Source organism: Carcharhinus amblyrhynchos, chromosome 26 (genome assembly GCF_965287045.1).
Source record: "Carcharhinus amblyrhynchos chromosome 26, sCarAmb.v2.hapA, whole genome shotgun sequence".
Lineage (NCBI taxonomy): Eukaryota > Metazoa > Chordata > Chondrichthyes > Carcharhiniformes > Carcharhinidae > Carcharhinus > Carcharhinus amblyrhynchos.
In genome coordinates, this window is record NC_137349.1 from 42943936 (window position 1) to 43058961 (window position 115026).

General features: G+C 44.3%; 2 protein-coding genes across 5 annotated transcripts; one reads left to right on the plus strand and one right to left on the minus strand.

Annotated features, from left to right (window-relative positions):
- Positions 1 to 9229: 9229 nt before the first annotated feature.
- LOC145358497 (ras-related protein Rab-8A) lies at positions 9230 to 38248 on the minus strand. The gene is made up of 8 exons (XM_080212612.1): positions 37999 to 38248; positions 34626 to 34686; positions 31732 to 31792; positions 30990 to 31067; positions 28846 to 28935; positions 20632 to 20697; positions 17805 to 17855; positions 9230 to 13646 (listed from the first exon to the last, which is right to left on the minus strand). The coding sequence occupies exons 1-8, from the start codon at positions 38120 to 38122 to the stop codon at positions 13554 to 13556; spliced, it is 624 nt and encodes a 207-aa protein (XP_080068738.1). The 5' UTR covers positions 38123 to 38248; the 3' UTR covers positions 9230 to 13553.
- Positions 38249 to 38537: 289 nt separating this feature from the next.
- Positions 38538 to 101714, plus strand: LOC145358494 (uncharacterized). Of its 4 annotated transcripts, none has more exons than XM_080212604.1 (15): positions 38538 to 39121; positions 41365 to 41795; positions 51158 to 51510; positions 55237 to 55366; positions 55663 to 55787; positions 61720 to 61923; positions 64688 to 65073; positions 66071 to 66473; positions 74394 to 74967; positions 75965 to 76085; positions 80353 to 80451; positions 87564 to 87659; positions 87910 to 88007; positions 91701 to 91838; positions 98420 to 101714. In XM_080212604.1, exons 2-14 carry the CDS (start codon positions 41392 to 41394, stop codon positions 91816 to 91818), a joined length of 3111 nt encoding a protein of 1036 aa, XP_080068730.1. In that variant the 5' UTR covers positions 38538 to 39121; positions 41365 to 41391; the 3' UTR covers positions 91819 to 91838; positions 98420 to 101714. The 4 variants fall into 4 exon arrangements, with proteins under 4 accessions (XP_080068730.1, XP_080068732.1, XP_080068733.1 ...); XM_080212606.1 differs by having other exon boundaries at positions 38540 to 39121; positions 41615 to 41795; XM_080212607.1 differs by having other exon boundaries at positions 38540 to 38802; positions 41615 to 41795.
- Positions 101715 to 115026: the final 13312 nt, after the last annotated feature.

A 115026-nucleotide genomic window follows, 5' to 3' on the forward strand; every position in this document is an offset into this window, starting at 1 on the left:
AATAATTCCACCCTCGCCCTATTCCCGTAACCCCATGAATTTACCCTGCTAATCCCCGACACTAAGGGGCAATTTAGTATGACCAATCCACCTAATTCTCAAATCTTTAGACTATGGGAGGAATCTGGAGCACTGGAGGAAACCTACACAAACATGGGGAGAACATGGAAACTCCACACAGTTGTCTCTGGCACTCTGAGGCAGTAGCGATAACCACTGTGCCACCATGCTGCCAATTGGGCATAGTCAGCATGGATTTATAACAAGGAAATCACGTTTTACTAACCTGCTGGAGATTTTTGATGATCTCATTTACAGAATAGTTAATGGGGTGCCAGTGGACGTGATGTATTATTTTTAGAAGGCTTTCAGTGAGGTCACATACAAAAGGTTAGTAAACAAAATTAGAACACACAGGGTTGAGGGTAATAAACTGGCAATGGTTGAGAATTGCTTAAGGGGACAGAAAAACGAGTTGGGATAAATGGGTCATTCTCGTGGCAGGCTGTGATTAGTGGGGTCCCGCAAGGATAAGTGCTCGGGACCCAGCTATTCATAATCCTTGTCAATGATTTGGATCTGAGGACCAAATGCAATAATCCCAAGTTTGCTGATAACACAGAAGTAAAGTTTATTTATTACTCACAAGTAAGGGTTACATTAACACTGCAATGAAGTTACTGTGAAAATCCCCTAGTTGCCACACTCCAGTGCCTGTTCAGGTCAATGCATCTGACCAGCACATCTTTCAGACTCTGGGAAGAAACCAGGGCACCCAGAGGAAACCCACACAGACAGGGAGAGAACATGCAAACTCCACTCAGACAGTGACCCAAGCCGGAATTGAAACCAGGTCCCGGACGCTGTGAGGCAGCAGCCCTAATCATTGTGCCAAAGTAGAAACTAGGTGGAAATGTGGGTTGTGAGGAGGATGCAAAGAAACTTGAGGGGATTCAGACAGAGAGGGCAAGAGCATAGCTGGTGGATCATAATGCATAAAAATATGAAGTTATCCGTGTTGGTAGCAAGGAAAGGAATTTTTAAATGGTAAGAGGTTGGAAAGAGTTGCTGTCCATAGTGACTTGCGTGTCCTTCTTCACATGTCACTGAAAGTTAACATGCAGCTGCAGTATGCAAATAGGAATGCAAATAATATGTTGGCCTTTTGTTGCAGGAGGATTTGAGTATAGGAGTATACAAGATGGTTTATTGCAACTGTACAGGGCCTTGATGAGACCATACCTATGTACAGTTTTGATCTCCTTATCTAAGGAAAGATATACTTGACATAGAGGGAGATCCAACAAAGGTTCACCAGACTGATTCCTGGGAAGGTTGGATTGTTCTATGTGGAGAAGTTGAGGAGACTGGGCCAGTATCCTCTAGAGGTTAGAAGAACAAAGAACAACACAGCCCGGGAAACAGGCCCTTCGGCCCAATAAGCCCGCGCCGCCATTTCAACATTGTGAGTCCCCTCTCCACCCACGACCCTTGTCTATACTTATGGCACTCCACATTGGAAACAAGATTGAGAAGAGACTAATTTAGGGACAATTTGTTACACCAATCAGCTTAAGAGCACATCTTTGGAGTGTGGGAGGAAACCGGAGCACCCGGAGAAAACCCACACAAGCACGGGGAGAATGCGCAAACTCCCACAGACACTGGCCCAAATCCAAGTATCTGTACAGCAATCAGTGATAGTCACTGAGCTGTCATGTTGCCCATCAGCTGGTCCAGATTAAGCGTACACTAACGACGTGAAGCACTAGGCTACTCTCGAAACATCCAAGAGCAGCCCTAGTACGACCCACTGCGTGTATGCCCCTTGTTGGACAACAAGGCGGACCAAAGCACCTGTGGATTAAAAGAGAAAAACATCAATAACATGCACATCCTTATACAAACATTCAAGGGAATCCCCAGAAGCTCAAAAGTAAAACAAGTGAGCCAGAAAATATGTTGGAAGGTCCATAGGAATCAACTGATTCCCAGGGACGTCCCAAGGCTCCTGAACCTTATTTAAAACAGTCTCCTATATCCTCCCATCTCCATCCCGCTCGTGTGCCTAAGTAACTCTTAAACAACTCCAGCATGCCTGCCTCTACCACCTTGCTTGGCAGAGCATTCCATACCCCCACAACCCTGTGTGAAAAACCTCCCACGAACATCCGAATTATACCTCGCCCCCCTTACCCCGTGGCCCCTCGTAATGTGTTTCCAATCTAGAAAAAAGCTTACCACTGTTTACTCTATCTATACCCTTCATAATCTTATATACATCTACAGAAGAACACAAGAACATAAGAAATAGGAGCAGGAGTAGGCCATCTAGCCCCTCGAGCCTGCCCCGCCATTCAATAAGATCATGGCTGATCTGTCGTGGCTCAGTTCCACATTCCCGCCCTCTCCCCATAACCCTTAATCCCCTTGCCTATCAAAAACCTATCAACCCGCGTCTTAAAAATATTGAGCGAGGCAGCCTCCACCACTTCAACGGGCAGAGAATTCCAGAGATTCACCACCCTTTAAGTTCTTCCTCAATTCCGTTCTAAACCGCCCCCCCCCCCACCTTTATCCTGAGGCTGTGCCCTCTAGTCCTACTGTCCTTTCTGAGCGGGAAGAGCCTCTCCACCTCTATCCTATCCATCCCATTCAACATCTTACACGTCTCAATGAGATCTCCCCTCATTCTTCTAAACTTTAACGAGTACAAGCCTAGTTTATTCAGCCTCTCCTCATAGTTCAACCCCCTCAACTCCGGAATCAGCCTAGTAAACCTCCTCTGCACTCCCTCCAAGGCCAAAATATCCTTGCGCAAATGCGGCAACCAAAACTGCACACAGTACTCTAGCTGCGGTCTCACCAGTGCCCTGTACAGCTGCAGCAAGACCCCCCTACTTTTATATTCAATCCCCCTCGCTATGAAGGCCAGCATCCCATTAGCCTTCCTGATCCAGATAAATTCTTAATGGTTTAATTGGATTCTCTCTTACCACAATAGAATTTACCCAGTCTACAGACTTTGACAATCACTTTCTTTTCTTCCATCTCTGGGATCTTTCATAAGATACAAGAGCAGGATTAAGGCACTCAGCCCATCAAGTCCACTCCTCTATTCGATCGTGGCTGATATGCTCCTCATCCCCATTTTCTTGCCTTCTCCCCATAACCAATTAAAAATCTAACTCCTCCTTAAATTTACTCACTGTCCCAGCATCCACTGCACTTTGGGGTAGCAAATTCCACAGATCCACAACCCTTTGGTAGAAGTAGTTGCTCTACTCTGTTTTAGAACATAAGAACATAAGAAATAGGAGCAGGCGTAGGCCATCTAGCCCTTCGAGCCTGCCCCGCCATTCAATAAGATCATGGCTGATCTGAAGTGGCTCAGTGCCACTTTCCCCCTTTCTCTCCATAACCCTTAATTCCCTTGCCTACCAAAAACCTATCTACCCGTGACTTAAATATATTTGGCGAGGCAGCCTCCACCACTTCAACGGGCAGAGAATTCCAGAGATTCACCATCCTTTGAGTGAAGAAGTTCCTCCTCAACTCTGTTCTAAACTGCTCCCCCCTTGAGGCTGTGCCCTCTAGTCCTGCTGTCCTTTCTGAGCGGGAAGAACCTCTCCACCTCTACCCTATCCATCCCCTTCATTATCTTATACATCTCTATAAGATCCCCCCCTCATCCTTCTAAACTCCAATGAGTACAGACCCAGTCTATTCAGCCTCTCTTCATAGTCCAACCCCCTCATCTCCGCTATCAGCCTCGTGAACCTCCTCTGCACTCCCTCCAGGGCCAAAATATCCTTGCACAAGTGTGGCGACCAAAACTGCACACAGTACTCCAGCTGCGGCCTCACCAGTGCCTTGTACAGTTGCAGCAAGAATGCTTTTATATTCTATCCCCCTCGCTATAAAGGCCAACATCCCATTCGCCTTCTTGATCTTTAAATTTCTCTCTTATCCTAAGACTCTCACCCTAGAATGCCCCACCACTAGAAGTATCTGCACCATGTCTACTTTATCCGTACCTTTTATCATCTTGTATACCTCAATTTGATCTCCCCTCATTCTTCTAAATTCCAGACAGTATAGGGCTAAACTGTTCAATCTCTCTTCATAAGACAAACCCCACATTTCTGGAATGGTGCTTTCCTTTTAACTCTGTTGGTACTTTATTTGGGGACTGCATCACTGGTTTCATCACCTGATCAAAAGTAATGTAATTCAGTCTTTCGTGGGCTGTAGGTGTCACTGGTTGGCCAGCATTTATTGCCCAACCCAAATTCAACACTTGGGCACTTCCTTCAGCTTTATTGAGATAAACTGCACTTCTTTCCAACTGCTCAACCCCAGGATAGCAAGACCATCTCTTTCAGTGACATAGAAAACAGGTTAGTGCATTTTCCTTTGTGTCCCTCTGATTCAGGCTGCTCCTAGCTGTTCCTCTGGATACCCTTAGCGTGACTCAGTTTCAGAGCAGCTGCAGATGTGAATTCAGATGTGCCAGGGTCAATGATGTCAGTGATTGGCTGCCGAGCACCTAGAGGGGCTGGGGAGGGATGAACAGCCAATAGTCCTAGTTGACTTCAGCACCAGTGACAGAAAGAGAGGGATTTGGCCCTACAGCCAGAATATAGGGAGCTAGGTAGAAAAATCAGCCAGTAGGACCTCAGAACCTCCACTTTACTCCCAAATTAATGTGTAAGTATATGTCGAAAAAGATGAAAATCAATGAATGCACGGCTGGATAGTTGATGCTGGAGGGCTTTAGATTCTTGCAATCCTGGGACTGGTTTTGGGGGAGATGGGACCTATACAGACTGGACAGGTTGCACCTGAGCATAGCTGGACTAAGTTGCTTAAGGAACATTTTGCTTGTGCCATTAGAGAGAATTTAAAGTAAATTGGACAGGAGCATGGTAACCAGAAGATAGTATCAGAGGGTAATACCAAGGTGCACAAAATACTGGGAAAGGTGGAGAGCACTAAAGTAGGGAATAGTAAGTTAATAAAAACAGAAAATGCTGGAAAAACTCAGGTGTCAGAAACTACAGTCAGGAACCAGGCTAAATATAGAAGAGTAAAACGTCTGACAACACCAGGTTTAAGTCCGACCGATTTATTTGATAGCAAACTCACTAGCTTTCGGGTTTGTCCCTTCGTCAGGTGAATGGAGAGTTCTGGCCTCAGACAGAGCATATAAAGCACAGACAGTTTACAGATTACTGATTAGAATGCAAATCTTTACACCTAACCTGCTGTTCAAGTCCTAAAGTGGCCGACAACGTGAGTGGAAGGAGCACTGATCACAGTTTAAAGAGATGTGTATTGTCTCCAGACAGTACAATAAGTGATGTTTTGCAAACCCAGGCAAGTCACGGGGGTTACAGATAGTGCGACATGAACCCAAGATCCCGGTTGAGGCCGTCCTCATGTGTGCGGAACTTGGCTATCAGTCTCTGCTCAGCGACTCTGCGCACATGAGGACGGCCTCAACCGGGATCTTGGGTTCATGTCGCACTATCTGTAACCCCCGTGACTCGCCTGGGTTTGCAAAACATCACTTATTGTACTGTCTGGAGACAATACACATCTCTTTAACCTGTGATCAGTGCTCCTTCCACTCACATTGTCAGCCACTTTAGGACTTGAACAGCAGGTTAGGTGTAAAGATTTGCATTCTAATCAGTAATCTGTAAACTGTCTGTGCTTTATATGCTCTGTCTGAGGCCAGAACTCTCCATTCACCTGACGAAGGGACAAACCCGAAAGCTAGTGAGTTTGCTATCAAATAAATCGGTTGGACTTAAACCTGGTGTCGTCAGACTTTTTACTGTGTTTACCCCAATCCAATGCCGGCATATCCACATCATCAAATATAGAAGACTCAGAGGTAAGGCAAAGAAGCAAAGAGGGAGAATGAAAAGACAGCTAATATTACGTACCGTGGGCGGCACGGTAGCCCAGTGGTTAGTGCTGCTGCTTCACAGCTCCAGGGTCCTGTGTTCGATGCTCGAGTTACTGTGTGGAGTTTGCACATTCTCCTCATATCTGCCCAGGTTTCCTCCGGGTACTTCTATTTCCTCCCACTGTTCAAAGATGGGCAGGTTAGGTTGGTTGCCCCTTAGTGTCCTGAGATGTGTAGGTTGGAGGATTGGAGGGTGAAGTATGTAGAGATGTTGGGGTGGGGCCAGGGTGGGATTGTGGTCAGTGCAGACTCAATGGGCTGAAGGGCCTCTTTCTGCACTGTAGGATTCAATGATCCAATAAAACAGAATCCCAGCATCTTCTACATGCACATAAATAGTGAACGGGTGATTAAAGGGGAAGTAGGGTTGAAAGGAAATTTACACAGGGGCAGAGGCATAGCCCAGATATTAAATACGTGTCTTTATCATGGAAGATTCGACCAAGGCAATGATAAAAAGGAAGTAATTCAGACCACTACGATAACAAAGATTGTCAGATCATAACCCCAGCTACCATTAAAACAGTCAAGAAGGCAAGCTATCTGTATTTAAAAGCACTGGGATCAGATAAAATATTGCAACAAATGAGTGTGGAAATTGTGGAAGCACACACCATAATTTTTCAGATTTCTTTAGGCTCAGGGGTGGAGCAAGGATAAGAGAACTGCAAATTTTTCATCCTTGTTCCAAAAAAGTGAAACAAACACAGCAACTACAGGCCAATCAGTTCAACTTTGGTGGTGAGGAAATTTGTAGAAATAATTTGGAACGTTGAGTCACATGGGCAAAATGCAGGTTAAGGAAAGCCAACATGGATTTCTTAAGGAAAATTCAAGTTTAACTAACTTGGAGTTTTTTGCAACTGACATTACATAAACAGATTGCCTGGCTATAATCTCAGTTTCTTACAGTGTGCTGTGTATCTTATGTGACATTAATGACTACACGTCAAACAAAGAAGTTTCATTGACTGTAACTTGCTTAGGGACATCCTGGGGTCAAAGCAGGTTTTATAGAAATCCAAGTCCTCCCCCCCGCCATAAAAACCAAGTAGGCCCCAGATCATGAAGGAAAAACACATGATTTATTAAGTGAGACAGTTAAGGGGTCTCAAGCGGGCAGGACCTTCAGTTTCTGCAATTGTTTAACAGGTTTGAGGTTCTTTCAGCTTGCTTGGGTGAAAGGGAGGGGGGGAATCTGCAGGGAGCACTATGATACAGGGAACCATTCAAGTGGGGGAAGCATACAGAATGTAGTGACAGTAGGGTACAATATATGAGGGAGATGGATACTGTTTTCTGTAAAGAGCAAGAGTCCTGAGGACTGTGTTGCCTGCCTGGTGCCAGGGTTTGGGACATCTGCTCAGTGCTAGAGAAGAACATGGAGTGGGAGGGGAAAGGATTCAGTCATCTTGGTCCACATTGGTACCAATGAGATAGGCAATACAACAAAAATGATACATGAGAAGCTAGGCAGTGAATTAAAAAGAATTTCAAAAGGTAATAACCTGGAGATAATTACCTGAGTGCAAAGAAGATTAGAGAAATGAATGTGCAGCTCAAAGACAGCTAATGGGAAGTGGGTTCCAGTTCATGGGGTATTGGCACCAATACTGGGGAAAGTGGGATCTGTACTATTGCGATGCTCTACACCTGAACAGTGCTGGAACCAGTGTTCTAGTGAGGCACACAACTAGGGGAAATAGAGAGAATTTTAAATATGGAGGGTGATCAGAATATGGGAAATGATAAACAGAGCGTGACAACAGCAATGGGGTTTACAAATCCAAGAGTAAATCATCAGATAAAACCAGAAATTTCAAAAATAATAAAATGACAAAAAAAGGCTGTGTCTGAATGCATGTCACATTTGAAAGAAGCAGGTGAAATGATAGCTCAGATAGAAATAAATATGTGTGAACTAATAGTTAAGAAATATGACTTCAGGTGGTCATGGATTAGGACCTGAATGTTAAAGGGTACTGGATATTTAGGAAGAACAGGAAGTGAGGAATGCTGAAAGGAGGCTCTGTTAATTAATAATGGTATTACCATAATGGAGAGGGATGACCAGGTATTTATTTTGAATTAGATCAGGTGAATTGGCAATGTTCAAATTTAACTGCTATGATTCTGAAGTTGATAAACAATGACTTTGCTGTGTGAGAATGCTGCTCTGAAACATACTCTGCTAAAATACTTACAAAGTTACTCGAGAGTAATCACATCCAATCAATCAGGATTCGGTCGAACCAATATGTTGACATATAGTTGTCATCATACATCAAAAAAAAGGAGTACTGGTCCACATCGGACAGGCCCCGGCATACAAGCATTTTTTCTCAGCGCTTAGGTCTTCTAGACTTCTGGAACCCCTCAGGAGTGTTGGACTGGAGTCTTCTTCAGAGTCTTTATCCACCACAGACTGCAATGAACCCTCCAAAGTTTCTATAACTTTTTCAGGAGTGGATGCTGGATAAATTATTGACAATGCTTAGTCCTACAAAGATTTACTTAATTTTAAAGTACTCCATTAGACAGAAACTTTTGGTTAAGCACCCTTCCATTAACCCCATAGGTCTTCTCACACATGTTCTGATCATATCAATTATTCTCATCTAAAAGCTGTCTTTCCCAGATTTATTTCATCCTCCCATAACATTCCAACTCTGGAATCACCCTAACGTCCCGAAAGATTTCATTCGCTCTGCTATCAGTTAGGCAGAGATATTCAGAACAGTCAATCACTGCTGCTGCTCTAATCCCGATCAGCTTGGTGAACTGTGCTTTTGTTCACTGCAATCAGCTCTGATATTCTCACATACTGTTGGATATACATACTCCAGCAAGCACAATGTGATCTAACAAGCCAACCTTAGTTAAGAGTAAGAATTTCTCTAGTCTCATTTCCATGACATTGAAACTTCAAACTAATTTTACCTGTACATTCTAATCTAATTCCTAATTTCTAACAATTCTTAATTTCTAAGATCTTGTCTTGTTAGCTGGCAAAGAGTTAATGAAACTGTACAGATCCCACTGGGAGATTAAGTGTAATTAACCAATTCAGATTATACCAGTAGTGTGAAGAGTTCAACCTGCCAGATTCAGGCATCACGAGTCCTCAGAGGCTGGGTGGTAAATGCCAGAGATTCTTCATGACAAGTTCTGGATCTCTATTCAGCGTTTGTTCCAACAAGTTGAAAATCACATACCAAAAAATGCAGACACATTTGCAAAGAGCAGAGAATCTATTTTTTAAAGACTCACATTTTAATCTCATTAAAACGCCACTTGTATCTATAAGTTCAGTAACTTCAGGAAGTGCAGAAGAACTTTAAAGTGGCTAATTCTTTTTTAAAGTAAAGCTATTTACACGGTCACCTGAAACAATGCAGCCTCCGATCCCTTCAAACCAAATGAATCCTGGAGACTATTGTAACGCAAGGAATGTTTGAAGAATGTACAGGGACAATGATTCTGAAACAGACAGCAAACAACAATATTTTCCACCTAAACCATCTGCATTCTTCCTAAATACTGTTTAAATAGCAATGGTTCAAACTGATAGTGGGGTGGGGGAGCACTGCAGGCCACAGACTGTTTCTAACTGTAACTACATTCTAAAGCTGGGTGCAAAATGCAGTGACATCACCAACAACATGCCAGAACCCACATCAGCTTTTCCGTAATGTCAATACAGAAGCTAGAATAGGATGCAGAATACTGGAAAGAGATCCCCACATCTGCCACTAGTGAAGCTGCAGTTCAAGTGACCACATAGTCTCTGTTAAACAGGACCATGCTTTCAGATATTTGCCAATTATAACCACAGCAACACAAGCTGCCCATCTCCCTGGGCGTGGGGGGTCACCTGTTGTAATTTGATTATACAGAAAAACTGGCATTAACAGTAGCATCTGGCATTGGTTAGAACATAAATCAGTCCAACTGCGTCCCCTCTCATCCCATTCCCCCAGAATATCCATTTAACACTGGTAATAAAATGTATCTGGCTATCATTGGCAGATTCATTTTAGCCTGTACATTACAAAGAGCACTTCAGTTCAGCCTTGTGGCTTTCAAAAGGGGAAAGCAAAATGTGGTCCCACCCCTACCACTGGACCAGGATGCCAGCCAATGCCACCTAACCTCTGACTGCCAGCAACATTTTCTGCTGAATAATGATCAGGGCCTGGCGCCACTGTGGAAAATCAATCTGTTCAGGTATTCCTATCTGGAGAATCACTCCTGCAAAATCTTCCTTTAGGTATCACACAGTTTGGAAATGTTACAGCGTGAAGCTGGACAGTATCTGCGCCTTTGCTGGCACAGGTTACAAACCTACACACAAATTCCAAACGGTTGCCCATAAAACAAGCTCTGCTTCTCAGCAGCTTTTCACTGTTTAACCCCAGCTGAGTCTGAGGCAGACTGACCTTGCATAGTGCATGCTATCCCAGGTCCTGTTAATGGGAAGGGACATCCTGGCAATATAAGCTAGTTGTATTTTCATTGGGCTGGGCGAGTGGTTAATTCTGTAACTATTTCAACACCACAGTCATCCTGGACAATCAAAGCAAGAAAAGCTGTGAGCAACTGGTAAGTTAGCACAAAACTAAAACTTTTCTTAATTTAAAACAAATTAAAATAAATTTTGTGAATTGAAGACAGTGCTAAATGGTGAGATGGATGCTGTCTGGAGGCTGCTTTCATAGGCGAGGCAGAATGGCATTTTATGTCGTGGAGCTCAGGAACATCTTCTGAGGTCAGCACCAGTGCATTTCTGAAGACTTGTGATCACATTCAATTTGAAAATAGAACTTCACATTTGCGAAGCAAATCAGTCATCCTCTTCTTCCAACTGACATCCAATACCCATGAATCACCTGCCATCACACAGTCAGGAAGTTATTAAAGCAATCTCCAAAAAGATGTTAAAAGTGGAAAGAGGCGTGTCGCAAGTTGTTGGACAGCACAGCTTCAGCGAGGGATTTCTCATTCTCTTTCTCCATTCCACAATGGTATACACAGCATGCTACTTAGCCAGTCAGATCAGAAGGATCTTGGGCATGGGACAGCTACACTCAGACAGCACAGTGACAGTGCTGCTACATTTGACTCCAGTATTGTAGGTTAAGGAAAAGTGAAAAGTGCATCTGTTAACATCAGTGCTGAGGGTTGGCTTAAATAGGGAGGCCCAGGTAGTCAAAAACACTCGATGGGAAGGACTGGCCGGAGACTGGACAGCAGGAGATTCTAGTGAAGTAATCAAACTGGGTATTTAAACATGATTTGCACATTGGTCAACATATTTCAATATTCTGTTAGAATTAAAGGAGTGCGTTCCCACCCCTTCACCAACTGGATTACACAAAGTGCTTACTAAAAATTCACAAGGAACAACATTCAGGTCTGCCTGAGCTCAGCAACTGTTGAACTAGCCTGCTATAGATACTGATAAAGTGCAGTTAACACACAGGTGTTCACACACAGCGATGTCAATGGCTGGCTACATTTGTCTCATCCTCCTTCACTGTTGTCTGCGCACCACCCACACAAGAACACCTTCCAGAGTAATGATGATGTTGAATTTTAACCTCTAAGATTAGAGAAGTCCAAGTACTTTGTTCAAAAGGCTCTGAAAATCCATCAGTTGCCTCCTTTCCTAGCTTTCCTGATTGGGAAGCAGCTGCCTCCTCGATCTGTTTTGGGGCAGGGCGGGGCGGAGCAGGGGGGGTTGAAAGAGAATCTGTTTCCTTTCATTGCTTCTTTACAAATACAATACTCCAAGAGTTAAAGACAAATTGAAAACCTCGTTCTTTTCGTCCATCATCAGCATCACAGCTTCACTCTGGTCTGAAGGGAACTTCAAATTGAATCATTCCACTTTTCAGGGCTAATAACAATGGCTTTATCAGCAAAATTCTGGTACAATTTAATGCCCAGTGCTTAAGTTTATACAGTGATAGTCACAATAGGGACTGGCTCAGGAACTGATAGTGCAAGAGGCAAACTTGCTGGCACACACCAATCCTCAAATCATTTGACTGTTTCACAATTAAACACAAGAGAGATGACAGCTGTCAATCATTACCCATCAACTAAAAGTGCATTCCACCTCTCCGAGGGAATTTTACCATTTCGGTACTCAAGTCTGAAAATTGTGCATAAACTGAATTAATAGGACCTGCTCATTGTGCTTTAAGCCCCTAATCCACTAAATTGCCAACTCCAGCAGCCAGCAAATTAAACATTACTCTGCTTGGTGAACAATGATGGAATCCTTTAGACAGCACTGGCTCCCATCACTGTAAGCACCAACGTTCAAATACTAGTCACTATATTGTTTTGTAGGACTCCCAATGGTTAAGTGTTGTGAGAAAACAATGGTTATGAATAAGGCTACGTCAATAATTTCATGCACATCAGCAAGTGAAAGCTTCCAATTAGGAGGGTCTCACCGCATCTTGCCCCTCTCCTGTATTTCCACATTCCTCACCCTCCCCACCTTATATGACAAAATAGGAGCTCCAGTTATTAGTGAAGTCCTCTCAGACAGCATCAGTAACCCAGGCAGATACCATCAGTAATTATCTGGAATCCTCAGTTTTGTATTCTGATTTTTGACCATTTCTATCTAATCTAGTAAAGAGAAATCTGGTTTGGGCTTGTAGCATTACCACAGGAACTGTTACAACAAAGCGATAAGCTGGAGTCTACCCAAGATCTATTGACAAAGTCTAGTCTGCTGCTCACACAGTGACATAGAGGAAATGCCACCAGTAATGCTCCATTAAACCTGACTGAGATACTAACTACATCCATGACTATAATATATTTGCTTTAACATAGATTTCCTGGATTGTATGCTAATTGTATTAAATTTCAAAAAAGCAACAGTACCATGAATGGAAAGTGGAAGTGAGCCACAGTCTTTCATATATACTACCTCACCACCAGAGAGGGATGAGAGGATCTGCATAGGCACACCTAGGTTCGACAATTGACTTTTGGGCTGCTCACAACCATCACGATCACCAAGATCCACACATGATAAACAGATTCAACCACAGGCAGAACACAGAGTCCAATCAGCAGGATGCTGCCCTACCAGGCCAGGGAATGTACACAGAGCATCGCATGTGAAGCCATGACAGAAGGAACTGCAGCACACTGCACAGTGAGATCAAAGGGTCACAAAAAACAGGGGGATACTTCAATGCCAGGAGCATCACCAAAACAGAAGAAATGTGCAGAAAAACAAAAGAAAAAAGGAAACACAGGAAATGGGAACACTAGGATTCCAAACAATTACACCCAAAACAGGTTGGAAATTACTAAAATGGAGGGATTCCAATCAGAAGATTCTGACTTGCACATTTCCACTCCTGAGGTAATCATCATCAGACAGGTCCTAAAAGCTAAAAACCTCAGCTGCTTGAACTCTCCAGGCCTTCAGCAGCACGACAGGGCTTGTCCAGAGGAAGTGTCCATCTGTAGGAAAAGCTCCAGGACGTGCACACTCCACTTCAAGTCACTGAGAGCTTAGGCTTTTCTTTTAAGGCAGCATTCATCACAGGAGAAGACAACGAAAGAAGTTGCTCTTTTTCTGCTGGTCAGAGGTGATTCGCACGCCTTGGTTACTGCCTTGTGGACTATTGCCTTCCTGCACACAGGAAAAGGAGAGGTTAGCAAATTATAGTCACACTGTATTCCATTAAACCTCAACCCAACAAGTTCACACTATTACAATCATTTCAACAACCTTCATTTGTGCATGTCATATCCTAACCAGCACCCAGTCCTGCTCTTCCTGTCTCCAAATCACTGACCCACATAGTCCTCTCATCTGTCAAAGCCCTGATTTTAAAATTTTCACCTGTGTTCAAATCTGCCAGGGCTTCTCCCCTTGCTATCTAACTCCTACAATCCTGAGATCTCTGCACTCTCCAATTTTGCTCTTTTGTCCATCCCCCACCATTAGTTTTCAGACCATAAGAACATAAGAAATAGGAGCAGGAGTAGGCCATCCAGCCCTTCGAGCCTGCCCCGCCATTGAATAAGATCATGGCTGATCTGAAGTGGATCAGTTCCACTTTCCCGCTTTCTCCCCATAACCCTTAATTCCCTTGTCTGTCAAAAACCTATCTACCCGTGTCTTAAATATATTTAGCGAGGTAGCCTCCACCACTTCAACGGGCAGAGAACGGACCAGAAAAGTTCAAGGGGAGATGTACTATTATCAATAAGATTTTCACATGAGCAGTTGAGAGAGCATACTCTGAGAGAGACACAGTAGTGAGCACATCAGAAATTTGGAACAAATGGGAATTTAAGTAGCCTAGTTAAAAGTAGCTCACTTAGCTGACTGATAGTTAACTGTCAATCACCTAAAGCCTGAATAGCATCTCAACAGATGTTGATTACAGTAAAAGCTAAAAATGATTCACCTCAGCTCTAGTTAAGAAAGACTGTTTCAAGCGCATGATCAGTAAGATTCACGTCTGAACAGTTGAGGGAGCACATCCTGAGTGTGACACAGAGTGAGTACATTTGGGGCCAAGTGGGAATGCAGTGCAGAGGGGAGGAGGTCCTTTTTTTGCTCTCTAACTTTTTCATCTTCAAAAAGTGGGCTTGCCCTGCTGCAGAAGGTTTTGAGGGAAAGAGTTGATTGGTAGGCAGTGGGTATGTTGTTTGACCCACTTTAAAGCTACATCAAGAAAAGGTAAGAGTTCTGGCTTTTCTTAAAAAGAACAATCTACTTGGGCAAATTTAAGGGTAAGGGTCCTTTTAACCAAAAATTTAACTGGGGAGCTCAGGCCCATGTTCTGCATGTCCTGCAGTATGTGGGAATTCTTAGATGTACAGCCTGGTTGACCAGGATATGCCACCAGCTTGAGAGCCTGCTGGACGCACAGCAGAGCACCCACGAGGCAGAAGTTTGTGAATGGCACCTTTTTAGCTGTGGTCACCCCAATGCTTAAGGAAATGCAGTCAGAGAGGGAACAGGTGACCATAGTCAGAAGAAGGGGGAGGTGGGGCTGGTTGGGGGAGGCAGGGGGCAGGTAAGTAGTCAGGAACATCTCACTCAAGAACTGTTTTATTGTTTTGGAAATGGTGAGACGGCTCCTCTGGGGAGTGCAGCCAGAACCACATTCACAGCACTGTGGGTGGCTCAGCTTCACAAGGGGGGCAGGAGTAAGACTGGAACAGCAATAGTTAGGAGGCTAAATCGTGAGGTGTGCAGACCAAATCTTTCTGCAGCCACACAATGTTGTATTGCCTCCCTGGCACCAGGGTCAAGGGTATCACAATGGCTGCAGGGGATTCTGAAAGGGGGAGGGCGAACAGACAGAGGCCACAGTTCACATAGATGCCAACAATATAGATTAAAAGAGGGAGGCAGTCCTGCAATAAGAATTTAGGGAGTTGACTGTAAAGCAGGACCTCAAAGCTTGTAATCTCTGGGTTACTCCCATTGCCACGTGTCAGTGTAGGAATACAGGGATAGAACAGATGAATGCATGACTGAAAAGATGGTGCAGGAGGGACTGCTTTAGATTCCTGGATCACAGGACCATTACTGGGGAAGATAGGACCTGTACACTTTGGATGGGTTGCACCTGAATTGAAAAGGGACCAACATTCTTGTGGGGAGATTTGCTACTGCTGTTGGGGATGGGGGTTTAAACTCATTTGGCAGGGGTTGGGGTACAAAGTGGAGGTACAGTGGAGAGTGAACAAAGCCAACTATAGAAGAAAGATCGCGTCAGTCTGGAAAGCAGAGCAAAGAAAGCATGTGAAGGTGCAATGAAATATGGCAAGACTGATGGCAGTTATCTTGATGTAAGAAGTCTTACGGCTAAGGCAGATGAATTGAGTGCGCTGATTAACACATGGGATTATGATATTATTGCTATCACAGAGACATGGTTGAGGGAGGGGCAGGACTGACAGCTCAATATCTCAAGGTATAGGAATCTTCAGGCGAGTTGGTGGGGGTGAGAAGAGTAAAAGGAGGTGCTGTCACAATATCAATCAAGCAGTCAATTACTGCAATGAAGAGAGATGACATTTTAGCAGGCCATATGGCAGAACTTAAAAACAAAGGGCATAACGCTGTTGTTGGGAGTGTACTCCCAAACAGTCAGGTAGAGACAAAAGAATCTATCGCCACTTAGAGAGTCAAGGTTTCTGCAAGGATAGTCAGCACGGCTTTGTCAGGGACAGATTTCATTCAATTTTTCAAGGAGGTGACGAGGTGTGTAGATGAGAGCAGTGAAGTTAACGTAGTCTACATGGACTTCAAGGAAGGCTCCTGACAAGGTCCCGCATGGTAGATTGATCAAAAAAGTAAGAGCCCCTGGGATCCAGAGCAATTTACTAAATTGGATCCAAAATTGGCTTAGTTGCAGGAGGCAGAGGGTAATTTTTGTGAGGGTTGATTTTGTGATTGGAAGCCTCTGTTCAATGATGTTCCACAGGGACTGGTGCTGGGTCCCTTGCTGTTTGTAGTGCATATTAATGATCTAGGTGTGAATGTGGGAGTATGATTAGTAAATTTGTAGATGACATGGAAATTGGTGGGGTGGTCAAAATAATGAGGAATAAAGTCTTAGATTACAGGAGGATACAAATGGGCTGGTCAGATGAGCAGAACAGTGGCAAATGGAACTTAATCCTGGAAAAAGTGATGCATTTTGGAGGGAAGGGGGAACAAAGGGAGGGAATACACAAGGAATGGCAGGATGCTAGGAAGTACAGAGGGATCTAGCGGTGCATGTCCATAGATAGGACAGGTAGATAAGGTGGTTAAGCTGTATGGGATACTTGTCTTTGTTAATGAAGCCTAGAATATAACAGCAGGGAAGTATTGATGGAGCTGTATAAAACACTTGTTAGGCCACAGCACTGTGTGCAGTTCTGGTCATGACACTGTTGGTAGGATGTGATTTTACTAGAGGGGGTGCAGAGGAGTTTCACCAGGATGTTGCCTGGGCTGGACTGTGGTTAATCCACTTAACCTACAAATCTTTCGACACGATGGGGCAACTTAGTATGGTCAATCCACCTAACTGGAGTTGTTTTCCTTCGAGTAGAGAAGACTGAGCAGTGTACAAAATCAAACATTTCTTTTTCGTAAAGGGGTCAATAATCAGGGGCAGGGATTTAAGGTTACGGGCAGCTGATTAGGGGAGGATTTGAGGAAAAGCTTTTTCACGCAGACGGTGGTGAGAATCTGGAACTCACTGCCTGAAAGGATGGTGGAGATGGGAGCCCTCAACATTTAAGAAACATGCAGATGAGCACTTAAAATGCGACAGCGTACAAGACTACAGGCCAGATATTGGGAAATGGGATTAGAATAGATAGGTGTTCGACAGCTGGCACAGACACGGTGGGCTGAAGGGCCTCTGTGTTGTCAAAACTCGATGATTCTGTAAATATCTTCCAGTGTCTGGGCCCAAAGTTCTGGAGACACCTCCTTAAACCTCTCGACTCTTAAGATATTTTTCTTCTCAAACGCTGTGCTGTGGATCAAGCCCTTATTAAGATGTTCTTATAGCTCCTTCTTTAACTTGTCAACAATTTTTGTCTAGTTTGTTTCTACAAAGTGCCAAGTTGTTAGAAGCACAGTATAAATGGAGGCAGACTGATCACTGTAACTGATAGGATTTCTTGGACTCCCAGCCAGCAGGGTTCACTGTTCTACCCACACAACCACAAGCCGCTGCCTGGCATTAATTATCCACTGCTCATATCATTCTCAATCGCTCTCCAACAAGTGAAACACTGACAGACACAGGAAGTAAGACAAACTCACCAGTTTCTTGTCCATTTTTGTTTTAATGTCTCTGGCGAGTGTGAAAAATGCCTGAAACAATAAACATTGGAATTGTTAACATTCTACCCAGAAAAAAAAGCAAGTCAAGGAGACAATTACACGACAGTTAATAGTCTTCTGGTAGGCAAATCCTTCCAACTTGTATTGCATGTTCCAACAAATTACCCCTCTACGGTTACCTGCACATCTGCCCACCCACTCCACACGTACAAACTCACTGCCACTCCCATTGCTGTCTGATAATCTCACTCCACTTCTGCTACATTCTTTTTCTTTACTGCCACCACTCATGATCTCCTTTTCCCAGGCCAGTAGCGTCTCATGATTTCTCCCTTCTTGCCTCTGTCCCGAACACCAAATGCTTCTCACCACACCGCTGGCTCCCTCCTACTCTGACGTGTCCACCCCATAACCCGCACATGCTCTTCCCCGCACAGCCGCCCCTCCCCCTGGACCGGGCCACTCTCACTGAGGACCATGCACGCGCACCCCTCTCTGCCCCGATAACCCACAATCGCATGCATAATGGCCCCACCCCCACAGTCACACACCCACATACTTCCAACAGTCCCACCTCCCCCCCCATCCACATTCCCTCCATTCCAGTAAATATACTGGTCACTTCTGTGATATGGGATCGGAGGACAGGAAGTAAGACGTAGGCTACAGTCCAGATCAGAGGAGAACCTCAGGGATCACCAGTTCCACCTCAACAAGCTCCTCTGAGCTTTCTCCCTCAACTGTCACCTCTAACTTCAGGCTGAAAATTTGTGCCTGCACCGTTCTACAACCGCTGGCAGCTCCTTCCCCAGCCACTTCAGTCATTTTTCTGGAAATCTCATCCCCCTCTCCTTGACCTTTTGCTGTGTAATGTGAAAATTTGTCCAATCAGCTAAATGGGTTCTTGCAAAGTTTCACCAGAGGGTGCAAAGTACAATCACTCATTATTCTGAAGCAGCGCTCAGTCACATCCAAACCAGAAAGCTTTCATTCAAATCAAAATTGGAAATTAATTATTAAAAGTCAACCCTTGGGACTTACAGAATGTCCTTTGTCCAATACAACAAAAATCTGTCTTTGGCAGGGGCATGGAGGAGACAGGAAGAGGAGGTCTCAGCAAATCTATCCAATCACAGAATCATGGAAAGAGTACAGGATGTGGCCTTTGACCTATCATATGTTTAACAAATCCATGCTAGCTCACCTTGCCGAACCTATGACTTTCCAAACAAATGTTTATTTTGTCTCTGATAATGGTTTCCAAGAACTTAAGTTAACTGCTCTGCAGTTTCCTGGTTTATCCCATTCCCCCTTCTTGACATACTGTATAACATTAGTAACCCTCTATCCTCTGCCACTGCACTGTATCCAATAACAAATAAAGGATTGTGACTATCTTTGCTTCTTTCATCAAACTTTTCCATCTGGACCAGATTATTTACCAATTTTCATAATCAGTGTCTCTCCAGGCCAGGATCTGGTTCTGAGAAAGAGTTACTACCAAGTCTTCTCTATTACTGTGACAGAACGTCAGCTTTTTTCTCTCCTTACAGATGCTGCCAGACCTGCTGAGATTTTCCAGCATTTGCTTTTTTGGCTTCTCTATTAATACCCTGTTTATAACTTCCCTTGTGAATGGAATCGGCTGCCGTCAGTGGTGGTGGAGGCGAACTCGCTGGGGTCTTTTAAAAGACTTCTGGATGAGTATATGGGGTTTAATGAGATTGAGGGTTATAGATAGGTCTGTAGGTTGGTAGGTGATGTGGTCGGCGCAACTTGTGGGCCGAAGGGCCTGTTTGTGCTGTAGTGTTCTATGTTCTATGTTCTATGTTCCCTCTCCTTACAGTGACATCATCCGCTTGCTTTTTAAAGACAAATATGGAGTGTCAATGAATGTTTTAACCATGCCTAAATATGAAACTTTCCCTTTGGTTCCTTAAAAGGCTGAAGGTTTTCCCTAACTGCCTGCCTACATGTCTTTATGCTGTCTACAGTAACACATTCCACTCGTCCTATTTTATCTCCCAGAACCAGTTACAACACTCTCCTTTGCTTCTGGACTGGAGATGGATAGATTGAAAGTTCTCCTGTACATATCAAAAATTCCTCTAACTTCCTATCCATATCATCATGTTTTTCCCTATCTATCTCTTCAGATCACAATTTCACTTTTGATACACATCATGAAATTTTCCAAAATATCTGCTCATCTACCCGTTTGGTGATCTATAGAAAAAACTCTCCAATGTAGCAATATAACTCAAGCCAAATATGAAAACACTGGAATTATCAAGTAAATCCTATATAGAGCTGCACCATTCTTAATATCGTCTCCTTCTCCTTCAGGGAACCAGGAATATCAATAATTATCCTTGGTTATTTTTCAGCCACGTCTTTATCAATGCAACAATGGCATAATCCCATACAATAATTTATGCTTACACCTCACACACCTTATTGCAACACTGACACAAGGTACATGGTTTAGGCAGATTGCTGAAAGTCAGTTGATGATGTTAAACATTTTGCACAGTGAACTACAACAGATTCCATCAGAAAATTGATCAGATTGGTCAGTAACTCTGTGGCAAGTTGCCTTACTGTGGAGGCTATCATGCAAGGTCCCATGCCGTTCTTGCTATGAGTCAGCAGTTCAGATTCAGAGGCAATAAAGAAAGAATGAGGAGGAGACTGGGGTCTAAAGGTCAGAGTGGCAGGCAGCACAAACCAGGTGTTGGGCAATCACTGTTTTTATCAATAGCAAACACCAAGTGCATTGAGTGATCAAGTGACTATTGATACTTACATTCTCCACGTTTATATTTGCTTTTGCGCTGGTCTCCATGAATTTGATTCCGTAGTCACTGGCTAACTGAAAGAGAAAACCAAAGGTCCAACAAAATGGGGAATAAAACAGAACAGAGAATGAGGGGATGGACAAAGCAGTGGTTTTTGACAATGATTTTTGTTGTCACGGTAATTACTGGTGACCCAGTCATTTGGGTTACGTTGTACTCTGTAGCTGGTTCAGAAATTTTTCCAGGAACTTTGCCTCCACTGTTCCATCCAGGCTCAACTCAGTAGTGTGCGTATGAGGAAGAACTTCCTGCTCTAAAGTTTATCCTTTCCTAGTTTGAACCTGTTCCTCCACTCCACCCACCCCCAAATCAGTTCTGCAATTGCTAATTACTTCTAAACAGTATTTGATTGACCTTTTCCAAACAATTTTCATTTTCTGTGTCCTCCCTGATGGCAGTCCTTGGCTCACTGTTTCCTCATGCTGCATCCTGGCAGATTTTGGCAGTGGTGATTTGCCATTGCCATCCACTCTCAGGGACAGGGATTGAATCTCTGCTGCTGGCATTATTCTGAGCCACATGTTAGCCATCTAGCCAAAGGAGCTAACCACGACCCCTCCAAATCATCTACATTACTTCGCAGACGCTTCCTTGGGATACTGAAAGTGCAAGATCAGCCATGATCATATTGAATGCTGGTACAGGGCGAAATGGCCTACTCCTGCACCTATTTTCTATCCTTTTTACCATCTGAAAACCCCTGTATCTCCCTTCATGGAATCACGCAATGCAGAAAATGCCCTTTGGCCCATCGCGTCTGCACTGACACGTGAGAAACACCAGACCTCATTTATGAGCACTTGGCCGGTAGTCTTGGATCTTATGAAGTGGCAAATGCTCATCCAGGTACTTTTTAAAGTATGTGAGGCAACCCGCCTCTACCACCCTCCCAGGCAATGCATTCCAGACCCTCTGGGTAAAAACATTTTCCTCAAATCCCCCCTCAAACCTCCTGCCCCTCATCTTGAACCTATATCCCCTCGTGAGTGCACATCAGTACTAATGACGTAGGTAGGAAGAGTAAAGGGGTGCTAAAAAAAGAGTATAGAGAGCATGGATGGAAGTTAAAAAGCAGGGCCCCAAGGGTAGTAATCTCAGGATCGCTACCTGTACTACATGCCAGTGAGGGTAAGAGTAGGATGCTTGGATGGATCTACACTTGGCTGAGGAACTAGTGTAGGGGGCAGGGTTTCCGATTTTTGGATCATTGGGACCTCTTCTGGGGAAGGTACAAGAGAGATGGGTTACATCTAAACTACAAGGGGACCAATCTACTTGCAGGGAGATTTGCTAGTGTTATTGGGGAGTGTTTAAACTAGATTTGCAGGGGGATGGGAACCAGAGTGCCAGTGCAGATAGTGGAGTGGAGGTAAAAAGACAAGTTAGTTCAAGCAACATCACAAATGGAGGGGGGGGGGGCGGTGGGGTGGTGGTGGTGGCATTGTTGGTCAGGGAAAATGTTACAGCGGTACTCAGGCAGGATAGGTTAGGGAGCTTGTCTACAGAGGCCATATGGGCAGAGCTGAGAAACAGGAAAGGTACGACCACATTAATGGGGTTGTATTATAGACCACCCAATAGTCAGCGAGAATTGGAGGTTCAAATCAGCAGAGGAATAGCTGACAACTGCAAGAAACACAAAGTTGTGATGGTAGGGGATTTTAATTTTCCACAAATAGATTGGGACTCGCATGCTGTTAAAGGTTTAGACGGGGTAGAGTTTGTAAAATGTGTTTAGGAGTATTTTCTACATCAGTATATAGAGATGCCAACTAGAGAGGATGCGATATAGAACATAGAACATTACAGCGCAGTACAGGCCCTTCGGCCCTCGATGTCGCACCGACCAGTGGAACCAATCTAATGACCCTCTAACCTAAACTATTCAATGTTATCCATATGCCTATCCACTGACCATTCCTGCACACATTGGACAAAAACTGATCCCTCTAACGTGCTTGAACTATAACTTTACAAATATCGATTGGAAAAGCTAAAGTCCCCCCATAACAACTACCCTGTTACTTTCGCTCCTATCCAGGATCATCTTTGCAATCCTTTCCTCTACATCTCCGGAACTTTTTGGAGGCCTATAAAAACATTTGGATATTGGATCTCCTATTGGGAAACGAGTTAGGGCAGGTGATGGACGTGAGTGTGAGAGAACACTTTAGATCCAGTGATCATAATGCCATTAGTTTCATCCTGATCATGGACAAGGATAGATCTGGTCCTTGGGTTGAAGTTCTGAACTGTAGAAAGGCCAAATTTGATGAAATGAGAAGGGATCTGGGCAGTCTGGATTGGGACAGGCTGTTCTCTGGTAAGGATGTAAATGGAAAGTGGGAGGCTTTCAAAGGAGAAATTTTGAGAGTGCAGAGTTTGTATGTTCCTGTCAGGATTAAAGGAAAAGTAAATAGGGATAAGGAACCTTGGTTCTCGAGGGAGACTGTAACACTGATTAAGAGGAAGAGAAAGTTGTATCTAACGTACAGGGAGCAAGGAACAGATCAGAAGCTCAAGGAGTATAAAAAGTGCAAGAAGCTACTTAAGAGGAAAATCAGGAGGGCTAAAAGAAGACATGAGGTTGCTTTGGCAGACAGAGTGAAGGAAAATCCAAAGAGCTTCTATAGGTATGTTAGGAGCAAAAGGATAGTGAGGGGTAAAATTGGTCCTCTTGAAGACCAGAGTGGTAGACTGTGTATGGAACCAAAAGAGATGGGGGAGATACTAAATGGGTTTTTTGCATCCATATTTACTGAGGAGATGGACATGGAGTCTACGGAAATACGGCAAACAGGTAGGGAGGTCATGAAATCTTTACAGATCACAGGGGAGGAGGTGCTGGCTATCTTGAGGCAAATCAGAGTGGATAAATCCCCAGGACCGGACATGGTATTCCCATGGACGAGGGAGGCTAGTGTTGAACTTGCAGGGACCCTGGCAGACAAGTTTAAAATGTCAATATTCACAGGGGAGGTGCCGGATGATTGGAGAGTGGCTCATGTTATTCCGTTGTTTAAAAAAGATTCCAAAAGAAATCCAGGAAATTATAGGCCAGTAAGTTTGACATTGGTGGTGGGCAAATTATTTGAAGGTGCGATAAGGGATAGGATCTAAAAATATTTGGATAGACAGGGACTTATTAGGGAGAGTCAACATGGCTTTGTGCATGGTAGGTCATGTTTGACCAATCTATTAAGAGTTTTTCAAGGAGGTTGCCAGGAAAGTGGATGAAGGGAAAGAGGTGGATGTTGTCTACCTGGATTTCAGCAAGGCCTCTGATAAGGTCCCTCACGAGAGGTTAGTTAGGAAGGTTCAGTCGCTAGGTATACATGGGGAGGTAGTAAATTGGATTAGACGCTGGCTGAATGGAAGAAGCCAGAGAGTGGTTGTGGAGGATTGGTTCTCTGAGTGGAGGCCTGTGACTAGTGGTGTGCCGCAGGGATCAGTGCTGGGTCCGTTGTTGTTTGTCATCTATATCAATGATCTGGATGATAATGTGGTAAACTGGATCAGCAAATTTGCTGATGATACAAAGATTGGAGGTGTAGTGGATAGTGAGGAAGGTTTTCAAAGCTTGCAGAGGGACTTGGACCAACTAGGGAAATGGGCTGAAAAATGACATATGGAATTTAAAGCAGACAAGTCTGAGGTATTGCACTTTGGAAGGACAAACCAAAGTAGAACGTACAGGCTAAATGGCAGGACTCTGAAGAGTGCAGTTGAACAGAGGGATCTGGGAATACAGGTACAGAATTCCCTAAAAGTGGCGTCACAGGTGGAAAGGGTCGTAAAGAGTGCTTCTGGTACAGTGGCCTTTATAAATCGGAGTATTGAGTATAAGAGTCGGAATGTTATGGTAAGGTTATATAAGGCATTGGTGAGACCAAATTTAGAGTATTCTGTACAGTTTTGGTCACCTAGTTACAGGAAGGATGTGAATAAGGTTGAAAGAGTGCGGAGAAGGTTCAAAAAGAAGTTGCCGGGACTTGAGAAGCTGAGTTACAGAGAGAGATTGAATAGGTTAGGACTTTATTCCCTGGAGCGTAGAAGAATGAAGGGAGATTTGATAGAGGTGTACAAGATTTTGATGGGTATAGATAGAGTGAATGCAAGCAGGCTTTTTCCACTGAGGCTAGGGGAGAAAAAAAACCAGAGGGCGTGGGTTAAGGGTGAAAGGAGAAAAGTTTAAAGGGAATACTGGGGGGGGGGGGGCGGAATTCTTCACGCAGAGTGATGGGAGTGTGGAATGAGCTGCGGGATAAAGTGGTAAAGTTTTAACATTTAAGAAAAACTTGGACGGGTTCACAAATGAGAGGGGTGTGGAGGGATATGGTCCAAGTGCAGGTCAAAGCGATTAGAACATAGAACATTACAGCGCAGAACAGGCCCTTCGGCCCACGATGTTGCGCCGACCAGTTAAAAAACAATGACCCACTAACCTAAACCAATCCCTTTTCGTCCATAAACCTATCCACGGATCTCTTAAACGCCCCCAAACTAGGCGCATTTACAACTGCAGCAGGCAGGGCATTCCAATCCCTCACCACCCTCTGGGTAAAGAACCTACCCCTGACATCCGTCCTATAACTACCCCCCATTAATTTAAAGCCATGCCCCCTCGTGCTAGCTTTCTCCATCCGAGGAAAAAGGCTATCACTATCCACCCTGTCTAAATCTCTAAACATCTTATATGTTTCAATAAGATCCGCCTTCTTTCTAGCGAAAACAACCCCAAATCCCTCAGCCTCTCCTCATAGGACCTCCCCTCCATACCAGGCAACATCCTGGTAAACCTCCTCTGCACCCTCTCCAAAGCCTCCACGTCCTTCCTGTAATGTGGGGACCAGAACTGCACACAGTACTCCAAGTGCGGCCGCACCAGAGTTGTGTACAGTTGCAACATGACGCTGCGACTCCTAAATTCAATCCCCCTACCAATAAACGCCAAGACACCGTATGCCTTCTTAACAACCCTATCTACTTGATTCCCAACTTTAAGGGATCTATGTACACATACACCTAGCTCCCTCTGTTCATCCACACTATTCAAAGTCCTCCTGTTAGCCCTATACTCGACACATCTGTTATTCCTACCAAAGTGAATTACCTCACACTTCTCCGCATTAAACTCCATCCGCCACCTCTCGGCCCAGCTCTGCAACCTGTCTAAGTCTCCCTGCAAACTATGACACCCTTCCTCACAATCTACCACACCTCCGACTTTGGTGTCATCAGCAAATTTACTAATCCACCCAACTATACCCTCATCCAGATCATTAATAAAAATTACAAACAGCAGTGGCCCCAAAACAGATCCCTGAGGCACACCACTCGTAACCGAATTAGGCAAAAAAATGGCTCGGCACAGACAAGAAGGGCCAAAAGGCCTGTTTCTGAGCTGTAATTTTCTATGGTTCTATGGAGTGACAGTTGCTCCTTCCCACTCCGTCCATACCCCTCACAATCTTGCACACCTCAATGAGGTCACCCCTCAGACTTCTCTGCTCCAGTGAAAACAACCCAAGCCTACCCAACTTCTCTTCATAACTTAATGTTCCATCCCAGGCAGCTGCCTAGTGAATTTCCTCTGCACTCCCTCCAGTGTAATCACATCCTTCTGATACCGTGGCAACCAAAACTGTACACAGTACTCTACCCTGACATCACCAAAGTTCTATACAAGTCTAACATGACCTCCTTGCTTTTGTAATCTATGCCTTGACTGATAAAGACGAGTGCTCCATATGCCTTTTTCACAATCCCACAAACATGCCCTTTTGCCTTCAGAGATCTATGGATAAACATGCCGAGGTCCCTTTGTTCCACAGTATCATGCTGTTCACCGAATACTTTCTGTAAAATTACTCCTTCCAAAGTGCATCACCTCACATTTTTAGGGGTTGAATTCCATTTGCCACTTATCTGCCCGTTTGACCATTCCATCTATGTCATCTTGAAGCCCAAGACTGTTAACCCTCACTGTTAACCACCTGGCCAGTCTGTGCCATCTGCAAATTTATGAATCCTACCCCCCACATAGTCACCGATGTTGTTTATATAAAAAAGATCCCTGTGGGACGCCACTGCACACTGGCTTTCTGTCATTAAAGCAGCCTTCTGTCATCATCCTGTCTCGCACAACTTTGCTAATTTTGAATCCACTTTGTCAAATTGCCCTATATCCCACGTGCATTTACAAGTCTCCCATGTGGGGCCTCGTCAAAAGCTTTGCTGAAATCCATGAATTACATCAACTACACTACCCTCACCTACACACCTGGTCACCTCCTCAAATAATTCAATCAAATTTGTTAGGCATGACCTCCCTTTGACAAAGCCATGCTGACTATCCCTGATCAAGCCCTGCCTGTCCAAGTGGAGATAATTCGGAAGAAGAGAATCTATCTCCAATAGTTTCTCTATCACTGACATGAGACTCACTGGTCAGTAGTTTTTTTGGCTTATCTCCACAACCCTTCCGAAATAGCGGAACAACATTAGCTGTTCTCCTGTTCTCTGTGGCCAGAGAGGAATTAAAATTTTGGGTCAGAGCTCCTGTAATTTCATCCCTTGCCTCCCAATAGCAGCCGAGGGCACAATTCATCTGAAACTGGAGATTTGTCCACTTTTAAGGCTGCCAACACCTCCAATACCATGTCCTTCCTATGTCAATTTGCTCAAGAACCTCAGTCTCTCTCCCTGAATTCCATACCTTCATGCTCATTCTCTTGAGTGAAGATGGATGTGAAATTTTCCTTTGTTTTTCCTTTAAACTTTATAATTAAACAGCTGCAAAGCCTAAAAGAATCGGAGGCTCCTGGCTTACATGATGAGGTCAAAGCCATCAGTCAGTGATCCAGTAAACAGGAACAAGCAAATCTCTGTCAGAATTGTAGGGAGAAGTGCTGAAGTTGTGCTGCAGCAGCGTATCGGGACAGAACCAGATCTATATTGACAGCAGCGACTTCAGAGATTGCCGTTCCTATCTGATTTTCTCAATCCCTGCAATATTTGTTCTACAAAACTAAGGTTCCATCCATCACACTGATTCACTCGTACCACCAATTAGGAGAATACTCAATGTCTACATATCATGGAAACTAGAAGCTGTAGCTGTCAATGAATCCCCTCTCTCCCCAAACCCAGCCTGAACCCAAGCCATCTTGCTCCTTGAGTGGCCATCACTCATCAGGGCCACAGCTTGCCCTCCCTCCAAAATCTTCACCATTCCACCCTACCTTTGCCTTATGCTCTTCATCTTATTCTAGTGGAGTTCAGTCATGCTGAGGTGTCATTTAGTCACAAATCTTTGAAAATTGGCAACTGTTTCCACAATGTTTGAGTGACTAGGGAAGAGGTGGTGTAGCTGTAATGTCACCCAATTGCTAATATTCAGTTGTTACAAAGATACTGGAATGTCTTATTTTACCACTAAGAACTGCCAACAGCCCCCAGTGACAGTTTGGCAAAGTGAAAGTGAAATGCAAAAGCTGGGTCTGGCACTGTGATCACGTTTCTGGATAGAAAGGACTGGGGCAGGTGGAGGAGTTTCTTTTTAATGCTAAAAAGTGAGAAGTAAACTTCAAAGCTGTTTATCCATAGAAAATAAATATTCAGCCTGTCTCAACAATCGATATTCACTGTGTTGGGCAGTCACTGCTTCTTTCCACATTTGAACAGAAGGATATTAAATGAAACAGAATTGACATGGACAGTCAGGTCCAACTACTGTGAAAAGTCAGCCAATGGAAGGAAGGTGGTTTGGAATTATTTTAAGTCTTGCAAGATAACCCAAAATGTGGATAACTGCAAAACATATATTATTTTAGCATTTGTTGAAGACAAATTGCCCTGATTGAATCTGATCATGATTGTTGTTCTGGAGTCACTTTCTCATTTTCACAGAAATAAAACAATTAATGATTTGCTTTTGCTCTCATCTTACTTCAGGACATTTTTGAAGGATACACAGAAAGACGACATATTATCTAAACAACATTAATATTTGATGCAGCTCACAATATCGGGGACCTTCTCGATTACACCAGGCTAGCATAGTCAGATATTTCTCAACCTGGGTACAACCCTAAACGAGACACTCAAGCTTGCTTGATTGAACTCTAGTCAGCTGCAGTTCAGTGTTCTGGGGCTCGTACCTTTTCACCACGTTCTTTGCTGACTTGCCTTTTCTCATTTACATCACACTTGTTCCCAAGGATCATCTTCTCCACATCTGCTGAGGCATGCTAACATAGAAGACAAAAAAACAACTAAAGTGAAAAGGTAACAATTGAATTTGATGTAAACCTGGCCATCATAACGTCCCAATTACCACATAGAAATATGTAAAATTGGAGCATGAGCAGGCCATTTGGCCCTTTGAGCCTATCTGCCTGTTCAACAGCATTACAGCTGATCCTCTCTTTCAACACCATACTCCTACACTCTCCTCAGACTCCCTGACACCTTCAGAGATTAGAGTCTATGACTCTCATCATTCCACAATTTACATGCTCAAATACTCTGACTCACACAAGGTAACAATGGCAAAAATATTGGGTCCAAACGAAGTATAAATTGATACCTAATGAGGCTTCCAGCAGGCCAAAACACTTAAAATGATTTGTCACAGTACAGGTTGAGAGGCGGTAGATTTAAAACTGAGATGAGGAAGAAATACTTCTCACAGATGGTGGTGAAACTGTGGAACTCACTGACCCATAGTGTGGTGGAGTATGAATCATTGAATGGTTTCAAGGAGATAGACATATTTTAATAAAGAGATAGAGGGATATGGGGAACAGGTAGGCAGATAGATTTGAGATCAGGGAGAGATCAGCCATGATCTGATCGAATGGTAGTGCAGGTTTGAAGGGCTGAATTTGCCTACGTCTGCTCTGAATTCCTATGTACCACACCTGGAGTATTGCTTGCCGTTTCGGTGTCCTCATCTGAGGAAGGATGTTCTTGCTGCAGAGGGAGTGCAGCAAAAGTTTACCAGGCTGACAGGACCATCATATGAAAGATGGTTTGGATTATATTCATCCGCGTTTAGAATAATGAGAGGATCTCATAGAAATTTATAAAATTCTAACATGATTAGATTCCGGGTAGATTCAGAAAGAATGTTTCCAATGGTGGGACAGTCCTGGAGTCAAAGTTTGAGGATAAGGGGTAAATCTCTTAGGACCGAGGTGAAGAGAAATTGCTTCACTTGGAGAGTGGAGAATGTGTGGAATTCACTACCACAGAAAGTAGTTGAGGCCAAAATGTTGTGTGATTTCAAGAAGAAATTAGATAATACTTCTTGGGATGAAAAGTATTAAGGGATATGGGGGAGTTTGGGATCAGGGTATTGAATTTGATGATCAACAATAATGAATGGTGGGAACAGGCTCAAAGGAGCGAATGGCCTACTCCTGCTTCTATTTTCCGTATATTTTCGATAAACTAGAGGATTTTGATGAATATTTTGTCACAAAAAAACCAACCCGATTCTGAGCATGTAATACTGGGCAGAACGTTGTGGAATTGGACAAAAAACACAGCCAAACTCTTCACGCTAATCACTCCAATCTCCTTCCTCAGAATGACAAGAATGTCTCAAAAGCCCTCTCATGCACATGTTCCCATGGTAAACTGGTGCTCGAGCTCTTCAGTGAGGCCTCCGCTTTCTGTAAGGAGCAAGAGATTTCAAAAGAATGATCTGTGGATCCTTCAAGTGGAAAGAGTTTGGGCGGGGGGTGCGGGGGGGTAGATCTCACAAAATCAATCATTTGCATGAACTCTCAATAAAAGTGACATCTTTTCCAAACCCTATTTAGTCTCAGATTACTGTTACAGTACTGGAATCGCCAAAAGCCTTGTTCTCATTTCTTAAAACTCAAAGAACAGAAGAGAATGCAAGATTATACTGTGCCTTTCACATTGTCAGGCCGTCTGTCCAAGAGCGCTTTACAACCAATTAGATATTTTTTAATTGCAGCGTCTGTCGTAATGTTAGTAATCACAACATCCAATTTGTATAAAACAAGGAAAATGTTTCTGCTCTTTTTCAAATCACAACACAAGGAATTTCTACATCCATTACTGGGCACACCTCAGTTTAAATGTCTAATCTGAGAGGTGACTCCTCCAGCACTAAGAGAACAGCACTCCTGCAATACTGTACTTATATGCCAGCCTAGATCACATGCTCAAAATGGGGAGTTTGTCAGAGGTAAGTGTGCAACCAGATCTAAGCACGACATAGCAGACTTGCAGGTTTTCCTGGGAAGCCCAATAAAGTTGTAAAACCCACCTCTTCGATATTCCGGATCCAATTCTTGATGTTATCAAAGGACTTCTCATTTGTGATATCATACACCAACATGATTCCCTGCCAAAGCAGAAGTATTAAACTCAGCTTTTGTTAACTAAAACAGCTCTGCAGTAATGAGCAGTGTGTGGCCAATATTTGCACAGCTCAAACAGCAACAATCTACAGAAAAGCATTATTTGCTGAGATCTAAAGACACAAATGTTTTCTAATACTTCATCCCTTATGCACAAAATTCCCAGCTTATTTTATTGACTATTTGGGATAAAATGTTAAATAAGTGAAGACATTATTATAATATTTTAAAATCCTTAGTGCAGGAGGCTGCCATTTGGCCCAATCACACTCAAGCTGTATCCCCGTAACCCCATTGGTAACCCTCCTGAAACTAAAGGGCAATATAGTATGGCCAGTCAACTTAACTTGCATATCTCTGGGCTGTGGGAGAAAACAGGAGAACCCAGAGGAAACCCATGCAGACATGGAGAGAATGTGCAAACTCTACACAGTCAGTCACCCAAGGCCATAATAGAACCCGGGTTCCTGGTGATCTGAGGCAACAGCGCTAACCACTGTGCTACCATGCTGCTTTAGACTTAGAAATATACCCCGTCCTTCACTGCAACTGGATAAATGCACATCGTCCAGCCTTCCCATCATTTGTTACATTAATAACCCCAATTAGCAGGCACTGTATGAAGTTGTTGTAGCAGTGACACCTTACCATGGCTCCTCGATAGTACGCAGTGGTGATTGTTCGAAAACGCTCCTGCCCGGCAGTATCCCTAGGAGATTTGAACAGATTTAGTTACATTAGAGTCTTCGGCCCAACTTGTCCATGCTGCCTTTTTTTTAAAACTCCTAAGCTAATCTTGTGATGTTAAATCAATTTTTCCATTAACTTATTTATTTCACCTTCCTTTGTCTTGTGCAAAGAAACATCTCTGAAGCTCATAAAATTATTGTCCTCTGAGATTTTCAAGCACTTCACTGATTAATCTGCCATACGTTCCCTTTACTCCAGTCACACAAGGGGATTAAGTGCACTTGCACTGCCTTCTCACTTGAGTTGGGATTGAATTAAGACTGCTTAGCTGGATGTTTGCTGTAAGGTAGTATGTCGCAGCAATGTCAAACACAGTTCCTACTTACTGCAGCTACTTCGAATCAGTCAGTGAGATGATACGGGGTTTTGTCAAGTGCCACCAATCTAGTCACATTAAATCTTTCATCTCAGTTGGCAGTTAGTGGCCTATGATGGCCTATGCTCCATTAGACTCCTGGTCACTGAATAAATCTCTCATCATCTAAACTGGGCGAGCAGTGTTCATGGCCTTCTTCCCTTCCAGCCACTGGCTTCTTTCTTGAGGCACTGGCTCAGTCCCTTTCAAAACCCAGTCAATTCCACCTCTTCCAAGAAAAATGACCCTTGACCCATCAGGCTGTATTGAACCCTGACCTACCTCCAGGTTGTCATCCTTTTTGAATGGATTGCTTCCTTCATGCTCATGATTCCCAAAGTCGAGTTGAGTAATTTGTACAGCACCCACACTGCTCACAGCTGAAACCAGTCTAATTAAGTGCTAGGTGGACAATCTCCTGGCAGAATCCTACACCACAGAAGACCCTTCGAGTCTATGCTAGTTCTATCCAATGAGTGTCACTGCCCTTCTTTCCTCATTAGCCTGTAAGTATTCAACCTTCGCTTTTGAAAGTTCCCAGTGAATCTACTTCCAACAACCTTTCAGGTAATGCATTTCAGTTCACAGCAACTTGGGATAGAATTTCAACTGCATGCCTGTCCCACAGATAAAGCATTTCTAGCAATGGATTATTTTCCCACATCCAACATTACAAAGAACAAAGAACAACACAGCACGGGAAACAGGCCCTTTGGCCCAACGAGCCCGCGCCGCCATTTCAACATTGTGAGTCCCCTCTCCACCCATGACCCTCATCTACACCCACGGCAATCCACATTGGAAACCAGATTGAGGGGAGACTAATTTAGGGACAATTTGTTACACCAATCAGCCTAAGAGCACATCTTTGGAGTGTGGGAGGAAACCGGAGCACCCGGAGAAAACCCACGCAAGCACGGGGAGAATGCGCAAACTCCCACAGACACTGGCCCAAATCCATGTATCTGCACAGCAAACAGTGATAGTCACTGAGCTGTCGTGTTGCCCATCAGCTGGTCCAGTTTAAGCGTACACTAACGACGTGAAGCACTAGGCTACTCTCGAAACATCCAAGAGCAGCCCTCGCACAACCCACCGCGTGTATGCCCCTTGTTGGGCAACAAGGCGGACCGAATCATCAGTGGATTAAAAGAGAAAAACATCAATACCGTGCACATCCTTATACAAACATTCAAGGGAATCCCCAGAAGCTCAAAAGTAAAACAAGTGAGCCAGAAAATATGTTGGAAGGTCCATTGGAATCAATTGATTCCCAGGGACGTCCCAAGGCTCTTGATCTTTATTTAAAACATTCTCCTATATCCCTCCATCCCGCTCGTGTGCCTAAGTATCCCTTAAACAACTCGAGTGTGCCTGCCTCCACCACCTTACTTGGCAGTGCATTCCATACCTACAACCCTCTGTGTGAAAAACCTCCCTCAAACATCCGAATTATACCTCGCCCCCCTCACCCTAAGCCCGTGGCCCCTCGTAATGTGTGTTTCCAATCTAGGAAAAAGCTTACCACTGTTTACTCTGTCTATACCCTTTATAATCTTATACACCTCTATCAGATCTCCCCTCGTACTCCCTCTTTCTAAGGAAAACAGCCCCAATTTGCCCAATCATTCCTCATAACCCAGTCCTTCCATACCAGGCAACATCCTGGTAAACCTCCTCTGCACTCACTCCAGGGTCTCCACGTCTTTCCGGGAGTAAGGCGACCAGAACTGGACTCAGTACTCCAAATGCGGCCTAACCAACGTTTTATACAACTGCAACATTAGACGCCAGCTCTTGTACGCAATACCCCTTCCTATAAAGGCTAACAAACTGTAAGCTTTCTTCACAACCTTCTCCACCTGTACTGCCACCTTCAAAGACTTGTGCACTTGCACCCCGAGGTCCCTCTGCATTTCTATACTCTTAATAGGTCTACCCATTATCATATAACTCCCCCCTACATTATTTCTTCCAAAATGCATCACCTCACATTTACCTGGATTAAATTCCATCTGCCATTTATCTGCCCAATATACCAGCCTATCTATATCCTGTTGTATTGCCTGACACTGCTCCTCACTGTCTGCCAGTCCAGCCATCTTAGTGTCATCTGCAAACCTGCTTGAGAACATATCTCAAGAATATTCATTTCCACATGACCTATCCCCACTTCTAGAGTTTGCAGTGGCTCAAGCTGTAACACCCGCAGTTCCAAATTTTATTCTGCAGAACCTTCAGGACCATCAATTATAATATTCCTTTGGTAAGAAACCACTGTGACTTTGATTGATTAACTGACAGACAAACAGGCATTTCAACTGAGCTGTATGCAGCGATGTCACTAATAGAACCAGAAGTCTTCATGACAAGAGTCAGATTTCAAGAGTCAGACGCACTCAGCATGATAAAGGGAGAGCAGTTCTACAACCCTCACCATATTTGTAGCTTGATTTTCTTTCCATCCAATTCAATTGTTCGGATTTTAAAATCAATACCTGAAAAGCAGAGAAAACAAAAAGTTAAGAGATTCATAGACTTTTACAGAACAGGAAGTCATTCAGTCCATTGTTTCCACGCTGGTCAATAAAGATCTGGCTACACTAATCCCATTTTCCAGCGCTTGGCCCATAGCCCTGGAGGTTACAGCAGAACAAGCAAATATCTAAACATTTCTTAAATGTTACGACGGTTTCTGATTCAGCCATCCTTTCAGGCAGCGAGTTCCAAACTCCCACCACCCTCTAGATGAGAGAGTTTCTCCTCACTCCCCTCTTAGACTTCGACTTCTTTCTTAAATCTATGCCCCCTAGTTATTAACCACTCTGCTAATGTTAAAGATCTTATACGCCTCTATCGGGTCCCTTCTCAGCCTCAACTGCTCCAAGGAAAATAGCCCCAGTCCATCCAGTCTCTCTCAGCTCAAACTTTCAGCTAGGCAGCATCCTGGTAAATCTCCTCTGCACCCTCTCCAGTGCAATCACATCTTTCCTATAATGTGATGAACAGAACTGCACACAGTACTCCAGCTGTGGCCCATCAGTGTTTCTTTTATATAGCTCCATCAAAACCTCCCTGCTCTTGTATTTTATGCCTCAGGTAATGAAAGCAAGTATCCCATATATCTTCTTAGCCTCTTTTATCTATCTGCCCTGCCATCTTCAGGGATTGTGGAGTCACCCTCCAAGGTCCTCTGATGTTCAGAATTATCCAAGGTCCTACTGTTCATAATCTAATTCATTAGCTTGTCAGACCTCTCCAATTGCGTTAGCTCACACTTTTCCACGTTGAATTCCCTTTACCATTGCTCTGCCCACCTGACCAATCTATTGATATCATCCTAGTGTGTGGCTGTCCTCTCACTATTTATCACCCTACCAATTTTTAAAATTATACAGGGCCCTGATAAGGCCACACCTGGAATACTGCGTGCCGTTTTGGTCTCCTTATCTGAGGAAGAATGTTCTTGCTACAGACTGTGCAGAGAAGGATTACCAGATTGGTTCTTGGGATGGTGGGACTTGAGTTGGTTTGAATTGTATTTGCTGGAGTTAAGAATGAGAGGAAATCTCACAGAAAACTATAAAATTCTAACAAGACTATGCAGGGTAGATTCAGGAAGTATGTTCCTGATGGCAGGTGTGTCCAGAACCAGAGGTAATAGGAATATAGGAACAGGACCAGACCATTCAACCCCTTGAGCCTGATCTGCCAATCTATGAGATCATGGCTGATCTGTGGCCTAACTTCGTATGCCTTTGGTCCGTATCCCTTAATACCTTTGCTTAATTCAAATTTATCTCTGATTTAAAATAAGCAACTGACCCAGCATCAACTGCCATTTGTGACAGAGTTCCAAACCTCTATCACCCTGTGTGTGTAGAAGTGTTTCCCAACATCTCTTCTGAATAGTCTGGCCCTAATTTTTAGATTAATACCAGAATCTCCAACCAGTGGAAATAGTTTACCTTTATCTATCCTGTCTTTTCCTGTTAATTCTTGAAGACTTTGATCAGATCTCCTCTCAACCTTTTAAATTCTAGAGAAAACAGGCCTAATTTGTATAATCTCGCCTCATAATTAAACCTCCGAAGTCCAGGTATCATTCTTCTGAAGCTCCATTGCACTCGCTCCAAGGCCAATATAATCTTCCCTAGATGTAGTGCCCAGATCCGCTCACAGTTGTCCAAGTGGGGTTTAACCAGGGTTCTATATTGCTGCAGAATAACTTCTCCATCCTTATTCTCCAGTCCTCTATATATAAAGGCCAGCATTCCATTAGCCTTCTTGATTATTTTCTGCACCATGTGGTATTTTAAAGATCTATGCACCTGAACCCCGCCCCCCCACCATCTCTTTGGACATCTACTGTATATAATTTCGTACCACCTAGAAAATACCCTCATCTATTCATTTTCAGTTCAAAATGAAAGATCTCATACATTTAGATTGAAATCCACCTACCACTTTTGCCCATTCACCTAGTCTATCAATATCCCTTCATAATTTTGTTAACATCTACACTGACTAAAATGCTGCCAAACTTAAATTTCACCAGTAAATTTGGATCATAGAATTTCTACAGTACAGAAGCCATTCAGCCCATCAAATCTGCACAGACTCTTTGACAAAGTACCTTTCCCAGGCCCTCTCTCCATTCTTTGATTCTGTACTCACATGAAACAATTCTTATTTTGTCTGTTGTCTTTGCCCTGTACCTCTTTATTTCCCTTATCCCCCTTTTATTGTGTAACTCCACTGTGGACCCCCTTTCCAAGTTCTGATTTCATGTAAACAAATCCTCTAATTTTATCGCAAGTTTGCTGTGGAGTTATTAATAGAGGGTTGGATCACTTCAAAACTGAAGGGTTGGGGAAAATGCTTCACCATTTAAAAGGGGAAATCATTTTTCTAAAAACCACCACTTTTCTGATTCTGGACAGATGGCAAGAAATGAAATCAGAGCTATTTTTATTTAAACACCCTCCTATTCATAACATAATGAAAACACCAAACAGAAACTGAGTAGAGAATGCAGAAGCAAGGAACTTCTTCATAACAACAGGAAAACAATGCAGATACTGAAAATCTGAAATGTAAACAAAGTACTGGATGATCTCAATTCCATAGACATCTTTGGACTCAAAATGTTAACACTATTTCTCTGCCAGGCCTGATTAGGGAACACATTACCCTTACCTCCGCTTCCCATGGTCTGCAATAATTCTCAATAGGATTTGTATCTAGCCTGCCCACACAGGATCTCACAAAGACAATGTTTCTGAGGGAATTCAGTTCCTCTTGTGATGCTCATAAATGAAATATACGAGAATAGCAGGAGCCAGGTTTGCAGACACCGCTAATAACTTCCATGCGCATTAACTGCTAAAGTAACAATGCTCATTGTGCTGGGAATCCAGGCTCAGTAAAAGTCTACATTTTGTTCCCTTATTAAAATAGACTCAGCATCCAAACTCCAGGGAGATCCCCGTGATGTTTAGCTCCCAGGTTCCTGGCCCAGTGCAACAAGACAACTGTGTGCGCGAACTGTTCAATGCTCTTGGCTTTGGCCAGGAGCTGCAATCAGTGAATCCCCACCCGGATCAAGCAAGCGGGCAAACAGCCCACAACAAGACAAACAGCCGCTCAGAACCGCAGCCGGAGGCTGGGCACGGGGTTTAGCAGCTCAGAAACCGCGGCCGGGAGAACTGTCCCCGGTAGCGGCACCCTGGCTGTCCTTTCTGGGAAAGCCCGCGGCCTCGGCCCAGCCCGGAAGAAGATGCAGCAGCCGTCGCTACGCAGCTCGGTACCGATGGTGGAGATGAAGGTGGTGTTGAAAGCATCCTCGGAGAAGCGGAACAGCACACAGGTCTTGCCCACACCGCTGTCGCCGATCAGCAGCAGCTTGAAGAGATAATCGTAGGTCTTCGCCATGGCCGCCTCCCGCGCCTAGCTCCGCCGGAAGTCCCGCCTTCCAGCCTCTCATTGGTCCGTGCCGCGGAGGCTCCCCCGTGGATTGGCCACCAGACTGTACCCCGCCCCCTGACTCGCAGCTGGTTGGTCAGCTCCACTGTCAATCATTAACGTCACCGTGCCCTCTCGCACCCTTTCGATTTTGACAACTGTTTCCGCCGCGGGAAGCGTCGGTGCTGAGAGTGGCTGAAGCTGGACACCCGGGCTGGGACCCGCAGGCTGCTTACTACCGCTCTCAGCGACCACTCCGCTCGCTGCCTGTGTGCCGCTGGAGAGTGGGAATGGGCCTGGAGGACCAGGCCTCGACTCCCGGAGCGGAGCCTCTTGACTCCCGGAACGTTCTTTGTTATTCCGGAAGTGAGGTCACGGGGAGTTGAGGTTCCGGCTTGGCGCCCGGGGAGAGTTACCACAGGCCGGGGCTTAGGCCTGGAGCTCGGGCAGAGTCACCACCGGCCGGGGCTTAGGCCTGGAGCCCGGGGACGGTCACCACCGGCCGGAGCTTGGGCCTGGAGCTCGGGCAGAGTCACCACAGACCGGGACAGGGGGCCGTTTAGGCGCAGTCTCAGTGCCAGAGGGGTCAGAGATCTCCCCTCCCCCCAGGGTGAGGGGTCAGTAGATTGAGTTACTGAGGACTGTCTAGAGTGAGTACCCCCTCCACAAGAGTGAGGGGCCAGTGATGATTGCCCTCCCCCAGAGTGTTCCTTTGTAATTGTCCAGTATCACTGGGACTTCAGCAGAGGTGGCTGATCAGTTGGGAAACTGTTAGAATCCATTGTTAAGGAAATCATAACAACTCACTTGGAAAATCAAAGAACAGTCCATCAGAGTCAGCATGGTTTTGTGAAGGGTAAATCGTGTTTGACTAATTTGCTAGAGTTCTTTGAAGATGTAACAAGCAAGGTGGATAATGGGAATCCTGTAGTATTTGATAAGGTCCCATGTAAAAGATTAATACACAAGGTAAGATCACATGGTGTTGGGGATAATTTATTAGCCTGGGTAGGGAATTGACTAACCAATGCAAAACAGAGTTGTGATAACTTTGTCTTTTTCTGGTTGACCAGTAGCAAGGTCCTTAGGCCCAAACTATTTGTGATCTATATTAATGACTTGGCTGCAAGGATACAATGTATTGTAGTCAAATTTACAGATGCCAGTAAAATAGGTAGGATAGTAAGTTGCAATGAGAAAGTAAGAAATTTACCAGCTGATATGGATAGGTTCAGCAAATGAGCCAAAGTTTGGCAGCTGGAATTTAATGTGGATAAGTGTGAGATTATCCATTTTGGTGGGAAAAACAGAAAGGAAACATATTATCTTAATGGAGAGAAACTGCTTTGGTGCAGAGGGGATCTGGATATCCTTGTGCATGAATTGCAAAAAACAAGTATGCAGTTACAGCAGGAAATGAGGAAAGCAGATGGAATTTTGGCAAAGGAATACAGGGATTGAATATAAAAGTAGGGAGGTCTTGATGCAACTGTACAGGGCACTGGTGAGGCCGCAGCTGGAGTACTGTGTGCAGTTTTGGTCACCGCACTTACGCAAGGATATTTTGGCCTTGGAGGGAGTGCAGAGGAGGTTTACTAGGCTGATACCGGAGTTGAGGGGGTTGAACTATGAGGAGAGGCTGAATAAACTAGGCTTGTACTCGTTAGAGTTTAGAAGAATGAGGGGAGATCTCATTGAGACATATAAGATGATGAATGGGATGGATAGGATAGAGGTGGAGAGGCTCTTCCCGCTTAGAAAGAACAGTAGGACTAGTGGGCACAGCCTCAAGATAAAGGGGGGGCGGTTTAGAACGGAGTTGAGGAGGAACTTCTTCACTCAAAGGGTGGTGAATCTCTGGAATTCTCTGCCCGTTGAAGTGGTGGAGGCTGCCTCGCTGAATATATTTAAGACGTGGGTTGATAGGTTTTTGATAGGCAAGGGGATTAAGGGTTGTGGGGAGAGGGCGGGAATGTGGAACTGAGACATGACAGATCAGCCATGATCTTATTGAATGGCGGGGCAGGCTCGAGGGGCTAGATGGCCTACTCCTGCTCCTATTTCTTACGTTCTTATGTTATGTTCTTATGTTCAATATGAAAGTAGGAAAGTGTTGCTACAACTGTAGAAGGCATTACTGAACCACTCCTAGAGCACTGTGTACAGTTTTGGTCCCCTTACAGAAGGAGGGATGTAGTTGTATTGGAGTTGGTTCAGAGGAGGTTCACTAGATTGATTCCAGAGTTGAGGGTTTGTCTTATGAAAAGAGATTGTGCATTTTAGGTCTCTAAAGTTGCAAGAATGAGAAGAGACCTAATTGAGGTATATTAGATGATGAGGGGGATTAACAAAGTAGATGGAGAGAGGATGTTGTCTCTTGAGGCAAGCTCGAACAAGAACTCATTGTTTTAGAATAAAGGGTGGCAGCTTTAAAACAGAAATGAGGAGAAACCACTACTCTCCTGGGGTGGGGAGTCTGTGTAATTCAATACTCCAGAATGTGGTGGATGCTGAGACATTGAGTAAATTTGAGGAGAGAGACAGATTTTAAATTAATGATGAGGTTGAAGGGTTATGGTGAATGGGCAGGAAAGTGGAGTTGAGGCCAAGATGAGATCAGCCATGATCATATTGAATGGCAGAGCGGGCTCCAGGGGCTGTATTGCCTCATCCTGCTTCTAGTTCTTATCAGGGTGTGTGAAATATTCCCGCCATGAACACTTGAACATGGTTAAAAGACCCAGCAATGCAATTGTGTTGAGATTCTGTTGCCCACGCATGCATTATGCCTGAAAAATTCCAACAGTCTAGTCTTCAATTATAACTGCCAATAATGATGAGAAATCATTCAAGTGAACTCCTCCTTTTGCTCCACTGTTGGCAACCATTCTGTTAACTGTTTCTTGTCCTCTAAGACACTTTTTATATCCAATTTTTGAAAAGCCCTTTAGTCATCCTTCCTAATATCCCTTTCCTTGGCATCAGATGCATTTCCCGTTGACACTTTTGAGATGTCAATGTTTTGTTTAAATTTAAAGGGGATGTGTAGATACAAGTTACTTTGTATAGATAACCTAGCTTATACGTAAGAGGGTTAAAGTTTGTGCAACACATTCATATGTTTGTAAAACTCCAGGGCAGACAGTGCTGAACAAACCAGAAACAGAAAACATCACTGCTTCCTATTAAGGTTTCGCTATCTTGCATTACAGGGCCAAATTAAATTTTTTGGTGCTCTGATGACAATGGAACCAGAGGCAGAGGTACCAGAGATCCCAGTTGTTCCCAGTGTAAAGCAGGAGCCCACAGGAAAGGCACCAGCAACCAGGTTGGACAGTTCATGTCCCACAGCATTCAATGGCAATTTGCAGGAAAACAGGGTGCCTTCAACTCCAGAGACGAAAGAACCCGAGGCTGCCCAGTGGACAGAGTGTCTGAATGCTGAACATTCCTGCTTTTCAGAGGAGCTCAAGCTGGCTTTGCAAAGTGACCGGAATCTTGTGCGGAGCTACACTTACACGAGTGATGACTCTTCAAGCGCCGGCGATTCATCTCCATCTTCTAGCACGAATCTTGCTGAATCTGATGAACTGTCATCAGAGAAGAATGAAGGAAGGATGACACTGTGGACAGGAACCTACAGGTAGGAACTAGAGTTCCTTTGGCATGACAAAAGAGTTATTCTTTGTCTGCATCCCAAGAGGGCGGGGGGTGGGTGAAAAGCATCAAAGCTTTGAATTGTAGAAACACAAAATTTTGTGGTACAAAAGAATAAGAACATAAGAAATAGGAGCAGGAGTAGGCCATCTAGTCTTTCGAGCCTGCCCCGCCATTCAGTAAGATCATGGCTGATCTGAAGTGGATCAGTTCCACTTTCCCGCTCTCTCCCCATAACCCTTAATTCCCTTGTCTGTCAAAAACCTATCTACCCGTGACTTAAATATATTTAGCGAGGCAGCCTCCACCACTTCAACAGGCAGAGAATTCCAGAGATTCACCACCGTTTGAATGAAGAAGTTCCTCCTCAACTCCGTTCTAAACTGCCACCCTGCTCCTTATCTTGAGGCTGTGCCCTCTAGTCCTGCTATCTTTTCTGAGCGGGAAGAATCTCTCTACCTCTACCCTATCCATCCCTTTCGTTATTTTATACGTCTCTATAAGATCCCCCCTCATCCTTCTAAACTCCAACAAGTACAGACCCAGTCTATTTAGCCTCTCTTCATAGTCCAACCCCCTCAACTCCGGTATCAGCCTAGTGAACCTCCTCTGCACACCCTCCAAGGCCAAAATATCCTTGCGCAAGTGCGGCGACCAAAACTGCACACAGTACTCCAGCTGCGGCCTCACCAGTGCCCTGTACAGTTGCAGCAAGACCTTCCTGCTTTTATATTCAATCCCCCTCGCTATAAAGGCCAGCATTCCATTCGCCTTCTTGATCACCTGCTGCACCTGCAGACTGGGTTTTTGCGACTCGTGCACAAGGACCCCCAGGTCCCTCTGCGCCATAGCATGCTGCAGCTTTTCGCCCTTTAAATAGTAATTCCTCCTACTATTATTCCTGCCAAAGTGGATAACCTCACACTTGCTAACATTGTACTCCATCTGCCAGGTCCTTGCCCACTCACTCAGCCTATCCAGATCCCTCTGCAGACTTTCCACACCCTCCGCACAATTTGCTTTTCCACTCATCTTCGTGTCATCAGCAAATTTCGTCACCCTACACTCAGCCCCCTCCTCCAGATCATCTATATAAATGGTAAATAGCTGAGGCCCCAGCACCGATCCCTGCAGCACTCCACTAGTCACCAACCGCCAATCAGAATAGCACCCATTGATACCAACTCTCTGCTTGCTATTAGACAACCAATCCTCTATCCACGCTAACACCTTACCCCCAACTCCATGCACCCTAACCTTCTGAGCAATCTTTTGTGAGGCACCTTTTCAAACGCCTTTTGAAAATTGAGAAACACCACATCCACCAGCTCCCCTCTGTCTACCGCACTAGTCACATCCTCATAGAAATCCAATAAATTCATCAAACACGACTTCCCCTTAACGAATTCGTGCTGCGTCTGCTCTACCAAACCATTCCTTTCTAGGTGCCTCGCTATTTCTTCTTTGATGACGGATTCTAGCATTTTTCCAACTACAGACGTTAAACTAACTGGCCTATAATTCCCTGCCTTTTGTCTGCTACCTTTTTTAAACAGCGGCATAACATTAGCCATTTTCCAATCTTCCGGCACTTCCCTGGAATCCAGCGAATTTTGGTAAACAATCACTAAGGCATCCACTATCACCTCTGCCATTTCCTTCAGGATGCCAGTTTTTAAAAATTCATTCGGGAGAACTGAGCATTACTGGCTAGGCCAGAATTTATTGCCCATCCTTAATTGTGTTTGAGAATATGGTGGTGATTTGCCATCTTAAACCATCTTAAAATTTGCTGATGACACCAAGATTGGTGGAACGGCAAATTGTGCGGAGGGTATGGAGAGTCTGCAGAAGGATCTAGATAGGCTGGGCGAATGGGCCAGGAACTGGCAAATGGAATTTAATGTTGGCAAGTGCGAGGTGGTCCACTTTGGTAGGAATAATGGTAGGGAGGATTATTACTTACGTGGTGAAAAACTGCAGCAGGCGACGGTGCAGAGGGACCTCGGGGTCCTTGTGCTTGAGTCGCAAAAACCCAGCCTGCAGGTGCAGCAAGTGGTCAGGAAGGCGAATGGGATGCTGGCCTTCATAGCGAGGGGGATTGAATATAAAAGTAGGGAGGTCTTGCTGCGGCTGTATAGGGCATTGGTGAGGCCGCAGCTGGAGTACTGTGTGCAGTTTTGGGTGCCGTACTTACGCAAGGATATTTTGGCCTTGGAGGGAGTGCAGAGGAGGTTTACTAGGCTGATGTCGGAGTTGAGGGGGTTGAGCTATGAGGAGAGGCTGAATAAACTAGGCTTGTACTCGTTAGAGTTTAGGAGAATGAAGGGGGATCTCATTGAGACATATAAGATGATGAATGGGATGGATAGGATAGAGGTGGAAAGACTCTTCCCGCTCAGAAAGGACAGTAGGACTAGGGGGCACAGCCTCAAGATAAAGGGGGTGCGGTTTAGAACGGAGTTGAGGAGGAACTTCTTCACTCAAAGGGTGGTGAATCTCTGGAATTCTCTGCCCGTTGTGGAGGCTACCTCGCTAAATATTTTTAAGACGCGGGTTGATGGGTTTTTGATAAGAGAGGAGATTAAGGGTTATGGGGAGAGGGCAGGAATGTGGAACTGAGCCACGACAGATCAGCCATGATCTTATTGAATGGCGGGGCAGGCTCGAAGGGCTAGATGGCCTACTCCTGCTCCTATTTCTTATGTTCTTATGTAAATGCATATGGTGTAGGTATAGTACTGTTAGGGAGGGAGCTCCATGATTTTGACCCAGCGACTGCGAAGGAATGGCGATATATTTTCAAATCAGGATGGTGAGTTACTTGGAAGGTAACTTTTTTTTATTCACTTGTGGAACATGGGTGTCGCTGGCTGACCAGCATTTATTGCCCATCCGTAGTTACCCTTGAGAAGGTGGTGGTGAGCTTCCTTCTTGAATCACTGCAGTCTGTGTGCCATTAGGGAGCGAATTCCAGAATTTTGACCCAGCGACTGAAGGAACAGCGATATATTTCCAAGTCAGGATGGTGAGTGGCTTGAAAGGAAACTTGCAGGTGGTGGTGATGTTCCTATGTATCTGCTGCATTTGTTCTTCTAGGTGGAAGTGGTTGTGGGTTTGGAAGGTGCTGTCTAAGGATCTTTGGTGAATTGCTGCAGTGCATCTTGTAGATAGTACACAATGCTGCTACTGAGCATTGGTGGTGGAGAGAGCAGATGTTTGTAGATGTAGTGCCAGTCAGGAGGGTTGTTTTGTCCTTGATGATGTCAAGCTTCTCGAATGTTGTTGGAGCTCCAGCCATCCAGGCAAGTGGGGAGTATTCCATCATACTCCAGACTTGTGCCTTTAGATGATGGACAGGCTTTGGGGAATCAGGAGGTGAGTAACTTGCCGCATATTCCTAGCCTCTGACCTGCCCTTGTAGCTACTGTGTTTGTGGTGAGTCCGGTTGAGTTTCTGGTCAATGGTAACCCCGAGGATGTTGACAGTGAGGGATTCGGTGATGGTAACATGTCAAGGGCCGGTGGTTAGAGTGTCTCTTATTGGTGAAAGTCATTGCTTGGCAGTTGTGTAGTGCAAATGTTATTTTCCACTTGTCAGCCCAAGCCTGGAGATTGTCCAGGTCTTGTTGCATTTGAACATGGTCTGCTTCGGTATCTGAGGAGTCGTGAATGGTGCTGAACATTGCACAATCATTGGCCAACATCCCCACTTCTGACCTTGTGACGGAGGGAAGGTCATTGATGAAGCAGCTGAAGATGGTTGGGCCTAGGACATTACCCTGAGGAACTCCTGCAGAAATGTCCTGGAGCTGGGATGGCTGACCTTCCAGCACAACCATCTTCCTATGTACCTGGTTATGACTCTAACCAGCAGAGTGTTTGCCTCCTGATTCCCATTGATTCTAGTTTGACTAGGGCTCCTTGATGCCACACTCGGTTGAATGTGGTCTTGATGTCAAGGGCTGTCACTCTCATATCACCTCTGGAACTCAGCTCTCTTATCCATATTTGAACCAAGGTTGTAATGAGATCAGGATCTGAATGGCTCTAGTGAAACCCAAACTGAGTGTCACTGAGCAGGTTACTGCTGAGCAGGTGCTGCTTGACGGCACTGTTGATAACCCCTTCATCATTCTACTGATGATCGAGATGATCTACTGATCTACTGATGATCTACTGATGATCTTCTACTGACTGAGCGATAATTGGCTGGATTGGATTTGTCCTATTTTTTGTGAACAGGATATACCTGGGCAATTTTCCACATTGTTGAGTAGATACCAGTTTTGTGACTGTACTGGGAGAGCTTGGCTAGGGGAGTGGCAAGTTTTGGTGCACAAGCCTTTAGTACTGTTGCCGGAATGTCATCAGGGCCCATTGTCTTTGCCGTATTCAATGCCTCCAACTGTTTTTTTTTGATATCACGTGGAGTGAATCGAATTGGCTGGAGGCTGGCATCTGAGATGCTGGGGACCATTGGAGGAGGCTGAGATGGATCATCCACTCGGCACTTCTGGCTGAAGATTGCTCTGAATTGTCTTTTGCAGTGATGTGCTGGGCTCCTCCATCAATGAGGAAGGGGATATTTGTGGAGCCTCCTCTTCCAGTGAGTTGCTTAATTGTCCGTCACCATTCTTGACTGGATGTGGAAGGACTGCAGAGCTTTGATCTGATCCGTTGGCTGTTGGATCGCTTAGCTCTGTCTACCACTTGCTGTTTTTGCCAGTTGGCATGTAAGTAGTTCTGTGTTGTAGCTTCACCAGGTTGATGCCTCATATTTAAGATTGCCAGGTGCTGCTCCTGGCATGCCCTCCTCATTCTCCATTGAGTCAGAGTTGATTCCCCAGGCTTGATGGTAATGGTTGAGTGGGGGATATGCTGTTCCATAAGGTTGCAGATTGTGCAGGCGTACAGTTCCACTGCTGTTGGCCCACAGCGCCTCAAGGATGAGGCTAGACTGAGTTGCTAGATTGGTTCAAGCTCTGTCTCATTTGGCACGGTAAGCCACCTGCAGGTGGTTGTGTTCCCATGTGTTTGTTGCCCTTGTCCTTCTAGATGGTAGTGGTTGAGGATTTGGAAGGTGCTGTCTAAGGAACCTTGGTTGGAGTTCCTGCAATGCATCTTGTACACATTGCTGTAGCAGCATTGTAGCGGAGGGAGTGAATGTTTGTGGATGTGGTGCCAATCAAATTGGCTGTTTTGTCCTGGATGGCAGCAAGCTTGTTGAATGTTGTTGGAGCTGCACCCATCCAGATAAATGGAGAGCATTCCATCACGCTCCTGACTTGTGCCTTATAAATGGTGGACAGACTTTGAGGAGTCAGGAGGGGAGTTACTCACTGCAGCATTCCTAGCTCTGACCTGCTCTTGTAGCCACAGTATTTATGTGGTTGGTTTACTTCCTTTCTAGTGAATGGAAACCCCCAGGATGTTGATAATGGTACATACGAACTTATGAAATAGGAGCAGGAGTAGGCCATTTGGCCCCTTGAGCCTGCTCCACCATTCAGTGAGATCGTGCCTGATATTGCGTTGAGTTCTACATTCCCATTGACTCCCAGTAACCTTAGATTCACGTTAGGCGCATGAATCAATCTTCCTCCACCTTAAAAATATTCAATGATCCCGTCCCTACCATCTGAGGCAGAGTTCCAAAATCACACAACCCTCAGAAACCATTTCTCTTTATCAAGCAGTGCCCCCCAGTCCTGGATTCACCTGTAAGAGAAACTTCCTTTCCATGTTCACCTTGTTGACATCTTTCAGGATCTGTTATACTTCAGTCAAGTCACTCTCCTGAAATCCAGTGGAAACGTGCCTAGTGTGTCGAACTTTTCCACACAAGAATGCCTGCTTATTCCAGGTGCGTGGCTCAGTGGTTAGCACTGCTGCCCGGGACCCGGGTTCAACTCCAGTCTTGGGTGACTGTCTATGTGGAGTTTGCACATTCTCCTAGTGTCTGTGTAGGTTTCCTCTGCGTGCTCCAGTTTTCCCCTCTCACTCCAAAAGTGTGGGGGTTGGGTTGATTGGCCATGATAAATTACCTCTTAGTGTCAGGGGGATTAGCTGGGGTAACTATGTGGTGTTATGGGATAAGGTCTGAGTGGAATTGTGATCGGTGCAGACTTGACGAGCCGAATGTAGGATTTTATGATTCCGTCAATCTCATAAAACACCTCTGAACTACCTTCAATATATTTGCATCCAGTGAGATCAAAACTGTACACAATATTTAAAATGCGGTCTTACCAATGCCCTGTGGAACTGAAAAGTAATCTTAGAGCATAAGAACTAAGAACAGGAGTAGGCCATTTGGCGCCTCAAGCCTGCTCTGCCATTCAATAAGATCATGGCTGATGCTTTTTTTTTGTGGACTCAGCTCCACTTATTGTGTTGAGTTCCACATTCCCATTGACTCCCAGTAACCTTAGATTCATGTTAGGCGCAAGAATCAAACTTCCTTTGCCTTAAAAATATTCACCTGCTCACCCTTAGTTCCTTTACTGTTCAAAAATTAGTCTATCCTTGCTTTAAAAACATTCAATGAGATAGCCTCAACGTCTTCGCTGGACAGGGAATTCCACAGATTCACAACCCTTTGGGTGAAGAAGTTCTTCCTCAACTCAGTCTTAAATCTGCTCCCCCCTATTTTGAGGCCATGTTGTGTCTTATCTATTCCCTTCATAATCTTTTATGTTTCTATAAGATCTCCCTTCATTCTTCTAAATTCCAATGAGTATAGTCCCAGTCTACTTAGTTTCTCCTCATAAGCCAATCCTTTGAACTCCGGAATCAATCTAATGAATCTCCTCTGCATCCTTCCAGTGCCGGTATATCCTTTCTCAAGTAAGGAGACCAAAACTGTGCACAGTTATGTTCGACTCTTCTAGTAATAAATCATAAGATTCCGTTAACTTTCTTGATTACGTGATGCACCATACTAACTTTGTGATGCATGCACAAGAGCACCCAGATCCCTCTGCACCTTGGCATTCGGCATTCTTTCTCCATTTAAGTTGACTCCCTGGTTTGGTGGTAATAGTAGAGTGGGAGTATATGCCAGGCCAGGAAGTTGCAGATTGTGGTTGAGTATAATTCTGCTGCTTCTGATGGCCCACAGCACCCCGCAGTTACCTGATTTTAAGCTGCTAGATCTGCTTGAAGTCTGTTCCACCCCTTGCGTACTCACTCTCCAGTGAAGCGAACCAGCCGTATAAATACTGTGGGTCTTGGAGGGGGGGTGGGAAAGAGGTGTTGGGATGGGGGGCCAGGGGGTGGAGGAGAGGGATGGAGCAGGGAGGATGCATGGAGGAAGAGGAATGGGGGCAGGGAGGAGGGAGTTTGTAGGAGGGGGGATGGGGAAGGGGATAGGGGATGAAGGTGGAGGGGGTGGAGAAGGAGGAGTGGGGGGGATGGAAAAGGGGGAGGGAGTGTTGGATTAAGGAGGGGTAGGTGATGGGCAAGTGAAGGAGTGGGGCTGAGGGGAAGGAGCGGGTAGGGGGGTGGTAAAGTGGGGGGAGATGGGGTAGAGGAAGACAGTTGAGTGTGGTATTGCTGGGGAAAATAGAGAAAACATGATTTTCAGCAATACTCAAAGGTATTTTCCATTGGGAAAGGACAAGCAGAAGGAGCATGACACATCTGTGTCTGAGGAAGAAACTTGAGGGCAATGTCAAATTGAAAGAAATGCATGCAATATTGTGAAGGTTATGGATGGGCTGGAAGATTGGGAACTTCTTAGCAGAAAGCGATCATTTAAAATAGAGCAAGAAAATAAGTTACAAGAAAAAACAACCAAGACATACAAAGATGGGAGGTAAGAGCGTCAACAAATTTATTGAAAGGTGAGAATAGCTGAGATAAATATTGATTCTTTAGAAGATGAGGTTAGGGAATTAATAGTAGAAAACCAAGAAATGACAGTGACTTCGAGCGAATACTTTAAATTGTAAGACATTGGAGCAGAATTAGGCCCCTTGGCCCATCGAGTCTGCTCCACTGTTCAATCATGGCTGATATTTATCTTATTCCCATTCGCGTGCTTTTTCCCCATAAGCTCTGATCACCTTATAAATCAAGAATCGTATCTATCCCTGTGTTATGTTCGTTTTTCAGGAATCTCTTCTGACCTTGATACAAAGGCAAACACCAACTGTTGTGAGAATCAAAGTTCTTTATTTGCCCTACATATATAGGCTGGCTAACCTTTGCTACTCAACTTCCACTCAGTGCTGGAAGTCAGTAAGCAAAAAGCGCCCAGAGTAACAAGGCTGACCCCTTTTATACAGTTTTACTATTGCATCAGGTAGATGTGATTTCAAATGAGACTTAAGTACACATCACCTGATTCAGTCAATAATGTCTTGACTTGAGCATACATCATCTGATTTAATCAAAAACAAGTAGTTACAGTAATTGCTGCATAAGAAAGAACATTCTATTCAAATACGCATTTACTAGCAACAACCCACACCCCTCAGAACGCATAATGTTTTTAAGATACGCTCACTGTTAGCGCAAAAGAGAACATTGTCACGTACTTAGCTGACCTCGCACGCCAGCCGTGCCCAGCAAGCTGGAGCCTGTGGTTATCTTGTTTTCAGTTTGCTCCCATGAGCTGTTTCTCTGCAAGCCTAATAGTTCACCTTGCCCTCTATAATGGACATTAGCTCTTTAATATCTCACCTGTGTTAAAGACACTCAATGACCTGACCTACAGTCTTCTGCAGCAAAGGGTTCCATAGATTCACCACTCTCTGGGCGGAGAAATTTCTCCTCATGTCAATTTTAAAGGATTGTCCCTTTAGCCTGAGGTTGTGCCCTCTAGTTCTAGTCTTTCCTAATAGTGAGAACATCCTCTCCACGCCTATCCCTAAACTATCCAGGCCTCGCAGTATCTTGTAAGTTTCAATAAGATCCTCCCTCATCCTTCTAAACGAGTACAGACCCAGAGTCCTCAACCGTTCCTCATACAATAAGCTCTTCATTCCAGGGATCATTCTTGTGAACCCTCCTCTGGACCCTTTCCAAGGCCAGCACATCCTTCCTTAGATATCGGGCCCAAAACTGCTCACAGTATTCCAAATGGGGTCTGTCCAGAGCCTTATACAGCCTCAGCAGTCCATCCCTGCACTTGTACTCTAGCCCTGTCAACATGACTGTCAATTTTGTATCTGTGTTCATGGTGGAATACACAGAGCATCTCAAATAGTAGAAAATCAAGGGAAAAGGATGTCTACAGTGTAAGCAATGGAACAGTAGAGGGCTGAAGGATTATTTTTGTTTTATTCTGGAGGTTGAGCCTTGTTAAGATGGCTGTGTGTGATGATTTGACCTTTGTCCCCAGGTCCCCTGATGTCAGTCCCTCAGCGAGAGATGGAAAGGAGCAGCAACAGTGCACCAGGGCTGGACTTGCCTCATCCTCCAGGAGCCGGGTGGCTAAGACCATCCAGTCCAGCTCCAGCGTCAAGTGGGTAAACTCATCCTCTCGAAAGCTGCCGAGGATGAAGAAATGTCAGCGCACCCAGAAACAGAAGGAGCAGATTCAGAGGGTGCGCAGAGCGAGGGAGGCTGTGATTCGCAGGAAGTGTGCTCCACAGTGGATTGGCAGCTCCAGTGACGGGGGATCCAGCAGCAACTCTGAACTCGATGAGGTCATCACCTGTGACAATGGCCAGGCCAGCCACCCGGATCCTTTAGGTGCATTAACTTTATCTTTAGTCAAATACACCGCAATTGTTTCATGACCTATTCATATAGGGAATTAGAGAGGGGAAGGTGGCATCAAACTCATAGGAACAGGGAGGGCAGGATATAGTTCACAGCTCTGCATCTTTGTATTTATTGAATATAGATTTAATTTTATTTTGAGATGTGGCAGTCTCTTCCCCAAACACTCTGTTTGGAAGGTCACTGAAACTAGCTTCTGTGCAATGATATGTCACTTCTACAGTCACTGATAATTTAATCTAATTTTATTAAAGCTCCACTGGAATCAAAACTCTCCTCATATTGAGCGCTTCCCTTTCCTGACATCACCCTGGTGAATTTCCACTACTGCTGTCCATTGACTTTAACGTCCTTTCAATTATCGGCTGTTCAAACAGCGCCCACTCCCCTCGCTGAGACTCGGCTGATGCCTGCTCCCCTCGCTGAGGCTGACCTATTGAAACTGGGTTCATGAAGGGAAGATCATGTTTGACTAATTTGGTGGAATTCTTTTGAGAGCATTACATATGCTGTGGACACTGGGGAACCTGTGGATGTGGTGCATCTGGATTTCCAGAAGGCATTTAGTAAGCTGCCGCAGAAAGACTGCTACATATGATAAAGATGCGCAGTGTTACGGGTAATGTATTAGCATGGATAGAGGATTGATTAATAGAAAGCAAAGAGTGGGGGTAAATGGGTGTTTTTCTGGTTGGCGATCAGTGACTAGTGGTGTGCCTCAGGGATCAGTGTTGGGACCACAATTGTTTATGAATTTCATAAATGATTTGGAGTTGGGGACCAAGTGTAGTGGGTCAAAATTTGCAGATGACATTAAGATGGGTGGAAGAGCAAAGTGTGCAGAGGATGCTGAAAGTCTGTGAAGGGATATAAATAATCTAAGTGAGTGGGCGAGGATCTAGCAGATGGAGTACAATGTTGGTAAATGTGGTGTAATCCATTTTGGTAGGAATAACAGCAAAATGGAGTCTTATTTAAATGATAAAAAATTGCAGCATGCTGCTGTGCAGAGGGACCTGGATGTCCTTGTGCAGGAATCTCAAGGAGTTGGTTTGCAGGTGCAGCAGGTAATGAAGAAGGCAAATGGAATTTTGTCCTTCATTGCTAGGGGAATGGAGTTTAAAAACAGCGAGGTTATGTTACAGCTGTATAAGGTGCTGGTGAGGCCACCCCTGGAGTACTGTGTACAGTTTTGGTCTCCTTACTTGAGAAAGGATATACTGGCTCTGGAGGGGGTGCAGAGGAGATTCACTAGGTTGATTCAGGAGTTGAGAGAATTGATTTATGAGGAGAGACTGAGAAGACTGGGGCTATACTCATTGGAATTCAGAAGAATGAGGGGAGATCGTGTAGAAACATACAAGATTATGAAAGGAATACATAAGATAGAAGCATAGAAGTTGTTTCCACTGGCGGGTGAAACTAGAACTTGGTGGGGGGTGGCCTCAAAATAAGGGGAAGCAGATTTAGGACTGAGTTAAGGAGGAATTTTTTCACCCAAAGGGTTGTGAATCTGTGGAATTCCCTGCCCAGTGAAGCAGTTGAGGCTACTTCATTGAATGTTTTTAAAGCAAGGATAGATAAATTTTTGAACAGTAAAGGAATTAGGGTCATGGTGCGCCTTAACCCTTAAGGTATGTGGAGCTGAATCTACAAAAAGGTCAGCCATGATCTTATTGAATGGCGGAGCAGGCTCGAGTAGCCGTCTGGCTGCTCCTGCTACAAGTTCTTATGATCCTTATGAGCTCCCTAAATGATGTTTGACATGATTTTTTTTTAGTTTTGTTCTCTGTCCTGATTTATAAGTGAACTCTTTGGGTAAAGAAATTTCTTAGTTCAGTCCTTTTTGGCAGACCTCAAATTCTAATACTTGGTTCCCTTGTGAGTTTCAGTTGAGCCGTTATGAATTTGATTGTTTAATTAGATTCCCTGTCATTCTTCTGAACTTTTGGGAAAATAGACTTGGTTTACTGAGCCTCTCCCCAGGACAATCCAGTCCTCCCAGGAGCCTGCGCAGTGAAGCTGTGTTGCATTCAGGAACTGGAGTGGACCAAGTGATATTCAATCAACATGATGATGGAAGATTTTTGCTTTCAGTTCCACTATCCTGCCCATTCCCTGAAGTTGACAAACCAAAACATCTGTCTTATCTGCCTTAAATGTGATCGAACATCCACAATCTTCTGTGCTAGCGGAAGCTTTGATGAACCTTTATGCAACATTGGTTCAGCATCAACTGGATTATTGTGCCTAGTTGTGGACACCACGTTTTAGGAAGTGTGTGTGGCTTTAAAATGGGTGCAGAAAAGAGAAGTAGTTTTGAATAGAAGGATAGATTTGCGAAGCTCGTAAGTGAAGAAAAGATCGAAAGAAGTTTGATGGAGGTGTTCGAAATCATCTGGGACCTAGATGCAGTAGTTTAGGAGAAATCTTTGCCATTGGCGGAAGGGTCAAGACTCAGAAGATAGTGATTTAAAGTGATTCACAAAAAAAAACCAGTGGTAACATAAGCAAAATGTTTTTCATGCTGTGAGTGGTTATGGAATGGATAGCCTGCAAAGGTTAAGGAATCATTCTGCTTTCAAAAGGGAATTGTTTAAGCAGCTGAGGGGGAAGAGATTGCAGGGAGTGGAACTGGCTCCATGTAACCTTGACTACATAATGACTATTAAGGAGCGTCTTGACAAGTACATGAATAAGATGGGAATAGAGCAATATGGCCCCCAAAAGGGTAGGGGGTTTTAGTTCAGTCGGACATCATGTTTGGTGCAGGCTTGGAAGGTTGAAGGGCCTGTTCCTGTGCTGTAATTTTCCCTGTTCTTTGTAAATCCAGTAGTGAATTCAGAGGAAATGCTGCAGTCTGCAGAATTCCTAGCGAAACTCCAGTTGCGGCTGAACTTGTGTTTTGTAGGAATTGCAGGATGTGCTGATGGGTCAAATGAGGTTTAAGTGCAGCATGAATAGTGTCATGAACCTGTTGGGCTGTAAAGACTTTGTAATGCTTTGTAATTACTGTAATTACGTGTATATGATCAGCATTGCATAAATGATGTCCCAGAGGCATACACATTGTGATGGCTATGGTTAGGGTGGCACAGTGGTTCGCACTGCTGTCTTGCAGCACCAGGGACCCGGATTCAATTCCGGCTTCAGGTGACTGACTGGAGTTTGCACGTTCTCCCCTTGTCTGCGGGGGTTTCCTCCAGGTGCTCCAGTTTCCTCCCACACTTCAAAGATGTGCAGGTTAGGTGGATTGGCCATGTTAGATTGCCACTGCATGTCCACAGATGTGTGAGGTAGGTGGATTAGCCATGAGAAATGTTTGGGGGCAGGGCAGAGGGGCTCTTTCAACGTATTGGTGCAGACGTGATGGGCTGAATGGCCTCCTGCAGCATTGTGGGGATTTTATGTTTCTGTGATTATGGAGGGCAGTGTAGAAATTTGAAACAATCAGGAGATTGTAGATCTTTTGGAATTCTCTGCCTGAAGGCAGAATCAGTTATTTGCTGGACCACGGCAAAGTGTCGTGATTGTTTTCATCTAGGCGGGAAGAGGAGGCTGCCTCAGCCAGAACACAGGTCGAACCCTGTGCTGTTGGCATGAATATGACCCATGAGCTAGCCAGCTGGACTAACCAGCCCCAAAGTTATAGTTAACTTTTGGAAATAATTAAACTGAAATGATCTCTCTCTGCAGACCCAATGGATGAAGATGATGTTTTAGTCGTTGAGCCACTGACCAGCTCGACTTTGCCAGTTAGTGAGGAAGTGAACATTACGTCAAGTGACAGCGAAGTGGAGATCATCAATGTTGTAGATGATGAAAGGTAAGAAAATGTAGCCCAAATTCCTTCCTGCTTAGAATACTGCAGGTTAAACGCAGACAATCCCTACCACCAGTTGTTTAAGCCAATTGGATTGGACATAGTGTTGTGTTGTGGCAGTAGTTGGGGTAGAGTACAGTTATTAGCACCCTGCACTCTGTCATGTTGTCGATTGGTTGTACGTTAGAGACAGCTTTTGTTGTTTCAGCGTGTGATTCATTGAAATGAGTCTGAGATGTGCAAGAACTGTAAGATTCTCATTCCTATAACATTGCACTAATTCTATTGCATCCGTACAGGCCCTCAGTATCAGGAACATGGATTGGCCACACTGTGAAGAAACCAACAACTTCTAGGCACCAGGCTCCACCTGGACACCAAACCACCTCTGCAGAAGTTGTCGACCTGACACTTGATGATAATGGTAAAGATTTTTTCTGCATCACTCCCATGTACTTTCCCGCTGTGGCCTCAGCTGCATAAAGACTGAGACAGCTACTTCAAACTCTTTCCCAAATCTGACTGCCAATTTGTGTTGTTAATTATACTAGTATCCCAGTGAGGAGTCCATGTTGCCATCAACTGGAGTTTGGTAAAGGTGGTGTACATTAAGAACATAATAACATAAGAACATAAGAAATGGAGCAGGAGTAGGCCATCTCGCCCTTCGAGCCTGCCCCGCCATTCAATAAGATCATGGCTGATCTGTCGTGTCTCAGTTCCACATTCCCGCCCTCTCCCCATAACCCTTAATCCCCTTGCCTATCAAAAAGCTATCAACCCGCATCTTAAATATATTTAGCGAGGCAGCCTCCACCACTTCAACAGGCAGAGAATTCCAGAGATTCACCATCCTTTGAGTGAAGAAGTTCCTCCTCAACTCCGTTCTAAACCGCCCCCCCATTATCTTGAGGCTGTGCCCTCTAGTCCTACTGTCCTTTCTGAGCGGGAAGAGCCTCTCCACCTCTATCCTATCCATCCCATTCACCATCTTATATGTCTCAATGAGATCTCCCCTCATTCTTCTAAACTCTAACGAGTACAAGCCTAGTTTATTCAGCCTCTCCTCATAGTTCAACCCCCTCAACTCCAGTATCAGCCTAGTAAACCTCCTCTGCACTCCGTCCAAGGCCAAAATATCCTTGCGTAAGTGCGGCGCCCAAAACTGCACACAGTATTCCAGCTGCGGCCTCACCAGTGCCCTGTACAGCTGCAGCAAGACCTCTCTACTTTTATATTCAATCCCCCTCGCTATGAAGGCCAGCATCCCATTTGCCTTGCTGCACCTGCAGGCTGGGTTTTTGCGACTCATGCACAAGGACCCCGAGGTCCCTCTGCACCGTCGCATGCTGCAGTTTTTCGCCATGTAAGTAATAGTCCTTCCTACCGTTATTCCTACCAAAGTGGACAACTTCACACTTGCCAACATTAAATTCCATTTGCCAGTTCCTGGCCCATTCGCCCAGCCTATCTAGATCCTTCTGCAGACTTTCCACACCCTCTGCACAATTTGCCGTTCCACCAATCTTGGTGTCATCAGCAAATTTCGACACCATACACTCAGTTCCCTCCTCCACATCATCTATATAAATGGTAAATAGCTGAGGCCCCTGGGGCACTCCACTAGTCACCAACCGCCAATCCGAATAGCACCCATTGACCCCCACTATCTGCCTCCTATTTGACAGCCAATCCCCTATCCACGCTAACACCCTACCCCCCAACTCCATGCCCCCTGACCTTCTGTAATAACCTCTTGTGCGGCACCTTATCAAACGCCTTCTGAAAATCAAGAAACATCACATCCACCGGCTCTCCTCTATCCACCGCCCTAGACACATCCTCATAGAACTCCAATAAATTCGTCAGACACGACTTCCCCTTAACGAAACTGTGCTGCGTCTGCTCTATCAAACAATTCTCCTCAAGATGCCTCGCTATTTTCTCCTTGATCACGGATTCTAACTTTTTACCTACAACAGACGTTAAACTAACCGGCCTATAATTCCCTGCCTTTTGCCTGCCACCCTTCTTAAACAACGGCGTAACATTAGCCGTTTTCCAATCTTCCGGCACTTCCCCGGAACTGAGCGACGTTTGGAAAATAATCACCAAGGCATCCACTATCACCTCCGCCATTTCTTTCAGAACCCTTGGATGCATTCCATCCGGTCCTAGGGACTTGTCCACAATCAGTCCCTCCAGTCTTTCGAGCACTGCCTCTCTAGTAACAATAATGTCATTCAGGCCCTCCACTCCTACCATCTTTCCATCGCTAACACCCAGCAAATTATTCACGTCCTCCTCCGTGAAGATCGAAACAAAAAAGTTATTCAAGGCCTCAGCCATTTCCCCATCCCCTACCACTAAGTCCCCCCTCTCATCCTCTAAGGGTCCTACGTTCACCCTAGTCAGCCTCTTCCTTTTTATATACTTATAAAAACTCTTACTATCCTTTTTTATATTAAGCGTTAGCCCAGCTTCATAGTTTATCCTACCCTTCTTTATCAACTTCTTTGTCATTCTTTGTTGATATTTAAACCTCTCCCAACCCTCCTCTTTCCCACTACTCTTAGCTACTCTAAACGCATTCGCTTTTAATTTAACACTTTACCTCCTTCTTTATCCATGACTGATTATCTCTCCTCCTACGATCCTTTTTAACCATCGGAATAAATTTCTGCTGAGCACCAAGAAAGATCTCCTTAAAGATCCTCCACTGTTCCTCAGCAGACCTACCTTCCAATGCGCTCCCCCAATCAACATTCGCCAATTCCTCTCTCATCTTATCGTACTCCCCTCTGTTCAAACAAAGGACACATGTCCGGGAACCCACTTTCTCCTCCTCCTCCATCTGCATCAGAAACTCTACCATACAATGATCACTCTTCCCAAGAGGATCCTTCACCACAAGGTCCCTAATTCTACCTGCTTCATTACATAACACCAGATCTAAGATAGCTCGCTCACTCCCTCGTCGGCTCCAACACACACTGTTCAAGGAAACTATCCCGGCAGCATTCCAAGAACTCTCCCTCAAGCCCACCGCGTCCAACATGGGTCGACCAATCAATATGTAGATTGAAATCCCCCATAATTACGGCTGTCCCATTCCTGCACGCCGCATTTATTTGCGTGTTAACCGCCCGCCCCACCTCCAGATCATTATTTGGGGGCCTATAGACGACACCTACCAGCGTCTTCCTCCCTTTGCTGTTCCTAATCTCCACCCACAACAATTCCACTTTCTGCTCTTTGGCTCCTATATCATCCCTTGCTACCACCCTGATGCTATCCTTAATCAGCAGAGCTACGACCCCCCCTTTTTCCTCCCGCCTATCCTTCCTAAACACTTGATACCCCTGTACATTCAGCTCCCAGTCCCTGTCACCTTGCAGCCACGTCTCTGTAATGGCCGCCAGATCGTATCCATTTGTGCCGATCTGCACCACCAGCTCATTCACTTTATTCCGAATGCTTCGTGCATTCAGTTAAAGTGCCTTCATCCCAGCCTTCACCTGTACCCTATTGGCCGGAACGCCACCAACCATACTCACGTCCCCTACTCCCTTTTATTATTGGGACATCCTTGGCCTCTTCCCTTACCTGTACCCTCTCCTTTCCTTTCGGACCCCCCCCCCCCCCAATTAGTTTAAAGCCCTATCTACACGATTCGCCAGCACTCTGGTCCCAGCACGGTTCACACCAACCCCATCCCACCTGAACAGGTCCCACCTATCCCAATACTGGTGCCAATGCCCCATAAATTTAAACCCATTCCTCCCACACCAATCCCTGAGCCACCCATTCACTTCCTTAATCTTATCAACCCTACGCCCATCTGCACACGGTTCAGGTAGTAGTCCAGAGATAACTTGTCGGTTCTACTTTTTAATTCCATTCCCAGCTTTTCATACTCCCTCCCCAGATCCTCAGTTCGCATTTTGCCTACGTCATTGGCACCCACATGTACCACAACGACCGGATTCTCACCCTCCCACTCCAGGTTCCTCTGCAGCCCAGATGGGACATCCTGGACCCAAGCACCAGGCAGACAACACACCCTTCTGTGCACTTTGTCATTGTGAAAAAGGACAGTGTCAATACCCTTAACCCCACTATCCTCAATTACTACTACGTTCCTTTTCACCTTCTCCTTGCCTATGTCCTGTGTCTGCATCACTGTACCGTGTGCAGTTTGCTCACCCACCTCACAACCCTCGTTCTTGTCCACACTGGAAGCAAGAACCTCAAACCTGTTATGCAGATTGAGAGGCTGAGGCATTTGGTCCCCACCCTCCTTCCTCCGGTCAGCAGCCCCCTCCTGTTCCTGACCCTTAGAGTTAGCCAGTCTAGGGGGGGTGGATGTCTCTTGCACCCCATTATCAATGGCACCCTCCCTCCCCTGATGAGCCTCAGTGTCTGTAGCTCAGAGGCCAGCTCATCTACCTCGAGCTGGAGCTCCTCCAGCAACCTGCACTTACTGCAGACATGGTCACGTGGAAGGACCCTGGGGTCCACCAGCTCCCACATCATACAGAAACAGCACATCACATGCCCCTCCATTATTCCCTGTAGTAATGTTGAACAACGATTTCAACGCAAACTTACCTGGCCCTTTTCTGGCCAGCCCTTTGATCCTAAGCCCTAGTAGCTCACTCTGCTTCCCTCTCACTCCGCTGCCCGCACCGACGCTGCCCGCTGTCTACACCAGGCCTCCTTTTAAACCTGGTGCTGTTTAAAAGTCTGCTTACCCACAAACCCCTGCTATCCACTCCACTAGGTGGTGGCTGCTCCTGCAGACTGATGTATCTCTTTGCTATGAGCTGGTTCAAGTCATTCATTTTGTACTGTAGCCTGCATTGTAGGAACTATTTGGAGTGATTTGTCTTTGAGTTACACTATTTCCTCTGTTTTTAGCTAAGAAAGAATTTGCATTTACAGAACACTTTTAACAATCTCTGCTGGTCACGAATTGCTTTTCAGCCAATTAAAAGATCTTTCAAGTGTAATCACTATGTAGGAAATGTGGTAGTCAATTTATGAGCAAGATCTCACAAATAGCAATTAGATCTGTCCAGATGATTGTTTTAGCTATATAGGTTCAGTGATAATATTGCTCAGGACACTAGGGAGCAGGGAACACCAGCTGTTCTCCTTAAAATAGCATCTCTTCTGTCCACCTAACAGGACAAACAGGGTTTCAGTTTGGCATCCCGTTCAAAAGACTGCACTTCTGATAGTTCAGCATTCCCTCAGTCAGTGACATGGTGGCATAGTGGTTAGCACTGTTGCCTCACAGCACCAGGGACGTGGATTCAATTCCCAGCTTAGGTCACTGTCTGTATGAAGTTTGTACATTCTCCCTGTGTCTGCGTGCAATTCCTACGGGTGCTGCGGTTTCCTCCCACAGTCCAAAGATAGATTGGCCATGCTAAAAATTGCCCCTTAGTGTCAGGTGGAATAGCTAGGGCAAATGCATGGGGTTATGAGGATAGGGCCTGGGTGGGACTGTGGTCGGTGCAGACCAAATGGCAGCCTCCTTACACTATAGGATTCGATGATACTGCTCTGAAGTGCCAACCTGGATTGTGTGCTGAAGTCTCTGCCATCGGATTTGAATTTACAGTCCATTGACTCAGGTCAAATTGCTGCCCAATAAGTACATATTAGCTATGTCACTGGCCATCAGACTGGATCCTCATTAATCCATTCAATAATTTCCTTGTGTTTCCAGCTGTGATATGAATGAAGTGCGTGAGGGATGGCACAGTGGTTAGCACTGCTGTTCTCACAGCGCCAGGGACCCCGGTTTGATTCCAGCCTTGGGTGACTTTGTGTGAAGTTTGCACATTCTCCCCCTGTCTACATGGGTTTCCTCCGGATGCTCCAGTTTCCTCCAGCAGTCCAAGATGAGTGGGTTAGGTAGATTGGCCATGTTAAGTTGCTGTTAGTGTCAGGGGGATTAGCAGGGTAAATATGTGGAGTTACAGGGTAGACGCTGGCTGGGATTATTATTGGTGCAGGCTCGGTGGGCCAAATGGCCGCCTTCTGCACTGTAGGGATTCTATGATTCTTTGTAGATCTGTTTGGTGTGGTGTTAATCCAGACAGGGCAGTTTCAAAATGACAATGTTATTTAATTCTGGCTCCATTATTTAAAATCTGTCAGCTTGTGGTTGGATGATATTCCTCTCTCCATTTGAGTTCCTGTGGGTGCAAAAGCGATTCTCGCCAAGGAATTGGATTTTGTTTGCTCAGTGACTGAATTCAATTCTAACAATTATATTTTGGAGCAGGTGAATCAAGCATTTGGATGTATTGCATCACAGTTCATTCTGTCTTTTATTATGCCAGATACACTCACTATATTGGGTGATCTCCCTCCTGATGACTCCCTGAGTAGTCCTGAAATTGTGCAGTCAGATTTGGTGAAAGGTCCATCCTCTGGAGTCTCGCTGTCTGTTGGCATCACTGCAACAAACTTACCATGTGCATCCTTCAGTGCCACTGCTGCTTGTACATCTACAGTCACCTTAGCAGCTTCTCACATGGTGTCAGGTATTGTATTGAATTTCAAGCTACCTATTTATGCGCAAGGATATTTTGGCCTTGGAGGGAGTGCAGAGGAGGTTCACTAGGCTGATACCAGAGATGAGGGGGTTGGACTATGAAGAGAGACTAAATAGACTGGGTCTGTACTCAATGGAGTTTAGAAGGATGAGGGGGGATCTTTTAGAGACGTATAAGATAATGAAAGGAATGGACAGGGTAGAGGTAGAGAGATTCTTCCCGCTTAGAAAGGATAGCAGGACTAGAGGGCACAGCCTCAAGATAAAGGTGGGGGGGGGGGCAGTTTAGATTGGAGTTGAGGAGGAACTTCTTCACTCAAAGGGTGGTGAATCTCTGGAATTCTCTGCCCGTTGAAGTGGTGGAGGCTACCCCGCTAAATATATTTAAGTCACGGGTAGATAGGTTTTTGACAGACAAGGGAATTAAGGGTTATGGGGAGAGAGCAGGAAAGTGGAACTGATCCACTTCAGATCAGCCATGATCTTATTGAATGGCGGGGCAGGCTCGAAGGGCTAGATGGCCTACTCCTGCTCATATTTCTTATGTTCTTATGTTATCTTGCCCATAGAGTTCTACCCTACTTGAAGTGGTATCTATCCAGCCATGGTATTGTATGTACCTGGTAACCACACAGTACCTACCCAGTCCTGTAGTAGTATTTGGTTACTGTTGACTCCTTCTTGCTTTACTTTAAGCTTCCCTGTCTGAAGATTTTTGCATTATTCCTAATTAGCCTCAGCTGCCACTGCTGCTCCTGACTAACTAGTCACAGGTCCTTAGGTCCTCCCACTTCCAAATCTTGGCAGTGGTGGGTTTAGGAATGGAGATGGCAACATGCATAACACTGAAAACTGCAACCAAGCACTTGGTCAAAGTTCCCTAAGAAATTCCCATTAGAAAATCCCATTGGAGTCATTACAATGTAAATGCTGGCAGTTTATCTTTTAAAGGAGAAGAAGGAAATACGAGGGTTCTCAAATGGTTTGTGGAACAAGGCCTGGACAGTTCTTAATCCTGCTCCAATAATGCAAGTTTGTGCTTGGAATTAAGTTTGTGAAAACTAGCTATGAAAATACAGCACTGCTTTGCGTATTTTGCAGTAACTGCTCTTGTTTAATCTCTCCGTATACAGTCCACCTCCAGATTCAGCAACAAATAATCTTAAGTGGCATTTTTTTGTTTGACCTTGTCCACTCCTTGATATATTTCAGTGATTTTATTCCTTTACTGCCCATCAGTATGACACTGTCAAAAACTCTGAGATGCTGTTAGGTGGCCACTTGTTGGGCTTTTGAAAATTGTGTGTTGATCTTTGGGAAAGAGTTGCATTTAAGAGGAAGTTGGATAAACACGTGAGGGAGAAAGGAATAGGAGGCTACACTGATGGGTTTAGATAAAGATGACTGAGAAGAGACTTGTGCAGATTGACTGATCTATTTCTGTACATTCTAAAACCTCCAATGTCTTGTTTTTACACCAGATAAGTTTACTATCAGTTACAGTACAAAGAGCCATGCTGCCAGGAGTAAAGCAATGCATTGGAAATAACTACTGAGCCAGGAGAATGGTTGGTTTGGGATCAAAAATGTCACAGTGGAACATCAGATATTCTGCTGGGCGCTGCAGGAATGACTTTTAGTCTGACCACTTCAGTATGTGAGCAAAAAATGTTTGGAGCAGTGGAGAGGAAGTGGCTATCATGGGAGAGCTTCTTCCCAGTGCTGGTAATCTGTGATTCAACCACTTTAAGATTTTCACAGCCAGCAGAGAGAGAACTTTGTTCCTATCGTTTTGCTTTGGAATAAAACAAGAAACAAGAGTCAAAAGCTCATTATGTTGTCTCTCATCTCATCTGGATTAAATCAAATTTCCACTCTGTGATACCACTGACTGTTCATTACAGAAAATACTGTCATGATTCTGGTTATTGCTGCATCTGGAGGCTATAGGAATGTTGATCTTAATCCCATAGGGGCTGCATTACAAAGGAAGAAGAGTCTCGATCAGACTATTTTTGGAGTACTGTGTTCAGCTCTGGTTACTGTACCTTGAGGGATAAATTAATATCGGAGGGAATGCCAATCCATCAAAATGATTACCAAGGGTTCAATGATGAGGTTGGGTTCAGCAAAAGAGATGTGCATTCCCTTCAGTTTAAAACATTACGGGAGGATATAACTGATTTGTTTTGAAATGATAATGGGACTCAATTAGGTAGGTGCAGAGAAACTTTAAAAATTAATTAGACTATTTAGCAGTGAAATCAAGAAGGACCCTTTCATAGAAAGGTATGTAGAAATCTCGAACTCTCTCTTCCAAAAGGCTACTGACCAATTGGAGTTGAAACTAAACTTGATGGATAAGGTGTCAAGGCATAAGGATGAAAGGTAAAGAATATGGTGCAGTACAGATCAGCCATGATGTAAGTAAATTGCACAACATTCTTAAGGGACTGGATGGCCTCCTCCTGATCTTGTTTCTGCACCTGTCTAGGTTTAGAATTGCAGATCACTGGACTAGATTACAATGTTAGTATTAGGGACAGCAGGACCCTGGCAGCAAACACAGGCCCTGTTCACGGGTCCACATCCCATGTTGCTAGCTAAACCTTGTTTAGAAGCTTCAATTTTTGAAAGTGGACAGATTGATTTTTCTAATAGTTTAAAGCTTTGTGAGCCACTCTGCTTTTCTTAATTGTCCCTTGACTCCTTCCTTTCCCCATGTATTGTATTAATTAGTGTTTGTTTTACAGGAGAGATGGCAATGTCCTCAGGCAGTGCAATGTCACCATCCTGTCAACATCAGAGGGCATCAAAATATGCTGCCTGCTGCTCCCAGCGTTGTCGGTGCAGTTCCACCGGACTAGGGTCTCAGCGGCCCTGCCCTGCTCACTCATACTTCCAGCAGTATCACATGGAGCAAGTGCAGGGCCAGACTTACCCAGTTGAGTATTCACAACCTCACCACCTCCATTCCCATACACAATTTCTCAATCAGAGCCATCTAGCCTGGACCCACCAATCTCACCCGCACTTCCCATCATCAGAGTTCCAGCATGCTCAGCAGGGAAGGCCACAGTCTGTGCTCAGCAATACCAGCTTGCGAGTAGGGGAGACCTCAGCCAGCCAGGAGAATCAGGTAAGCAGATCTCTAGCCACTGTCAGAGAGAGTGGAGAGCCAATCATCTAGTAGTGATATGAGTGGTTTCACAGTCTGACCTGAGATCAATGATGAGTTGTGTCCAATGGAAATTTTTCTCTCTTCCTCTGTTTTGAGATAACTTTTTAACAAAGTTTATTTATTTATTTATTAGTCACAAGTAGGCTTATGTTAACACTGCAATGAAGTTACTGCGAAAATCCCCTAGTCACCACAGTCTGGTGCCTGTTCATGTTTGGGGAGAATTTAACATGATCAATGCACCTGACCAGCACCTCTTTCAGACTGTGGGAGAAAACCTGAGCACCGGAGGAAACCCATGCAAACACAGGGAGAACACGCTGAGTCCGCACACAGTGACCCCAGTGGCGAATCGAACCCGGGTTCCTGGCACTGAGAGGCAGTAATACTAACTACTCTGCCACCATGCTGCCTTAACTTAATTAAAACAGACCTTCCAATTACACCTAAAATCTTAGAAAGACTTCAATTTTGAAGGCCGCTGTTTAATGCATTGGGTATCCCAGTAGCTGGGACTGATGGACAGGATGCCCAATCCTCCTAAATCGTGCTTTAACTGCAAGTATTTATTGCATCCAGTCCCTTATATGGAGAAGTCTTGTTGAGAAAATTTCGCTGTGATTTGTGACATCCTGAAGGCACAGTTTCTGATTGCAGTGCAAGGATCTACCAGAACATCACCATTTATTTTAAATCCTACTCATGGGTCATTTATTGATTTATGGGAGGATATGTACCCTTGCCCAAGGATTATCTGTGTACATGCAAATAGTCCAAAAGTGATGGGTATGAAAGTTTATGTGTGGCATTCCACCCTGTCTGAGTGAGGTACATTTAGTTTGAATTTCTGGTAATGCTCTTCATGTGGATGTCAATATTAGTGCAATGTTGTTATAAAGCTGGTACCTTTACCCGGTTGTACCTCTACTGATTGTTTTCATTGCGGTAATTTCAGGCCTCTTCGTGTGACCTCACTAACCTGGCAGAGGATGTTAATGGGGTTGAAGCTGTCCAGAAGAGCAGTACCCAGGCAGCGCCTTGGCATGCCCACAATTCTGAGGAAATGGAAGTGAATGGAAGCCGATCCGCTCTCGCCCAGGCCAGGGCTACACAGACGCCGAGTGTTCTGTCACCAACCCTTTGGCACTCTCCCCCAAATGATGGTAATAGCAGCCAATCTGGCTCCGAACAGCTCAGCACTGTTCATTCACCCACCTTTGTCGCTTCAGCATCTTGGCAACAGTCCACCGTCCAACTGAGTGAGATACGGAGCAACCAGGCAGCAATTGAAACCCAGGGTCATGAAGGACATAGTGCATCTCACCAGTCCCCCAGTGACCCATCTGTTTCCCAAGGGTGTATGTATAATAATCCTCCTTTGTGTTTCTCAGACATATATTCAATCAGGACTGTTAAAAGTTTGAGTTTTTCTTCAGTTAGAACTGAAACACACCAATTTACCATTCAGTCTTTTCTGGAATGTCAATTAATCTAATTCCACTCTCAACCTATTCCTCCCACAGTCCAAAGATACGCAGATTAAGTTGATTGGCCATGCTAAAAATTGCCTCTTAGTGTCCTGAGGTGCGTAGGTTAAAAGGATTAGCAGGTAAAAATGTAGGGGATATGGGGTAGGGCCAGGGTGGGATTGTGGGCGGTGCAGACTCGATGGGCCAAATGGCCCCTGTAGGGTTTCTATGTTTCTATATTCTATGTCCTATCCTTTAATATCCAGAATCTCCCACTCTCCACTCACTCCTTATGTACTTTAATTTCTGCTTACTCCATATGCCTTTCACTATCCTGCCTTGTCTACCATATTTGTTCACTATACTCTTCAACATTCCTTTTTCTTCAAGGAATAATCAAATTCCTTTTTAAAAGAATTGGTCAACTCTACATCTGAGATAATTTTACTTTCTAATCACTCGAGACATTTTTCTAGCCAACCTTGTAATTTTTGCAGTTTTCTTTGATGTCCCACCCCTCCCTTTCACTCTCATTAATCAGTGGAAACATTCTTTTACTATTTGTCTTTCATAAACGTGAAAAGATTTGATCAGATCACTTCATTACCCACAGCAATGACACCAAAGATGTGTGGATTAGGTTGATTGGCCATGCTAAATTGACCCTGGTGGCAGGGGTTAGGAGGATAAATATGTGGGGTTGTGGGAATAGGGCCTGGGTGGGATTGTGGTCAGTGCAGACTAGATGTGCTGGGTGCCTCCTGTACTGTAGGAATTCTATGATCTAAGATCTGATTTTTCCCAGTCCCCCGCAATAGCTGTGAACCCTCATACCTTTTAATGGGCCAATACTTTGACTTGTCTGAGTAACCCTTTTAAAATCCTACCGTTTTCAGTTCCCAATTCTCGCTTCCAAGAAGCGTTACATCTTGTTTCACTACATCTGTTAGTGATTTATCCATTTTAGTAGTTTAAATCTTTTAGTTCACAATTCTTAGAATTTACCATGCCAATTAGATAAGGTTTATGTAGATTCAGTATTTGATGAGGTATATTTGGTGTAATCAGTAAATTCTCACATCGTTCCCACAATTACAAAGTCCAGATTGTTTCCATATTTCTGAAAAACATTCACCTCTTTTGAACACTGCTCATCACATCTTCCTAGCCAACGGTCCTGGTACCTAGATCTTTTGTCTCCTTATCCTTATAACCACATCCTCAATTCCACATGATTTTGTTTTAGCAGCAAGTTTTTTATATGTAAATGGAACACAGGATAATGTGGCAAACTGGATCCAAAATTAGTAACAGGAGACAATGGGTTCTGATTGATGGATGCCCTTGCGAATGGAAAGTTGTTTCAAGTGGTTTTCCACATATTGAGACACCTGCTGTTTGTGCTGTATACTAACGATTTGGATTTGAACGTGGTGGGCACGATTGGAAAATTTGCAAACGACTCAAAGATTGGCCGAGTCGTGAATAATGTAGAGGATGGCTATTATCTATAAAACAATATTGATTGGTTGGTAGACTGGCAGATGAATTTTAACACAAAGAAGTGTGAGGTCATGCCTTTGGGGAGGTCAAGCAGTTGCTGGAAACACACAATAAATAGGAATATACTAAGAAAGGTAAATGAAGTGAGAGACCTCGGTGTATAAGTGCACGGATCGCTAAAGGCACAGTTCAAATAGACATGGTTGGAATGCTGTCCTTCATTGGCAGAGGTAAAGAATATAGAAGAAAGGATGTAATACTGGAATTGTATAAAACGCTGATGAGGCTACAACTGGAATATTATGTGCAGTTCTAGTCACCACATTTATAGGAAGGGTGTAATTGCTCTGGAGAGATGCAGAGGAGGTTTAACAAGAATGTTGCCAAGCTAGTAAAGTATAGCAATGAGGAGAGATTGGATAAGTTGGGTTATTTTCCTTGGAACAAAGAAGGCTGAGGGATGACTTGTTAGAGGTGTACAAATTATGAGGGAGAGATAGAGTGGACAGGATAAAATTGTTTCCCTTGTTGGAGAATTTTAGAACCACGGGGGCACAGATTCAAGCTAAGTGGCAGAAGGTGTAGAGGGCATTGAGGAAGAACTTTTTCACGCAGAGGGTGATGGCTGTCTGGAATTTGTTGCCCGAGTTGGTGGTGGAGGCAGGGACTGTAAAAGCTCTTAAAAGTACCTACATCTTCACCTTAAGGTCTGTAAGCTACAGGGCTATGGGGTGGTTGCAAGCAAGTTTAAATTAATTTATTAGTGTCACAAGTAGGCTTCCATTAACACTGCAATTAAGTTAATGTGAAGATCCCCAGTCATCACACTCCAGTGGCTGTTCGGGTACATTGATGGACAATTTAGCATGGCCAATGCACCTAACCAGCTCATCTTTTGGACTGTAGGAAGAAACCAGAGCATCCAGAGGAAACCCACGCAGACACGTGGAGAATGTGCAGACTTTGCACAGACAGTGACCCAAGCTGAGAATTGATCCTGGGTCTCTGGCGCTGAGAGGCAGCAGTACTAACCACTGTGCTGCCCACTTAAACTTAAACTCGATTGGCCGAATGGCCTCCCTTTGCTATGATTTCTGAACATTGCTTGGTGCAGTCTAGAGACCACCAACTAGTGGGAAAGACGTGAAGGAATAAATTTAAGGAAACGGCAGGGAGGTCCAATAGTTATGACTTAGAATGGGATCTTTAATTGTCCAGCTGTGGTCTGGGATTGTAGTAGCAGGGCAAGCATTCCTAAAGTATACTCACAAAGCCTACAGAAATATGTTTCTGGCCAGTGAGAAAGGAGGCAATGCTTGCATTTATTTGAGAGGAATTGAATCCAGAAGTAGGGAGGTTATGCTTCAGTTGTATCCGGCACTGTTAAGAACTCATTTTGTTGACATTGAGGGAGCGATTATTGTTGCCACATCAGTTCACCAGATTCTCTACCTCATTCCTATGCTGTGTCTCATCATCATGTGCGATCCAACCCACTACTGTGGTGTCGTTAGCAAATTTGAAAATCGAGTTGGAGGGGAATTTGGCCACACAGTCAGAGGTGTATAAGAAGTATAGTGGGGGGCTGAGAGCACAGCCTTGTGAGGCACAGATGTTAAGACTTTGACTTCAATCTTACTTTCAACTGTCTGACACTTTGTAATAGTGCCACTAATGTCACCAATCCAATGCTACTTTTCAACTCAAATTTTTTGGATTCTGCTTCACATGCTTTTCTGTTTAAACCCTTAATACTTCAATGCTGCCTCCAGTCAATAGCAGCACTCTCCCTTCTCCACTTTTCTTAATGGTCCAGAAAGTTTATATCCAGGCATGTTTCAATGCCAATGCTCACACAGTTGACACCAGGCTTCACTTAGTGCAGTTATACCATGATCGATTTTAATCATTGATTCTAATCCTGTTCTGCTGTTGTCTACCTTTTTGCTGCAGGATTCAAGCTTGATTCATGGTAGCTGTCATTGCATCTGCTTTTATAGTAAATTGTTTAATATGTTGTCTGGTTAACTCAGAATAAAATACAATCGAAACTGGTTCACAGCAAATTTTATCCTGCAGTGATCACTCTCAAGCCAACCAAAGTTCTTTTCATTTCTGGAGGAGCAATGAGGTTTATGTTTGTCACTCAAGGAAAATATGAGGTCATTGACAAAAGAAACAATGGTGACATCTGGGATGTACTGCCCAGGAGTATGGTGGAGGCAGGTTCACTAGAGGCATTTCCTCAATTAAATCACCCACTAATCTCCCTCATTCAAAAGAGCTTGCATTTATATAACACTTTTCACCAACACTTTCCAAAGCACTTCACAGATAATGAAACACTTCTGAAGTGCATTCACTGAAACATGGTGGCAGTTTGTACAAAGCACGTTACCATGAGCAGTGATATAATGACATCCAAATAATCTGTTAATGATATTGATTGACAGGTAAATATTGGCAAAGACACTGGGGATAATTGCCCACTCCTCTTGACGTTCTGCATGTTTAACTTTTAACATCTGTAAATATTGAAATATAATTTTCTATTTTTCATCCAGGTTCTTCATAAAAATAGTGAAAATCTCAAATCTAAGTGGAATGCCACTTGTCAAATTTGCCAATCAGAGTCTATTTCATAGAACATAGAACATTACAGCGCGGAACAGGCCCCTCGGCCCACAATGTTGCGCCGACCAGTCCCATTTTTAAAAAAAAACATTGACCCACTAATCTAAACCAATCCCTTTTCGTCCATAAACCTATCCACCAATCTCTTAAACACCCCCAAACTAGGCGCATTTACAACTGCAGCAGGCAGGGCATTCCAGTCCCTCACCACCCTCTGGGTAAAGAACCTGCCCCTGACATCCGTCCTATAACTACCCCCCATTAATTTAAAGCCATGCCCCCTCGTGCTAGATTTCTCCATCCGAGGAAACAGGCTATCACCATCCACCCTATCTAAACCTCTAATCATCTTATATGTTTCTATAAGATCCCCTCTTAGCCGCCTTCTTTCCAGTGAAAACAACCCCAAATCCCTCAGTCTCTCCTCATAGGACCTCCCCTGCATACCAGGCAACATCCTGGTAAACCTCCTCTGCACCCTCTCCAAAGCCTCCACATCCTTCCTGTAATGTGGGGACCAGAACTGCACACAGTACTCCAAGTGCGGCCGCACCAGAGTTGTGTACAGTTGCAACATGACGCTGCGACTCCTAAATTCAATCCCCCTACCAATAAACGCCAAGACACCGTACGCCTTCTTAACAACCTTATATACTTGATTCCCAACTTTCAGGGATCTATGTACACATACACCTAGATCCCTCTGCTCCTCCACTCTATTCAAAGTCCTCCCGTTAGCCCTATACTCAACACATCTGTTATTCCTACCGAAATGGATTACCTCACACTTCTCCGCATTAAACTCCATCCGCCACCTCGCGGCCCAGCTCTGCAACCTGTCCAAGTCACCCTGCAAACTTCGACACCCTTCCTCACAATCTACCACACCTCCGACTTTGGTGTCATCAGCAAACTTACTAATCCACCCAACTATACCCTCATCCAGATCATTAATAAAGATTACAAACAGCAGTGGCCCCAAAACAGATCCCTGAGGCACACCACTCGTAACCGAACTCCATGATGAATAATTACCATCAACCACCACCCTCTGTCTCCTATCTGCTAACCAATTCCTGATCCAAGTACCTAAATTACCACCAATCCCATACATCTGCATTTTCTGCAGAAGCATACCATGGTGAACCTTATCAAACGCCTTACTAAAATCCATATATACCACATCTACTGCCTTATCCCTATCCACCTCTTTGGTCACCTTCTCAAAGAACTCAATAAGGTTAGTAAGGCACGACCTTCCCGCTACAAAACCATGCTGACTATCTCTAATCAATTCATTACTCTCCAAATAACTATAAATCCTATCCCTAATAATTCTTTCTAAAACCTTGCCCACTACAGAAGTAAGACTCACTGGCCTATAATTCCCAGGGAAGTCTCTGCTCCCCTTCTTAAACAATGGGACAACATTCGCTGTCCTCCAATCTTCCGGTACTATACCAGAGACCAACGACGACCTGAAGATCAGAGCCAGTGGCTCTGCAATCACCTCTCTTGCCTCCCATAGAATCCTAGGGTAAATCCCGTCTGGACCAGGGGACTTATCTATTTTCAACCCATCTAGAATATCCAACACATCCTCTGTATCAACTACAATACTTTCTATTTTACGCCCCTTCACCCCAGTGACCTCCTCAGCTACATTCATATCGTCCTGCGTGAACACCGAAGAGAAATAATGGTTCAATGCCTCTCCAATCTCTTCCGGTTCCACACACAACTTCCTCCTACTGTCTGTAACTGGCCCTAATCTTGCCCTGACCAACCTTCTGTTCTTGACATACCTATAGAACGCCTCAAATTTCCTCAAACTCTGTCTCCTATCTCCAACAGCTTTCCAGTTGATGTCAATAGGTTGCCTTCAATTGTGTGCTTACGCCTTTGCTAATATATATATATATATATATATATATATGTATGTATGTATGTATGTATATAATATATATAGAGGTCCTAGCACTGATCCTTGCAATACCCTACCAATCATTGCCTGCTACTTGGAAAAAAATTTGATCATTCCTTCCCTTTGTTTCCTGTCTGCTAATCAGCTTTCTATCCATCTCAGTGTACTACCCCCAGTCACATGAACCTTAATTTGACATGCCTGTGGTCATCTGATTTCTCTTTCCTACTTTGTTTGGGAGAATTGACAGAATGGTTACGTAAATGAAGAATTAATTTCACCTCGTGCAAGTTTGGGTGGTGTATTTTGCTAAGAGAAATAAAGAGGCCATCGCTTCTCAGAAAATAAGAGTGCTTAGTCGCTAAGGGGTAATTGTGCACAAGATTGAGGGGTACAGATATAGTAAAAAAAAAGTAGCTTAACAATGCTCTACATTCACAAAGCACTGGCATTCACTATAAAGGAATAGAAAGCAAAAGCAGAGATGTAATACTCTGGTGGTATGGAATCTTGGTCTCATGACACCTAGGGCACACAGTTATGGTCTCCATATTACACCAGATAAAGTGTAAGTTTCAGATTGTGATAAAACTGAGAGGAGACAACTATCAGAGTAAACTGAGTGGGTTGCAGTTCTCTCCTTGAGAAAGCAGATTGATGGAGGTATTTAAGTTGTGAAAGAGTTCAAGTTTTGGGGAAGATGGTAACACTTTTCGATGCCTTCAGAATGAAAATAAAATAGTTACCAATGAATCCAAGAAGGAATTCAAGGGTAACACCTGAGAGCTCTGAAAACTACATGGTCTAGTGGTTGATTATATTAATTATAAGAGAGCAAGAAAATGAATAATATCTTGATTGGGTGAGATGACACAAGTTGAGAGGGGTATACATATGAAAGGTGTTTCCATTTGAGGGAGTGGGAATTTTAAATTTACGGACGGTAAATATAAGAAATAATCATTTAGATAATGCAGAAAAGTTTTTGAATGTAGAACTGGTTGAGATGAATAGTAGAGTTGTATTCGAATGGAAGCTAGATAAGCCTATCAGAAGAAAAGAATAAAAGAGCCTCATGGGACATTAATGCCGGGACAGAGCAGTTTCACTCTTTCTGTGCTGGAACTCTCTTATTTCAGCGATGCCTGCATTGTTGTCATGAGTGACTGCAGAATTGCAATGTTTGACCTGATTATTCATGCAGGTGGTTTGTGAGCCCTGAGAAGGCTGTGATTGAAACACAGTTGGGTTTTCTTGCCAGTACAGCTTTCTGCCAGGTCTGGTTAGAATTTCTATGCCAGGACAGGGTTGGTATATTTGATTGGTCTTTGCAGGGATGCATTGTATTTTGGAGATAGTGGAGCTTTTTCCAGTAACCAGATTACTTACAATTTGAACTTTCTGGAGCTTATTGCTTATGATGTGGGTATGCCAGCGTTGGACTGGCATAAACACAGTAAAAAGTCTGACAACACCAGGTTTTAGTCCAACCTATTTATTTGATAATATACTCACAAGCTTTCGGGGTTAGTCCCTTCGTCAGGTGAACCTGACGAAGAGACTAACCCCGAAAGCTTGTGAGTATATTATCAAATAAATAGGTTGGACTAAAACCTGGTGTTGTCAGACTTTTTACTGTGCTTATTGCTTACACAGCGATACTGTGAAACAGATTTAGCAGCTTTTTATATTTCATGAATCAACATTTATTTTAATAAATCTGACTAACGTTTTTTTTACTCTGATAGACTCTGCATTCTCGAGGGCTTTAACTCGTCCCACACCCACTACTCAGACAACAAGCCTTTCATGTCAGCCTCCCACAACAACCAGTTATCCCATCGCTCGGCCAGTGCCATCTTATCATGCTCGCATCCAGCCTGGACACTCAACAGCATACAGGCCTACGACTTCACAACCGCTTCCAGCTGTGCCATCCTCTCAACAACCAGTGCCACCACTACATATAGTACCGTATCAGCAGCCGCCTCTAGCAGCCCCTCCTGTGCTAATGAACACTCCATTAGCGCCAGCCAGTACCCCACAGCAGCAGCAGCAACAATGTTCTGTGTATCAGCAACAACAACAGTGCTCAGTTTATCAACAGCAACAACAGCAGTGTTCTGTGTATCAGCAACAACAACAGTGTTCTGTTTACCAGCAACAACAGCAATGCTCTGTGTACCAATACCAGCAGCAGCAACAGTGTTCTGTGTACCAGCAGCAGCAGCAATGCTCTGTGTACCAGCAGCAACAACAATGTTCTGTGTACCAACAGAGAGGCCCTGAGATCCAAAGAAACCATTGGATGGAGACAGTCAGGTAAGATGTATTATTCAATGTTAGGCGAAACTATCAGTCCTCTCCAATGATACTGCAGAGTAGCAATAGTCCTTCTGTATTGGGACTGGCTTGAGAGGTGCAGCACATTTGAGAGGAGAACCTCTTGTTCTGTGAACCCAAATAAAGATCCTGTAAGTCCATTGAGCATTATGAGATGAATCAGTTGCTTGTGGTACTTCCCCTTGTGATAAATCTCAGACCAATGCAGTTCTTGGATTTGGAAAGCTGATTCCAGTTTATCTGTTGGAAATGATTGGACTCTGAGAACTTGCTTTATCCCAAGTGGCAGATTAAAAGTGTGACATTTGCTTTCTGTCCATTGCATCATATTATTCATGACTACATTTATAAAGTTCTAGAATGATAACTGCATAATTGTTCAACTTGGCTTGCTTTTAACTATTTCTTGCTCACGTGATTTGAGTCTAGCTGGTTCCACGCTATTTCCTTGTTGCAAGTCTGGCCTCCCAACACCAGGAGGTGGTGTGCTGTTAGCTAGCGGCGGGATCTTCTGGCCCTGCTGCTGTCAATGGGATTTTCCATTGAATCTGCCCCATGCAACTTGGAAACCCATGGCAGGAGTACTGCCTTGGTGTTGGCATTGGAGTGGGGGAGAGAATCACGCACATCAGAATATCCCTTTGGTGTCAAAGACGGTCAGATAACGGATAGTGGCCTATCTTAAGGACCCATACTACAATGCTGCATGTTCCAATTTTCCATCAGAAAGGAGATTTTCGCCCTTTCTGATTTTTGACCTTCCTTCTAGAGTCAGTCAGGTATTTAGACATGCTGAATAATTTAGCAGTGCATGTTGGTTTGAGTTTTTAACAGCCCCTTAATGATTGCTGCCTGGAAGGGTAATTGCATGTTGCTAATCAAATTTTGTGGAAAGGCAAACCTGACTGGAGAATCGATCTATGATGTGAGCTGGGTCTGTTGGTGCAATTACTAATCTTTGTGTATGGGTTCACAGGGAAGAAAGGGTGACGTCAAATTTCCCACAGTACCATTCTGGACATGTCCATCTGCACCGATACCAGTTGGTGCCACCCAGGCTACACCTGGTTTCCATGGCAACACCCTCCATTCCTGTGGTAAGAAATAAACAAACTCTGATGGAGTGAATTCATCTTTATATTTCATCAATTTGAATTGTACTTTTGCAACTGCCCATACCCATCAAAAGGTGAATATGCCCTCAAGATAAAATCAAAATTCTGTGGAAGCTGGAACCTGAAACAAAAAGAAAATGCTGGGAAGTCTCAACAGGTTTGACAGCATCTTTGGAGAGAGAATAGAGCTTGCTGTGGCAATTAGTCATCTAGACTTGACACGTTGGCTTTATTCTTCTCTCTCTCTGCGCCCCCCCCCCACACACACACACACACACACACACACACACACACACACAGCTGATGTCAAACCTGCTGAGATTTTCCAACGTTTCCTGTTTTTGAATACCCACTCAAAGTGGCTTAGTGTGTAAATCATATGTATCATGATCCTTGTCAGCCACCGTAGACAAGCTGAGGCATATTTTCATGATTCACTGCATTCGAAGAAGTAATTGTTTCCAACAATGACCCTTTGTTTACAGCAGAAGAGTTTCACATCTTTATCAGAACAAACATCCGACACATGCACATGACCCTATATCACCCTGCTTCCAATGGTTTGGCAGAAATGACAGTGCAGACTTTCAAAGCATCAATCAGGAAACAGTCCATCAGGCCCCTGCCCCTGCTGGCAGGAGCAGCAATTTCCCACTCTCCCCATGCTTTCTTAAAATGTACATTCTATGGTGTCACCAGAGCCAGTTTCAGAGTGATGTTCTCCATGCAAACACTCAAATGACTCATCTATATCGTTCACCATTCTGTTTCTTTTTTGATCAATTCTTTGCAGTAATGGACATGTACTTGAAAAATGATGCCAAAATAGGCTGGACAATGAGGATCAGTATAATTAGATTCAGAAAGATTTGCATGGTACAACAGCTAAGGCACAGAATGCTGAGACAGTTGACCGCAGATCAATATAGATGATTAGTTTGTAAGCAAGAGAACTGCATAAAAAAATTCGAAATCCGTAGATCAGTGATCTAGAGTTTATTTATTAGTGTCAGAAGTACATTACATTAATACAGATGTGGAGATGCCAGCATGGACTGGAGTGACACAGTAAGAAGTCTCAACACCAGGGTAAAGTCCAACAGCTTTCAGACTGCTGCTCCTTTGTTAGGTGAGTGGAGATGTAGGTTTCACATGTATGGAATATGTACACAGAGACACAATTGCAAGATGATGGTTGGAATGCGAGTCTTTATAGGTAATCGAGATTTTACAGGTACAGACAGTGCGAGTGTAGAGGGGGATAATCACGGGTTAAAGAGGTGTGACTTGTCTCAAGCCAGGATGGTTGGTGGAATTTTGCAAGCCCAGGCCAAATGGTGAGAATTACATGTAGTGTGACATGACTCCAAGATCCCGGTTGACGCCGTCCTCATATGTGCAGAACTTGGCTGTCAGGTTCTGCTCGGCGATTTTGCATTGCCGTGTGATTAAAGGCTGCTTTCGAGAACGCTTACCCAAAGATCAAAGACTGAATAAGACCATAAGACATTTTAGCAGCATCAGGCCATTCAGCCCATCGAGTGCTCCACCATTCAATCATAGTTGATATTTTTCTCATCCCCATCCTCCTGCCTTTTCCCCACAACCCCTGACCCCCTGGTCTGTTTGAGGTTGCGCAGTTGTTGCAAGGCACGTAATGGGAGTGTGAGGATGGCCTTGGTGAGGTGTTCGTCTTCATCAGTGACATGTTGAAGGATCTGAAGAAGGTGTTATAACTTCTCCACTCTGGGAAGTACTGGACGTTGAAGGGTACTCTGCTGGTTGTGTCCCATGTTTGTCTTCTGAGGAGGTTGTTGCGATTTTTCACTGTGGCACGTCGGAACTGTTGATCAATGAGTTGAGCACTATGTTTTGTTCTTTACTCGCATTCCAACCATTATCTTGCAATTGTGTCTTCGCCTATATATGCTTTATTTGTGAACCTACCTCTCCACTGACCTGATGAAGGAGCAGCGCTCCAAAAGCTCATGACCTGTTGGACTTTAACCTGGTATTGTGAGACACTTCTTACTTCAGGAAGCATAAAGAAGAACATGCTCCTATCTACATCAATGGGGACGAAGTAGAAAGGGTCGAGAACTTCAGGTTTTTAGATGTCCAGATCACCAACAACCTGTCCTTGTTCCCGCCCCCCCCCCATGCCGACACATAGTTAAGAAAGCTCACCAGTGCCTCTACTTTCTCAGAAGACTAAGGAAATTTGGCATGTCAGCTACGACTCTCTCCAACTTGCATCACAGTAAGCATTCTTTCTGGTTGTATCACAGCTTGGTATGGCTCCTGCTCTGTCCAAGACTGCAAGAAACTACAAAAGGCCATGAATGTAGCCCAATCCATCACTCAAACCAGCCTCCCATCCGTTGACTCTGTCTACACTTCACGCGGCCTCGGCAAAGCAGTCAGCATAATTAAGGACCTCGCGTACCCCAGACATTCACTCTTCCTCCTCCTTCTGTCGGACAAAAGATACAAAGTCTCAGGTCACATACCAACTGACTCAAGAAGAGCTTCTTTCCTGCTGCCAGTAGACTTTTGAATGGACCTACCTTGCATTAAGTTGATGTTTCTCTACACCCTAGCTATGACTGTAACACTACACTCTAAGCTCTCTTTTCCTTCTCTATGAACAGTATGGTTGGTCTGTATAGTGTGCAAGAAACAATACTTTTCACTATGTTAATACATGTAACAATAAATCAGATCTTACTGTACATTAACACTGCAGTGAGGTTACTGTGAAAATCCCCTAGTCATCACACTCCAGTGCATCCAGGTACATTGAAGGAGAATTTAACATGGCCAATGCACTTAACCACACATCTTTCAGACTGTGGGAGAAAACTCATGCAGAACCAGAGAGAATGTGCAGACTCCACACAGACAGTGACCCAAGTCAGGAATCAAACCCACATCACTGGAGCTGTGAGGAAATGCCACTGTGCTGCCCGATTAAAACATTACCACCTTCTGCATAAAAAAGTTCTTCCTTGCGTTGTCCTGTGTCACTTGCCTGGTATTGTGAGACACTTCTTACTTCAGGAAGCATAAAGAAGAATGTGCTCCTATCTGCATCAATGGGGACGAAGTAGAAAGGGTCGAGAGCTTCAGGTTTTTAGATGTCCAGATCACCAACAACCTCTCCTGATCCCCCCCATGCCAACACTTACTTAAGAAAGCTCAGCAGTGCCTCTACTTTCTCAGAAGACTAAGGAAATTTGGCATGACAGCTACGACGCTCTCCAAACCACCTTTCTGTGGCCCCGAGTCTTTCTACCATAGGCTAACGGGAGCAGATTTTCCTTGTCTACCAAAGCCAAACCTGTCATAACTTCTACAGCTTGTGTACTCAGTGAATGTGCCTACAACACCCTGACACATGGGAGCGAGCTTCCTCTGTGTGCTCACTGATCTCTTGCTCAATCCCTTTTTTTTGAAAGGGACTAGGATTTCCAGAGGTAATATCATAAAACAGCATTGAAAGGCTGATTCTCAAAATAATTCTCTCAATTTGACGAAAAACAACATTACTGCAAATTTCAAATTCACACCCCAATGTCTCACATCCACCAGTCTCTTCAACTTTGACCTCTTCAGTACTCACACCAGCATTGGCCCATCAGCGCTGGCCTTGCCTAAGCTCTGGAATTTCCTGCTCACATCGGAGATGTTTTGTGAAGTTAAAGGCAAGTTGTTGTTATCAAATGGCAATTAAGATTTCACCAACTGATTTAGGAGAGAAATTGGTGACAAGCTGAACGTGGACACTGATGCTAATTGGGGATAACTGCCTGCCTATCGGCCTATTAGTTTAGTGAACAGTTCTCATCTTCCTGAATCTTTTCAGTTAACAGCCTGGGGAAGCATCTGTAAAGTTCTTGTGAACTTTCCTTAAACAAGTGTTACTTTACAGGTAATCCAAAAGCAAAATCTCAAATGAAAACCAAGTTCTGGAATTTTCCGCAGGTCTAGAGAAAGAGAGTTAATGTTTTGGGTTGATAGCGTTCCGCTTGAAAGGCTGGGTATTTCCTGCATTTTCTGTTTTTATTTTCTGTTTAGGTATGTTTGACCCTATTCTCCTGCTTGCTGTTTTCAAACACTTACAATTAAACCTATACCTATGAACTGTACTCTCTATGAAGTCTTTCTCATGTTTTAGCTGAATATTTGAATGTTTACCTGTGAGGCTGTGGAAATTTACTGTGGCTCTTCCTTCATCTCATTGCACCAGGTGATGCCTGATATCTTCATGCACCCACACTTGCAAGTCTTTCCCCATCATGGACTGCGGGGTATGCAAAGCCACGTCACGATGCACAGGGGTTACCAGGTAAATTTTAAAGTTTATTAGTGTCGCAAGTAGGCTTATATTAACACTGCAATGAAATTGCTGTGAAAATCTCCTAGTCGTCTCGCCCTGGTGCTTGTTCGGGTACACTGAGGGAGAATTTAGCATGACCGATGCACCTAACCAGCACATCTTTCAGACTGTAGGAGGAAACTGGAGCACCCGGATGAAACCCATGCAAACATGGGGAAAATCTGCAGACTCCGCACAGACAGTGACTTAAGCTGGGAATTGAACCCGGTCCCTGGCGCTGTGAGGCAACAGTGCTATGGAGATGCATTTAATAGCAACTAGCAGAGATAGAACATAGAACACTGCAGTACAAACAGGCCCTTCGGCCCACAAGTTGCGCCGATCACATCTATACCTACTAAGCCATAGACCTAGCTATAACCCCCAATCCTGTTAGATCCCATATACTCATCCAGAAGTCTTTTAAAAGACCCCAGCGAGTTCGCCTCCACCACCACCGACGGCAGCCGATTCCATTCACTCACCACCCTCTGAGTGAAAAACTTACCCCTAACACTGCTGCTTCACAGCTCCAGGGACCTGGGTTTGATTCCCAGCTTGGATCACTGTGTGGAGTTTGCACATTCTCCTCGTGTCTGCATGGATTTCCTCCGGGTGCTCCGGTTTCCTCCCAAAGATGGGCGGGTTAGGTTGATTGGCCATGCTAAATTGACCGTAGATGTGTAGGTTAGAGGATTAGTGGGTAAAATATGTATGGATATGGGGGTAGGGCGTGAGTGAGATTGTGGTTGGTGCAGACTTGATGGGCCAAATGGCCTCTCTCTGTACTGTAGGGTTTCTGTGATTCTATGAAAGTGTTTTCTCCTAAGTTGAAATGGGTAGGTTTAAATATGATGGGTGCAATATTACTCGAGGAATAAGCACTTTCCTTGGAATATACATGTTATAATTTCCAGCATTGAAAATAGACCGGTAACTATCAATCTTGTTCCATGACAAAGTGCAGGATTCACATGGCAAAATTAGAATTGCTGCTTTCCTTGAGTCTACATCGATGTGATCGTATGCTGATTGGAACTACACTGCAGGATGCAGAAAGCTAACATCTTCACTTTGGAATCAATGCTAATCTATTCTTTTTACTCGGTAGTTTTATAAAACATCTTCATTCAATATTTGTGATTTTTAGCACAAAAAGCAGCCTTTGAATAATCATTGGTTTCCCTTCATCACTGACGATGGCTGGTTTATTTAGTGTGTAGAATCATCTGTTGTGTGTCCCAGTTTGGCTGTGGAGATCAATTGTAGACCTGCATGACTTTCCACAGTGCAAGCAATGATAAACTCTAATTTTTTTGGGGACTACTGGCTCTTTCTGGCTGCCTATATTCTTTCTTATGCATTTTCTCCCAGTCTGTGGTGGACCTATTATTGCCTGTCGGGAGAGATCCCCCATCAACAGTGGCCTTGTCTCACAGTCATGTAAGTCTCACAGACAATATGGCCTTGTCTACCGAGGCCATATGAGTGGAGCCGAGAAACAGGAAAGGTATGACCACATTAATGGGGTTGTATTATAGACCACTCAATAGTCAGCCAGAATTGGAGGAGCAAATCTGCAGGGAGATAGCGGACAATTGCCGGAATCATAAAGTTATGATAGTAGGGGATTTTAATTTTCCATATTTAGATTGGGATTCCCACGCTGTTAAAGGTCTAGACAGGGTGGAGTTTGTAAAATGTGTTCAGGAAAATTTTCTAAATCAATATATAGAGGTACCAACTAGAGAGGATGCAATATTAAATCTTCTATTAGGAAATGAGTTAGGGCAAGTGATGGAAGTGTGTGTAGGGGAACACTTTGGTTCCAGTGATCATAACACCATTAGTTTCAACTTGATCATAGATAAAGATAGATCTGGTTCTCGGGTTGAGGTTCTAAACTGAAAAAAAGCCAAATTTGAAGAAATGAGAAAGGATCTAAAAAGCGTGGATTGGGACAGGCTGTTCTCTGGCAAAGATGTGATTGGTAAGTGGGAGGCCTTCAAAGGAGAAATTTTGAGAGTGCAGAGTTTGTATGTTCCTGTCAGGATTAAAGACAAAGTGAATAAGAATAAGGAACCTTGGTTCTCGAGGGATATTGGAACTCTGACAAAGAAGAGAGAGATGTATGACATGTATAGGCAACAGGGAACAAATAAGATGCTTGAGGAGTATAAAAAGTGTAAGAAACTACTTAAGGAAATCAGGAGGGCTAAAAGAATACATGAAGTTGCTTTGGCAGTCAAGGTGAAGGATAATCCTAAGAGCTTCTACAGGTATATTAAGAGCAAAAGGATACTGAGGGATAAAATTGGTCCTATTGAAGATCAGAGTGGTCAGCTATGTATGGAACCAAAAGAAATGGGGGAGATATTAAATGAGTTTTTTGCATCCGTATTTATTAAGGAAACTGGCATTGAGTCTATGGAAATAAGACAAAGAAGTAGGAAGGTCATGGAACCAATACAGATTAAAGGGGAGGAGATGCTTGCTGTCTTGAGGCAAATCAGAGTTGATAAATCCCCAGGATCGGACAGGGTTTTCCCTCAGACCTTGAAGGAGACGAGTGTTGAAATTGCAGGGGCCCTGGCAGATATATTTAAAATGTCAGTATCCACAGGCAAGGTGCCAGATGATTGGAGGATAGCTCATGTTGTTCTGTTGTTTAAAAAAGGTTCGAAAAGTAATCCAGGAAATTATAGGCCGGTAAGTTTGATGTCAGTAGTAGGTAAATTACTGGAAGGAGTACTAAGAGAAAGGATCTACAAATACTTAGATGGACAGGGACTTATTAGGGAGAGTCAACATGGCTTTGTGCATGGTAGGTCATGTTTAACCAATCTGTTAAAGTTCTTTGAGGAGGTTACCAGGAAAGTGGATGAAGGGAAGGCGGTGGATGTTGTCTACATGGACTTCAGTAAGGCTTTTGACAAGGTCCCGCATGGGAGGTTAGTTAGGAAGGTTCATTCGCTAGGTATACATGGAGAGGTAGTAAATTGGATTAGACATTGACTCAATGGAAGAAACCAGCAAGTGGTAGTGGAGGATCGCTTCTCTGAGTGGAGGCCTGTGACTGGTGGTGTGCACAGCAAGAAGTCTCACAACACCAGGTTAAAGTCCAACAGGTTTATTTGATAAACAAAGAACAAAATCAGCCCGGGAAACAGGCCCTTCGGCCCAACGAGCCCGCGCCGCCATCTCAACACCACCAGTCCACCTCACTACTCATGACCCTATCTAATGTTTTATGGCCATCCAGATTGAGCGAAACTGATTTAGGGACAATTTATTCCTGCCAATCAGCCTAACAGCACATCTTTGGGGTGTGGGAGGAAACCGGAGCACCCGGAGAAAACCCACGCAAGCACGGGGAGAATGCGCAAACTCCCACAGACACCGGCCCAAATCCATGTGTCTGCACAGCAATCAGTGATAGTCACTGAGCTGTCGTCTTGCCAGCTTATCTTGTCCAGTTTAGGCACACACTAACGACATGAAGCACTAGGCCAATCTCGAACAACCAAGAGCAGCCCCAGTACGACCCATTGTCTGTATGCCCCTCGTTGGATACAAGATGGACCGACTTAAAACCTGTGAATGAAAGAGAAAAAAAACATTATTATCATACTATACCCATTTACATTACCAGGGACGCCCCAATGCTAATGACCCTTATTTAAAAGGTTCTCCTATATCCACCCATCTCCAACTCAGTCATGTGCCTGTCTAATTTACTCTTAAAGGACTCTGGCGTGTTTGTCTCCACCACCTTACTTGGCAGAGCATTCCATACCCCCACTACCCTCTGTGTGAAAAACCTCCCTCTAATATCTGTGTTGTACCGCTCCCCCCTCACCTTAAGTCCCTTGTCCTACGTGTCTCTATTATAGGAAATAGCTTACCTCTGTTTACTCTATTTATACCCTTCATAATCTTATATACCTCTATTAGATCCCCCCTCAGTCGGCGTCTTTCAAGGGAAAAGAACCCCAATTTCTTCAATCTTTCCTCATACCCCAGTCCTTCCATACCAGGCAACATCCTGGTAAACCTCCTCTGCACTCTCTCCAGAGTCTCCACGTCCTTCCAGTATTAAGGCAACCAGAACTGAACACAGTACTCCAAATGCGGCCGAACCAACGTTCTGTACAACTGAAACATTAGACTCCAGCTCTTATATTCTATACCCCTTCCTATAAAGGCTAACATACCATAGGCTTTCTTCACAACCCTCTCCACTTGTCCTGCCACCTTCAAAGACTTGTGCACTTGCACCCCCAGGTCTTGCTGTGACTCTAAACTCCTTACTGACTTACCCTTTATCATATAACTTCCCCTACATTATTCCGGCCAAAATGCATCACCTCACATTTATCCGGATTAACTTCCATTTGCCATGTATCTGCCCAATCAACCAGCCTATCAATATCCCGCTGTATTGCCAGACACTGCTCCTCACTGCCTGCCAGTCCAGCCATCTTGGTGTCATCAGCAAATTTGCTGATCACACCACCTACTCCCTCTTCCAAATCATTTATATACACTACAAAGAGAAGAGGTCCCAGTACTGAGCCCTGTGGCACACCACTAGTGACAGACCTCCAGCTAGAAAAAGACCCCTCCATGACTACTCTCTGACTCCTCTTTGCAAGCCAGTTCTCTACCCATCTAGATACCTGACCACATATCCCATGAGCTTTAATCTTCTGTACCAACCTACCATGAGCCTTACTGAAATCCATATAGACGACATCAACGGCTCGTCCTTCATCAACCGTTTTTGTCACCTCCTCAAAGAATTCTACCAGATTCGTAAGGCAAGACTTCCCCTTGACAAAGCCATGCTGCGTATCCTTAATCAGATCGCAACGCTCCAAGTGCGCATGCATCCTATCCCTAAGAATCCTCTCCGTCAACTTACCTACCACTGACGTTAAGCTCACCGGCCTGTAGTTACCTGGGCTATCCCTCCTACCCTTTTTAAACAACGGTACCACGTTCGCTATCCTCCAGTCCTCTGTAAACGCCACAGGCTTTCGGAACACTGTTCCTTCATCAGGTGAGTGGAGAGTTCTGATCAGAAACAGGTCATATAAAGGCACACACAGTTTATAGAATACTGATTAGAATGTGAGTCTTTACAGTTAATCTGCTATTCAAGTCTTGAAGGTGCAGACAATGTGAGTGGAGGTAGCATTAAGCATAGGTTAAAGAGATGTGTATTTTCTCCAGACAGGACAGGACAGTAAGTAAGATGTTGCAAGTTCAGGCAAGTCATGGGGATTACAGATAGTGTGACATGAACCCAAGATCCCGGTTGAGGCTGTCCTCGTGTGCAGAACTTGGCTATCAGTTTCTGCTCAGCAACTCTGCGCTGTTGTATGTCATGAAGGCCGCCTTGGAGAACGTTTACCTGAAGAGCAGAGGCCGAATGCTCGTGACCGCTGAAGTGTTCGCCAACAGGAAGGGAACAGTCTTGCCTGGTGATTATTGAGTGGTGTTCGTTCATCCATTGTCATAGCGTCCACATGGTCTCACCACTGTACCATGCTTTGGGACATCCTTTCCTGCAGCGTATCAGGTAGACAATGTTGGCTGAGCTGCAAGAGTATGTGCCGTGTACCTGGTGGATGGTGTTCTCACGTGAGATGATGGCATCCATGTCGATGATCCGGCATGTCTTGCAGAGGTTGCTGTGTCAGGGTTGTGTGGTATTGTGGTCACTGTTCTCCTGAAGGCTGGGTAGTTTGCTGTGAACAATGGCCTGTTTGAGGTTGTGCGGTTGTTTGAAGGCAAGAAGTGGGGGTGTGGGGATGGCCCTGGCGAGATGTCATTGATGAAGATGAACATGTTGAAGACTCCGGAGAAGATGTTGTAGCTTCTCCGCTCCAGGGAATACTGGACGATGAAAGGTACTCTGTCCACTGTGTCTCGTGTTTGTCTTCTGAGGAGGTTGATGTGGTTTTTTGCTGTGGCGCGTCGGAACTGTCAATCAACGAGATGAACGCCATATCCTGTTTTTAATGAGGGCATCTTTCAGCGTCTGGAGTGTTTGCTGCGATCCTCCTCATCTGAGCAGATCCTGTGTATACGGAGGAATACAGGAAAGGATGTCCCGAAGCATGGTACAAAGATTGGCCAGGTGATTAACAGTGAGGTTGAGTGTCTTGGGCTTAGACAGAATGACCAAATGGACAGATAAGTGGCAGATGGAATTCAACCCTGAAAAGTGTGATATGATGCACTTGGAAAGGAGTAATTTGGCAAATATTCAATTTTTGTCTGGCCTGGGATATTGACTGCCTCAGTATCTGAGTCGTTGCAAATGATGCTGAATGTTGTTTAGTCATCAACGAATATCCATTTAGTGTTGGAAGGAAGGTCATTGATTAAACAACTGAAGATGGTTGTATCTAGATCACTACCCTCAGTATTGTTCTGGAATTGAGATTGATCTTCAATGAATACAACCAACTCACGCTCTCGTGCGTCCGATGTTCCCACTCCAGGTGAGCTAGGGCTACTTGATTCCACAGTCGAATGCTGCTTTGATGTCAAGGGCAGTCTCTCACGTCCTTGGAGATCAGCTCTTTTGTCCATGTTTGAACCAAGGCTCTAATGAGGTCAGGAGATACCTGACACCCTGGAAGCCACAGCTAACAAGTAAAGTGGAGTGGGCAATGACAGTTTTAAGTTTATTTATTATTGTCACAGTCTTACATTAACACTGCAATGAAGTTACTATGAAAATCCCCTTGTCGCCACACTCTGGCGTTTGTTCCGGGATACTGAGGGAGAATTTGGCACGGCCAGTGCACTGGGAATCAAACTCAGGTTCCTAACGCTGTGAGGCAGCAGTACTAACCAGTATCCGGCCCCTCCTGAACCCAGTGTGAACAGGTAAATGTCTAATTGGTTGTTCCTGCTGTCTCATTTCGTTGTTGCAATAACTCGAAGAATGCCATTGATACAAGTGGGTGAGTAGTGATACACCATGTACAGATAGACAAATTAGTTTATCCTCATTGGATGCTATAGCTTCGAGCTGCTTTGTGATCTGTTCTTTTATTTTATTGGAGGACCTGCTGCACTTGGAGGATCAGTTTAGTGATTTAAACCATGGAGCATCGCAAAGCACCATTGAGAGATACACATTCCTGCACAAGTATGAAAAGGTGAGATCTTTTTGCATATAGCTTTTGCCCACAGCAATCTTTTTTTATTGTGCTAATGTTTTAAGCAATGTTGATTGATTGCTGGTGGTTGTGTGAGTTTCTGATTGTGAGACAGGTTGTTAGCAGATGGAAGTTGCGCATGACTCTGTTGAGCAATTACCTGCCCCGAGCCATGATTTGTAAAATCTTCTACGTGTGGCATTGTTGAGATTAATATTTCATCTGCCCATTCACCCATTTCATTTTTCAGAGGACACTGGAGACTTGTACAGAGGGGAAGGAGGCGTCTGAAGTGGAGGAGAAATGCACCATCTGTTTATCACCATTAGAGGAAGGAGAAGATGTTAGGTGAGAAATCCCAGCAGAGCTCCAGGTTGTCACTGCATCCTTCCCGCATCGCTCTTGTCAAACCCCTTAAGAATTTTATGTGTCAACGAGATCGCCTCTCATTCTGCCAAGCTCTGCAAAATGTACGCATTTTTGTCATCTTCCCTCCATTTAAAAGAAAATATTCTACATTTTTACTTCCAAAGGGAATAACTTCACACTTCTGCCCATTATATTCTATCTGCCAGTGTCTTAACCTGGCTTTATTTGCCTCACAAATTTGGTTGAGTTTTTTGAGGAGGTGACAACAACGATTGACGAGGATGTCGTCTGTATGGATTTTAGTAAAGCATTTGACAAGGTCCCTCATGGCAGGCTGGTGCAAAATGTTAAATCTCACAGGATAAAAGGTGAGCTGGCGAGATGGGTGGAGAACTGACTTGGCCATATGAGAGGGGAGCAGTGGAGGGGTCTTTTTCTGGTTGGAAATCTGTGACTAGTGGTGTTCCGCAGGGATCTGTATTGGGACCTCTGCTGTTTGTGATATATATAAATGATTTGGAAGAAGATGTAGCTGGTGTGATCAATAAGTTTGCGGACGACACAAAGATTGCTGGAGTTGCGGTTAGTGATGAACATTGCCAGAGAATACAGCAGGATATAGATAGGCTGGAAAATTGGGTGGAGAAATGGCAGACGGAATTTAATCCAGATAAATGCAGCATTTTTGTATATCTAATTTAGGGGGGAGTTATACAATAAATCAGAACCATCAGGAGTATAGACACACAGAGGGATCTGGGTGTGCAAGTCCACAGATCCTTAAAGGTGGCAGCACAGGTGGAAAAGGTGGTGAAGAAGGCATATGGTATGCTTGCCTTTATTGGATGGGGCATAGAGTATAAAAGTTGGCATATGATGTTGCAGTTATATAAAACATTGATTAGGCCACATTTGGAATACTGTGTCCAGTTCTGGTCACCACACTAACAGAAGGGCATGGAGGCTTTGGAGAGAGTGCAGAGGAGGTTTACCAGGATGTTGCCTGGTATGGAGGGTATTAGCTATGAGGTGAGATTGGGTAAACTGGGGTTGTTCTCCCTGGAAAGATGGAGGATGAGGGGCGACCTAATAGAGGTGTATAAAATTATGAAGGGCATAGATAGGGTGAACAGTGGGAAGCTTTTTCCCAGGTTGGAGGTGACGAACACATGGGGTCACAAGTTCGAGGTGAGGGAGCAACGTTCAACACAGATGTCAGGGGGACGTATTTTACACAGAGGGTGATGGGGGCCTGGAATGCACTGCCAAGCAAGGTGCTTGAGGCAGACATGCTGGGATCGTTTAAGGCTTATCTAGAAAGCCACATGAACAGACTGGGAATAGAGGGATACAAACGAATGGTCTAGTTGGGTGCGTGAGTGGTGCAGGCTTGGAGGGCCGAAGGGCCTGTTCCTGTGCTGTATTGTTCTTTGTTATCCTTTCACAGGCTTGTCCTTTTTTTTTATTTGTGAGGTGTGGGTGTCTCTGGCAAATGCCAGCATTTGTTGCCCATCCCTAATTGCACTTGAACTGAGTGGCTTGCTAACTATTTCTGAGGACCAACCTTCCTCAGCTAACTTTGCATCATCAGTAAACCTGGATAAATTGTACAGTATTCCCTCATCTAAGTCACTAATGCAAGTTGTAAATCGCTGAGTAATAAGAACTGATCCTTGCAGTAGGCTCAGTAGTACAGCCTACCAACCTAAAACTGGCACTTTTATTCCTACTGTTTTGTGTCTTAACCAACCTTAATCTGTATTGATATATGAACCCAATCCCATGATCCCTAATCTCTTATCAAATGATCAAAAAGCTCTTCTCAGATTTGAGAAATATGATTTTCTGTTTCTGTTTAGATGCTGCTCAATCATATTAGAATTTTCCAGGGCCCTGTCCCAAATAATGGATTGGCTCTCAGATTGGCATCAAGCTAATGAGCCTACATCCCTGGTCTCTCTTTTCCCCCTCCTTGAATAGTGGGTTTTTGTTTGCTACCTTCCAATCCATGGAATCACTCTAGAATTTTGTCAGATCAAAATCGCTTCAGCTAAGTCTTGAAACCTCAAGGTTGAGGATCGTCAGGTCCAGGGGATTTTTAGTGCCAATAATTTATCCAGTACTATTTCTTTAATAAATTATTAAAGTTCTTTATTCTTGTTAGACACTTTGTACATTCTGAAAAAAATTGTGAAAAAATATTTGATTAATTTCTCTGCCATTCCTTTATTCCCCAATATAATATTTTGTATTTGCTTCTAAGAATTCCACCTTTATTTCATCTAATATCTTCCTTTTTGTGCATACCCTTTTTATCTCTTACTCTCATTCCCTTTTCTATTTCTTTCTCGATTTCTTTGTCTCCTTTGCCGAATTTTAAATATTCTCTCAATCCTCAGGCAACATTGAGGCTCCCTGTTTAATATTACATTTAACAACTTTTGTCAACCACTGGTGGACCACTTATCGCGTGGGATTTTAATTCCTTAAGAAATTGCATATCTGTTGCAAATTCTGAATTAGTTCGGAGCTTTTTTTATTCTTTGAGATGTGGCCTGACCCCTGAAAAGACCAGCATTTGTTGTCCATTCCTAAGAAGGTGATGATGAACCGCTGCAATCCATGGCGTACAGGTACAAAATGCTGGTAGGGAGGGAATTCCAGGATTTTGACCTACTGACGTCAAAGCAACGGCAATATATTTCCAAATCAGGATGGTGTGTGACTTGGAGAGGAACTCCCAGATGATTGTGTTCCCATACATCTGCTGCCTTTGTCCTAGATGGTAGAAGTCATACTTTTACCAAGTGTTGCCTAAGGAGCCTTGGTGATTTGTTGCACTGCAGCTTGTAGATGGTACATAGCTATGCATCAATGGTTTAGAGAGTCAATGTTTAGAGCCATATTATTGTCATATCTTTTAATCTGATGTCCCCATCTATCTTAGCTGACTCACTTCTGCAAACATTTAATAGCTGTTAGATCAAACCAATTAATTTTTATCTGTGCTATTAATTAATCAATCTTACTGTGCATGCTTTTCATGTTTAGATTTATAGTAACTGTAGCTTTAACTTTTTTCTAATTGTACCTGATATCCTATGACCTTAGACACTCTCACTGCACCTTCCTGACCCACTCTACTTATTTGTAACCAAATCATTTCTCTGCTTAACAGGTTTACCATTTCTCTTGTTTATAAATTTATCTGCCTCCCCTTCATCAATTATGAAATTGACCAAAACATTTGCCCCAGGTTGGTTTAATTGGATCCCATCTAAACTAATCACTTATCTGCAATTCCTTGGGTTCCACCACTCTTCTGATATCACTTTCAGATTCTGGATAGTTTTTCAGTTCTTCCCTGTGTCTGAGTGACCTCTGCTCCTGTTTACACACCCCCTCGGTTTTTCCTTCCAAGCATTTTTATGCTGCAATTCCTGTATCTTCACTAATAATTTGCACTCAAATTCAAAAGCAGCCAATTATGGTGTGAAACTTCCTTTTTTGAGACATAGAATTTGCATCCGGTATTGAATCTGCACGTTTGGAGATCTTGACTAAAATTGATCAAAATCTCCCAACTTATCAGTGAGGAATGAAATGTGTGAATTGTTTCAATGATTACTCAACTCCTCAGCCAGCTATAACACTCTTTACTCTTCATTGCAGGCGCCTCCCATGTATGCATCTCTTCCACCAGATTTGTGTGGACCAGTGGTTGGCCACCAGTAAGAAGTGTCCAATTTGCCGAGTTGACATTGAAGCCCAGCTGCCTGTTGACACCTAACTGTCTGGAGAGGACAAAAGGTAAAATCGTGCAACTGTTTCGTTTGAAATGCTCACTAAACAGGAGCAGAAACACAACAGAGAAAGTGAAAAAGCGGGACCTTGTAATGCATGTCAGATACCTGAAGGAAGCAGATGGACAAGAAGGCTCATGGCATATTTGCCTTTATTAGCTGAAATATTGAATATAAGAGCAGAGGGGTTTTGATGGACATGTTAAAAATACTAGTTAGGCTGTAGCTACAGTACTGTGTTCTGTTTTGGTTGCCACGCTATAGGAAGGGTGTGATTGTACTGGAGAGGGTGTAGAGGAGATTCACCAGCATGTTTCCTGGGCTGGAGTGTTTCAGCTCTGAAGCGAGGCTGGTTAAGCTGGGATTGCTCTCTCCTTAGAGCAGAGAAAGCTGAGGGGACCTGATTGAGGTGTATAAGATTACGAGAGATATAGATAAGGTAGATAGGAAGGAACCTTCCCCCTTACTAGAGGGGTCAGTAACCAGAGGGCAGAGATTTAGAGGGAATTTGAGGAAAACTTCTTCATCCAGAGGGTGGTGGGAATCTGCAACTCACTGCCTGAAAGGGTGGTAAAGGCAGGAACCATCACAATATTTAAGAAGCATTTAGATGAGCACTTGAAATGCGACAGCGTACACGGCTATGGACCAAGTGGTGGAAAATGGGATTGGAATAGACAGGTGTTTGCTGGCCTGTGCAGATATGATGGGCTGAAGGGCATCTTCTGTGTGGTAAAACTAGACTCTGAGAGCAGAATGAGAGAGAAAGCATAAAATCATACAGTGCAGAAGAGACCCTTTGGCTTATCGAGTCTGTACCAACACACACAAAACACCTGATCTCCCACCTAATCCCATTTACCAGCACTTAGCCATAGTCCTGAATGTTATGATGTGCCAAGTGCTCATCCAGGTACTTTTTAAAGGATGTGAGGCAACCCGGTTCCACTGCCCTCCCAGGCAGCGCGTTCCAGACTGTCACCTCTAGGTAAAAAAAACTTTTCCTTGTATCTCCCCTAAACCTCCTGCCCCTCACCTTGAACCTATGTCCCCTTGTGACTGACCCTTCAACTAAGGAGCACAGCTGCCCCTTATCCACTCTGTCCATGTCTCTTATAATCTTGTACACTTTGATCAAGATGTCCCTCAGTCTTCTCTGCCCAATGGAAACAATCCAAGCCCACCCAATCCCTTTGCAACTTAAATGTTCCATCCCAGGAAGCATCCTAGTGAATCTCTTCTGCACCCTCTCCAGTACAATCACATCCTCTCTGTAACGTGGTGACCAGAACTGCACCAGTTCTATACAACTCCAACATGACTTCCCTGTATTTTTGTAGTCTATGCCTTGATTGATAAAGGCAAGTTTCCCACCCTACTAACATGTCCCTTCTGCCTTCAGAGACCTATGGAAAAACATGCCACAGTTCCTTTGTTTCACAGAAATTCCTTGTGTTCTACCATTCATTGAATATTTGTCAGATTACTCCTTTCCAAGTGTATCACCTCACACTTTTCAGGGTTGAATTCCACCTGCCACTTATCTGCTCGTTTGATCGTTCTGTCTAAGCCCAAGACACTCAACAGCACTGTTAATCACCTGGCCAATCTTTAAATCAACTGCAAACTTACTAATTCTACCTCCCACGTTGTAATCTATGTTGTTTATGTAAATTATGAATAACAGAGGACCCAACACTAATCCCTGTGATATGTCACTGGCTTCCTAATGGACTTTACTCTTTCCCTGGGATTTTCCCTACTTTTACCAGCCAAAGCTTTCTCATATCCACTCTTTGATTTTCTAATTTCCCTGCACTTTTTGTACTTCACTAATAGGGGAAAGTTTGCACAGTAATTGTATATGTGAGGGAGTGTTAGTTTCAGGTTGTTAAGGGGTTGAACAATGTCTTCCGTAATATTCAGATGAAACTGGTTGTGTGGTTACAAATTTTAGGTACCCTTATACATTGGGTGTGGTTCTGTATTTGCTCTAAGTGCTCCTATCAGCAGAAAAACAGGATTGAAGGCAATTTTGCAATGCAGACGTATTCCAAACATAAAACACATCATCAGCCCGAGATCGGGGCAAAAGATCTCAGCATTCAGAGATGAGCCCCATCCCCCCACTAGGAACAAGATGACACCCTCCACTGACGAGGGGAGCAGCCCCAACCTCTCAGCATCCCACATTCCCACCGCAACTTGTCAGCATGGGTTGCCAGGTCTGTTATGGGGGGAGTGGGGCTTGTTTTTCAGGACAGAGATCAGGGCACCCTTTAAAAAAGGCACCATTCAGTGAGATCACCTCTCATTCTCCCCAACTCCAAAGGAAACACCCAATTTACTCAACCTCTCATCATAAGACAACCCCTCTTCCCAAGGGACCAATCTGGTGAATCTTCACTCAATTGCCTCCAATGCAAGTATAACCTTGCTTAAATGTGGAGACCAAAGCTGCAAACACTACTCCAGCTTTAATCTCAGCAAAATCCCATACACCTTGGGCAAGACTTCTTTACTCCTATACCCCAATCGCCTTGAAATAAGCCAAAACGCCATTTGCTTACTGTACCTGCATGTTAACTTTTTACATTCCTTGTGCGTGCACACCTAAGCCTCTTTGAATACCCACACTTACAAGTTTCTCTGCCTTTAAAAAATATATAGTTAGCTGTCCTTGTCATTCAACTGAAGTGAATAACTTCACATTTCCTTATTTTATAATCCATCTGCCATCGTGTTACCCATGTATTTAACTGTCTGTAACTCTTTTGTAGCCTTTGTGTCCTCCCCACACTTTACCTTTCCACCTAGCTTTTTATCATCTATGTTTTTATCATCTGTATCATCGTTTGTATTGCTCTGTCTCGTCATCTAAGTCGTGAATGTAGATTGTAAATAATTGAGGCTCTCGCACTGACCCTGATGATACTCCTATATTCATTACCTGCCAACTTGAAAAAAGTCCCATTTGCGCTGAACTCTGCGCCCTATCTGTTAATCAATCCTCTACCCATGCTGATGTATTACCTCTAACTCCATGTATACTATCTTGTCTATTAACCTTGTGTGTGGCATGTCGAAAGCCTTCGGGGAAGTGCCGGAAGATTGGAAAACGGCTAATGTTACGCCGTTGTTTAAGAAGGGTGCCAGGGAATTATAGGCCGGTTAGTTTAACGTCTGTTGTAGGTAAAATGTTAGAATCCGTCATCAAGGAGGAAATAGCGAGGCATCTTGAGGGGAACTGCTTGATAGAGCAGACGCAGCACGGTTTCGTTAAAGGGAAGTCGTGTCTGACAAATTTACTGGAGTTCTATGAGGATGTGTCTAGGGCGGTGGATAGAGGAGAGCCAGTGGATGTGGTCTTTCTTGATTTTCAGAAGGCGTTTGACAAGGTACCTCACAAGAGGTTATTGCAGAAGGTCAGGGGACATGGAGTTGGGGGTAGGGTGTTAGCGTGGATAGAGGATTGGTTGTCAAATAGGAGGCAGAGAGTGGGGGTCAACGGGTGCTATTCAGATTGGCGGATGGTGACTAGTGGAGTGCCCCAGGGGTCAGTGCTGGGGCCTCAGCTATTTACCATTTACAAAGATGATCTGGAGGAGGGAACTGAGTGTAGGGTTTGCTGCTGACACCAAGATTGGTGGAATGGCAAATTGTGCAGAGGGTGTGGAGAGTCTACAGAAGGATCTAGATAGGCTGGGCGAATGGGCCAGGAAATGGCAAATGGAATTTAATGTTGGCAAATGTGAGGTGGTCCACTTTGGTTGGAATAATGGTAGGAAGGATTATTACTTACATGGCGAAAAACTGCAGCAGGCGACGGTGCAGAGGGACCTCGGGGTCCTTGTGCATGAGTCGCAAAAACCCAGCTTGCAGGTGCAGCAGGTGGTCAGGAAGGCGAATGGGATGCTGGCCTTCATAGCGAGGGGGATTGAATATAAAAGTAGGGAGGTCTTGCTGCGGCTGTATAGGACATTGGTGAGGCCGCAGCTGGAGTACTGTGTGCAGTTTTGGTCGCCGTACTTACGCAAGGATATTTTGGCCTTGGAGGGAGTGCAGAGGAGGTTTACTAGGCTGATGCCGGAGTTGAGGGGGTTGAGCTATGAGGAGAGGCTGAATAAATTAGGCTTGTACTCGTTAGAGTTTAGAAGAATGAGGGGAGATCTCATTGAGACGTATAAGATGATGAATGGGATGGGTAGGATAGAGGTGGAGAGACTCTTCCCGCTCAGAAAGGATAGTAGGACTAGGGGGCACAGCCTCAAGATAAAGGGGGGGCGGTTTAGAACGGAGTTGAGGAGGAACTTCTTCACTCAAAGGGTGGTGAATCTCTGGAATTCTCTGCCTGTTGAAGTGGTGGAGGCTACTTCGCTAAATATTTTTAAGACGCGGGTTGATGGGTTTTTGATAAGAGAGGAGATTAAGGGTTATGGGGAGAGGGCAGGAATGTGGAACTGAGACACGACAGATCAGCCATGATCTTATTGAATGGCGGAGCAGGCTCGAAGGGCTAGATGGCCTACTCCTGCGCCTATTTCTTATTTTCTTATTTTCTTATGTTCTTATGTTTTAGACATCTAGGTGCATGACATCTACTGGCTCCCCTTTATTTACCTTACTAATCACGTCCTCAAAAAACTCCAATAAATTTGTTAAATTGAATTCCTTTTAGTAAAACCATGTTGATTTGTTCTAAGCATACAGTGCTTTTCCAAATTTGCTGTTACCTCTTGCTTCCCCCTTTCTTCCACAACCCTTAAGAACCTCAATCAACAAAAATCCGCCATTGAGTTGAGAGGTCATATTGGACTCAAAACATTTACTCTGTTCCTCTCTCCACTGATGCTGTCAAACCTGCTGCATTTTTCCCAGCAATTTATCTTTTCATTTGTGCAGGTTTCCATTACATTGTATGAAGAAATGATTTCTGGTCCCATCATCAGTGGCCTCTAATTTTAATGTGATGCCCTCTTGTTCTGGGCACCCACAGCAGAGTAACCCACTCTATCAGTTCCTTCAATGGTTTAAACATTTCCATTAGATTGCTCTTGTATTCTTTTGCATAAAGAAGACTAAACTTCATCAGTATAATCTCTCTTCTCAATTTAATCCTTTTAACCTGGTTTGGTTCTGGAGAGTCTGCACTGCACCTCCAAAACCAATAAACTTTCTGAGATGCAGTGTCCAGGGCTGAGTGCAATGATCTAAATGAGGCTTAACTTAAGCCCCTTCTAAATGGGACTTAACTTTTTCATCAATATCACCAGGATATTGATGACCCTGGTCATCAATATACGAGTCACTAATAAATCCAAATTCTTTTTACACTAGTTAGAATGTGGAAGTCACTTTCGTATGAGTTGATTGAGCCGAATAACAGATGCTTTTAGGATTAAACAACTTAGATATCCAGTCGTGTACTTGGTTATCTTGAAGGCTTTCGACATGCCACACACAAGGTTAATAGACAAGATAGTACGCATGGAGTTAGAGGTAATACATCAGCATGGGTAGAGGATTGGTTAACATATATTAAATGGTATAAATGAAGACTCTTACAGAGAGCATTAGTGATGTGTCTGAGGGAGAAGTGTGCAGCACGTTCCACTAAATGGTCCATCTAACTTTGCACAGATGGTTTATGAACCAGGAAATCATTGTTTGCCTTGGTGGCTGTAGTTTGACCAAATGGAATTTTAAATTTTGTGTGAAGACACTTGGAGTTTTAGTTGAAGTTATAAAGTGCAACAAAGGTCATTTAATAAATTTGAAGAATAAGCCTATAAAATGATGAATTTCAAAATGGAAAGCAGTAATATACAGATGTTTCAGACAGGCTACATATTGCTTGAAAAATGTATGTGTAAATGAGATAGAGGTAGAAAGGAACCTCCAAGTCAAATCATAAAAAGTAACAATCTAGGTAAACCAGCACTGGCATTCATTTCTAGAGGACTAGAATTCAAAAGCAGGGAGATTGTTAGACCACACCTAAAGTACTTGTGTACAGTTCTGATATCTATATTGAAAAGAATATGGTAACATTGGATAAAATAAATACATGGATAATATCAGAATTGTGAAGCTTTATTTGCCGGGAAAGACCAAATAGAGTGGAACGTCCCTCCCTTAAAAAGAGAGGACTGAGGAGGTGACCTGGTGGAGCCTTTGAAATTCTGAATGTGTTAGAAGGGGATTGGCAAGATGTAGCTAGGAGATATTTGTGGAAGAGGTCATCAATATACCAATTACTAATAAATCTGACTGGAAATTCTTTTTACACTGGTTAGAATGTGGAAGTAATTTTCGTATGAGGTGATTGAGCTGCATGACAGATGCTTTTAGGATTAAACACGTTAGAGAAAGGAACAGATATGTTGACAGAGGCAAGGTGGAATAGGAGTGGAGGCAGCTTGCGTGGAACATAAACACCAGTATGGACCAATTGTGCCCAATGGCCTATTTTTATTTTGTAATTTATATAAAAATTCTTCCCTCAGATAAATGATCACATTGGTGAAAAATAATTCTTGCTGTCAAGTTCTCGAAGCTCATTCGGCCTTGTGTACACTTGTGTTCTAGGGTTTGCTATCAAGTTCCCTGATTATTCCGGACTTTGTGAGATTGGATCTGGAATCTGTATGGAATCCTCAGCTTACACTGACTGGATTGGAAGAGATTGAATACTGTTTGGACCCAGGTCGTCTTTGCCAGTGTTAACCTTGACATAGTGTGCCACTGGAATACCAGCATCTCATCCACAACAGAAAGGGTCATTGCCTTAAAATGGATCTAAATACTGTTTCCACAAGATATGTCTCCAGATCAGCCTTGCATGGAAATGAAGAAATTTCAATCCGAGATCAGACCAAAGGCCTCCGAGATGCTTCCTGTTTCCATTGCTCATTCGTATTTCTTTTTCTGTTCATCAGTAGTTATTGGCCTGTGTGACTGCACAGACTGGAGTTTTAAAGGTACTGTGGGAATAAGCACCTGGCTGGAACGCAAGGAGTTAAATGAACTCAGGCCTTCTCTGTGGAGGAATTATATTTCGTGTGATTGATACTGGATGTTTGACCAAGTGGTTGTCAGCCATCAGGTGTATTGCATAGACACGGACTGCCCCTCCCTCTGACAGGTACAAAGGAAGAGAATGCACCAGGAGCTTAGAGTGAGAGGTGTTGGACTGGGCAATCTGGTCACGCTTGGACTGGTATAACACACCTGTTATTTGATGTGGCTGCTATACCCAACTGGAATCTGTTCTCCAATACCTGCACACCAGGGGTTGCAGAGGATCATGGAAATCTTGATAGACAGAGAATCCTGTGTGAACTCTTCCTTCCAACCTGGAGCAGACCACTGATTTGGAACTCTGGAGATTGCTCTGCATGCAAGAATTTTGTCAGATTAATACTTTGCTTTCTTATTACAGATCTCTTCATTTACTAGTTTCCACCCTTGAAATCCGCAGTGTTTGTGATTAGGCAAGTTACATTGTTCTCAAAGATGGAAAGAAGCCATGTTTCTTGCTTCAAAATCCAACTTATAGCCTTTGTCACTTACTCCCAGCAATCACAGGATAGATTCCAGGGTCACAGAGAGTGCCCTCCATATATACCAACCCCCACCCATCTAACACTGAGCGTGAGGTCACTGAGAGTGCCCTCCATACACACTGATCCTGGGACACTGTCCACCACATACTCTTCACCCCCCAGGCACTGGTTCAATATGGACCCCAGGGTTTGAGTGAATGTATAAAGTCTGTACTACTTCTCTAGGAAATGGGAATTGTAGCCAGATCTTAAACTGCTCTGAACTGTGACCTGTGAGCTTGGCATCCCAAGATGCCAATTATAACCAGTCTCCAGGAGATGTTTCACTTCACCCTCAATCCGAGTATTAAAACAATGTGAATAAATCAATGACGGTTCCTAGACGAATCCGGCAACTAAAAGTTCATGGGCCAGGCATTGGCACCAGTGCAAAGGGTATTGATAGTCACATTAACCGCAAAATTGTCAATTGCCTATAAATCCAGAAACAAACAGTGTCTGATGTCTTCCAGAGAGTTTGTTAAATTTTCAGAGACAACAATGAGCAGTCTTGGTCCATGTCCTATGTAGTCGCCAGACGTAATGTATGTTGTAATCAGCATTATGTTTTTGCCTAATATTTTAGAAAATGAGTGTTTCTTGTGAACTTCTTACTGAAATCTTTCTCCCCCTTATGGAATCTTACACTACAGGAGAACAACATTTGGAACATCATCCAATTGCCAAAAGTTATTGAATTTGCTTCCAGCACCCTTCCTGGTAGCGCACTCATTATCATCATCCCCTGTGTAAAAAGGATTCCTCCTTCTGCTAGCTATCTTACATTTGTTGCTGCCTCTCCTTACCAAGCCCCTTGTTATTTGGGAGTAGTTTCTCTCCATCACACCCCTTTGCCAGCAACACGCACATCCCATGAGAGAATAAAGAAACAAGTTAGAAGAATGAGAGGTGATCTCATTGAAACATGTAAATTTCTTGAAGTTGATGTGAGAAGGATGTTTCTCGTGCTTGGGAAGCTTGAGATAGGGAGTCAGTTGTGAAATACAAAGTTGGCCATTTAGGACTAAAATCAGAAACAGTGACTGGAATTTTACTGCCCTGCCCACCACGGCAACTGGAGTGGGTGAGGGACAGACAATGGGAAGGTCTGTTGACTTCGGGCAGCATTTTCCAGTCTTGGATTGAACCATGCTGTTCTCTACCTGAAGAGCTGTGGGGTGCTCAGGGATCAACACGTATTAAGGGGTATCAGATTGTGATTGAACGTGTTGGCATATTCAACCTCCTTGTAAAAATATTGACACACACTGTGGCATGAACTCAGAACTGGAGGCAGCTAGTTACACAAGACCTTGGAGTAAAACTGGCCTCATGAAAGTCCACACTACTGATGAAATCACTCATACATGCACGTACCTGCTAAAGACAGCAGTATATGCATTCAAATAGGACGATAATTGTTATTGAACCTTATAACACCTGCCCCTTAAAGAATGAATTGTAATGAAATTTGCCTCAACTATATCTCAGTCTGTCAGGAACTTTGCAGCAATGCAGTGCGACCTATGCCGTAGCACTGGTGCCTCTGCAGAAACTGCTAAGGCTTGTTTCAGTGGAGCTGGACTTGTGGGGGCAGGAGTGAATTGTTGTGGGAAAGTCACTTCGGAGTCAGATTTGGAGGTTCAACAAACAGTTTTATTTGGACAAAGCTTTGGGAGAAGCTCTGGCACTCCGCAGTACGGGTAGTTATCTTCTCAACTACGCAATGGTAGCTGAGTATCTTTTATACATTATTAGATAATAGACAGTACGGACATTAGCTGTTAGCGCATCATTATACATAGACAAGTACAGACATTGACAGTTATCTCATCATTGTACATAGAGTAGATACATTTATGCATTTATGGCCCCCATCAGTGGCTGATCTTGTTATCAAACTCATTGTTCTGGGTCTGCTTTTATCTCAAGTTTAAGGTACCTCAAGGTCTGACCTGTTTCCTACAGTAATTTAAACACTGTAGGTTTTAACTCTTTGTGTAATGTCTGTGCCCAAAGTCAGTGCCTCTTAATGTCCCTTCCCAGAGTCCATTTTGTGTGCCACGTAACCATTTTGTGTCCTTTAACTTTGATTTCACGCCAACAGAATGAATGTCCCTTGTCCTTTCCTGGAGTAGAATCCACTGGAAATCCACAGCAACATTCCCTTCTAGCATGTTATCTGGAACTTCTGAGAGTGCTGTAGACAAATATGATCCTGGTGTCTGTGAATGACTCTCCCATTGGTCAGTTTCGCTATTAAAGACACTGGACCATTTCGTTAAGAATAACTCAAGGCAGCCATTGCTGGTTACTGTCAAAATTCCTTCCATAGACTCAATCATTCAGGTTGAAATGTCTCTCCTTAGCATTGTAGTTATGTTTCCTTCTGCTTTTCCTGTTTCTGCTTTAGCTCTAAGGGTTAAAGGGATCAAGGAGAAGGGTGGGGGAAATCAGGGTATTGAATTTGATAATCAGCTATGATCAAAATGAATGGCAGAACAGGCTGGAAGACCTGAATGGCCTCCTCCTGCTTCTAGTTTCTATGTTGCAGTTTCTAGGTTTTCTTTCCCACTCTTGCTTTGATATCTGGATGTAACAGATCCAAATGAGATTTGGCTTCCTATTAATCAGTAATTCAGCTGCTGAGAGTCCTCTTGTTGTTTGTGACAATCCAATACTGGTACAAGAACCACGAGAGCTTGGTTCCTAGAGTCATCACCTGCCATTCTCCTCAATCGTTTCAGTACCTGAAAAGCTTGCTCTGCTAAACCATTTGAATTTGGATGAAAAGGAGGCGTATACATATGGCATATTCCATTCCTTTGCATAAACTCTTAGAACAAATCATTCCTAAACATTGTACCAAGGTGGCATTAGGTGCCTCACAGTGGCAGGGACCCAAGTTCAATTCCAGCCTTGGGTCATTCATTGCCTGTGTGGGGTTTGCACATTCTCCCCATGCCTGCGTGGGTTTCCACTGGGTGCTTCAGTTTCCTCCCACACTCCGAAGATATGTGGGTTAGGATGATTGGCGATGCTAAATTGCCCCTTAATGTCAGAGTAAATGTTAAGGGGCTAAGAATCTGGGTGGGATTGTCGTTGAAAGAAGGCGGCTAAGAGGGGATTTTATTGAAACATATAAGATGATTAGAGGTTTAGATAGGGTGGACAGTGATAGCCTTTTTCCTCGGATGGAGAAAGTTGGCACGAGGGGGCATGGCTTTAAATTAGTTATAGGACGGATGTCAGGGGTAGGTTCTTTACCCAGAGGGTGGTGAGGGATTGGAATGCCCTGCCTGCTGCAGTTGTAAATGTGCCTAGTTTGGGGGCGTTTAAGAGATCCGTGGATAGGTTTATGGATGAAAAGGGATTGGTTTAGGTTAAAGGGTCATTGTTTTTTAAGTGGTCGGCGCAACATCGTGGGCCGAAGGGCCTGTTCTGCGCTGTTATGTTCTATGGTACAGACTCAATGGGCCGAATGGCCTCCTTTTGCGCTGTAGGGATTCTATGATTATCAGAACTGAGAGACTCTGCCTACACAAACCCCCACCCCCATCACTCCAATTAAACCAAAACCTGATTGGCATCTCTAAAATCTGACAAATCTTGGGCCTCCTACGGGCTGGTTTAGATTTCTTATGTTGGTCAGGCTCGTGCATAAACATCAGGACTTGGAGCTAAAGTCCCATGTGCACATGTAAAAAGCAAAAACTCAAAGGGTGCAAAAACCCTGGAAAAGCAGGAGAGACAGGGAGAGGTTAAAAACAAAGTTCCCAGTACAGATAGGAGAGAGAGAACATGGGAAGTGTATAATGATGTATAAAAGGTTGGGAACCACTGATTTGGGCCATGGAAGATCAAGTCATTCCCACAGTGGCGCCATCTCCCAGTTGACGTGACACACACAACAGAATTTCATCTTGTTCTCCAAGTCCTGATCCATATCAAGCATTCAACCTGACTAAACATTTCATTTGGGAGGCACCTGGATGAGCCTCATGAACTTCATCCAAATGACTGGGGATGGGATGACCACACTGACCCTGAAGGATACAGTTGTCCTCATGCTGAGCTCATTTTTCAACTTTGCATATAGTCTCAATTCATCTTCCCTTATAACTATAAGTCAAGTCTACAAAAGGAATCTTTTTATCTGGGATAAAACATGATTCCAGTCCGTCTACTGCTTAATATGTTTAACATTTGCTGGGGAATGTGAAAGTCTGTCAAGCAAGAAACTTGTCTCTGAAAGAAATAATGTCTCAGTCAGCATGTCTGGTAAGGGGAGATGATTCATACTGTTTGTATTTGCATTATCCATCCATACCCTGTATGCAGTGTTATACTGGTGAGAAAGCTCAGTATTATATTCTCATTGAGGCCAAGGGAGGAATGCACTTGCATTCATTGAAGACTCATCAGTGGCTTGTGGTCAGTGCATGTATCCATAAAGACTGTGGTGAAACCATTTCATAGTGGAGATGTGTAAAAACAACATAGGGTTACTATATTTGGTGATTTCAACTTTCCCAACAACTTTTTAGATGTAGAGGGTCCAACAAGGGGAGGAGCTGTGCTGGACTTAATTCTGGGGAATGAAGCCAGAAAGGTGGTTGAGCTGGTGGTGGGGGAGCATTTTAGTGATCGTAGAAAAACTACAGCACAACAGGCCCTTCGGCCCACAAGTTGCGTCAATCTTATCTACCTACAGGCTTACCTTTCACCCTCAATCCTATTAAGTCCCATGTACTCATCCAGAAGTCTCTTAAAAGACTATCGAATTCGCCTCCACCACCACCAACTGCAGCCGATTCCACTCAGCCACCACCCTCTGAGTGAAAAACTTACCCCTGCCATCTCCTCTGTACCTGCTCCCCAGCACCTTAAACCTGTGTCCTCTTGTGGCAGTCATTTCAGCTCTGGGGAAAAGTGTCTGAGAATCCACCTGACCAATGCCTCATCATCATATACACCTCTATCAGGTCACCTCTCATCCTTTGTCTCACTAAGGAGAAAAGACCGAGCTCTCTCAACCTATCCTCATAAGGCATGCCTCCCAATCCAGGTAACATCCCTGTAAATCTCCTCTGCACCTTTTCAATAGTTTCCACATCCTTCCTGTAATGAGGCGACCAGAACTGCGCACAGTACTCCAAGTGGAGTCTGACCAGGGTGTTATAAAGTTGCAGCATTATCTCCCGACTCCTAAACTCAGTTCTTCAATTGATGAAGGCCAGTACACCATACACCTTCTTAATCACGTCCTCTCCCTGTGAAGCCGATTTGAGAGTCCTATGAACCTGGATCCTTCTGATCTTCCACGCTGCTAAGAGCCTTACCCTTGATATTATGCTCCTTCATCCCATTGGTCCTGCCAAAATGGACTACTACACATTTATCCGGGTTGGAGTCCATCTGCCACTTCTCCATCCAGTCTTGCATCCTATCTATGTCATGCTGCCATCCCTCCAAACTATCCATGACACCTCCGACCTTCAGGTCATCAGCAAACTTACCAGCCCATTTCTCCACTTTTTCATCCAGGTCATTTATAAAAATCACAAACAGTAAGGGTCCCAGAACAGATCCCTGGGCACTCCACTGGTGACCGACCTCCATGCAGAAAAAGACCCATCCACAACCGCTCTCTGCCTTCTGCGGGCAAGCCAGTTCTAAATCCACAAAGCAATGTCCCCTTGGATCCCATGCTTGCGTAGGGGACCTTATTGAATGCCTTGCCGAAGTTCATATAAAGCACATCCACCGCTCTTCCTTCGTCAATGTGTTTAGTCACATTTTCAAAAAACTCAACCAGACTCATAAGATCTGCTTTTAACAAAGCGGTGCTGACTACGTTTGATCATACCATACTTCTCTAAATGTTCATAAATCCTGTCTGTCAGGATCTTTTCCATCAACTTACAACCACTGAGGTTAGACTCACCAGTCGATAATTTCCTAGGCTATCTCTATTCCCTTTCCCACTCACATTGTCGGCCACTTTAGGACTTGAACAGCGTAGTCTGTGTTACAGGTTGCCCTGAGTGGGTTCGTGATCTGTAGTCCTTTTGGCATCGTGTCTGCTTTCTTGCATCTCTGTAAAAACTTGATGTCTGTGTCGATATGCGCAATCTTCTTGGAGATCCTCTCCACCTACAACACAACCTATAACACAGTGACCACAATACTACACAACCCTGCCACAGCAACCTCTGCAAGACATGCCGGATCATCGACATGGATACCATCATCTCACGTGAGAATACCATCCACCAGGTACACGGTAAATACTCTTGCAACTCGGCCAACATTGTCTACCTGATACGTTGCAAGAAAGGATGTCCCGAAGCATGGTACACTGGGGAGACCATGCAGACGCTACGACAACGAATGAATGAACGTCGCTCGACAATCACCAGGCAAGACTGTTCTCTTCCTGTTGGCGAACACTTCAGTGGTCACGGGCATTCAGCCTCTGACCTTCGGGTAAGTGTTCTCCAAGGCGGCCTTCACGACACACGACAGCGCAGAGTCGCTGAGCAGAGACTGATAGCCAAGTTCCGCACACATAAGGATGGTCTCAACAGGGATCTTGGGTTCATGTCACACTCTCTGAAACCCCCGTGACTTGCCTGGGTTTGCAAAACCTCACTTACTGTACTGTCTGGAGACAGTGCACATCTCTTTAACCTGTGATCAGTGCTCCTTCCACTCACATTGTCGGCCACTTTAAGACTTGAACAGCAGGTTAGGTGTAAAGATTTGCATTCTAATCAGTAATCTCTAAACTGTCTGTGCTTTATATGCTCTGTCTGAGGCCAGAACTCTCCATTCACCTGACGAAGAGGGAAACCTCGAAAGCTAGTGAGTTTACTATCAAATAAATCAGTTGGATTTAAACCTGGTGTTGTCAGACTTTATACCAAGCTAGAGTCCCAGGCAAGACACACAGAACCCCACCTACTATGGCAAGGTCTGCAAGACATAATAGGCTATAAGATGAAGGCAGGTAAAATTGCCAGCTCCAACGCACCCCTCCCTGATGAGCTCAATATATTCCATGCCTGTTTTGAACAAGAGGTCAGTGAATGCACGCTCTCCACCCCGGAAGCCTCGGGCAAATCTATATCTGAGGTCACCATTGCAGATATCAGGGCTGCCTTGAAGGCCAATCCACAGAAAGCGACTGGCCTGGTTGGGGTACCTGGACGTGCACTCAGATCCTCATGGATCAGCTGGCAGGGGTATTCACAGACATCATCAACCTCTCTTTACAACAATCTGAGATCCCTATCTGCTTCAAGAAGATGACCTTCACCCCAATGTTAAAGAAAAGCCAGGCAGTGTGCCTTAATGATTATCATCCAGTGGCTCCAACATCTATCAATATAGAACCATTGAACACTACAGCACAGAAACAGGCCTTTTGGCCCTTCCTGTCTGTGCTGAACAATTTTTCTGCTTAGTCCCACTGACCTGTACCTGGACCACATGAACAAAGAACAACACAGCACAGGAAACAGGCCCTTCGGCCTAACAAGCCCGCGTCGCCATCTTAACCATTTCCTACACCTCCCTTAACCCGTGTCTATGCTTATGGTACCCCCATTGGAAACCAGATTCAGGGGAGAATAATTTAGGGACAATTTGTTACACCAATCAGCCTAACAGCACATCTTTGGGGTGTGGGAGGAAACCGGAGCACCCGGAGGAAACCCACGCAACCACAGGGAGAATAGGCAAACTCCCACAGACACTGGCCCAAATCCATGTATCTGCACAGCAAACAGTGATAGTCACTGAGCTGTCGTGGTGCCCATCTGCTGGTCCAGTTTTAAGCGTACACAAACAACGCAAAGTACTAGGCCACTCTCGAAACATCCAAGAGCAGCCCACGCACGACCCACCGTGTGTATGCCCCTCGTTAGACAACAAGGTGGACCGACGCACCTGCGGAGTAAAAGAGACAAAACATCAACACATGTAACAGTTGATTTCCAGGAACGTCCCGAGGCTCTGACCCTTTTTAAAACCGTCTCCTATAACCCTCCATCCCTGTTTCGCTCATGTGCCTATCTAAGTAAACCTTAAACAAGTCCAGCGCGCCTGCCTCCACCACCTTACTTGGCAGTGCATTCCATTCCCCTATGACCCTCTGTGTGAAAAACCTCCCTCTAGCATCCAAATTACGTCTCTCCCCCCTCACCCTAAGCTCGTGGCCCCTCGTGATATTTGTCTCTAATCCAGGAAAAAGCCTGCCACTGTTTACTCTATCTATACCCTTCATTATTTTATACACCTCTATCAGATCCCCCCTTAATCTGTGTCTTTCTAAGGAAAACAGCCCCAGTTTACCCAATCTTTCCTCATAACCCAGTCCATCCATACCAGGCAGCATCCTGGTAAACCTCCTCTGCACTCTCTTCAGGGTCTCCACGTCCCTTCAGTAGTGAGGTGACCAGAACTGGACGCAGTACTCCAAATGTGGTCTAAACAACGTTCTGTACAACTGTAGCATTAGACGCCAGCTCTTGTACTCTATACCCCTTCCTATAAAAGCTAGCACACTGCAAGCTTTCTTCACAACCTTCTCCACCTGGGTTGCCACCTTCAGAGACTTGTGCACTTGCACTCCCAGGTCCCTCTGCATTTCTATACTCTTAATTGGTCTACCCTTTATCATGTAACTCCCCTCTACATTATTCCTTCCAAAATGCATCACCTTGCATATATCAGGATTAAATTCCATCTACCATTTATCTGCCCAATATACCAGCCTATCTATATCCTGCTGTGTCACCTGACACTCCTCCTCACTGCCCACCATCTTTGTGTCATCTGCAAACTTGCTGATCACACCACGTACGCCCTCTTCCAAGTCATTTATATATATTACCAATAAATGAGGTCCCAGTACCAGTACTGAGCCCTGCGGCACACCACTGGTAAAAAGTCTGACAACACCAGGTTTTAGTCCAACCTATTTATACTAAAACCTGGTGTTGTCAGACTTTTTACTGTGTTTACGCCAGTCCAACGCCGGCATACCCACATCATGCACACCACTGGTGACAGACCTCCAACTAGAAAAGGACCCTTCCACTACTACTCTCTGTCTCCTGTTGCCTAGCCAGTTTTCAATCCGTCTAGATACCTGTCCCTGAATCCCATCTGCCTTAACCTTTTCTACCAGCCTACCGTGAGGGACTTTGTCAAACGCCTTACTGAAATCCATATAGACGACATCAACGGCTCGTCCTTCGTCAACCGTTTTTGTCACCTCCTCAAGAAAATTCTACCAGATTTGTAAGGCAAGACCTTCCCTTAACAAAGCCATGCTGTGTATCCCTAATCAAATCGCAATGCTCCAAATGCGTATACATCCTATCCCTAAGAATTTTTTCCAACAACTTTCCTACCACTGACATCAATCTCACCAGCCTATAATTACCAGGGTTATCCCTACTGCCCTTTTTAAACAGCGGTACCACATTAGCTATCCTCCAGTCCTCTGGGACCTCACCTGTGTCCAAAGGGTCCCAACACTGATCCCTGGGGAATACCATTTTCAACTTGTCTCCAGTCTGAGAAATGCCTACCCTCTGTATCCTATTTCTTAGCCAGCTACTTCTCCATGCTGCCAAGGACACATCAATCCCAAACATTTCGAATTTGCTCACCAACCTGCCACATGACACTGTATCAAATGTTTTCTGAAAGTTTAAACATCCATGGCACAATTCTCACCCACTGTCGATGTCACCTCATCAAAAAGTTCAATTAAATTTGATAGACGTGACCTGCCCTTGACAAAACCATGTTGACTTATTTTTCTCAAAGTGTATATTTATCTTATCTCATATTACAGTCTCCATCAGTTTTCCCACTATTGATGTCAAGCTGAGAGGTCTGTAGGGTTCCTGGATTAGTCTTTTACCCTTCCTTAAACAATGGCATTACATTATATTAAGTCTTTTATAGACCTCCTAAAAGTTCGAGAGAGGTTGAGGAAAGGATTGCGGAGACGATCCTGGTTAGGAGTGAAAGTAATAGGGTAATTGTTATGGGGGACTTTAACTTTACTAATATTGATTGGAATAGCTATAGCTCTAGCTCATTAGAGGGGTCAGTTTTTGTACAAAGTGTGCAGGAAGGTTTTTTGACTCAGTATGTAGATAGGCCAACTAGAGGTGAGGCTATATTGGATTTGGTGCTGGGAAATGAGCCAGACCAGGTGCTAGACTTGGAAGTTGGTGTGCATTTTGGTGATAGTGACCACAATTCGGTTACGTTCACCTTAATGATGGAAAGGGATAGGCATGAACCTCGGGCCAGTGGTTTTAGCTGGGGGAAGGGTAATTATGAGGCTATTAGGAGTGAATTAGGAAGCATAGGTTGGACTAGGAGACTACAAGGACTGGGAACGTCCGAAATGTGGAGTTTTTTCAAGGAGCAGCTACTGCGAGTCCGTGATAGGTATGTCCCTGTCAGGCAAGGAGGAATAGGTAGGGCTAGGGAACCGTGGTGCACTAAAAAAGTTGATTCGCTGGTTAAAAAGAAAAAGGAGGCTTATGTTCGGATGAGACGTGAGGGCTCGGGTAGTGCACTAGAAAACTTTAGATTGGCTAGGAGGGAGTTGAAGAGTGAGCTAAGAAGGGCTAAAAGAGGACATGAGAAAACTTTGGCTGATAGGGTTAAGGAGAATCCTAAGGCGTTCTATAGGTATGTCAAGAACAGAAGGTTGGTTAGGGCAAGATTAGGGCCAGTTATAGACAGCAGAGGGAAGTTATGTGTGGAACCGGAGGAGATTGGTGAAGCATTGAACCAATATTTCTCTTCGGTGTTCACGCAGGGGGACATGGATATAGCTGAGGAGGACACTGGGTTGCAGGGGAGTAGAATTGACAGTGTTACAGTTGATAAGGAGGATGTGCTGGATATTCTGGAGGGTCTGAAAATAGATAAGTCCCCTGGTCCAGATGGGATTTACCCTAGGATTCTCTGGGAGGCAAGAGAAGTGATTGCAGAGCCTCTGGCTCTGATCTTCAGGTCGTCGTTGGCCTCTGGTATAGTACCAGAAGATTGGAGGTTAGCGAATGTTGTCCCATTGTTTAAGAAGGGGAACAGAGACTTCCCCGGGAATTATAGACCGGTGAGTCTCACTTCTGTTGTGGGCAAGGTTTTAGAAAAAATTATTAGGGATAGGATTTATAGTTATTTGGAGAGTAATGAATTGATTGGAGATAGTCAGCATGGTTTTGTGGCGGGTAGGTCGTGCCTTACTAACCTTATTGAGTTTTTTGAGACAGTGACCAAAGAGGTGGATGGGGGTAAGGCAGTGGACGTGGTGTATATGGATTTTAGTAAGGCGTTTGATAAGGTTCACCATGGTAGGCTTCTGCAGAAAATGCAGATGTATGGGATTGGGGGTGATCTAGGGAATTGGATCAGGAATTGGCTAGCGGATAGGAGACAGAGGGTGGTGGTTGATGGTAAATATTCATCATGGAGTTCGGTTACGAGTGGTGTGCCTCAGGGATCTGTTTTGGGGCCACTGCTGTTTGTAATTTTTATTAATGATCTGGATGAGGGTATAGTTGGGTGGATTAGTAAATTTGCTGATGACACCAAAGTCGGAGGTGTGGTAGATTGTGAGGAAGGGTGTCATAGTTTGCAGGAAGACTTAGACAGGTTGCAGAGCTGGGCCGAGAGGTGGCGGATGGAGTTTAATGCGGAGAAGTGTGAGGTAATTCACTTTGGTAGGAATAACGGATCTTATTGAAACATATAAGATGATTAGTGGTTTAGATAGGGTGGATAGTGATAGCCTTTTTCCTCGGATGGAGAAATCTAGCACGAGGGGGCATAGCTTTAAATTAAGGGGTGGTAGTTATAGGACGGATGTCAGGGGTAGGTTCTTTACCCAGAGGGTGGTGAGGGATTGGAATGCCCTGCCTGCTGCAGTTGTAAATGCGCCTAGTTTGGGGGCGTTTAAGAGATCCGTGGATAGGTTTATGGACGAAAAGGGATTGGTTTAGGTTAGTGGGTCATTGTTTTGTAACTGGTTGGCGCAACATCGTGGGCCGAAGGGCCTGTTCTGCGCTGTAATGTTCTATGTTCTATATGTTCTATTTACAAACCTCCAGTTCCCCTGGGACTAATCCTGTGTTCAGAGAGGCCTGGAAAATTTCTGTCATCCGTTCTTCAATTTGCTCCCTTCCCTCTGTCAGCAATCTGAGGTGCTTCCCATCTGGGTCTGTGCTGCCAGCCTTCCGTCACCAACCTGCTGAGTTCCACAACTCCCACATTTTCAACTGGACTATTGTCACCATCTTTTAATCTGGTGAAGACAGAAGCAGAGCACTCATTGGGCAGCACAGTGGCGAGCACCACTACTTCACAGCGTCAGGGGTCACTTGGGTCACTGTCTGTGTGGAGTTTGCACGTTCTCTCTGTGTCTGCGTGGGTTTCCTCCGGGTGCTCCAGTTTCTACCCACAGTCTGAAAGATGTGCTGGTTAGGGTGCATTGGCCGTGCTAAATTCTCCCTCAGTGTTACCCGAACAGGCGCCGGAGTGTGGCGGCGAGGGGATATTCACAGTAACTTCATTGCAGTGTTAATGTAAGCCCCCACTTGTGACACTAATAAATAAACTTTAAAAAGTTTAGTATCTCTGCCACATCCTCCAAATCAGCACAAATGGGTGTGATCTAGTGGCCATTACGGAAACATGGTTGCAGGGTGATCAGGACTGGGAACTGAATATCCAGAGGTATCAGACATTTAGGAAGGAGGAAAAAGGGGGTGGGGTAGCTCTGTTAATAAAGGATAATATCAGGGCTGTAGTGAGAGACGATCTCAGCTCTAAGGAGCAAAACGTGGAATCGTTGTGGGTGGAGATAAGGAACAGTAAGGGGAGGGAGACGCTGGTGGGTGTGGTCTATAGGCCCCCAAATAATAATTTTGAGGTGGGGCAGGCTATAAACAAGCAAATAAATGATGTGTGCAGAAATGGGAACGGCAATAATCATGGGGGATTTTAACCTGCATATTGATTGGTTGACTCAAGTCGGACGCGGTGGGCTTGAGGAAGAGTTCTTGGAATGCTGTCGGGATAGTTTCCTCGAACAGTGCGTGACGGAACCTACGAGGGAGCGAGTTATCTTAGATCTGGTGTTATGTAACGAGGCAGGTAGAATTAGGGATGTTATTGTGAGGGATCCTCTTGGGATGAGTGATCACAATATGGTTGAATTTTTAATACAGATGAAGGGTGAGAAAGTATGGTCCCAAACCTGTGTTTGAACAGAGGGGAGTACGATAGGATGAGAGTGGAATTAGCGAATGTAGATTGGGGGCGCAGATTGGTTGGTAGGACTGCTGAGGAACAGTGGAGGATTTTTAAGGAGATCAGCTGATAAAGAAGGACTGCAACAAAAGTGTTAACCAGTCGTGGATATCGAAGGAAATAAAGGAGAATATTAAATTAAAAGCCGTTGCGTACAGAGCGGCTAAAAATAGTGGGCAATTAGAAAATTAGGATAGATTTAAAGAACAACAAAGAATGACTAAGAAAGCGATAAAGAAAGGAAACTTAGACTATGAAACTAAACTAGCTCTAAATATAAAAAAGATAGTAAAATTTTTTATAAATATATAAAGAGGAGGAGACTGGCTAGAGTGAATGTTGGACCCTTGGAGGATGAGAGGGGGGATTTAATGGTGGGAAGGAGGAAATGGCTGAGACTTTAAATAAGTTTTTTGCCTCGGTCTTCACGGAGGAGGACACTAATAGCTTACCGAATATTAAAGATAGAGGGTTGGCAGGAGATGAGGTCCTTAATACAATTACTGTCACTAGAGAAGTAGTGCTTGGTAGACTAATGGGACTGATGGTGGACAAGTCCCCAGGACCGGATGGAATGCATCCCAGGGTTCTGAAAGAAATGGCGGAAGTAATAGCAGATGCAGTAGTAATTTATCAAAATTTGCTGGACTCTGGGCCAGTGGATTGGAAAACAGCTACTGTTACACCGCTGTTTAAAAAAGGTAGCAGACAAAAGGTGGGTAACTAGATGCCAGTTAGCTTAACGTCCATAGTCGGAAAAATGCTCGAAATCCATCATCAAAGAAGAAATAGCAGGACACCTAGAAAAGAATGGTTTGATCAAGCAGACGCAGCACGGATTTGTGAAAGGGAAGTTGTGTTTGATGAATTTACTGGATTTTTATGAAGATGTGACTAGTGCGGTAGATAGAGGGGAACCGATGGATGTGGTGTTTTTAGATTCCCAGAAGACATTTGATAAGATGCCTCATAAAAGGTTGCTGCAGAAGGTTAAGGTGCACAGAATTGGGGGTAAGGTGTTAGCATGGAGAGAAGATTGGTTATCTAACAGGAAGCAGAGAGTTGGAATCAATGAGTGGGATGGAGATGGGAGGATATAGGAGACTGTTTTAAATAAGGTTCAGGAGCCTTGGGACGTTCCTGGGAATCAATTGATTCCTATGGACCTTCCAACATATTTTCTAGCTCACTTGTTTTACTTTTGAGCTTCTGGGGATTCCCTTGAATGTTTGTATAAGGATGTGCATGTTATTGATGTTTTTCTCTTTTAATCCACAGGTGATTCAGTCCGCCTTGTTGTCCAACAAGGGGCATACACGCGGTGGGTTGTGCGAGGGCTGCTCTTGCATGTTTCGAGAGTAGCCTAGTGCTTCACGTCGTTAGTGTAGGCTTAAACTGGACCAGCTGATGGGCAACACGACAGCTCAGTGACTATCACTGATTGCTGTGCAGATACATGGATTTGGGCCAGTGTCTGTGGGAGTTTGCGCATTCTCCCCGTGCTTGCGTGGGTTTTCTCCGGGTGCTCCGGTTTCCTCCCACACCCCAAAGATGGGCTCTCAGGCTGATTGGTGTAACAAATTGTCCCTAAATTAGTCTCCCCTCATGCACAAGTCACATCATTGCGACAGTGGGCAGAAATTTGTCAAATAGCGTGTGAAAATTATGAACCTGTCCACTTTGGCAGGAAAATGAAGGAAGTTGTGAACTCTGAGGTATGGAGGGATCTGGGTGGCCTGGTACATGAATCACAAAGGTAAGTAATTAGGAAGGCAAATGGAATATTGTCATTTGTTGCAAGATGTTACAAGTAGGTATGTTTTGCTACAGCGGTACAGCGTGTTGGTTAAACTGCGTCTAGAGGATTGTGTACAGTTTTGGTCTGTTTATTTAGCAAAGGATAAGATTGCATTAGCAGTTCAGAGAAGTTCACTCGACCCATTCTTAGAATGAAGGGTAGTCCTGAGGAAAGGTTCGACAGTTCAGCCTTAATTGATTATAAGTTTGAAAAATGAGATTTGATCTAATTGACGCATGTAAGATCTCCAGGTCCTGGAGCTGTGAAACAGCAGCGCTAACCACTGTGCTACCGTGCCACCCTAATTGTTTTCTGAATCTGGAGCAAATTCAACCTGAAAGCTGAATAACATGGCTGAGAAATGGTCAGGGAAAATAAAGGGAGAATAGGATTGGGGGAGGAGAGTGCTCAGTAATTGTGGGCTCGGAACACTGTGCTGCAAA

What these genes read in the sequence shown, in the direction of transcription:
- LOC145358494 (XM_080212604.1), top strand. Translation starts at nt 41,392, where the DNA reads ATGACAATGGAACCAGAGGCAGAGGTACCAGAGATCCCAGTTGTTCCC. An exon ending in CATTGGATGGAGACAGTCAG is followed by an intron (nt 74,968 to 75,964) that starts GTAAGATGTATT and finishes ATGGGTTCACAG; the next exon opens with GGAAGAAAGGGTGACGTCAA. An exon ending in GAGGAAGGAGAAGATGTTAG is followed by an intron (nt 88,008 to 91,700) that starts GTGAGAAATCCC and finishes TCTTCATTGCAG; the next exon opens with GCGCCTCCCATGTATGCATC.
- LOC145358497 (XM_080212612.1), bottom strand. Translation starts at nt 38,122, where the DNA reads ATGGCGAAGACCTACGATTATCTCTTCAAGCTGCTGCTGATCGGCGAC. An exon ending in CAAATATAAACGTGGAGAAT is followed by an intron (nt 17,856 to 20,631) that starts GTAAGTATCAAT and finishes TTATTGTTTCAG; the next exon opens with GCATTTTTCACACTCGCCAG. An exon ending in CAAAAATGGACAAGAAACTG is followed by an intron (nt 13,647 to 17,804) that starts GTGAGTTTGTCT and finishes TCCTGTGTGCAG; the next exon opens with GAAGGCAATAGTCCACAAGG.